The following is a 144,179-nucleotide window of genomic DNA, read 5'->3' as shown; positions in this document are numbered from 1 at the left end:
CCCTTTTAAGAATCAAAGCATATCTAGTTCTATTTGAAATTAGAAAATGGCCGTGACGTGAAATAATTGGAAACTAGGACTGGAAAGGCCAACTTCAGGTGATTAACGCTGCTGTTTGAACTACCCGTTAGTCATCCTGGCGAGTTATTATTAAAATTTTGCTACACGTCTTTTAAACCTTTTATTACATTTTGAAAATGGCCATAACATCAAATAACTCGGAACCAGGACTGGTAAGACCAACTTCAGATGACTAACAGTGGTTTTTGAACATACCTGTTAGTCTTTCTGGCGAATTATGATAATTATAGTTATGCTACAGAAAGTTCTTTACAACTTGTATTACTTAGTTTTTCTCTTACCGCTGTAGACTAGATGTAAACATTGGTTTTATGCTATTTATGTTTTTGTTTTTTTAAATTTTGTTTTGTTTGACCTTAAATTCCTTTTATGAAATTTACTAAACTTACTTTAATTTTACCTTTTTACCGGATATTTGACGCAGAATAGCCGAGCTGCTTTACATAAAACACCAAACCAACCAATCAACTACTGTATCAATCAGGCTTTGTTTTAATTTCTGGTCTTCCTCCCGTTTCGCTTATGGAATTTTAGTTGTTAAATTTTATCTAAACACGGCAATATTAGTACTTTCATATTTTTTTACTCATTTATTTACTGTATAAACATTAGATGTAAGTTATATGTTACGCGTCAAGCTATTTAAATATATATCTTTATCACAAAAAAGCAATGCGATGGACTATTTTTAGGGTTTATATTCATATGATATTTGGATGTTGTAGTAACGCGTTATCTACGAAGAAACTTTCAATAAATCACACGAACGCAGATGCAACAATACCTACTGCCCAAATTGCCAAGATGTGTTTTTTGTTGTTGTTTCACTACTCTAAATGTCTTGTTAGCAACGAAAAGATTCAAATTCGATACTAGTACAGTGCCAAGGGACAATTTCGTTTAATAATGTTTAAATTTAAATGTTGTTGGTCTGGTTGATTCTTAGGGTCTACCTGGCGAATACGTTATTTTGTTGGGACTATTCATCTGTAGAAGTTTTGTTGTAAATTTTTTGTTTGAATAACATTTACAATGAGAATTTTTTATCGTAGAAACATCAAACTAATTTTTCACTAGAGGCTATAACCTCCTTTTATTTGATGTGTTTGTTTGTTGTTAAACTCAAATCTACACAAGTATCGAAACTTGTTTTTTTTATCGTTATAAATCTTCAGAATTAACGCTGTGCCACTGGGGGTAGCAGCTGTAACATGAGACTAATTAACCAAAGGTACGAAAACACGACTGATCAGGTACGTTAATCGAAACTTCAAATATTTTCTTACACGTACAAGTGTGAAAACATTACCTTTTTCATTTTGCCAATAAAACGGTTATTTTGAACTCTGAAAGGCTTTAGAGCCCAAATATGATAAGTTACTTTCACACACTTGCACAGAGATATATTGTTTGTTTTTGAATTTCGCACAAAGCTACTCGAGGGATATCTGTGCTAGCCGTCCCTAATTTAGCAGTGTAAGACTAGAGGGAAGGCAGCTAGTCATCACCACCCACCGCCAACTCTTGGGCTACTCTTTTACATGAAGGTACATTATAAGATGACGTCATATTCCAATATGGACGATGTTGACTAACTGATTCCCTTCTAGTCTGTAAGTTCTAAATTAAGGACTGTTTAGCTTAGATAACTATTTCAGTTCTTTTATACCTTAGTGAAAATATCCGAAACAGACAATCACAGATTACTGTTCATGGTTTCAGAATATAATAGTTTGTTTTTTTGTAGTTTCTATCGTTCTCATCTTTCATTGTTTTTTATGCAAAATAGTTTTATTTATATAAGTATACATATTAATATTCCTATTTACAGTCGAAAGTTATCGTTCGTGCTACAGATGAATTCCAAACAATGTTTCATTGTTATAAACCAAGTGTTAGAAACATTTTTTTATCAAATCTCATACGACTTTAAATTTATACATTGCTAAAAATCCATTAAAGTTTTACACAGAAAGTTTGACATATTTCCCGCTGCAGTGAACGCCCAATTTGCTAAGAACCATCTTCCTTCTTCTAAACACTTGTAAACTATCTGAAAACGTTCCTAAATAAGAATTGCTTCTCGTGCTAGAAAACCACGCGCAGATACTTTACTGAACTTGTCATGTCTCCTTAATAGGTTAGGGTTAAGTTTATGTACTTAAAACTCTAAAATCCTGAGCTCAATTCCCCACGCTGGACAGAGTGATTTGTTTAGAATTAATCACAAAGCTACACAATGATCTATTTGTGCTCTGTACACCACGGGTATCAAAAACTAGTTTCTAGCAGCGTAAATCGCAGACATACCGCTGTGCCACAGGGGGGGAGGGGAGGACGGTTTTTTTCTGGTTTTTGATAGCACTTGACAATGAACTTATGTAACACAGAAGTTTAGTAAATAAAGTGAAAGGCATAAAAATAGTTCTCATAGCTTCATGTAGGTCAAAATTAACCAAAGAATATTCTTGTTGCATTCACCTGAATAACTATTTTGTTTACCTTTGATAAGTTGAGTGCACAAACGTACAAATTCAAACTGCATGTTAACATAATTTAAAAGTTTATTGTTGTTGTTGTTGTTATCTTAATAAGACAATGTATTCACATGGCAAATGATGTGGGCTTCTTTAACGTGTGCTATTTTTACTTAAGTATATTTAAATCGTAACTGGCTATAATTCAGTAAAGCAAAGAATTAGGCTACAAGGCCAGAGTAAAGTAGGTCTTTCTCGATTTTCCAGTTAGAGGGCGGACTTACATTATGCTTTATTACATTTTGCTTGTTTGATTTCTGTTATGCAAAAAGCTACACGATGGGTTATCTGTGCGCTGTCTATGGCGGGTTTCCTGGGGAGGGCGGGGGTCATTATCATTTATTGTTACATTACGTTTGAAGTAAAAATATTTCTTACATTAGTATCGCAAAATACATTTCGTCAGAAAAAAAATACAATTTTAATATTATTTAGGTTGCTTAAATAGGCACAACGATTTACGTTGTTTCTTTAGAGAAAGTTCTCAATGTGATCATTATTTCCTAAAAACAGACATAATACTTCCGTTTTTATTTGTTTAGAACACAGTTTGATTGAGACTTTTTGGTGTTTTTAAGCCTTTTTTGAAAGGTGTCCTAATCACATTTTGGTGTTACCTATAGCTCAATAAGCCAAATTCTAGCAAAGTTTTTGAACAAAAATACGCATCCCATATGTCCACTTATAAAAATTGACAAAGGTAAAACTTTTATTTGTCTAAAGTTTCTCATCCTTAAGCTATGCACGTTTCTGAGTGGGAGGAATGGAAAGGAATATTACGAAAGCTGACTTCTAATTTTTTTTTCTTGACGATTAAATCCAATGAGATCACTAAGTAGTCCACAGATAAACCTGATAACCCCGTAAAAAGAATCCGGTTCTACTGTGCTCAAAACGTTACATTAATATGGATGACTTATATAAAGGATACAATTATGCAAGAGAGTTTAAGTGCATCTGATTAGTTACAACTACAAATGATACTTCTTACCCACTGACATTTAACTTTTCGATACACAACGTATGAATTGCCGTGCAATATTTTACCCTACAGTGCAAATATATATATATACGGTAACAAAATTACCTTTATCATAGCTGATTTGATAGAAAATAGGAGGTAAAAACGAGTGACATATTATAAGTGTCACACTATCTCATGTATTTAGTATTTACTTTTGAAAAAGTGGCAATTAACAGCGTGCACCGTTCAAACTTAAGATTATGTTTATTAACAGATGCACTGGAAAACCCAGCAGTAGCGCGTTATGATCTCCCAGAGTTTTATATGTACCTTCGTTAGTTGTCATTGATAGCATTTGACAGAAATCTTGGGAGATACTTGTTAATTTGTAAAGATCAGAAACTTTTTTTTCTTTGTCAATTTAACGGGAAATTATCACAAATATCTGAAACCAATCTAAACTTTGTTTAATCATTTAGACTTAATAATAATCATGATGTGACATTACCATCATGTGTCTCTTAAGCCATCAAACTCATTGTGGGAGGACAATTAAACCACTTATCTCCTCTTGGACTTAAAACCTGAACCACTTAACTCCTTGTGAACTTAAAGCCTCTACCATCAAACCTCTTGAGCACTGAAAACTCCTCGTGGAATGAAAATTAAACGGTCAAACTTCTCATGAACTAAAACTTAAACCATCAATATCCTTAAATAACTATTAGCAGGCATTTGTAACGAAATACTTCTATTCTCTGAGGTACACATTCAATTACAGAGTTTGTCAGGTTTTATTGTTATTCACTGGACTCATACCTAAGATCTGTTCTGAAAAAACACACATCGGGCTGTGCGTGGCCTATTGATTAGCGTGTTCAGAATGTGGACTCAAGAGTTCGTGGTTGTGAAAAAAAAAAAAACGTGTTCCATACTTTAGCGTTGCAAACTCACTATAAGAGTTATACCAAACTCTACTGTTCGGTCTAACAAGAATCAATGACGGGTGCTGTTCACTAGCTGTCCTCCCTCTGGTGTATTAGTTTAAAAATAAGAACACTTATGGGTAGATATCCATTTGCATAGCTTCCGCCCGAAACTTCTGAAACAGACCAAACAAACATACTCAAAGAGATTCTAATACAACAGCCTCATGTTTCTAATTATATGTATGCCTTTCAAATTGTATTCCACTTTATAAATAATTTTTGTTTTATGTCGTTTTTGCTAAGGTTGGTATTCTGCGAATCAAAAACTTTACTCGATAAAACACAGATTTTCCTTCCTTGTCTTCTGGTTCCTGTATAACTGTACATTTACTGTATGGCCGAACTTTTACTGTATAACTGTAGATTTACTGCATAATTTATATACTGAAAGAAGTACAGCATTTTTTGTTTTTTTTGCACTAAATTTGCAAAATAAAATATAAAAATTCCATACACTATTTTATTTTCTTAATAGAAAAATGTTGATGTCTTCCACTTGATCAACAGTAGGTTTATGGACCTCCAACGGTAAAATCCGAGGTTCGATTCTCCACACTGGATAGTGTGCAGATAGCCTTTAGAGGAACTTTGTGCTAAAAGACAAATCAGACACACAAACACATTTACTAATAACAAATATTTCCTTTACAGGCACCATACTAAAAAATTCTAGGCTGTGACTCGACGTTTCAACAGCTATAATAAATTGACAACGAAAATGTTTGTAGATGGAAACGTACTAGACAACCGTCTAGTGTGTTTTGAAATTCTATCCAATGTTTCATGGCAAAGGTTCTCAATCAAAAATCTGCATATCCAAAGGTCCTTTAAAAGAGTAATATTTTTATTCAAATTAGTACACGTCACTTAATCCCTTATATTATTCACCGGTCATATAGTTAACTAATTTAGTCACGTGAAAAAACTTCATCGGATTAAGTCGCGAGAACTTTGCTCATTTCTAAAAGGACTCCATTCTCAAAAGTTCTTAAAGGCAAAGAAAAAATTTTACGTGCGCGTGCTACATAGAATACCCATTAAGATTCATTAAAAACAAAATGATTGAATTCAAAAGTCTTCTCGAAAAATAGCAAACCCTAACAGAGTTACAATAACGGTCCAGTTTGTCGTATACAAAGTTCTGAGAGGATTCACAACATTCTGACTCAAACAGAAACATTAGCCATTAATCGAGAAGTTTTTAATACCACCTAAAGTTTAATAGATATTAAAAACACAGTAATATAAAAAAAAAAACTCTTTAATTACGGAAGTTTTGAATTATTTCAAATTCAATCATTAGTGTTAAAACCTCAAAAATTTAGTTCACAATATTGTAACTAAAATACAAACAGCAACATTATGTATTAAACGAAAAGTTTTGGTGTCACGAGCATTAAGATTTTTAAAACTATTCTGTAAGTGATTTAAATAAATAAATAAATTATAGAGATGTTACCGAAACCGAAACTTCCAGGAAAAAATTATTCTTAATGTCCTAGTCAACTCCACATGATATTCATATAAATGCGTAGAGTTAATCAACAAAGTAATTAGCTTTCCCTTTCAATTGAATTAATTTGCTTCCAGTTATATTGAGGTGTGCTGGATCAGCAGCTCAGTAGCTCCAAGTTTCGGAGCTACACACAATATTCCTTTTCTCTGTACCACTTCACACAATTTGACTTGTCTGTTGTAAGAGTTGTCTTTAGTCTCCTAGCGCGGAGGGTGGATCTCAGGTTGGTTCTAACTTGCAGCCTTCCCTTTGGTCAGTTCAAAATTATGGACAACATCAGGTACTATTAGTAGCTTTACTATAAATATAAACATTCTAACTCAAACACACGTACTTTCTGTTCACTTCATTGAAATTTTCTTGTAAAAAGACGGTAAAACTAACAGCAAATACATAATCGACAATATGATTATTAAAATGCACGAAGACGCATTTTATCACTATGAAAATACAAATATTTACCAGTATATTTGCTTGCAGGTGCGCAAATTGAAATTCATGTAACAGTTGTTTGGTTTTTTTTTCAAACACTATACAGAGGGTTGTATAATTTAAGGTTGTGTTTTAAGATATACCATTTTATTACAAGTATCACCACATGACTGTTGAAGTAAGACACGTGTATATAGAATATTTCTACATAATAGAGAAACCACTAAGTTGTTCAATGAAGATAAGGTAGCATTATTAACATAAATTTTATCTTAGAAACTAAACCATTCGACTTTTTAATTTCACGTATAAGTAAATAAGAAACTGTTGTGATGTGGTCGTAATAGCTTTGTATTATACAGTGATGTCGAGAAAACCCACTTGTAGAGAAATATATATGCAAAAACGGCTCGTTTGGGTTGAGAAAATATTTTACATAGAAGAGCGAACAACGTTTCGACCTTCTTCGGTCATCGTCAGGTTCACAAAGAAAGAGGTAACTGACCGGAAGCTGACCACATGTTTGGAAGGGGTTGTGTAACTGAGTGTCGGAATGTAGAGGGCGGTGTTAGAAGTTTGAATATATAATTTTATTTATTTTATTATATTAATATAGGTATAAAGGCGTTCCTTTATATTGGTTTATTTTGGGTTTAAGTTGTTGTATAAGTAAGGCTTCTTTAATTTTTGCGTTTATGTTTGTTTCTTTATTTAGTATTTGAGTGTTTTCTGTGGTTATGTTGTGTTTATTTAACTTGCAGTGTTCTAAAACGTGTGAAGGTGACTTTTTATGTTCTTTGAATCTGGTTTCCATTTTTCTACTTGTTTCTCCAATATAGAAGTCGCGGCAGTTATCACATTGTATTTTATAAATAATGTTGGTGTGGTGTTTGTTAGTGTAGTTTTTACATAGTATAGACCTTAGTTTTGTGCCTGGTTTTTGAATACATTTGGTGTTAACTGGAATGTCATATTTTGTTACTAGTTTTTGCCAAATGTTGGTTATTTGTCTGCTGATGTCAGGAATATATGGTATGCAGCAGTATATGGTTTCGTGATTTTTTGATTCGTGAGATATATTTACTTTTGCTGGTTGATTTTGCTTTCTGTCTAGGTGTGTGCGTATAATATTTTTTACGGTTTGTGGAGGAAACTTATTGATGTTGATGAAGTATTGTTTTATTTTGTCTAATTCATCGTTAATTTTATTTGGTGAGCATAGTTTTATGGCTGTGTTTATTTGGTTTCTTAGTATGTTGAGTTTTTGTTTTGTTTCATGTACTGAGTCCCAAGGAATGTATAGTCCAGTATGGGTGATTTTTCGGTGGATTTCTGTTTTGAATTGTGTGTCGGTTCTTGTAATTTTGAGGTTAAGAAATGATATTTGATTGCTTTCTTCCTGTTCACATGTGAAGTTAATGTTGGGATGTATAGAGTTAATGTGATTGAAAAAATTAAGTATGTGTTCTGTAGATTTGAATCCCGCAACCGTGTCATCTACATATCTGTACCAGCTTTGTATTATTATTGGTGTAGTAAAAAAGCTGGTACTATTTTTCTCACTTAAAAAAATTTAGAAAAACGACCTTTACATTATATATATATTTCTTCTTTAAAACAACGTTTCGCTTTTGCGGCTTCGTCACAGTTAATATATTTGACATTGTTCTCATTTTCGCTTGTGCATTTAGGAGTGACTTAACTTAAAAGATTCAGTGTCAGTGTTTATTTGTAATTAAGCACAAACTAGACAAGGGGCTATTTATGTTGTTCCCAATCCGATTGTTAGTGTATAGGTCCGCAGACATGCCGCTGAGCCACCGAATGGCAACTTTAATCTCAATGGTTAATTTGTTAATGTCAACTAGTGTCTATTTGTATTTCATCTCTAACGTAGCTCGTGGTTCTTTGTGGTAAATTACGCTTTGTGATAAAAACAGTGTAAGGGGAAAATTACTAAAGAGATGTACGCAAAGCCTTCAGTATTTTCTTACGGAGACATTGTAACGTGATGGAGATATGTACAAACAAAATATTATTAATATTTGAAATTATTTCTTTGTGCAATTCTTTCTCTGTTTTAAAGCAGAAAAGTTACAAAATAGGTTATGTGTGTGCTTTGCTTAGCGCGAGTATCAAACCTGATTTTTAATGTTATAATACTTCAGAGTTACCATTAAATTACTGAGGATGGTATATACCAAGTGTAGGATCAGAAAGATGTCCTCGTATGGAAAGAGAGAAAGAAAAATCGTAAAAAAAATGTGATATCTGATTTCGGTCTTTTTAAACAGAACATCGCGTTTCGATACTCGTAGTTGATGCAGCACTGTGTAGCTTTTATACAATAACAAGCTAACAAATAAACTGATATATATATATATATGTATTTGTGGGGGGATGGGGAAATAAGCTACTAAGACTTCGACTTCACTACTTTTCCAAGATGGTGAAGTTTCTCTGTATTCTTAGGTTAATAAAGCTCATCTGTGTTCTTCAATATCATAAGCTCATTTGTATGCCTCACATTAGTAAGCTCATCTATATTCTTCAGTATCATAAGCTCATCTATATTTTTCAGTATCATAAGCTCATCTGTGTGCTTCAGGTTAATAAGCTCATCTGTATTATTCAGGATCGGACGCTCCTGTGTATTATTTAGTATCATAAGCTTATCTGTATGCTTCAGTATCGTAAGCTCATCTATATTCTTCAGGATCACGAGCTTCTCTGTATGCTTCAGGACAATTAGCTCATCTATAATCTTCAGCATCGTAAGTTTATTTGTATTCTTCAGGATCGTAAGTTGATCTATATTCTTCAGGATAATAAGCTTATCTCTATTCTTGAGGATCGTAAGCTTCTCTGTATTTTTCAGTATCATAAGATCATCTATATTCGTCAGGATCATAAACACATCTGTATTCTTCAAGATCATATGCTTATATGTATTCTTCAGGATCGTAAGCTCATTTGTATTCTTCAGGATCATAAGCTCCTTCATATTCTTCAAGTTCATAAATTTCTCTGTATTCTTCAATATCGTAAGCTTATCTGTATTTTTCAGGATCATAAGTTCCTTCATATTTTTTAGGATCATAAGTTCTTTCATATTTTTAGCATTGACTCCGTTCTGTGAAGCTATGTCATCGATGTAAGAACTGAATACGTCAGTGACAGAAGCCAAATAAATCAACAAGTCCGCGCGCTTGGACATAATAGGAAATTGAACAACATAGAGACACTTCTATTATAAACTACAGGTAGACAAATTACTTAACTGAACGAGCAATTATACGATGCATCATGCTTATCATTCTCCTGGAATCAGTTTTATAAGAGTTCGTTACTCTACGGTTGTGGAATAGACGTGATTTGGAAAAACCAGCCATCACTGAACCGGTCATGATGCTGTTTATTGTGTATCTTATTTTACATTTAGTAAAGTGGTGTTTTATACCTAAATATGTTCTGCTATGCCTATATCAGACTAACTAACACAATACGATTGGTAATATACACTTGTGATAAGGTTTATTTTCTCTCGTTTGTTTCGCGTTGTTTTTTAAATTTCACCCAAAGCTACACGAGCACTATCTGTGTTAGTTGTCCCTAATTTAGCAGTATAAGACTAGAGGGAAGGCAACTAGTAATCACCACCCACCGTCAACTCTTAGGCTACTCTTGTACCAATAAATAGTGGGATTTACTGTAACATTATAACGCCCCCACGGCTGAAAGTTCAATCATGTTTGGTGTGACAGGGATTCGAGCCCACGAACCTCAGATGGCGACTCGAACGCCCTCACCACCTTGTCATGCTGAGCCATTGTTTTTCGCTAAAAAATACATACATATGTATCACACGCACGCACACACACACACCATTATACATCAAATAAAAGCTTAAGCGTTTATATACTGATAAAAGACACATGAGAAATTAAATATAAAAGGAGTAAATAGAATAAGCAAAATTACTTGTTATTAAAACCAAAGCTACATGCCACTGGACTATGTTCTGCTCACCACGACTGGTGGCGACACCTGAATTTTAGCGTTATGACCCTCCGATTTATTTCTGACCTGCCAGAATCTTGAGGAAAATACTGGAATAAATTATAACTGTCAAGGACAGTAACAAAAAAATTAATTACAGTGTGCATACAAAAAAACTTTAGTTCAAGGACGTGGAAACTAGGATCGATAGGGTACAGAACTACACCCTTTCCTTGTTTAAAGAATGAGAGGGGGGGGTTGCAGCCACTAGTGATGTTAAAGAGAATTGTTGATTTGCATCGATAAGGTTTAACTTTTGTCGATAGTTCATGTAAAACGTCATAAGTGTTGTTGTTTTTTAGTATAAACGGTGTACTTTCTAATAGATAAAATTAATATTCCAAAAATTTTTTAATCTCCAAGACTTAGTTCTGGAAAGGTCCAGTTAAATCTATACTTTGATGAATTGGTTTGTTTTGAATTTCGCACAAAGCTACACCAGGACTATCTGCGCTAGCTGCCCCTAACTTAGCAGTGTAGCACTAGAGGTAAGACAGCTAGTCATCACCACTCACCGCCGACTCTTGGGCTACTCTTTTACCAACGAATAGTGGGATTGACTGTGACATTATAACGCCCCCACGGCTGAAAGGGCGAGCATGTTTGGTATGACGGGGATTCGAACCCGCGACTTTGAGAGTGTGTTATTCGATTATGTCAATTTCGGAAGACTTCGCGCCTTATCAACAACGCGAAATACAAGTTAACATCAGCCAAAGAGAGATTAACTGGACCTATATCATAATGAAAAACATCAAACATACTGTTGATGTTAACGTACTTTGTGGTAACTCTGAGAAAAACCTATACACTGGACAGGTGAAGTGAATAAAAAGAAAATATTACAGTAGAGACTGTGATTAAAACAGTTATTTCTTTTTACTTAAACGATACATTGTATTCCTGCTGACATCAGTGGTCCACCAGTTCTTCTGAATTATAAAGTAAAGCAAGTAAATACTGTAAAAATAAGCAATCAATAAATGTAGTATGACAAGTTTGTTGTTAAGTTTTTCTTTACTTTCGCTGCTAAGTTTTCGTACATGTAGTCACTGCCGTCATAACGCTTAATCATACATTCTTATACACTCTACACTAATGGTTCAGTACCCATTCAGTATAGCGGTAGTGGTTTAATTACCTATTCAATAGAGTTGTAGTGGTTAAGTACCTATTCAATACAGTGGTTCCAGCAAAATATATACAAAGATCCAGTCATAGTAACGAAAGTTTAGTGCACACAAAACTAAAGTGACGCAAGTTTAGCGCACACATAACTAAAGTAACGAAAGTTTAGTGCACACAAAACTAAAGTAACGAAAGTTTAGTGCACACAGAACTAAAATAACGAAACTTTAGTGCACACAGAACTAAAGTAACGAATGTATAGTGCACACAGAAGGCAAAGAAAAGTAGGTACACACAAAACTAAAATAACGAAAGTTTAGTGCACACAGAACTAAAGTAAAGCCAATGTTTCATATTTCGTACACACTCTTTTGTTAAAAGTATCTTAACATCGGTTTTAAGTCTTTTACTGGTAGTTTTTCAAAGGTGTTGCAATCGAAAGGGGTTAGAGTTTGACTAACGGTCCCAGTTATGTGACCGAATATATAGCAGACAATTACTCTACAGAGTTTACGTAATAACTGTTAAATACATTCAGTTAATTTTTTTAATATCCAAACTACATTAGTTGAACCAAAAAGCTATGCTCTAATTCTCGATAGTTTGTTCTAAAGGAGAAAAAACTCACATTTAAAACAACTTTTTTTGCTATGTTTGGTCCACATTCATTGATAAAATAGGACAATGTTTCCTTACGTAAAAGTCGTTTGAAAACTTACGTAAACTAGCTTCAACATTGAATACTGAAATATTACAATATGGAAACGCAATGACGCACTAAACGCTTATTTCTTAAAATGAATCCTCTGACACCGTTGTTTCGTAAACCATAAATTCCAAATTCCTGAGTATTTAGAATTACGTGTGAAGATGAAAATATAGGCCAAGAAATCGGTTTAAAATTATTGGCAGTTAAAAATAAAATAAATTATACTTTGACACAGTAAACGCATTAGACCACCCACACTTTCTCAACTAAAATCATATGGTTTGTTGTTGCCAAGTTTAATCTGCCAGAGGTTAGTGAAATAGGAACATTTCATCATCTCTCTAGCAGCACACCGATAGCACCAAATGCGCGCGAAATGCGTTTTCGTGGCAACAAACAACGAACAGAAAATCTTTAAATTCAGAGTCCGAACACATTATTCGCTTAGCCACGCCCAGCCCAGTTAGGTCGAGAAGAAGACGTCGCGCTATGTAGCTTAAACAACACATGTAGTAACTTGTTAAGAGAAATAATAGCGACTGCTCGTAACAACAACAAAGCTCCCAGTTCGTCTTATTAATGACATAATTTTTATGTTCGTGATGTTAGAAACCTGAAGCTCATCATTCATGGTTGTATTAAAGCGTGCTAACCCTAAAGAGACAATGTTTTGTTTTTTTTCTCATTTCGTTTGTTTTTTGTAAAGCACAAGTGTTTAGCTTTATACTTTCACTCTGCTACTGAGGAGTTTTCCACTTTGAAAAACGTGATCGTGAACGGAGGGGTAAGGCACAATTAAGTGATCACTCCCGGCTGGTAAAGGTAATATAATCACAGCATATTCACAGATTTGATAATTACACGTGTGTTGGCAAGGCTTATATTACGTGAACCTGTATGCATGACTGACTTGAAAGACATTACTAGAAAGCGACAGATTGATGATGTATCTAACTCGGTTTATATGACTTTCTGGTTACTGCAACTCTAAAGGTATTAAAAATCAGTTAGGAAAAAATAATGAAAACAGGTAATTGTGTAAATATGTCATTTATACCAAGTTTAAGTAGTCTGAATACATGGATTAAGCCATATTTTATTAGATGTGATATAAAAATGAATAACTAAGGATTATGGTGGTGCCACGTTGTACAACCAAACTAAATATTTTTACTATTAGTTTACAAGCTTTGTGTGTGTATCGAAGACTACACCAGAACTCTCTATGTAGAGATGGCACTGATGCCCGTACTAAAGCAATACAAAAGTCATTTGAATTTCCTCTTCTACAGATCATCAGAAACTAGATATAAAGAGCTACCTAACAAAATCATTCTATCTCCGGTGTTTGTGCCGTTTTTCTGACATCCAGAGCGTCCCAAAGTCGAATACTGTCGAATAACCAAAACCGAGACTTCTTATTTTTGTTCGTCATCATCTTTCTTCAACAGGCCGAACGCCTAACTTGTCCTAACAGTAACTATAGTTCCATCATCATTTAATATACCAAAAAAAAAAAAAATCTTCAAGGTCTTTGACTACCTATTTTATTATTAGGTGCAAAATTTATAAAGCTTTAAAATCCATCTTATAAAATAAAAAGTAAACAAACAAATATAAAAAAACATATAGCTAAATAAAAAAAATGAAAACTATGTAGGGCTAGCTGTTTAATTTTGAAAAAGGAACTAAACAAGATAGAGCGACAAAACAAATAGAACTAGAATTTCCAGTCGTAAAATGTTACCATTTTGTAAAACGGTCATAAAAGTAGTATTTTAAAGTTAACTAAAGGGAAGGTATAATGATGAAAGCTGAGATTCTATTCATTCACTGATCTTTCTGTAGACAAAGGGAGAAGCCAGTAATGTAGGAATTTTATTCTCCATGTATAGTCGAGACGACTCAGTCTGCTATGTGACCATTAGCCATTCTTATTTTGTTCGGTTCATTTCTTCAAGATCAGTAGCAGGCCTCAAACTGTTATTGTTGTTGTTGTTTAGCGATATTTTTTCCTACAGTTATAGACTAATAGAGGGTTCAATAAAAATATGAAAATGATTTTTTTACAACCAAAACAATGGTCTTGCATTAACATTTCGTGTTATTTTGACATTTTCGACAGTTTTGTTTCTAATGGATGATATTCTGTAATTATAATGTTGTACTCTCGCGATTCCATCGATACTTGTGTCTCCCTAACTTATAACGATATTTTTCAACTGCGCTAATTTCAATGCCAATTTAAATTCTCTCAGTGTTATCTTTGAATGGCTATTACACGCTAATAGCTGTAATCTAGCACGAAATCTTAGATTCACTTCAATAACTGCCAACTATTGACCGTTGTGTGAAGCCAAATATTATCGTTACGCATTTGAGAGACGTATTACTTTATTTTTACTTGCAAGTAATTAAGCAGAATGACGTAATTATGAATCGTTCTTTTCGTGTTTAAACGCAAACCTAAACAGTGGGCTATCTATACTGTGCCCGCTGTCAGTGTAGCACCCCTATTTTTAAGAATGACAGTCAAATCGCACTATTCAGTCAGACAAGAACAGACCAAAAGTTGGCAGTGGCTTCTGCCTTCTCTGTAGTTTACCCTTTCAAGATAAGGGACGCCTATGCGTATAATAAACAAATAATTCTGAAAAAAACAAAAACATTGCAATGTGGTATAACATCTAAATATATGTTAGATGTTTAATAAAGTGAAAACAAAATAGACTTGTACGAGAAAAGAGAACAGATACACTATTTCGTATAGAATAATCTTAATTATGTTTCTGTGTAAATAAATAAATACATTGTATCTATAAACATTCATTCACTGTGTAAACTTTTAGTTCATATTATTTAGATTGCATCAAACCATCTAAATCTTTGAGGTTGTTAAAAAGTCTGCTATTTTTTTTATCCTGGAAAGATTGCATTTAACTAAATTATGAACCGTTTCTCTTTCCTCTTTATCATGTTAAAAATTATTTACGAATTTTTCATTCCACTTTGGTTCACCGATTAAACAATCGTCCAGTTTTATCACAACATTTTGAATAGGTTGAAGTACCTTATATCTGTTATTTCATGTATGGTTGAGAAGAGATAGTAGAATAGCTAGTAGTCGAAACACGTGTTTCCACTTGGATTTTTATTTTCCGAAATGCTTGCGGTATAAACTAAAAATGTCTATTTGAAGTTTTGATCCGGCGAGTTAAACAAATAAATATTTAAGAAAGAAAAATGTGTATACTTTATAAATGTATATAATATATTACATACAGTTGTGAAGTAGTAATAGTGCTATGAAAATTCTTTGTGAGAGGAACTGTAGAATGACAGCCGTGATTCCGAAATCTCTATCTGTGACGTCATTTAACTAATACGATCTGAAATTCGTCTTTTTAGAATTATTCCCCAAACTAATATGCTTATACAGTGATATTTTACAGGGTACTAGGGCATTGCTAATAAAGCCCGTGTTTACAGTGATTATAAATATCTGTCAAAACTTTGTTCATAAAGATATGTACTTGGCTTCCCACATTACAAATCCAACTATTCATAATTAGTTTGAGGCCTAGCGCAGTCTCGTGGTTAGGCCAAATACGTTCTAGTGGTTGGACGTTCGACTCGCAACCTATGAGTCAAAGTTACAAGCCTCCGTCACCTAACATACTCGCCCTCTTAGTCATGGGGCGTTATAATGTTACAATTCATTGTACTATTCATTGGTAAAAGGGTAGCTAGCTCAAAAGTTGGTGGTGATGACTAGCAGACCTCCCTCTAGTCTCTCACTGCAAAGTTAGGGACGGCTAGCGCAGATAACTTTCGTGTAGCTATGCGCGAAATTTAAGCGGATAAACAAATAATACTTGTTTTTATCTGAATACTAAACATAATCCAGAATATTAAAAAAAAATGAGTGTAACTGTTAGATAGATTTTTTTTGGCAACAAATTACTATAAATTAAAGTTAACTTTGGTAATAGAGAAACATTTCCTTCTTCGACACAAATTAAAATGTTATTTGTTTTTATTCATATGCTTTTTCATTTACCTCTTGGCTCTTGAACAGACAAAGTAGAAAGATTGATCCTCGTTGTCGCCATCTAAAAACAATGAGAAGTAAAGAAACCTAGCCTTGATTTTTACAAAACGTAACACCTGTAGGAAACTTATATGAATTACGATAATTTTTTCTTTGGTCTCAGCATCTGTAAACTCTTTGAGAGAAAAATGAAACGAATAATTTAAAGAGGTAAACCTGAACAATTCTACCAGGGGGTAAAAAAATAACATGTTGTCATGTTGCTTATGAATAACATAAGGCCCGGCATGGCCAAGCGTGTTAAGGCGTTCGACTCGTAATCCGAGGGTCGCGGGTTCGAATCCCGGTCGCACCAATCATCCTCGCCCTTTCAGCCGTGGGGACGTTATAATGTTACGGTCAATCCAACTATTTGTTTGTAAAAGAGTAGCCCAAGAGTTGGCAGTGGGTGGTGCTGACTAGCTGCCTTCTCTCTAGTCTTACACTGCTAAATTAGGGACGGCTAGCGCAGATAGCCCTCGTGTAGCTTTGCGTGAAATTCAAAACAAACAAACGAATAACATAAATAACTGAATATTTCATGTTGATATTTTCACCTTCAAAACTATTTATTTGTATATGAATAGACGTTTTTATTATTATTATGTGTTCCCCCATTCCCTTGATAGTGAATCTAACACCGACACTTAAGGAAATTGTGGCGACGCAAATTCTGAATACACGTTTCTATTGCGTGAATAAAAACGGCAGTATCCGATACTAAGGAAGGTGAGGCAGATAATATACAAAATTATGAACCCACATTGTTATTGGAACCGATAAACATGAGAATTTGTGGGATTTTGAAGTCTTATCTGAAATCAAAATCAGTGTAGACAAATACGGAAATGTATATAATTGTTAATGATATAAAGTGAAACGATCCTTTGATATGAATTAGGTATGTGTACTTATTTCCCGCTTTATCGTGTGTTTGTTTACCTCATAGGAAAGCCACATCGAACTGTTTATTGTGTCCATTGAGAGGAATGGAACCTCTGATTTTAGCGTTGTAAATCCGTAGAATCACCGCGGGGGATTGCTTTATCGTACAGAATGAAACATATTGTGTATTGATACGAATAGATTATCCGTAATATTGGAATTGTTTAATAAAAAATAACTTATACCAAGTCCATTAGTTTAATAAAAAAAATAGCTTACACTAGTATCGGTTAAGTTATTTGTAAATCCATGTTTGAAAAGACAGATCTTATCTGTATCATCTCAAGTCGTCATTCAAAACAATGTGGGGCGTGTTAGATGAAAAAAACAGGTGATGAAAATGCACGTTAAACAAAGTCATAGAAATGAACTAGAAACTTCAATCAGCGCTTTCGAAAGGCGGGCCTTTCTTCTTCAGGGTTTACCAATTTGCCCCTGAATAAAAAAGGTCCACCTTTCGAAAGTGCTCGGGTTAAAATATTTCTATTTCATTTCTATCAAGACTTCTTGAACCTATGTGTTTTTATAAAATCATGATTGTCTGAGTCATAATTTGCTTTGAAATATTCCGTTACTCACTGATCATAAAGATTAAATCATAGCTTTCTCGTGACATCAGTATACCCCAATTAACAGATTATGGTACTAAGTTATAATTGAAATTAAATAACACCTCTATCGTGGTATTAAAGTTCCATGAATAAAGAATATAGCTATTATAAGAACTCACGATAGAACATAAAGAAGGATGCATCAATTACACCATATTTGTTACATCCAGTGCCGAGTAGGCCTTTCGGTAATTACCAAGAATCTTCGAGTCAGCTAAGATACGAAAGATCAGCAAGGATTGAGATGTTATTTAAATTCTCAAAGTGATTGAAGAACAGCTGTATCGTTATAAACTGAATTAAGTTGAACACACGTCATTTTGTGCGTTCTGGTACGTCCTGCTTAAGAAGATTCAAAATGAATTAACAAATATATTTATGTATAGGTTTTGTTTGTTTGTTTTTGAATTTCGCGCAAAGCTAAACGAGGGCTATCTGCGCTAGTCGTCCCTAATTTAGCAGTGTAAGATTAGATGGAAGGCAGCTTGTTATCACCACCCACTGCCAACTCTTGGGCTACTCATTTACCAACGAATAGTGGGATTGACCGACACATTATAACGACCTTACGGATGAAAGGGCGAGCATGTTTGGTGCAACGGGGCTTTGAGCCCGCGACCCTCAGATTATGAGTCGAATGCCTTAACCCACCTGGCCATGCCGGGCCGAATGTATAGGTATTATGTAAACATGTTCTAGTACTGAATGGCCATGAAGTCTTGATTGTCAGAGTTTACAAACGTGCCCTCAAAAATAAATTATAGTTATGTATTAATACCAGCTCTCCTTGGATAATGGACTGTATTTTGTTGGAAGTTGATATGGAAAAAGAAAATATTGTTCCTGTATGGGTCCTGCAGATTAGAGTTTCTCAACTTTTTCGACACCAGGGCCGCCCGCTGCTTCCGTAACTGTCCTGGAACAATTCTGACAGACAAGATGTTTGTGACAGACTGGTGGGTGAAAAGCACTCCTTTAAATGAATAATGAACACAGTTATGGTTCTCTGGTGAAACAATGTAAAATTCCAGTAGAGAATTAAGTGTGTGTGTTTTTTGTTGACTTAGAAAACAATTAAGTCTTCATAATTTTGCCACTTAAACATAGATTTACACATAACTGCCTTTCTTTACTTTGATCATTTTATAGAAGGATAATTTTTAAAGAGGCTGTAATCTCCAAGCTATCTGTCAGAAACTACAATTAACAACTGTATAAACAAATAGTTTAGATCAGTGAATTTTCTTTCATTTATAAACTGTCGACACAATTCGCTACCAGTAGCTCAGCGGCAAGTCTAAATGCTTATAACCCTGAAAACGTAGTTTTGATGCTCGTGGCTGGCACAGTACAGATAACCCATTTTGTAGCTTTGCGCTTAACTACAAAGAAACATTTTTTTTTTATCCCATGGTGGGTCAACGGTAGCTTTACGGTATTTCCAAAGACGAAATTGGGGGCTTGATTTCTGCGGTGGGAAGAGCTCACACAACTCATTATTTTTATGTAATTTTTCAGCTACGAAAAATTCAAATTCACGAAACCTTATTCTCGTTTAGGAACATTTTTCTTTATTAATTTTAGCCTTGTTACCATTTAAGTAAAGATTTCATTATGAACTGTACATGTACGAGAACCAATTTTGCATAACCTGATTCTATTGTTAAACTACAACTTGAATAACCTGGATAAGGAGGTATAACAAGCAAGTGATCTCTATCTGGTAAGAAGCAAAATAGAAAATTCATAATAGAAACATGTAAAAATAATACTTTATTTCCAGGGCATGGGTTGTGTCATTCGTCGAGCCAAGCGTGTAAGGCGTGCGACTCGTAATCCGAGGGTCGCGAGTTCGCGCCCGCGTCGCGCTAAACATGCTCGCTCTCCCAGCCGGGGGAGCGTATAATGTGACGGTCAATCCCACTATTCGTTGGTAAAAGAGTAGGCAAGAGTTGGCGGTGGGTGGTGATGACTAGCTGCCTTCCCTCTAGTCTTACACTGCTAAATTAGGGACGGCTAGCACAGATAGCCCTCGAGTAGCTTTGTGCGAAATTCCAAAACAAACAAACAAGTCATTCGTCGATGGTTCTAAAAGCTTTTATAACAAAGCAGCATTTGAAACAATTGTTTGATCATTTTACCCTAGATCTCTAAACCCACCATAGTAAAAAAAGTTGAAAAGTTAAATTTTGTTCATCTATATATAGAAGCTTCCAAATATATGGCTATCTTGATCAGTTTGGTTCGTTTGAATTTCGCGCAAATCTACACGAGGGCTATCTGCGTTACCTGACCCTAATTTATCATTGATAGACTATAGGAAAGGCAGATAGTCAGCAACACTCACAGCCAGCTCTTGTTGTACGTTTTTACCAATGAACTGAGCGTCACAGTTTAACGCCCCTTCAGCTAAAAGGGCGATCATGCTCAGTGAGGGAGATTCGAACCCACGACTTTCAGAGTGCGAGTCGAGTACCTTAATTATCAGGCCAACGTCAACCAGGGTCCCTAGCATATATTGTCTTTTCACATTAACAAATGTAAGTGTATTAAAAGGAGTAGCCTTGCATGTACGTTGCTACTAGCGGCGAAACAACACTCTTTTTTACTATTAACAGCAAAATTTATTTTATGTTTTATATTTGTTCAGAAAAAAACAATTATACTCAAAAAAGCAGCATTCAGTCTTCATTTTAACTACACTCCGTCTCTCCGTAGTACAATGGTTAGTCAGTGAGGTTACGACATTAGCTCTCCCAGTGGTACAGTGGTAAGTCAGTGAGGTTGCGACATTAGCTCTCCCAGTGGTACAGCGGTAAGTCAGTGAGGTTACGACATTAGCTCTCCCAGTGGTAGAGTGGTAAGTCAGTGAGGTTGAGACATTAGCTCTCCCAGTGGTACAGTGGTATGTCTGAGGACTTAAACTGCTACAAACCGGGTTTAGATACCCGTGGTGGGAAGAAAACGGATATCTCGTTGGGTAGCTTTGTGATTAAAAATAAACAAATCAATAACTTTAGTTCTGGATCAGCAAGCCCTAGTTTAAAATGCAATGTTTAACATTCACATTAAATTTGGACTAACACGTTTTTGTTATTAACAACAGAGTTTGAAGAATACAAGTTTTCAGCAACAGCTAAACGTGCTAGTATCGGTAAATCCATGTTTGAAATGACAGATCTTATCTATATCATCTCAAGTCGTCATTCAAAAAAAATGTGAAGCGGGCCAGATGAAAAAAACAGGTGATGAAAGTGCACGTTAAACAAAGTCATAGAAATAAACTAGAAACCTTACAATCAGCGCTTTCGAAAGGTGGGCTTTTCTTCTTCAGGGTTTTCTAGTTTGCCCCTGAATAAAAAAAAGTCCACCTTTCGAAAGTGCTTGGGTTATAGAGCTTCTATTTCATTTCTATTAATACTTCTTGAATCTACGCGGTTTTATAAAATCATAATTTGCTTTGAATAGACATTCTTAAATTCGTACTTAAACAACACCAAAAGACGAACTTATAAGTGACGTCCTCGCATTTTTTCAGAAAAACAACAAAAACAAAAAACAGCTTCAAACCAGTGTTGTGGTAAAAAACAAAACAGATAAACTTACCGTATTGGTTGGTGAGGTCCAGTTATGCGTAGTGACGTGGTAGACACTAAAAATGAGGTGAGATGGTTCAACTAGCAGTTTGTGAATGCCATATTTTCTGCTTTAAAGCCACGTTCAATCCCATTCTGTGTCATCCTGTCAAGAGATTTTTCATCAAAGCAGCCAATAAATGTATTCGTTGCGGTAAAAATTAGGCTTAAGTAAGATTCTTGAAATAGAGAGCAAGACTGATTCGGATTAGGAAAAGCTTAATAACTATTTCATTTTTATTAGTTCTATTTTATTTTTTTTGGAAAGCATAATAATAACAGCGGTTTCAGTTATTATCATCATGACATAGCGCCCTCTTACGTTACAACCATGGAACTGTGTACCCCTTGTTTAAAACATTTCTACGATGATGAAAACAACTGAAAATGCACTTAAATACGTGTATTATTTTAAATGGAGTGTGTGTTTCTTATAGCAAACCCACAGTGTGCTATCTGCTGAGGCCACTAAGGGAAATCGAACCCCTAATTGTAGGGGTGGAAGTCAGTAGACTTACCGCTGTACCAGCGAAAGACTGGTTTAAAGGAAATTAATGTATGTAAGTAATTTACAAATTTGATATAAACATGTAATTCGAGCATCAGAATATTTTGTCACGCACGTAATTTAGGTCGACAATGATTGAGTTGTCTAAAAGACGATACTTGAAGTGAAGGCATTAACCTGTTGACTGCCAAGTATTTCAGCTGCTACAACACAATTTTAATGCTTCTTCATTTTGTAACGTTTTCGTGACTCCATTTTGGATCGAAAGTGAAACATTTTGTAAGTAGGCCAAATGCATGTATGGTGCTGACATCTAGCGTTGAAATAAGGTATTATTGAGAACGAATTAACTCGTCTGTGGCACTGTGTTACCGATCGGCTTGAACGAGTTATCTCGTCTACGGCACTGAACAGGTTAAACAGGATTTCTCAAACTGGGACTCGTGAGGGTAGTCTAGGAGGTCCACGAGTCATGTCCGAAATTTCATGAGCACATATATTATTAATGTTATTTACAAAATAAAATGTTTCTCGTAAAATTAAATTGAATTAAATTATTTAACTTTGAAATACAGCTTCACGTGTTTACGAAATCTTTCTCTAATACGAAAACCATCGATAAGATTTGGGCGTCGGCGAAAAACGTTTAAATTAAAATGGGTTCTAAGTGGATAGCAAAGTTTCAGATCCGCTTCCTTAAAAGTAAAAACGATGAATATCTTCAACTGCTACCGTTTTGTTTGAGTTAATAACTGCTAAATATTGGTTTTAATATTTAAATGTTTGTTTGTAATTGTTGCTACACAATGGACTGTCTGTGCTCTTTGGGTATCAAAACCCGAATCTAGCTTTGTACGTCAGCAGATATACCGCAGTGCCACTGGGGAGGGAGCTAATATTTAAATTTTTTGTCTGTTTTTTTTTTTTAATTTCGCGCAAATGTACACGAGGAATATCTACGCTAGCCGTCTCTAATTTAGCAGTGTAAGACTAGAGGGAAGGCGGCTATTCACCACCATCCACCGCCAGCTTTTGGGCTACTCTTTTACCAAAAAATAGTGGGATTGATTACCACATAATAACACCCCTACAGCTGAAAGAGCGAGCATGTTTGGCGTGACGGAGATTCGATTTAAAGACCATCAGATTGCGAGTCGAACATCTTAACCACCTGGCCATGCCCAATGTTTAGAGCTCTCTACTAGCAACCTGCGGGTCGCGAAACCAAATCCCACCATCAAACATGCCTTTTTAGCGTGTATGTTTGCGTGAAATTCAAAAAAAACAAAGAAACCATTGCTGTTCAACTGTTTTCTTGGGCTACCCTTTTACCAACGAATAGTGGGATTGACTGTTGATTTATAATGCCCCCACGGCTGAACAGGCGAGTGTGTTTGGTGTGACAGGGATTCGAACCTGCAACCCTCAGTTTACAAGTTGAGTGCCCTAACCACCTGAAAATGCAAAGATTATTTATGTATAAATTATGTTTTGCAGTGATTTAATGAATTCTTCTGAAGTATTAATCATTACCTCTGTCTTAAATACAAAACTTTGTGTGTGTTTTTACACTTATAAAAGAGGCGGTACTTATATTACGATTCATCGACAACTTTATAGTTTGCTCTCTCTATGAAACTGTTTTTATCTCGTAATACTACTCTTGAAATAAGCGCTTGTACTGACAAACTTCAGTTCTTTTCCTTTGGAAAGCAGCTCCATACCAAGTAGTTTTCATTTCACTCCATTATATTTTGAAGTCAACATCGTTTAGTTATAATTATAAAGCCTTTACATCTTCAGATGACATTCGGCGTGTTAGGCGTCAATTTTTTTGCATTTTTTTAAACATTTTTTTCTCTGTTTTCCAATTACGAAAGAGAGTTTAAAAAACCCCATCAAAGACGTATACATACTGGGGTAACCTTTAGCTTGAATAATAAATAAATCTCTTCAGGGTCGAATTTTTTCGTGTTTTCTTTTCGTATATTTTTTTTTCTCTTTTCCAGTTACGAAAGAGTTATAAAAAACAAAGAAACTTCAAGGCTGTATAAATAGTTTGTTGAACTTTCTCTCGAATAATAATACAGTGAAATTGGATAACATAGTGAGAGCGTAAAACTTTTAAAATGTTGAATAAACATTGTGAAAGAAACATTAAACAAGTTAGTTTACAAAGAAAATTATTAAGTGTTCTATCACAAGATAGAATCGTTAAACAAGTACAAAGACGAAACTTATATTAGTTCTAACCTTTACATTTAAGTTTCTTATAACATCCAGTAAATAGGTTTATAGAGATGATTTATTATGGGTCATAATTTTTACGTTAAAAGCATCTATTTACATTCAAGATTGTTTTGTTGTTAAATCATATAACAATTTGTAACTTACATTTAACAGACCGTTTACTGGACATATACGGAAGCATACATTATTTAGTTAGCTTAAAAACATGCTTAATTACAAACTTATAGCAATTTTGTCACTTTTACGTAATTGACTACTACGAGTCTGAGTGTCTGATAAATAAATAAAACAAACACAAATAGACTTTTAGTGTAACATGTGAGATTAAACACTGTTGTTCTCCAATATTGGCAAGGTTTCCTTGTAAAGTGCTGCAGAAGACAGAGTCTAACGGTAGGCCAATGAGAAGTTTATTGGCTCACAGTGCTAAAGTCTGGGATTCGATTTCCCACGGTGAAGAGAGTGCGGATAGCTCATTGTGTAGCTATGGCCTAAAACAAGTGAACGAAACGCGAAAGGCGTTTTACAACGTAATAAAGGCGAAGCCTATTTGAAACTGTTAAACACCAGTTTAGACCTTACCGCATTTAACAACACTAGCATATCATTGTGATCTTAACAATTGTAGAATATTGTGAAAGTTTCATTTTTCTTTCTGTCATATTAGCAACATCTGACAACTAAAAACTGGGCTGACACCGATAACTTGACTGTGCTGTCTAATTGATACCAGTATAATGTAGGTCGGTATGAAGGATACATTGCGTTAATTGCACATAAGGGAATATGAATTGCGTTTGGAAACCGTTAAAGAACCTGTTTCATTTAACAAAATGAGCTGCATTTTATAACAAAAGAAATGTGAAAATAGAAATAAAAACCATAATTTTAAAATATACCGTTTTTTTTCTGAACTAAATGTATAGTTTAATTCTTTTAAACTTTCTGTGACTGTTAAGATACTTCATAGTTCTTGTTCTGTATTGTTCTGTACTTAGCTTTCAGATAATTATACTCGTAGTTTTCTAGCTAAACTTATGATACTTGTGGTTTTAGCTCTGTGGTTAAACTTAAGGTACTTAAAGTTATAGTTCTACACCTAAACTTTAGGTACTTATACGTTTAATTCTGTGACTCAACTTAAGATAGTTTTTAGTTCTGTTGCTAAATTTAATACACTTATAATTCTAGTTCTATACTTAAACTTGATATTGAAATGTTTATAGAACATACGCTTTTCGTGTTTAAAATTCACAAATGAGGTCGGAGAGGGATCGGGGGGATCGCCATTGGTGCTTAATTTTATATCGTTGTTTTCTGTTGTTGTTTGTTTTTTTTGCTTCAATACTTAACATAATAAATAGGGTAACAACTAAATTGAGCAGTTTTACTGATCTATAAGTTTAGTGTGCATTTCTTTGTAATGATAACTTGGAGCTCCACCTATTCCAACACTTGGAATCTACCCCGCTGGTTCAGCGGTAAGTCTAAACGTACTCCTGTAAAAAAGGGAAAATAAAATGTTTAACCCAGAATGCTCTCAGCGGTAACTTTGAAGACATAATTATTAAATGTATCTTCGACATCACTGGTCGACACAGCACTTATAGTCCATTGTGTAGCTTTGGATAACAACAAACAATTAACTCAGAACTTAGCAGTATAGTTGTATGAACACTTTCTTTTACGTCACTGAGAAGTGTTTAGTAACTTTTGATATTTTCTTTTTCATCTGGTAATAAATGGTTGCTCTTTCCTTCACATTGCACTTTTACTAACCTCACTATTACTGTCGGGATCATTATTACTCATGCGTTTATTTTACTTCTGGTAATAAATATTATTTTTACACAATTACCAATGTCATTCTTATTATTGAAAACATTATTAATAACACATTTAGTTTTCTTCTGATAAGAAATAATATTTATTTTTCACTTCCCCCACCTTCATTTTGCGTGCGTTTTCATTTAACAAAGCTACCTCAGGCTATCTGTAGAGTCTACCGGGGGTGAATCGAACCCATGATTTAGGCATTGTAAATCCCTAGACTTATCGCTGTACTAACGGGGGACATTTTTATTTTACACTATTATCAGTCTCACTATTATTATCGAAGTCATTATTACTAACATATTTTTATTCTGGTAGCAATTAGAGAGGCAAGATTAAGAAACCGTGCTTTCAGATCCTCTGTAACATTGTATACAATACCTTATGAAGAATTATTTAGTAAAATATCTACTTGAGTGTTGGGTTTATGCTAATTAAGTATATGTGCTTGTAATTTGTAAACAAGCATTCGTGACTAAAGGTCTTTGGTTTTATATATGAAGGAAATCGCCTTCAATATTCCAGTTTTGTAAATGTAAGGTCGTTCTCACGCATGTGAACAGAATTAAAAAAAAATCAAGGAATCAGTGAAGGAAAAACGTTTCAAAGCAAGAAATGATACTGCCAAACGAGTTTATATTAGCAGTCTTTTCTACGCAAACGAAAGGGTTAAATAAACAAACTGCACTGAATGAATAGCGAACGAAAACGTTTATTTTGTTTGCATTTTATTATAACTGCAATGATGAGTCAAGCCGTAGTTTGCATTTCAGTAATGGTCAGTATATGACCTTGTGGTTGGTGCTTTAGATTCGTGCCTAGTCGATCTATTTTCGAGTAAGACACTTTCATATGAGGATTAACCAATGTGCACTTTGTGCAATTGCACAAGGTCGCCAAATACGGAAAAAAAAAAAAAAACACTCAACGAAATTCGATAAATAGGTTTAGGTGACGATCATAACCTGCCTAAAATAACTTAAATGTAATTCGCTCATGTATGTGTTATAACGACCTCAATGCTTTCTGTAGCTAACCAATAACTTATTGGAGCAGAGTACAAAGAACTTTTAATACTTATATTTGACATTAAATTAGTAAAGAAAGTTTTTTTGCTTCTTTGTTTTGAATTTCGTGCAAAGCTATACGAGGGCTATCTGCACTAGCAGTTCCTAATTTAGCAGCGTAACACTAGAGGGAATGCAGCTAGTCATCACCACCCACCGCCAAGACTTGGGCTACTCTTTTACCAACGAATAGTGGGATTGTCCATCTCATTATAATGCCCCCACGGCTGAAAGGGAGAGCATGTTTGGTGTGAAGGGAATTCGAACCCGCGACCCTCGGATTGCGAGTCGAGCGCCTTATCCACCTGGTCATGCCGTGCCGTTATTAAAGTAAGAACACAATGTCTTTGTATTATCAAAGACGTCCTTGTGTTTTGTGTTGAGAGAGATATAAGTCTTTTATTAACATTACTAACAATCTAGAGAGTTCTGATATTTATAGGCAATATATATCAAACATGATCTGTTAGGTAATATACATCACATGATCTGTTTGATTTCAGGAAGGAAAGGCAAATTTGTTCACAGTGCACAAGACCCCAAAATTCTTTGATCCAGCACAGGATATTTTATTCTGTAGTTAATTTGGTTCGCATAGTTGTCAAATGGATATAAACTAATAACTAGGAGTTAAACTGCGATCAAATAGAATCTCGTGCGTAAAAACTGTTTTATTTTTATCCTTTTGTGTCACTGGAACCGGCGTTTAAACATCATTGGAATCAGCTTAGCGTTACACTAATAGTTAATTTCTCAGAAGTATCTTTTTGTGCTTATTTACATGAATGATAATTTTATAGCTATGTTAGAAACTGGAACTTTAATATCGTGGATGTAAATACTAAAGATGTAACAGGAAATCACGCCTCTATAATAAAATACATAAATCAACCATATACGCATCACTATAACGTTGTTTTTGTCTTGTTGTTGTTGGGCTTGTTCTTTTAAAATATTTGATAAAAATAGAGATAAGTCCAGTTGGTGTAACGATAAAAAACTAGGTCTATTTCTTCCTTAACGCTTTACAAGCCTGACGCCGTTGTACTTTCAGACCTAAGTTTACAAATGACGTACTCACGGAAATGCCTCGCTAATGGCATTACAAGTAACGTAAAAATAATTATTTATGTCACTTCACTGATAATCGATCTCATAGCTGAATATACGCGATAACTAATACTGATACAAACATTTTTTTAGATGTTTTCTTGACGTCATTTAGAACGTTCTGGGCCTACTCCCACAAATTTACTTGATCTTAATGTCATGTATCCTTTAGTTAACATTCGATTTAAAAAAATGAAAATATTCCCACACCAGTATCATTCTAAAAACTGTTGGAGGAAACGGCTAAACAAGTTTTTATATAGATTTGGGTATAAAATGTTTTTCAAGTTAAGCTTGAATAAGACATAGTAGTAATCGGGCAGTGATTTGTGAAAGCTGTGGATCTTGAAAGCTATTCTTACACGCCTCAGATATGTTAATTTTTATTTATTTTTTCTTTTAATACCCAGGAGGGTCAGGTGCACGAGACCTCTTCCTCCATCCCTAACTTTGATGTCGTCTACTCTTTGGAGTGTGTTATTAGATAGAACTTTAGGCCAGAGTATTACGCCGTACTTAGGCCTTTTTCAGGGCAATGTCCATGTATAGTCTTGATTTGCCCCATTTTTTTATTTAAAGTTTTTTTCAATATTTCTCTTCGTTTTCTTGTGCTTTTCTCTTCATTTGTATATATCTTTTTTTTTCATATATATGAAATACCAATTTAAAAAATAAATAAATAAAAATTAAGTAAGGTACAATAAAATAATACTAGTTTTAAGCGTCTAGTTACTCTAGTACGTGGTGGCCAGCTTGTTTTATATTTCTTAAATATATATTTATAGGAGAGAGGTATAGAGGACTATGTTCATTATGCACGTAGTATCTGTCGAGATCACACATTTAGTCATTTTTATACCAATTCTTATTAAAATAGTTTAGTGCATTATGCAAGAGTCTTACAGATATTGTTTCTATGTTTGCATACTTGTGTATGAATGTGGATGAAGTGCTGCGTGGTACTTTATAAGCTGAACTTAAAACTACGCCTCACATATTGAATACAGAACGCTTGTTTTTTAATTTCGCGCAAAAATACACGAAGGCTATCTGCGCTAGCCGTCCCTAATTTTGCAGTTACGACTAGAAGAAAGGCAGCTAGTCATCACCACCCACCGCCAACTCTTGGGCTACTTTTTTACCAACGAATAGTGAGATTGAACGTCAGATTATAACTTCCCCACGGGTGAAAGGGCGAGCAAATTAAAAAAAGTGTAAAGAAAATAAATAATAACGTATGCCGTCTATGTAACTTTTATCACAGGTTTTGAGGCTTATTGATTTTTAATACTTCGCCAGGATTTGCCGTTTGAACCACAACGTTTTTTGCTTTGTATACTGTGAATGTATATATATATATATATATGTATATATGTATGTATAGTGTTTTGGATTTTTTTTCTCTTTCTCACTGTCCAAGCTAACTAACAAGTTTTCGTATTGAATAAAAAGTTTCTTTGGGCATTAATCTGTAAGAAGTAAAAGATAGGTTTTTAATTTCAAATGGCCAAATCAAGACAAATATATGTAAAATACATCTCAGTTTACGAGATTTGTATCGAATATTTTAGGCCTATTCGTTATAATAATGTGTAGCATTATATTGTACCATTTAACAATGGAGATTTTTGGTAACAGTGTTGTAATGTTTATTAATTGGAACAGTTGGTAACACTGGAACGGTTTGTATGCTAAGGCTGCTTTGTTCACCATTAACATAAATCATCTCTCTAAAAACCATGGCAGAAGTACCCCATTACACGTCACAATGTTACAACGTCAACACTGCCTAATATACGACAAAATTGAATGAAAAAAATTTGTTTAAAAAGAATGTTTAATAAAAAGATTAAAAGAAATATTTAGTCACAGAAAAGCTATAGTTAACAGTTTATGTCTTTTGTCACAACACCAATCATGCTCGTCTTTTCAGCCGTGGGACGTTATAATGTGATGGTCAATCCCACTATTCGTTGATAAAAGAGTAGCCCAAGAGTTGGCGGTGAGTCGTGATGACTAGCTGCCTTCCCTCTAGTCTTAAGCTGCTAAATTAGGGACGGCTAGCGCAGATAGCCCTCGAGTAGCTTTACACGAAATTCAGAAAAACAAACAAACAAACTTTTGTCACAAAGACGGTTCATCCCTGGTAAAGTATTTATTTATGATAAATTGATTTTCTCTTTTTATGGAACCGTTTCATCATAAATGAGAAATGACCCATGACAGAACTATTTATTTACAGGAAAAGTATGGTGAAAAATAAAATTATTGGACACAAGAAAGATAAACTGTTTTATTAATATTTCGGAATAGTAGAGATACAGTTAATAACAGAAGCATGACCCAGCAGGACAAATTTAAAAATAGATATTTAACACCAGAGACGACAATATTCAAAATGTTGTTTTATAGAGGTCGCTGTGACTATGTAGTTATAATTTAATCATCTGGTACCGTAAATATGATACAACTTGTTCAACAAATATATTATATTATAATAATAACATGCATCCCATTTTACGAAAAGTATTTATCTTTTCAAATATCACTTTCATTATCTCTCTTTTTGTTTTTTTTTAGACAACATCACTTGCCCTAAATTAAACTTAAGAAAACGCAAACCTTGAATATTCGAACTTGAAAATACTTTGGGTTACGAAACTTGGGAAATTAGACTTTATCGATTTTTCTCACAAATGTTTCAGTTGTGAACGAAAATGAAAAGAAAAGAACTGTGATGAAAGTATAACGTCTCACCTGTGACATTTTCGTCATTGCAAGTGAGTGAAACACAAGAATGTCACACAACAAGGGGGGATTAAATATCGCCCCAAGTAGTTACTATTATAGCGTGCAGGTAGCAGTCTTACTTCGGATTGGGTGAGTAACTAGGTATCCCTCCGCGTTTCTGACCTATATACCCACTTGTCAGTTTCGTTATGTTGTGATAGCAACGTACAGGTGCTATAGAGCAGTAGGACTTCTATCGATTCTAGCTTGTCAAGACCAGGTAAGCTGAGCTTTCCTTACCATTTTATGCTTTTCTACGTCCCTAAAGATAGACATATTGGGGCTACGGTTTTAAAATTTTCGACTCTTTTGTTTTTGAATACCACCAAAATGTCTCTCGTAATTCTCTGTGAAATATTGTAATCGGAATTAACATAAGAGAAAAGCTACTTCATCGTAAAATAAGTTTTTAAAACACTATATAACACTAATAATTAGGTTTCGATACTCACAGTGGGCAGAACACATGTAGTCCATTGTACGATTTGGCACTTAACAACAAACAAACAATGCTGTGTGATATATATAACTTACAGACACCGTGTAGATACGTGACAATTTTAACCTTACAACAAGCACGAGCCAGAAACTATTGTTATAGGAGAAGACCTTAATTTCATCTAACTCATGTTAGGTTTATAAGAAGCGTTGTCGTTGTTTTATGTTTGTTTATAGTGAATTGGATATTTTTCAGCAAATTCTCATGCTATCACTTTCGTTAGTGACTAAGTGAAACTCATCTGATGAAGGGCTCGAAAAGTTATTTAGTAACTATCTTATAAATTATCTTCTATGCAGTGTTACCATTTTTTCAATCTTACAATATAATACTGATCTCCCTTCCATTGGGAGGAGTCTTATCAGAACTGTAAATCATTATATGTATACATATATAACAGAAAGATAAAACATTTGAAAGTAACTGTGAAACTGCTGGTTTATTATTGACGCATTTCATAAGTACTAAATAATGGTGAGTCATTGGAAATAATTCAGTAAGATGCCCTATATTACAAGGTAAAAATCGGGTTAACTTAACACACATAACTTGGCATCTATCTCCTCCTAGCTTTTGACGGTGCCCGTTCCATCTCGATGACCCAAGCATATCATATCTGTGGTTCATGAATTCTTGTTTTCAGGGTCCGAGATATACATATATATATGTGTGTGTGTGTATACCAAGGTCCAAAAGTCGTAAATATCCTAACTGGTCCGCATCAAGAACATGTATGCTAATTCCATTTTATTATTTGTAGATATGAATCCTTTTAAAGTAATACACAATTGCAAATATGTATGTGGATATGTATGTACCAATAAACAAAACTTTCAGTTGAAATAGCTTCTGATTACATCATTCTTAGGGTATATACATAATCTTATTTTATATACTCTAATATTGTATTTTAATACTATGCAAAAGGTATTTTTCAATTAACTTGGTAATATTCGTCACATTTCGTTTGGGTCGATCTAACCATTCCTATGTTTCAGGAGTCTTCTTTTGATTTACTACATCATTAGGATTTTTCATAATATTTAATGAAATTGGTCAAGGATCCCTAATTTACCTGGGGCTCCATCTGTGAGATTTCAATAAAGAAGATACTTTCACAATACGAAAATTCAACAATGGTTTTAAAAGGTACAACAATATACATTTGATGGCAAAGTAAGATAGGAAAAATTCTTAAATTTTTAATTGGTTATTTTTGGCCGATTATGTTGTTATTTTTGTTTTATTTATTTTTGCTGTTTTAATCGGCCTATAAGCCCGCTTAGCTGATGAGGACCGACTGAACGACGTGAATTGTGGACCTTGGTATATATGTATATATATATATACACCAACACAAACTTGTTGGTTTATCCGGTCCTAACATGATTTTAATATTATTATTTTTTTTAGAATAAAGTGTGATAGATAGCTGACCAGCTCTGTTCCTTGAAAACCTGTGGCATTGTTTCACGTTACAAAAAAAAAAAAAAAGGGAACGTAAGATTTCTCGCTGATACTCAGAAATAAAACTTCATTAGAGTATTGAGATATTACTGTATTTATTATTACTAATAATACACTAATAAGACGGAATCGATATTTCAGGTTAGCTTAAGAAAACTAAATATTTAAAAAAGTACAGTATTACAGGAGGGGTATCTGTGAATTCGAATAAATAAGTGAATATCTTTATATATGTATATGTGTTTTTCTTATAGCAAAGGTAGATGGGGCTATCTGCTGAGACCATCTAGGGGAATCAAACGCCTGATTTTAGCGTTGTAAATCCGAAGAATTACCGTTGTATCAGCGGGGGCTACGCGTATGTGTATAAACATATTATATATCTCAAAACCGCGCAAAGGCAAAAACATGTTGAAAAGAAAAAAGTCAAACCCATGTATTACAAACACGATTGAAACGAGTTGAATACGTTTGAAGTAACTAGAGAACCTGGGTCAGGTGCTTGAACCCATAATGTCCTTAACTAAACTGCACTTTTACCGTCTGTAGTGGCCTGGCATGGCCAAGCGCGTAAGGCGTGCGACTCGTAATCCGAGGGTCGCGGGTTCGCGCACGCGTCGCGCCAAACATGCTCGCTCTCCCAGCCGTGGGGCGTTATAATGTGACGGTCAATCCCACTATTCGTTGGTAAAAGAGTAGCCCAAGAGTTGGCGGTGGGTGGTGATGACTAGCTGCCTTCCCTCTAGTCTTACACTGCTAAATTAGGGACGGCTAGCACAGATAGCCCTCGAGTAGCTTTGTGCGAAATTCCAAAAACCAAACCAAACCGTCTGTAGTCAATAGTGGGAAGGTAGTTGCCTAATAGTAAAGTGAAATAAAGCATGAAAAAAACATAGGTAATTTTAAATAATTTGAAATAGCAATGAATTGATGTACAAGATACAAAAACTGAAATAAATGAAAAAATATACTAAAGGTGACTACGAGTAAATAAATAAAAAAATTTTTTTAAAGTTAAGCACAAAGCTTCACAATGGGTTATCTGTGTTCTGCCCACCACGGTTATAGAAACTCGGTTTTACTAGTATAAGTCAGCAGAACTATCATTGTACCAGTGAAGGGCAATAAAAAAAATTGTTCCACAACTATAAATAATCAAAATCAGTTTAGTTCCCTCTCTTGAATGCGAAGTTAAAAGAAGGACGTCCAAGAGGTGTGAATTCGACAATTACCATGGGAAGAAGTTTTTTTACCAGGAGAATTAATAGATTGAAGTTATGTTCAGCCACCTAGAACAGTGGTTCCCAACCAGGGGTGCGAGATAATATTTGTTTTGGCCACCTTCATCTTTATTCTTAAATAAATAATTGCTGTGAGGGGTGAGAGAACATATTAATTTTTTTTTAGGTGTGCGTGGAATAAAAAAGGTTAGGAACCACTGACCTAGAAGATGACCTTTCCTGTTCAATTTTATCTGCATTAGAAAGTGAAATAAATACTTTTAAGACAAATAAAAGTTTGTTTAAAGTTAAGCACAAAGCTACACAATGGGTTATCTCACTATGGGTATGGAAACCATGTTTCTAATGTTGCAAGTCCACAGACATACCACTGGGTAAGGGGAACGACAAATAGAAGAAGTGAACAACATACCTGTTCTTAAATCTTTAGAACTGAGATACTTAAATCAAAAGGTAATACAAGACTTGAAGCTGGAGTCGCGTAATAACATGTCCAAAACGTCCTTGAATGTGACCAATGCCATTAAAGGTAACAGAAGTCAACAAGGTCAAGAGAACAACAGTTATCTTTACAGATAAAAATGGCACATTTGAGAATAGAATTGGAACCATATTTATTTAGTGTCATGTTATATTTATTGAAAAACTATCTATATAGTTTGATTATAGTGAGAAAGTCATAACCGTTAGATTGAGTTTTCCAATTAACAGTTTAGTGTGGAATAAAATATAGTTAATTTATTACAAATTAACACGAGTCTCTACAGTTTTGAGATAACTACATATTTGATTAAGGCATAGTTAGGCAGAGAATGAAGATCGTATACGTAGAGGTCTTACAACTGTTTCAATACTCGTGGCCTGGCAGAACACAGTTATACCACTGTGTAGCTTTCTGCTTAATCTACAAACAAACAAACATATCAATTTGAAGTCGTTTCTTCTATCATAAATATGTGAATTCAAACTGTCATAAGTAAATGAGATATTCAAATCAAGGAAATGGCATAAAATTGTCGTTCCATTGGTGATTTCCAGTTCCATATAACTGTTGGAGATCACCAGTGTTTCGCTAGCAAAGTAACTCCATGTTGATCCAGATTTGGTGATCTACTTACAGTCACTGCGTAGTTGGAATTTACCGGAATTTCTATTTGTTGTTTATAAATATTGGGGTTAAATTCAATCTGGTTATTAAACATACAGTGTGGTTTGGTTTGAATTTTGCGCAAAGCTACTCGAGGGCTATCTGTGTTAGCCGTCCCTAATTTAGCAGTGTAAGACTAGAGGGAAGGCAGCTAGTCATCACCACCCACCGCCAACTCTTGGGCTACTCTTTTACCAACGAATAGTGGTATTAACCATAACGTAATAACGCCCCCACGGCTGAAAGAGCGAGCGTGTTTGGTGTGACGGGGATTCGAACCCGCGTTCCTCAGATTACTAGTCGAGTGCCTTAACCACCTGGCCATGCCGGGCCGTTGAGGCGTGAATATATATGTTCGTACTGTATGTTTAGGGGCCGGCATGGCCAGGTGGTTAAGACACTCGACTCGTAACCTGAGAGTCACGGATTCGAATCCCCGTCACATCAAACATGCTCGCCATTTCAGCCGTGAGGGCGTTAAAATGTGACAGTCAATCCCACTATTCGTTGGTAAAAGAATAGCCCAAGAGTTGGCGGTGGGTGGTGATGACTAGCTGCCTTTCCTCTAGTTTTACACTGCTAAATTAGGGACGGCTAGCGCAGATAGCCCTCGAGTAGCTTTGCGCGAAATTCAAAAACAAAAACAATTCTCTAGAACTGTTTGGCATGGCTCGTTTGTTTTGTTTTTTTCCTTATTTTATTATCGAATCGTGTTTCGTTTTCATTAAAAACTGAATTGAATTACAAATGCAATACGGTTTCTGTGACTGTGTTACAGTTATGTAGTGTTACACACGACGTTTAAATTTATTGATCGTCGTTGTTGGAATGAAAATCGAGGAGGCGATTTTTAGTACGTCATGTACTAGACGAGAGATTCTATTCGTTCCTGGAAATGGATGTTTATGTTTTTTTTTCTAGGTTATGATCGAGACAGAATGCACTCTTGACACCAGTCCACGGTCGTTACAACATTGTTTGTTACCGGTTTAGTAACTAATTTCTTGCCCTTCTAAAGCAGCAGAGCAGAGCTTCTGTTTATTTTTTCTTTTAAAATGTCCTATTTTTAGCGCCATTTTGTTTTCTATACATAAACTCACCCTTAGTTTTGGAGGTATTTCTGGTTGAATGCTTTAAGATTTGTTAGTACCAGTATATTAAATATAGTTCCATCTTGTCCTGGATGCAGCTGTATGATTACTTTCGATGGAACTAGGTGTCACTACTGAAACTTTCCCTTCACGATGTTACCTGGAACGATATCCTTTGAAGTTAATTCGTCTGAACGTCAAAACCGTTCTGTAGTTTCCCTGAACACTTGCGAGAAATAATTTATAATAATTACTCAGCAAATTACTTTTCTGCATTTGAACAAGTAGAGCAAAAATGTTTAATGAACATCTGATTATCGCTTTAATGATTAGCTATTTTAGATATCTTCGCGAGCGCGCGCGCGTGGGGGGGGGCAACATTCTTCAATCATGATATTTTTAAAACTTCTTGCGTTGTTTGAAAAATTTTAACAGTTACTAAATAAAATGTTAAAATATATGTAATTAATTGTTGAACATCGACTTTTGAATACTTGTTGTTGTTGTTTTGAATTAAGCACAAAACTACACAATGGGTTATCTGTGCTCTGCCCACCACGAGTATCGAAACCCGGTTTTTAGTGTTGTAAGTCCCCAGACGTACCGCTGAGCCACTGGGGGGCCTTTTGAATACTATACGTTTCATATTTCTTACTTCTAAGAATTATCTGCACACATCTCCGATCGTTAGTTTATCTTAGGTGCAAATCTGCTCAATGGGCCATCATCTAGATTGTGCTCACTTCAGGGATTTAGCCCTGAATTTTATTCGATATAAGCCTCTAAGTTTGCCTAAGGGTGGTTTAATTATGAGGTAATCTGTATTATTGTAAGTACTGAAATAAAAGCTAACAGAATTACAACAAATTAATTCTTCCTATTATTCAACGTATCGGTGCTCAACAAGTTATGAACACAAATGTATATTTTTTTCACTAAATTTGCGCACTTTGGTACAAAGCAAACATTAGGCCCAGCCAGTTCTGGATTAAAGAAATATTATCGAGTTGGACCGGTACTGGGAAATTCCGTGTATCACCAATAACCTTGAACAAGGAAAACCCAAGTTACAAAACCTGGTTTCTTAAAGTGGCGCACTCTAGCTTACAGGCGTGTTATTTTTCACGTCCATTATATTCATCATACAGCAGCCCAGTTGGTGGTCAGCAATCAGTATACGGACTTGAACGCTAAAATGCGGTGATTCGACTCTCCCTGGTAAATAAAGAGCAGATATAGATAGCCCAGCTTTGCTTTGAAACGAACAATCAAATAAAGTGTATTGTATTAATATCGTTATTTAGAATTAAAGATACAATTTAGATTATCCAGTGTACATGTTATTTGAAAGATACTGTTTTACCAATAATCGAAATTGCGTACCTTGGTAATAACAGATAGAATCTCATACTTTTTTCTCGCCAACATAAACACATTTAATTTTGGTAATAATAAGATGAAAAATACAATTTACTTATGAAATAATAACAGTTATTTTGTTTAGTATTCATCAGGCAAAAAAAAGAAATGAAAAAAACCTCATTCGGGATGACGAGAAACCCACTCGAAGTAAAAATGTATTCTTAAGACGGCTGGTATGGGTATTAGAACTTTAATAAAAAAGTATAGAACAACGTTCGACCTTCTTAGGTCATCTTCAGGTTGACTAAGGTGACCTAAGAAGGTCGAAACGTACTATACTTTATTTTAATTACACTGCTAATACCCATACCAGTTGTTTTATGAATACAAAAACCTCATTGATCGAGCATAATCATGTATATTTATTCAATACATGACCAGCGTTAAAATAAAAATGGCGCCCATTTCTCGGTAGCCTCTTTCTGCCTCGAGCGCCAGTTAAGCTATTACAGACTATGAATCAATATGTTCTGAGTACCGGGACATATTTTTTAAGGTGGCACTAGTATCGAGATATATTTTTTGAAGCGACACCAGTGTCGGAACTTATTTTTTCAGGTGGCACTAATACCAGGACTTATTTTTTAAGGTGGCACTAGTAATAGGACTCATTTTTTAAGGTGGCACTAGTACCAGGACTCATTTTTTAAGGTGGCACTAGTACCAGGACTCATTTTTTAAGGTGGCACTAGTACCAGGACTCATTTTTTAAGGTGGCACTAGTACCAGGACTTATTTTTTAAGGTGGCACTAGTACCAGGACTTATTTTTTAAGATGGCATTGGTACCAGGACTTATTTTTTAAGGTGGCATTGGTACCAGGACTTATTTTTTAAGACGGCATTGGTACCAGGACTCATTTTTTAAGGTGGCACTAGTACCAGGACTCATTTTTTAAGGTGGCACTAGTACCAGGACTCATTTTTTAAGGTGGCACAAGTACCAGGACTTATTTTTTAAGGTGGCACTAGTACCAGGACTTATTTTTTAAGGTGGCACTAGTACCAGGACTTATTTTTTAAGATGGCATTGGTACCAGGACTTATTTTTTAAGGTGGTACTAGTACCAGGACTTATTTTTTAAGGTGGCACTAGTACCAGGACTTATTTTTTAAGGTGGCACTAGTACCAGGACTTATTTTTTCAGGTGGCACTAGTAATAGGACTCATTTTTAAGGTGGCACTAGTACCAGGACTCATTTTTTAAGGTGGCACTAGTACCAGGACTTATTTTTTAAGGTGGCACTAGTACCAGGACTCATTTTTTAAGGTGGCACAAGTACCAGGACTTATTTTTTAAGGTGGCACTAGTACCAGGACTTATTTTTTAAGGTGGCACTAGTACCAGGACTTATTTTTTAAGATGGCATTGGTACCAGGACTTATTTTTTAAGGTGGTACTAGTACCAGGACTTATTGTTTAAGGTGGCACTAGTACCAGGACTCATTTTTTAAGGTGGCACTAGTACCAGGACTTATTTTTTAAGGTGGCACTAGTACCAGGACTCATTTTTTAAGGTAACACTAGTACCAGGACTTATTTTTTAAGGTGGCACTAGTACCAGGACTCATTTTTTAAGGTAACACTAGTACCAGGACTTATTTTTTAATGTGGCATTGGTATCAGGACTCATTTTTTAAGGTGGCACTAGTACCAGGACTCATTTTTTAAGGTGGCACTAGTACCAGGACTTATTTTTTTAAGGTGGCACTAGTACCAGGACTCATTTTTTAAGGTAACACTAGTACCAGGACTTATTTTTTAAGGTGGCATTGGTACCAGGACTCATTTTTTAAGGTAACACTAGTACCAGGACTTATTTTTAAGGTGGCATTGGTACCAGGACTTATTTTTTAAGGTGGTACTAGTACCAGGACTCATTTTTTAAGGTGGCACTAGAACCACTGCTTATATGAGATACTTCGTCGTTATTTATGTTTACACGTAGATTTTTTTTTCCAAAACAGGTGGACCGACATGGCCAGGTGGTTAAGACACTCGACTCGTAATCCGAGAGTCGCGGGTTCGAATCCCCGTCACACCAAATATGCTCGCCTTTTCAACTGTGGGGGCGTTATAACGTGACGGTCAATCCACCTATTCGTTGGTAAAAGAGTAGCCCAAGAGTTGGCGGTGGGTGGTGATGACTAGCTGCCTTCTCTCTAGTCTTACACTGCTAAGTTAGGGACGACTAGCGCAGATGGCCCTCGTGAAGCTTTGCACGAAATTCACAAAACAAACAAACAAGCAGGTCTATTTCACCCAGTTCAGTACCTTCACGAAGTTTTCCCAAGTAATATGGAAATGTATATACATTTGTCCATGCAATCATTCATCTATGTGTATATTTATCTATAAGACATAGTGAGAATGAATATTATATTGTTATTTTAAATTATGTGCCAACTTAGTAAAGACTTTAATAATAAATAAAATTTAAAAACTTTACCAAGATAAAGTTCTTAGCTCGAGTGTTGTTTTTTTTTATCTTCATATGTACACTAGTAATCATGTAGTAAATTTAACAGTTTATTTTGCTTGTCATTACTAATCAACTCAGTGTAGATTTAAGTTTACAGGTCGTGTTACTGTTTATAGAATCTATGACAATTACCTGACTAGAAACGATTACAAGCGCAGATGGCCCTCGTGTAGCTTTGCGCAAAATTCAAACCAAAGTATTAATTCCTCTTAGAATAAATGAATGTCGATTTAGCTATCTGACTAATAAATAATTTTTTTGGACAAAACGAAGCTAAAATACAGGCTTTGTTTGTTTCTTCAAGAAAATAGACATAACGAGGAACAGGTTCGTCAGCTTTAACGTACAGAACACACTGTTTTGTGAGCAACACAAAGATATGATAAAACTTCAGCGTATTTTTATTTATTACGCTCTTACAGAGGCGACGTTAGGCCTAAGAAGACTAATCGATCGTTTATCGGCCCTAGCAACCCATGGGGCCTCCAATTTACTGGGGATTTTGTTTTTATTATTTCCATTACATTCTGGACTTGTGCCTGTTGTAGTGTTGCGTATGTTAAAAAAAAAAAGGATTTTGGGTGAAATCATCTAAAATCGTCTCATTCAGGAACGGATGGACGTTAAGAAATTGCAATATTCACTTCTCAATTGGGCATACTTGCAGTGCGCGTGCATTGATTTGTTGGTAAGTATGGTAAGTACAAACTATGCATGATTTTGAAAGGATACTGGCTCAATGGTATTAGTGTGTAGGTGTGAATTACTTTATAAAATTTGCATTAATATATGCTGTATTGATTGATTTTTCAGTTCATGGAAATCAACTAGTTTGTATTTTCTAAGGTATTGGTGAAATGACTGAAAACATTTTTGCTTTGGGACTTCAGTGAACTAAACGCCCTTGACAGTACTCACAATTAAAAATTTGATAAAGTCATTTCTAATTTAGAAATGATAGACCAGAGGAAAGATAGCTAGTGAACACCACCAGTCCTTGATCTACTCTCATCAGACAGAATAATAATAATTAGCTCTCACTTTTATAACGCACTCATAGCCCCATTTACCTTTCCACTACGCTTCCCTCAGTTCATACACGAGGAAGTCATAGAATGTTCCCGCCATTTTGCCGTACATGATAAACATAAGATATGGATCCACATTACCGAAAACTTCCTGTAGTTAATATAATTAACTCACTTTATTTTTGTCAGTAGAAGAAAGTTGTGTATGATCTGAAGTGGGATAAAAAAAATGAAAATTAAAACAGGAAATAAATTAGCTGCAGACAAAAATCTGGTTTTTGAAACATCATTCAAAATTACAAATTAAAACACTGTATTCAAATATAGTAATAAATTATGTTTACTACATAAACCAACGATCTACTGTTTGTTTTAAAGTTTTTTGTTAGTTTTTTTTTCACTCTATTAAATTCATTAACCATCCAATACCCTCCTACATGTACATTTGCTTTCTCGAACATTAGGAGATGTTTTGAAGACCTTGTTATTAAACGCAAGAAGCAATATATAATTTAATCATATTACTCACTTAGAAACTGCATACTTAAAGCTTATAATAGTTCGAAAGGTACATTTTGTAGTACGACCAACGCAACAAACTTGGAGCTTTGTGTTGTTAACATTTACAGAATCGAATATAAGCCAGGTAATATAGGGATACAGCCCTAACTGTAAAATAGAGTAGTCGGTGTTGTTGCGTGTCGGTTTAACAGTTCATATCTGTGTTATCGTGTGCTCTTTCTTTGCTTAAACTTCTTCCCGTTTCACACTAATGAAATGGATCCAGATAAGACGGAAATATTCACGAAATCCAAATTATATGATCGTATTCGAGTCCTACTTAGAGTTTCGTTATATTTTTGTATTATAATACCGTTTCACTTCTGTATAAAACTGATCCATTAACTCTGATTTAAACTTAGTTTTCTTAAGTTTCAACTGTTTGTCGTGCAATCGTTTTAAGTTGTTTTGTAAAATTTGTACAGAAACGCGTTCACAGGTTTTACCAATATCTCGCAGGAAATGATCAACTAACTTTGCTCCTATTATTACCGACTTGTTTATGTAGTGTTGACTCTATTGGTGGGTAGTGTTAACTACTGTGAACCCACGTACTGAATCATGTTCTGTATATTTCTTTATTTTTATCTATTACAAAATTAGGATCTCCCGACAGGCCTGCGTTAAATTTATGAGGTTAGATTCCACTTGGTGGATAGAGTTAAGATAGCTTATTGTCTAGGTTTGTGCTGAAATTCACACACATACAAATACCAAGTTTAGTATAAATAACTGACTAATAAACTGGATGAAATTATTTTTATTTTAGTATCAAACACTTAAAATTAAAACAACGCAATGGGCTATCCGCTTATGTCTATGACAGAGATCTAGTCACGAATCTTAGTCTTATAAGCTCTCAAGCTTACCGTTGGGTAACCAAGGTGTTTGAAAAATACAGAGAAAATCCTAGCAATAAGTAGTTAGATTAGTTGTAACATTAACAGTATTATGATTCACGTTGTTAAGAACCTTGTAACGAACAGTTGTGGACCCATCAACAGTTTGATGGATAAAGAGTTTAGCAAATGTGTTTTAAAAGTCCATGTAGCATTACATAGCTTTGTGTTCAACAACAAACAAAAGCTCTCTAAATTCTCTTACAAACTTGCAAATAGATGCGTCAGTACTTATGACCCTACATGGTCAGGTGATTAAAGCACTCGACTCGTAATCTGAGAGTCACGAATTCGAATCCCCGTCACATCAAACATACTCGCCCTTTCAGTCGTGAGGGCGTTATAATGTTACAGTCAATCCCATTATTCGTTGGTAAAAGAATGGCTTAAGAGTTGACGGTGGGCGGTGATGAGTAGCTTTCTTCCCTCTAGTCTTACACTGCTAACTTAGGGACGGCTAGCGCAGATAGCCCTCGTGTAGCTTTGTGCAAAATTCAAAACAAACAAATAAAGCGTCAGTATTTAAGATGTGTTACAGGTAGTCTGTAGTAGAACTATCTGTTTATACTTCTGAAATCACCTTTTTCTTAGCTTTAAGGGTTATGGTTCAACACTGTAGATATTCCTCTCTTTTAAAGTAACTTTCAAACCTTGTATGCTTTTATAATCTAAGCGTAAAAGAACTCCAAGTTGAAAGGTATTTGCTTTTTCTTTTAATGTGACTCTCCTGGAAAAGTTTCATTTTAGGCATCATCTTCTCCTGCAAATGACTACATTTCAGTTGAACTGCACACAAAATTGAGGTTCAAGAGTTTAAACCTGTGTTGCCACAGTCATCTGGAATCATCAGAACAAAGGCACCTGGATATATGGGTTCTTAGAGAGATTGTGATAACATCTCTGTATCTTTATTGTGTACTGTTTGTACCAAAGCTTCAGTTAAAATAAACACCACGACGTCTTTAGACAAATGGGGACAAAGTTTTAATTTTCGTATTCGAATAAAAATATCGAGTAACTGATTTTTTTTATTGTTGAATTTGACAAGCAATTACAATTGTATTTGTTAAACTTATAGAATTACATTTTATATTGACAATATTAGGATTTCCTTTAACTATGCAACTGCACTAAAAATACATAACGTAGAGCGATTTTGTGTCAAACGACAATATATATTCACACGTGTCACTGTATAGACATTATTAAAAGCAAATACTATATTATTCTGACAAGTACTGTGAAAAGGTACGCAAGTTGGCAATAACATAGTGATGATCTGTCTAAGTGTCTAGAGGAGGTTCCTATAATCTCGTTTTTAAGGACGCATAAACAGTTTAACAAAATGTTCAAGAGTTCACGGAATCTAAATGGTGTTCTGCTTGACTCTTCTATCAAAAATCCGTCTTTTTTAATGATGAAGAGAGTATAAGGAAACGAAACAAGTGCCCACTAGTCGTTTTATCACTTATGTGTCAAAATTTTGTTTCTAAGAACTACTTTAGGGCCTTGCAAATCCATTTTACAACAGCCAATTTGTTTCGATAATGTTTAAAGAACTTTTCTGGTGTGATTATTCTATTTCTCTTTTCATATATAGAAGTGCGTTATGAACTTCCCAAGTATACGCCGAGATTTGGGATACTCCCAATCTAATTGATGTTTCTAACGCGGCAATATTCGAGATTATTTTCTGCTAATATGTCGTGATAATAAAAGGGTAGTTCAATATTTTATCGTTCACTAACGTAGCGACAGTAGCCAAGTAGCATGTCGATGTTTATTCATCTTATAATGTCAAATTGTTTACGCTTTCTAGGTTTTTCATTGTACGTATAGAACCGGTACATTGAAAATAATGTTTGTCATTTTGAGCAATTGCAGTATACTAAAACAGTGTGGTTTTTCCTTTAAGTAGTGTTGTATTTATAAATATTTACTTAAAAGTGTCAATTATGTAATGCCCTGTAATTGGTTTGTTTGGTTTGCTTTTTAATTTCGTACAAAGCTACACGAAGGCTATCTGCACTAGCCCTTCCTAATTTAGCAGTGTAAGACTAAAGGGAAGTTAGCTAGTCATCACCACCCACCGTTAACTCTTGGAATACTCTTTTACCAATGAATAGTGGGATTGACCGTTACATTATAATGCTCCACGGCAGAAAGAGCGAGACTGTTTGGTGTGACTGGGATTCGAACCCCCAACCCTGAGTTTACGAGTCGAATGCCTTAACTGTGGGGGCGTTATAATGTGGCGGTCAATCCCACTGTTTGTTGATAAAAGAGTAGCCCAAGAGTTTGTGGTGATGACTAGCTGCTTTCCCTCTAGTCTTACACTGCGAAATTAGGGACGGCTAGCGCAGATAGCTCTCGTGTAGCTTTGCGCGAAATTCAAAACAAACCAAACAAACTGTCCCTTTCAAAGATAATTAATTGAAATTTTATTTTTAAACAGTATCGTAATGATAGCTTAATAAAGTTAATAAATATAAAATTCACTGAAATATATATATATAGACAAAGAAAATAAGGAAGCATCAATTTAAAGATATAGAAAATATGGATATCAAAGAAGTTATGACACCAAACAAACACTTTACTCAAGTGTCATAAATTACAGCCTTAGCTATTCCAGATGGCAATTTGTTCCTGAAATTTTCCTTTTTTTTTTTGTAGGGATACATTAAAAGTTTATGTTTTACCGATATAATATTATTTATTTGTGTACATGTATGCATACTTACGTGAGTCCTATTACAAATATGTTATAGGTGGCAGTGTTGCTGCGTTTATCCAGGTAACCGAAACGCCGGATCTCTCGCAGGAGAGTTGGGTGGGGAGCCGGCTGATGCTATTTGTTTAGTATAACGGGAAGTGATTTCATCTAATTTCTGATATATCAAGAAGGCTGTTTAAAATGGCTTATTTATTACACGATGCGTGGGATTATTACAACAAGACTATGGAAAATGGAGGTAAGTATTGGTAATGCTTATATAATCTTATTCTCAAGCGTACAAAATTTTATACTATATATATTTAGGCTAAGGTTCCATTTTCTGTTTATGGTAGTTGTGGTAACACGTACAGTCATCATGTAGCGTCGCTACAGGCTACAGTACAGATCTGATGATCAGCGCTACTAACATATGAAGTTAGAACTAGCAATTGTAGTGCACTTCACCAATGCAAACTAACAAAGTTTACTGAAATATTATACACCAATAAATAAATAAAACAGATCTTGTTATCCTCAGAAGTATAAACAGTCGATCGGTTTTTACAATGGAAAAAAAAACACGAAGATAACCAATGAATCAACAATTATTTATGAAACATTTCTTTAATTCCTTATAAATTTGTAGGTTTTACCATTCTAGATGGCATTTCCATGAAATTACTGTCTTATAGAAGTACATTAAAGGTATATTTACCTTATACAATAATATTATACAAATATTTTATTTCTTTAATAAAAACACATGTGGTAATTAACGTATGTTAAAATTCAGACCAGAGCTAAACTATTATAAGAAAAGAAAAAGAATGTCAGCCTTTATGATTCAAATACCTATCAATCTTTCATCTAAACTTTCTTATTTCCTGCTTTCATCATGCTGGGAGGCTACCCATACAAAGGCCATCTACCCAGTTAGAAAAAAGAAAATCTCTTTTAGCAGAAGATCATTCTTATCTTGTCAAAAATCATATTTGTGTTTCCTAATTCTCATTGTTAAGTGTGAAAAAAAGATGTATCAATACTGTCAAATTCCCTACACATTTTGATTATATCCCCTCTATAAGTCTTCTTTTCTCAAAAGAAAACAGTTTCAAAGTTTCTAATCTTCTGTTTTTCTTGTAGCCCTCCTGAACCCTTTCCAACAATACACTGTTCTTCCTAAGGTAAGAAACAGGAACCCACAAGTAACCACATTTCTATAAATGTGACTTAATTAGTGGCCAGTATAATGAAAACATAGCCTTGTTAGGCTTGTAACCAGTATTTCTGTAGGTGCAATTTAAAATCTTGTTTGCCCTACCATTAGCAACAGCACATTGCATGGATGGCTCATCAGTCAGAACAGCACAATCATTTTCTTCCAAAAAACTGTTAAGGTTATTTTCATCAAAAATATTCTTATAATTCAAATTGTGATAACTCGCACATTAACTTGCATTCGGTATAATTAAAACATTCTGCCATGTATTGGCTTAACTCACCAAATGATCTAAATCCTTTTGTAAAGCAGCAGAATCCTATTTTAGGACAGTAACACCCAGAACTTTAATATCATTAGTAAATTAAAATAGTTCATTGACCATTCCTTTATCAATGTTATTGACATAAGTTTCTTTCTTTGTTTTGGAATTTTGCACAAAGCTACATGAGGGCTATCTGCACTAGCCATCCCTAATTTAGCAGTGTAAGACTAGATGTAAGGCAGCTAGTCATCACCACTCACATCCAACTCTTGGGCTACTCTTTTGTCAACAAACAGTGGGATTGACTGTATAATTATAACATCCCCATGTCTGAAAGGGTGAACATATTTGGTTTGATGGGGATTTGAACCCAAGACCCTCAGATTAAAGAGTCAAGCACCCTAACTACCTGACCATGCTGGGCTATTTCTATAAGAGCATTGGGTCTAACAACAGGTCTTGAGGGGATCCTATGTGTGACATTAATTTAGTTAGACTGAATTTCATTTGAGAAGCCTCAACTTTCTTCCAGTCAACCATTTTTCTATCCAATGAACCAACTTATTTTTCACACCTATAGGGAACATTTTTTTTAATAAGTCTTTGATAGGAATTTTGTCAGATGCTCCAGTGTGGGAACAATGTCTTGCACACTGTCAAAGGGGTTAAAGAGGGATTATTTCTTTTTCATTTGGCTATCCCTGTTTTATCTCTCTCTCTTTTTTCTTTTTTTTTTTCACTGTCATGGACATGTGTCCTTCCACTTCAAACTCCCTGAGTTTAACAGTTTCAAGCTTTTGTTGTAATTCCAATTAAATTATTACTTTATATAACTCTAATCAGTGTTACTGGTGTTCATAGGTAGTCATTTAAACAAGTTAACTGTACAGCTCTAATTGTAATATTTCTCCATTATTTGAACTTGTTAAAAAATAATATTTACAGTGTTTTCAGTTTTGTGTAGGAATCATCCTTAACAAAGTTAACATGAAGATGACCTAGGAAGGTTGAAATGTTGTTCTCTGCTTATCAATAAAAGTTAGTACCTCTATCAGCCATTTTGAGATACATTTGTATTTCAAGTGGGTTTCTTGTCATCAAGAATAATCATTCTTAACTCCAAAACTCATTCCTAACAATTTTTGAACCTTTTTTTGTTATTTATGTTGTACATTTTGTCATAGTAGATGTATTTGTACTCATAATAGTAGTGTAAAATTCATAATCCGTAGGATAAAAAATACCAAAGTTGACTCTTAAAAAATTACACACTGCAGTAAGTTAGTATATTGTTAGCACAGACATTACTCAGTGAGAGGTTTAAATACAAAATGGTGCTTTTGAAATCAGTTATACCTGCTAAAACGTTTAGTGTTAATTTCAAATAACTGGCAAAAGCTATGATACTTTGATACATAGTTCATATTAATTGAATATTAAAAGTAATTGTTTATTTCAAATAATCACTTGATCACTATTTGAGATGTATGATATTTTTGAGAAGTGTTTAGTAGTGTCCTTATACATAATTTAAGTTTTTTCATTTTCATTCTTCTCTTGTTTTTTTCTTATTTCTTTATTAATATTATTATGATTACTCTGTGTGTTTTGAAATTTGATACTTAGAACATTATTTTGTTTTGAAATTCGTGTTACAAAGTCGTGGTCAGGTATGTATTTATTTATTTTTGTGGTTTGTAAAACTTATATTGTGATTTCATGCATTTCTGTTTTAACTTTGTAGTAATGTAGCTGTTTGATATGTTACACCGATAATGTGATTGTTTGATATGTTATGTGAATGTTGTCTCCTTAACCTAAATTTCAAACACAATGTCTTGGGATTTAAAGCTGTTGTAACATTTTTATAGTTCTCAGAATACTGCCGTTAGGCATAGTTTAATACTTAATTTTTCTCTTTTCACAACAGTTTTCTGTAGAATACTTTGAGTTTTTCTGTGTTTTACACAGTTTTGAACGACCTTTTTGGAAATAACATTTTAAATGTGACTATTGCTCAATGATTATTTTATGACATGACCTGTTAAAGATATTATATTACAAAAGATCATGAAATCAGAGTGAGAAATTACCTGATAACCTCTAAGTGTGTGTATTTATAATTTTTGTAATATGTTGTCTGATGGCTAAGTTGTTATTTGTGTAATAAATTTGCATCTAGTAGGGTTAGCATTCAAGTGATTTTAGGTATTTTTCACTTAAATTTTGTGTTAATAAAAAAGTTCTGAGTCAAGTGAATGCAGGGAAAATAAAAACAAATAATTCTAGAATGACCATTTATCACTGGAATTGTCATTAGTAGGATATATATTGATATTTGTATTGATACCTGACAGATTATAATATACTGATTCATGTGCTTTGTTCATTACAAACTATTAAAATACAGAAATATGCAAAGTAAAACCCATTCTTGCTCTAATTCAAGAGCATGTAACAAATAACATAATTTTAGTAATTAATTAACTTGTAAGTGCATTAGTTGCACTTAAGTGTATATTCCTACAATAAAAATACATCAGTCAGGATCACCTAAAGAACAAGGAAAACTGGGCTAATTATGACATTCCCAAATGACATACCACAAGACTTTGTTTACATGTTCTTAGTTTTTTTTACCCTTATGAAAAGGACTATGGAGATATAATCTTTACATAAATTACCATTAGTGACTTCATTCTGTTGCCTATTTGTTAACAGAACTTTAATTGACAGAACACTTTGTTCATTTGTATGATTTATTACCCATTTATGATTTATTACCCATTTGTATGATTTATTACCCATTTGCACTGTTTTTTTTTTTATCTGTGTATGATATGGCTTGCCTTGTCCTTAAATTCTTAAAAGCATATTTGTTTACTATTGAAAAGCATATTTGTTTATTATTCCAAAATTGGTAGTTTTAAAAAGAATAAATATTTCTATTAGAAATAGCTTGAATATTTATCTTAAATTTTAAATATTTTTTCTAATATTCATAGAAATATTTTGTGAAAGATTAAAGCTTTCTACCATAAGCTAGATGAAAACTCAGAAGAACAAAATATTTTCATTAGCAAAATTGTACAGGATCTTATATGTGTATTATATTTTATTTGTAGTAAAGTATGCATATAAATTGCTTGTTCTCAATTATTATTTGTACTTATCATTGTTTCTGAAAGTGAACTATAGTTATTTTTATAATGCATATATTTTGTAATGGAGAGTTGATTATAAACTGTATGCTAAAACAAAAGATAGTATAAACAGTTACCATAAAGTTGTTCAATTTTTGTTTCGCTCCCTGGTGTTGAATAATCTGTTATTTTGGTACACTAGTAAATAAAACACTCTTTGCTGAATTTGCTGATTCAGACAAAGAACATTGAAAGATTTTACATTCAACTACCTAAAATTATTTTAAGAGTAGTAAAGATTATAAGGTATGAAAAGTGAATTTAATTGTTTGTGCTTGTGAAAACTTTAATCAAAGACTTCATGTTTCATTGTTTTTAACTGTATGATTAGAGAAATCTATAGATGTTAACTGTGACTTGTTGGCTGTTTTATGGCATGTTACAAATGTGTACATATAGAGTAAAATGTGAGGTAATGTTATAAAAAAAAACCTGCTTTGTCTAGTTCTGTCTAATTGGAAGTTATGTATGATATTATACAAATGTATGAGTGTGATAGAGAAAGTAAAGTGTGTATGAAGGGATACTCAGTAGAAATTGTTAACAAACTACATTTATATATCATCTTGATGACTGTAACAACGTTGGCACTTTATTAATGCTCCTAACTGCCTATTGCAGAAAAGTATTTTGTAAAAAAAATTTAACCTATCTGTTCTAATAGCTGAAACAAATGCTGACCCAAATCAGACATTTTTAGAAGTGCCTGAGGTGAAAGTTTTAAAACTTAATTGTAACATTTTTTCAGAGGTGTCTTGTGTCATGAAAACTTTTGTACACGTACACCTATATTCTCTAGCCACGTGAATGTGTTGCAGGTACTAGGTGAGAAACACCTGTTCCATTCTGTGCTTGTACTTTGCTTTTATTGATTGTTTGTGCAGAGTATGCCTTGTTTCAATCAATTCAGAAATGTGTTTTTTTTCACTACACATAAATGAGAAGAATAGTTGCATGTTATTTTCTATCTGATTATTTCTTTAGTCGGCTAGTATAATCTTTGCCTGCTGTTACGAATGAATAATGATTATCTTGTGTGAATGAAGAAATCTTGAAAGTGGAGAACCCAAGCTTGTAATGGAATGGCAATGATGTAGCAGACATCTAATGTGAAAAAGAAAATATATATATTCTTATCAACATTGATTTCTCTATGTTAGTGGTAATAACCATGAAGAAAACATCGATGAAAATCTTCAAGGTGTTTCAAAAATTCTTTTCATCTCTTTACATGTTATTTGACATGCTATGTATATATTTTTTGATAAATACAAAATATTTTTAAATTTTATTTGGTTTTGATTCTGTACTGCTGTACATAGGAAGAGTGTATATTGTTTTAACTTCACAGTAAACACAAAAATAAAGAAATTAAATTATTCATTTTAACAAATCAATACTCAGTGTTCTTGCACTTTAACATTAAATATCTTTCATAGCATTCAACTTTGGATAAAAGTTGTATTTAAAGTTTTTTTAGCCAACTATTTAAGCTTGAATAGTTATATATAGAGAGAATATGAATAAATGAATGAATTAAAGGCTTCTGAATGAAACCTTTTGACCTTTATTTTCTTTCTTTACTTCTATTTTTGCTCTCAATAGGCCAAAATAGCTTTAAAAACCTGTGTTTCTAACCAAACCAATTGCATCAAAATTTTTAGTACTGTAGTCTTGATACTACCTTAATTATCTAATGGAATACCCCACCCTTTATGTGAGAGTAATTCAGACTTCATTATCAGTATTTATCAGAACTTGCACAGTTATCACAGAATGTAATGGATTTTCTTCAAAGTAATTTTTACAGATGGGTATGGAAATTCATGTTTATTGTTAACCAGTTACAACTTATAGGTATTTATCTCCATATTTTTTTAGCGAACATAAACTTATTTTAAAAATTTCTAAATACTTTTATTTGTACAATAGCCCATTGGTTGGTTGGAGTTCCTGATAGACTGCTTTTCTGCTATTGTCAATTGGAACAGTATTTCAGCCTTCATTTTATGTCTGTCTTCAGTGTTATAGTAATAATGCAGACCTATTACAGCTTTTTTGTTGTTTTTGTCTGAGTTTTCATGAATGTTGTCATATGTGTGGCTGTAATGAATTGTAGCTATGTTGTTTTGGGAGAGTGTTTGTCCAAATGGCATTGATCTATGAACTGAAGTTGGTTTATAGATGTTGATGTAGAATGGTTTTTTTGATAATTCCATGGTGAGCTATGTCCAAGAGATGATTTTGGCCCCATTTGAACAAACAAGTAGTTTTTCCTATAGCAACTACTTTTAAACTCAAGACCTGGAAATGCTATGTTGAAAGAATCATTGCAATCTGAAAATTTGAACAATAATTACTTAGAAGCTATAATAAAATCATAACTTCCTGAATGGAAAGGTAAAATTTATTATTCAGATAGAAGAAAAAGAACCCTGCCATTCAGAGATATTCTCATTCATAACTATGTACTACACCATACCACTTCTGTGTAACCCAACAAACAGATACTGGCTACTCTTACCCATACCCAATTACCGTCACTTGACAAAATATGGAAATCATGTGAAAAATGCATGAAAGAGACACAAAAGACATCTGTGAGAAAAATCATCTTAAATAAAAAAAAGTTTTTAAACAGTATTTTCCAATTTAAGGGTTACCATGTAAACTTCATCTCAAGCTAGAAGGTAAGGTCAAGTCAAGTCCCAGATCAAGACTGAACAATGTGACTGCATTAACTGTGAACTGGTTAAGAAAAAAATTAAAGTTTGAATAAGCATAAGGCTTCTGGGCCAGATAATGTTTCCCCAAGGAATTTGAAGAAGGTTAAGGGTTGGATATGTGAGGCACCTGTTACTCTTTTTTTTGTCATTCCTTGAATCATGGGGAGGTACCAGAGGATTGGAAGTTAACTAGTCACTCACTTTTTCAAGGGAGGTAATAAAAATTGCCACAGTAATTATAGACCCATTAATCTTACATCAGTTGTGGATAAAGTTTTGGAAAGTTTGTTAAAAGATGCATTGGAAAGCCATTTAACAAAGTTTAGAATTTTAATGGATAGTCAACAAGGTTTACTAAGGGAAAATCTTGTCTAAGAAATCATCTGACACTTTTTGGAAAGGTTACTGCTTATATAGATGAGATTAAGGATATAGACTGGTGTATCTGAATTTTCAGAAAGCATTTGACAAGATGCCATATAAAAGACTTAAAAAAATTATCTATGTAGTAGGTGTAGGGGATAAGTTAGCAAATTGGATAGAAGAGTGACTAGATTGAAGAAAGCAGAGGATTGTTACAAATGGAACTCATCAAACTGGATTAATGTTATAAGTAGTGTATCTCAGGGCTCAGTCTTAGAACCTTTGCTCTTTTGATTTACATCAATGATGTAGATGAAGGAAAAGTCAATGAATTACTTAAATTTGTAAATGATGTGAAGGTCTTAGGTGTTGCTAGCTGTGAAGAGGACATTTCTAATTTACATTATTTTGTGAGTTGGATAATTAAATGGCAAATACATTTTAATTATAATAAATGCAAGATAATGGATGTGAGCTATAATTTGAACAAAAAGAATAATTTGGATGTGAATAACCTGAACAGTATCATGAAAGAAAAGGATCTTGATTTAATATGTGATTAGTCTCTAAAGCCTTTCAAGCAGTTTGCTTTTGCTAGTAGTAGAGCAAAGATAATTATAGGTTTTTATCTAAAGAAATATTGAATACAAAATTAAAAAAGTGATAATTTCAATGTATAGATCATTGGTTAGGCCTTATTTGGGATTTTGTGTTAAGTCTTGGGATCCTTATCTTATGAAAGATATTTAACTGTTGGAAAATCTTCAGAGGAAGGTCACTAAGATGGTTTCTGAGATGTGGAGGGTTTGTCATATAAGAAGTTGAAATCTCTCTCGTTTTCTCTTCAAAAAAAAGAAGAGTTGGGGAATCTGATTGAGATGTTTAAGATTGTAAATGGAATTAGTAGTATTGATGCATCATCTCTTTTTCCATTTAATAGTGAGAATAATAGCACTAGGGGCCACAAGTATAAATTTTGGCAGGGTAGGAGTCATCTTCAGCGAAGAAAGTTTTATTTTTCCAACAGTGTGGTTATCTTTTAAAATGTGTTGCCTTCAAATGTTTTGGAGGTGGTAAATTTAAGTGAAAGATTGAAAAAGTATATCAATGATAATGGCTGGCTTTAAGATTTTTATTTATTCATTAATAGTTTTAGTTCATAGCATGGGATAGCCGAGATGGACCTATAGGTGCCATGTTGCTCCCAATCTTTTATGTTATGGGTGTATACATTACATAAAAATGGATTTTTATGCAAGTTTTGTGTTAGAAACAAATTTCAAAATAGCTTTATTAAAAGTAGAATCTTCTGGTGCAAATAAAGTTTTTGTATTTTCTCTTAGTATTTTTCCTGGCCTCTTTAATGTGGAATAAATGTTCACATATTCAGAATTTTATATTTTGGTCAATAATTACCAAAATTTGAGAAGTTTTCATTATCATATTAGGCACCAAAATTTTAAAATTCATAGTACAAAAATATTTTGTCACTATTTGATTAAAATTTACAATTTAAGTAATTTAATTTACATCTTGCTACATAAACAGTATATTTTTTATTGCTGAATTCTAGCTGTTTGGCAGGTAACAGTTTACAGAAGATGACTTGCTGTAGATTTAATTTTGACATAAAGTGAAACTTGACTAAAATTTTGGATATGAAATATTTAAATATTTAGTATTTTGTGGTTAAAATTTTGAGTTATAGATGGAACAGGACATGCAGAAACCCTATTGTTATAATGTACCTGTTGATGCTGTTAGCTAGAACAGGTCCACATCTTAAGTTATGATTTATAAGTCCCCAAAGATTATGGGTAATTTTTAACTCTTATGTTAAAAATTTTGGTTGTGATTCTGTGCCTGGACTTTTAATTAATAGCTTATAATGCACTTTGCCATTCAAGTTTGGTTATTTTAATGAAATAGAATGGTAAATAAATTCTTCATACTGAAAACAACAAACACTGAATGTTCTTGTGTAATGAAAATAGTCACCATTGTGAGTTGGGATTTAGAATAATGGATATAATTTTACAAACAAGGTTTAGCTTGTTCTTGTAGTTACAGTTGTTAAAATTGTTATCCAGTTTTTGTGACATTTTAAACCTTGGACTATTTTAAATGTGTATAAAATCATCAGTTGAATGTGTAGTAAAGTTGATTAAGATGTAATGTTATAAACTTATTAGAATCAGCCTTCATTATATACTTTATGACAACAGATTTTTGTGGCCTTATATTGAATGTGAATTTAAGGGGTATCATAGTTGTTGTGGAATGCTGTGTCTTTGACATGCTCATAAAAGACCTGTTTACACAGTTAATGACAGAGAACATATTTAATTTCTGCTCTTTGTGTGGGTGATTTAGAAAGCAAAAATATGCTTTTAATATGTAATAAAAGTAAACATTCTGGAATACATTTTCAACTTGAAGTTTTTATACTTTGTATACATTTCTCTCTACATCTCAGATATCTTGTAATTATGAATTAAATCTGTTTAGCAGTGTAAAGTTTTATATTTAACATGTTTTCTTTAGATCGGTATATTTTGTCTGTTTACACTGCCAAAGTTGGATTTAAGAGAACTTTTGTAGTAACTCATCACATATGATCTGTATAAATATTAAACTGTAATCTGTAGTATAGTTTGCATAGTTTTTAAATTAATTAGAGTTTACAAAAAGAACAAAACATGGATATAAATGTATCTTCCCAGTTTTGAAAGACTGAATAAAAACAGAAATACGACTCTACAAAAGAAAATTCTTTAAGCTGGAAAACGTACTTAGATCCCATAGTGTGCAACTTTCTTGTTGACTGGTGTACTCAGATTCCCTGTTTATGTAGCAGTTAAACAAATGTTTACACAGTTTTAAATTTTTTAGCCTAGTTTTTGTAATAATTTTTATGGTGAAAACATTGCTGCCCTGAAATGTCCATCCATATATTTACTCTTGACTTTATTGGGTGTCTGTTGCAAAGTTATTATGATGTTACATAAAGCCACCACTGTCCAGAAGTAAACATTTGTTAAACTTTGATCAGAAACAAACTTTTTGAGTCAGGAGTTCTAAATATAAAAACTGCCCTGTTATGAAAAGATGAAATATTTTGGGTTTATAGCTGAGTGCATTATTGTAATGCATTCATTAATTTTGAAACTAACATTATGACACATGGTGTTTGGAATTTTAGCTTACACTTGAATATCTTATTGATTAATGTCAGGAAGAAACATGTAACTTAATGACTAGATTATTAATCCATACAAGTTTTTGCTTAATTTACCAAATATTTTCAAAGCATGTATGAATTTACTTTTCTTTCCAGACCGCCGAGTTCAGGAATGGCCACTTATGCAAGGACCAGGGCCCACCATCACCATCTGTCTCTCATATGTCTACTTCGACAAAGTATTAGGACCAGCAATTATGAAGAATAGAGATCCCTTGAACATGCGTTGGTTGATGGTGGCATACAATTTCTTTATGGTTTTTGTCAGTATCTACATTTTTGTTAGGGTAAGAAGCATGTAATTACATTTTTTAAATACAGATTTTGGAATATTGGAAACAGTATGTGTGTATTGTGTTTATATACAAAACCAATTTTTATAATAAGCAACTAGTGAGACATTAATAAAAAAAAAATTAAAAAACAGAACAACAATCTTAATACTGTGCTTAAGATTTATTTTTTTAAATTTTCTTTTGTGTTTAGTAATGTGTGGATACAAAAATCCACGTGCATGTGGGGATCGTGTGGAATGATTTCTCTATACTTATCAGTTTTCTTTTCACTAGCCCCATTTCTAAGGGGAAAATGATTATTAAAACATAAACCCACCTTGGTAAAATGTAAAAGTTTCTCATGTTGGTTGCATTTAATTTCAAAAACAAACTGTACAACTTAAAAGTTTACTTCCACCTTGAATTTTATAAATTTATTTTTGTTTTATATATTATTCATCAGTTTTTCTAATAATTTATACAAGGCATAATTGTCATGTTCATGATTTCTTTTTTACTTTTCAACTACAGTTGCATTGTTATTACAAGAATGGTGTTATATGCAATGAATAATCAGTAATAGACAGCATATGTGTTTTGTAGAAATGTTCATAATTTGTGTGTTTTAAATCAGTAATGAGAGGTGATTCTAAATCCAGATCCACTTCTGATTTGTTACATAATATAAACATGAACTCGTGGTCCGGCATGGCCAGGTGGTTTAGGCACTCAAATTGTAATCTGATGGTCGTGGGTTCGAATCCTTGTGGCACCAAGTGTGCTCACTCTTTCAGCTGTGGGGCATTGTAATGTTACAGTCAATCCCACTATTCATTGGTAAAAGAGTAATCCAAGAGTTGGTAGTGGATGGTGATGACTAGCAGATTTGTTACACAACTAAACTAAGGATGGCTTGTTCAAATAGCTGTCGTGCAGCTTTGCGTGAAATTCAAAACAAACCAAACTATGAACTTGTGTCAACAAATATATGTATATTTTGTTGTAGGATGTCTTGCAGACTTTTGAAATCTGTACAATCACAAATACACTGAAACTTCAAATACTGTTCCTGCAAGTTACAAACAAATACATTAAATGACAAGTAACAATGTCTTGTTTATTAAACAAGTGTATCTATTTTAATAAAATGAACCCCACTACAGTGCTTGCACAAAGCCAGTTTTATTGATTTTACACAAACGTTTATAGATGTGAAATAAATGGTACTATATAGAATAACTAATTATTTGCATATACATTTATAGAATATTTTATGCATGTATTTGTGATTTACCTGACTTAATTATGGTGTTAACATTCTTTGAAATACAGTTTAAGCTGCCTTATAGTAACATGGTCTATGCATTTAAAAAGTAGTTGCATATATTACTAAGAGAACAACTGTAAAACTAAAAAATTGTAATTTAAGACTATTGTTCAGTGTTTGTCACTAAACAGTTGTAAATCAAATAATTCTCTTGTTACTTAATTCAAAGTACATTGATTTATCTTTCAGTTTTAAAAGGCACATAACATAGATATTAAATTGATCATTATTTGTTACTAAATGACATAAATCAACATTAGTGAATTATCTAAAATTAAGTGAATATAGAGGCTTAGAACAAATGATTATTTGTAAATGCCACAGAGGTTTGTACAAATAACTGTTTTTCTTGTGAGTTCATCCTTTAAGAATTTGATATTTTATGTTGATCATTTTATATGGTATTATTGACTTTTAATCTGTAACAAAATGTGACTATATGTAATTTTGGAATTTGTTTAAAGTTCACACATTCACACTAACGTTTTGTGTGAATTTTTATTGTATGAAGATTTAATACCTCATTTTTATGATTATTTTATAAATGAAAAATGGTGATTTTTTATTAGTGGTTTTGAAGATCTCAACTGAATTTATGTTCAGTTTTTAATGATTGATAAAACTGAATGGTCCAATGAAAAGAACGTATTTTTTCACATTTGAAATCCTGAAATGTTCTGGAATTTAAAATTGATAGTTGAGATGTAAGGTCATAGCTTTGAATGCTGTATTATGATAAAGACATTAATTAAAATATTGTAAGCTTATTTTTAAATATTTACTGATTTTATTTTGATAACAATTTATTGTTTAAATAGGGGTAAGAATAGAAATTTAGTTCTTTAAATTTTTTAATTTTTTTGTAGCTTGGTTTTCTTGGATGGTTTGGAAAATTCAATTACAGGTGTCAGCCAGTGGATTATTCAGATAGTCCCGATGCAACTGAGGTATTGGAAATAATTATGTTATTATAAGATACGCGCCATTTATGTAAAAATATAAGTCAGTATTTAATTAGAAAGTTCCGAATTGTAAGAACACTGCTAGGACTATTTTCTAATTCATTTTGTTTCTTAATTTCAAGAACAAATTCTGTATGGCTTACATTTGTTATTTAAATATTGTCTGTTTCTTTATAGCATGTTTTATACTGAGATTGAATCCCTTATATTTTATAAAAAATTGAGACCACCAGAATTTAAATTCTGATGACTGAAAATAGCTTAAAATGACATTCTTTGCTTTTTCTAATAGCCTAGCAGAAAGCTTATTCTGTAAGATTTAATTAATCATTTATTTTTTGTCAATTTTTGAAAGTCAGTTCTCTAAATTGGGTGAGTAAAACTGAAACATTAAAAAGAACAAATTGCTAGACATAAACCACTCGCCTCATATTGTGTGTGATCAAATACTGGTGTATTTGCACCTAGAAACATCTTATTGTTATTAATAGAGTAATACTGTGTGTAGTTTGTTTTCTAAATTTAGAACTCTTGTAATTGCTATTTATTGTCATTAATAAATCAAGAAATTTTATTCTCCGAGTTGGTCAACATGAAGTAAATATCTTCACTGGTAAAATATGCAACTTAAACTTCAAAGAATTCATTTCTTTTATACCTCAAATGTCCTGAATGCTTACCCAACCATTACTTTCTGTTATTAATAAAAAAAAAAAATTTTTTACACATATAGCAACACAAATATGTCTGACAAGTATATACAATATTTGAAGCTTTGATAAGCAACGTGACACTGAGCAGAGAAACTTTCAGAGTACTGTTTGTTTAAAATATTGAACTTTGATACACTGAATTTAATATTTTTATAATTCTGTTATATTTTAGTAATGCTGGCTGTGATTTTATGTAAATTGTTCTTATTGTTTTTATTTTTAATTCCTTTAGATGGCTCACCTGGCTTGGTGGTACTACATCTCAAAGTTTGTAGAGTTTACTGACACTGTAAGTATATTTGACTTGATATAATTGGAGACTCTTGCATAAGTGTCTGTTGGATTTTACAATTCTGAGCTAGTGTGATCTCTTAAAAGGAATCTAGAGAATTCTGTACTCAAAAGCAAAAGTGTGAAAAATTTGTAATGATAACATTTATTTTATATTAAATATTCCTTACATTGTGTTATAATTTAAAATATAAAGTGCAAGTCTATTAGGTGCTAGTATACCTTAAATGTAGAGAATTATATATAGAGAAATCTCAGATCTCAACTCCAGATGTATCTTCAGAAGATGAGCTAGAAAGGTCAAAACATTGCTCTCTCCTTATCAATAAAAGTGTTAATATCCATACCAGCCATTCTGAGATACATTTTTATTTCAAGTGGGTTTCTCATCATCAAGAAAGATCTCAAACTCATTGTTGTAGAATCTAAAAAAGGTTGTTTTACTAAAATGTACAGTCAGTGAAACATTTAAGAAGAAATACCAATATATATTGTAATTTTTATGAGTTTTGTTTAAAAATTAAAATGTTAATAAACTGTATTATATTTAGCACAAGTCATGATTAAATAGTCTGTGCTTAAAGAAGCTTGTGGTAGAAGTAGCTGTGAATGAAAGACTTTGAAATTCCAATATTATGGCTTTAAAAAGTAAAATGATTTTTTATATTAATGATTAAGAGATGTATATTCTGCATTTTTTTTAACTTTCCAGATTTTCTTTGTGCTGCGAAAGAAGTTTGGTCATATATCTACTCTACATGTTATACATCATGGAGTGATGCCTATGAGTGTCTGGTGGGGTGTTAAGTTTACACCTGGTGAGTTTTAAGATTGATTGCCTGATAGGAAACTCTGCAACTTAATTTTGTGGTGAAACCTCAAATTGATAAATGGTCACATAGTTAATAGTTGGTCAGTTTTTTGGTTAAAATATAATGTTGGAAGTGTTGACATGTCCATATATATCCAAAGAACAACAGTGTACATTTCAGTATTATGACTTCAAAAGTTTTTGTGCATTTTTTTAAACAGGGTTTTTATATTTTATTGCTTTCTTTCTCCTTGTTAATGTTCTGTATATGTGCTTGATGTTGAGCTATTAATAGCAGTTGTTTTATGATTCCACACAATTTTATTAATTTTATTTAGTATTCCTTTGTGAGATTTATGACAGATTTATCTTCAAGCACATTTACAGAACTACTTTATATCCATTATTTTTCCTCATTTCCACTTCACATTTACAAACCAAGTTAAGTTTCACTTGATGGTATATTTCTTCTTTTAATATAGCTGTATATCTGAATTAAACACCTGCAAACTTTTGGTTGTTTATCCAGCTTTATTTATTACTTTTATACCACTGTATGTGATTTGTTAGGTTACTTCTTAGTCTTGGCTTTTCTTGGCAAGTAATGAATATGCATTACGGATTGCACACATTAGATGACTTGACATTATTTTCTTTGTGTATGATGAATTAAAAATGCATACTTATAGATATTGACAAGAAAGTATAGAAACCTAGAACCTCAGGTCTACTCTCTTCATTGAGATATATTTTTTGAAAAAATGTCAAGCCTACATGACATGCCCATGCCATACCATTGTGTTTCTCAAAAATATCAGTAATTGGTTTTGGATTATTTATAACCAATAGAAATTTCAGCCTACAAGATTCCATATACTCTTATTTAATTTCTTAAGTAAATGTTTAGCCTGTTTGGTTTTATTGTTTGTGATCATGTTTTTCTGCTCCAAGCAGAAACGTAGCTATAACTTATTAGAAAACCAGTCACATTCTAGTAATTTTGAAACATTTTGTTCCAGTGTCCAAAAGATATTTTGTGATTTGAAAAACATACTTTAATGAGACATTAACGTTTTGTTACCAGTATAATTTTAAAGAATAGTGCTAAGAAAGCAACCTCTTGATTACAAATCACTGAAATAGGCCTCAACTTTAAAGCAAGTTCAAAATATTTTGTTTATAATGAATATTCTTATTTATTATTATACAATTTTTAACAAAGGAACTAAAATATGAAAATTAGAACTTTATTAGGTTAGATAAAAAAAAAAGTAAATGAAGAAAATTTAAAAACAAAAATAATTTACAAAACCAGCTTGAACAAACAGTGGTACACAATTGTAACTTGATTCATGGTTTACACTATGTTATACTGTGGTTAACTGCTGTCACTTATGTAGGTGGGATCTAAAGGGTATTGTAAAGTGATAAAATTAAAAATAAGTAGGTGTCGAAAGGTTATAAAGACAAGATTTTTAATGGTAAATAATAACTATAATTGTTACAATCTGCAGTTATTCTAGAAAACAATGTTATAGACTTTGTATTTTTCTATTTTTCATATCACTATACATTGGTGATTTCTATACAATATTAGGTTAAATAAAGTAAGAGAAAAGAAGAAATTTTATCAGAAACACTTGTGATATATTCATTTAGTTGGTTCTAGAAGGTTGTGTAAATGAAATATGAAAACCTTAAGATAAAAAGAAGCATTTCTGTTCTTAGCTTTAAAATCACGTATTTTTCATGCCAACTCCATAAAGGCTTTGTAAAGACATGTCTACTTTTTTTTTCTAAAAACTTGCCAAATTTTATTTATATATATACATACATGAAGGACCTGTATTACCACAAAATAATCTAAACACTAGGGATTTGTACAGTTTGGTAGGACCTAAAGTGTGGTGTTCATTTCCATAGTACAGTGGTTAGAAACCTATAATATCAAAATACATGAAAACTTTACTGGAAGTATGTGAGAACCTTTGAAAAAAAAATTACAAAAGAAAATAATCCTCACTCTTCATTATTGAAGGGCACACTTGGTAAGTGACCAATGTATTCTAGTAGCCAGTACTCAATAGTTGCATGTTGTTGACTGTTTTTATTAATATAAACCACTTTTAAACAGTTTCTATATGGCATGTCTGATGGAAGGTAAAAAAAAACATAAAAAGGTGGGAACGACTGCCATAATAAACTGAAATAAAAAGTGTGTGATCAAATGATATTTATTGCATTAGAAGAGAACCAACTTTTTTAAAGTATAAAGGAACTACAGGTCACTGCAGAATAAGAAAGAGATGGTAAGATCAAAATTTAGTTACATGTAATTACTACAGTAACCTGAAGGTAAGTTTGTAACTAAAATTTTCTTAAAGATGAATATCAAAGTGGGGATTTCTTTAATCATTTAAGTATGAGGCAAAATATGTCATATTCTGTTTAAAATGCAATTAAACAATATTAATTATAAAGAAGATGGAAACTGACATTTCTGGGCAAAATGTAAGGTGAAATCTTTATGTTACAACTGACTAGTTTTGGTAGTACATTACCATCGTCAGAGCTGGTGTATAAGTAATGGTAACTTTGTTACTGAAACTGGTCAGCTGTAACTAATAATAAAAAAAAACTTTCATTCTATTTAAGAAGTTTACTGTTTGTTTTTCATTCTAATACAGCAGAATAATATGCTTGGAAATAAATTGTAGTTAAACATTGTAAGTAACTTTTTAAAATTTGTTTTTCTCACTAGGTGGCCACAGCACATTCTTTGCATTTGTGAACAGCTTAGTACACATTCTTATGTACATCTACTATGGCTTAGCTGCTGTTGGTCCACACATGTACAAGTACTTGTGGTGGAAGAAATACATGACTGGAATTCAGATGGTGAGTTCTTACTTGTAATTTCTGCTTTTAAATAAAGCTTAAAATGCATCATACTTGTTGTGTAAGATACTTTGTTACATATGTATGAATATGTGTATATAATGCATAAAAATCATGTTCAATTGACAGGCAACATAACACTTGCTTGTTAATAGATTAGTTGAAATCAGTAATTAAACTAACTTAAAACCACAGAATGAGAGTTAAACTATTGACCTTTTACTGGATTTCTGACATATACATATCAGGGTATAACCTTCTCAAGTGTAATAGATAAATAATTTTAAACAATTATTACACAGTCAGTACTTAGTAAAACAGGGACTTGCTCTATAAATACTACATTTGTTTTAGTGTCTGTGGCACCATTTTCAGGAGTAATGGTTAAAGTGTAGAGGGAACTGATATATCCACATAATCCTTCACATTTCTATAGAAATCATTAAACTTAAACTACTCAGAGGTGTAAAACATCTGTCCAGAACTTTATTATTTCTGTGTTAGCAAGCATTTAACACAAAATATTTATTTTTTTCAAATTTGATGGAAAAACAAACTGAAAGAAAGGTTCTTGTAATAGGCCATGGGTATTTAAGATACAGTTGTAAAAATGTACTAAGCATTTTAATGGACGTTATATATTATATAAACTTTATACATATTATTTTTTAGAATATTTTTACTGAGTTATAACAGTAACCCAGTTTTATAATTATTGACTAACAGTTTTCCATCAGACTTCTTCCTTTGCCACTGTCTGACATATTAATAGGTCGATAAAGAAAAGGTAAATACAGGTTTGAGATTTGTCTAATAAGATTAAAAAACTGGGTCATTGTTTCTGAAAACCAGCAGTAATGCTATTACTGTTGAAATAAAGGTTCAGTCTTGAATTCATGTTCCTTTATTATCTTATGTACATACCATGTTATCGCTACTCAATGCTCCCTCTATAATCACCCCCCTCACCCCAATATATTGCAGAACCACTTCACAGTATGTTTGACACTTACAAACAATGATTACCATATTTACTGAGATAGTGAGCACAAATGTTTGTAGCAAAGTTAGAAATAAATACTCTCTATATGTTACCACTTATATGTATGTTCGTTCATAATAAGAGGTATTACCATATGACTGTGGTAGTCTGTAATTAGCATTGTCCCCTTTACAGTTTGCAGTACCACTAGGGGAGTTAATTAAGGGCAATATGGTGCATAACATAAAATTATACTTGTATATGTAAATTTACCTTGTTTGCATTTGTAGGTGTTTTATCTTGCTATATTAATATTATAAAACTTTAACAACCAAGAGAGCATTTTGCACTCCAAGGCATTTTTTACAATACATAAATCTCGTTTCATCTTTCTTTCCATAAGAGGATAAAAAAACAACAAAAAAACATTACTTCAGAACTGTGTCACCACATGAATAAGACATCATCCAGTAACTTACTTGTTGACTAAGGGTACCGAGGGTACTGTGACCCTAGAATCAGAGAGATTTGAAACAAGTACAAATCACTTACTAAGACTTTAGCTAGGATTGTACTAATGAAAAATAGCTTTTATTTGTTTTATGTTTGTTAGGTTTAATTTATTTACACAAACTAAAGACACTATATTGAATTGGTTATTTCTTCTATTTTGGAAGTGGTTGATGCATTTGAAAGGTGGTTAGATGTTCATTTATTTTACATGTTTTTATTTTCAACCATTTCTGATAATTTTGATTTTATTGTGCAGTACTTCACTGCTTTTTTATTATTATTTAGGTTCAATTCATCATGATTTTTGTGCATTCTTTCCAACTCTTGTTCCGTGAGTGTGACTATCCAAAGGGTTTCATGTGGTGGATTGGATTCCATGCCGTTCTCTTCTGGTTCCTTTTCTGGGACTTCTATAAAAATGCCTATGGAAAACCTAAGAAAATGGAAACTACTCTTTCTAATGGAAACAAGCATATGGCAAATGGCAAAGCAAATGGCATTGTAAATGGCTTGATTAAAGAAAATTGCATTCATCAAAATGGCAGCATTCAGAAGAATGGCCTGCACAAGAGACATGAATATAGCAGCAATGGTGTCAGCATAAATGGGAAAACTCATGATCTTTAATATACTATTGTACTTGTATCTATATATATATGGTTGAACAATTTGTCAAATTAATGTATTTTGGTAATAAAGTTGAGAGAAGTAGTCATTCTGGTTAGCGACAGTTATGATTTAAAAAAAAACAAACTTATTTCATATTAGTGAATTGGTAAATAAAGTTACAGGAAAAGGAATCAGTTATTGAAGTTGCTGGTTTCCAAGTTTCAAATTTCTACCCATTTTAAGACAAATTTGCTTACCAGTCCTCAGATGCCCTGACATCAGCTGAGGGCATGTTGGATATTATCAGTTTCTCTAACAGTGTTTGACGATGAGCAGAAATAAACCTCAACTATCTTTATCAGGTTTTCTCAAGCAGAAATCAGTAGTTGTGATCAATAGAGCAACCTAATTTTTAGTTTAATTAGGAGACTAAATGGAAATATATATATGTGTGTGTGTGTGTAATAGGTATTTCTTTTTCCTTTTGCAGTACATTTTTTTTGTCATTTCCATCATTTTCAGCCCTCTTTGGCATGCAACCATTCATTTTTATTTCAATATAGGATGAACCATATTGTTGTAAAGTTGGTACTTAATTTTTTAAATAATCAGGTCTAGTAAACATTTTTGTAGATCTGTACTTTTCAGATATTTAACTTTTTGCACCTCTATGTTTCTTTTAAAGATTTTTTTCATGTATGTTTTGAATGTTGTAAAAATTTAATATTAATTACTTTACATAGCATTTAAACTAATTATGCAAAGAAAAAATTTTTTTTGAGTTACTTGAGCTTTACATTGTATGACAATTTGTAACAGTGTTGTTTTTGTTTTTTCGTGTTTTTTCCAAGCCGGATTTCACTTTCTTTGATTTAGATTGTAATGTCCCTTTTGATATCTTACTCTGCAAAAACCAAACTTTCAAAGAAGCTGGATACAAAAGCTGATCCTTATACTCTTGTAGCACAAGATAGGTGCCTTACACCATCTAGGCATAGCAAAGGTTTAACATAACTAAGAATGTATTTCACTGTTCTTGCTTTTGACTCTCAGTAGGGTGAAGACTAACTAGAATGCTAGTAACTGAAGAGTCATCAAAACAATGCTGAAATCTTTGCACCTAATCACGCAAATTGACAAAATTGTAAGCGTTTGTTTTTTGTTCTTGTTTATAGCTGTAAAGTTTTAAGTGTTGTTTGTGTTAAAATTCAGTTTGGTAACCAATATCTACAGCATTTCCAATCCTTTGTGTTCAGCATGAAATATTTATGTAACATTTAACAGTACTTAAAGTGTAAGTGAAAACTTATCTTCATTACTCTGTACTTATAGTATGTTGACATAACTCTGCACTGCCAACTGTTTAAGATTTTGTTTTTTATGAAAGTTTGTGTCTACTTAACAGTACATTTCCTAGCATTTTAATTGTTGGGACCAACGTAAACGAGACATTTTCTTGCATCTGTTCGTTATCTAATTATATCCTTTCCAAATGAGGATGAGTTGTGCATTTGATTCAAAAGCAAACTGCCGCCAAGTTTTTACAACATACAGTTGCTTGTTTGATTTCAAATAAAGAGAAAGGCTTGCAAAAGTGGCAGTGTACTTCATTGGAAACTTTGTACAAATACTTATGTATAAGCCAACTTGTGGAATGCTTTAACAAATAAAGGTTATTATCACTAAATTCTCAGAATTGTTTTCTTCCGTTTTCGACTTGATAACAATGTAGTTTTCATGGCAGCAAGTTAATCTATGGAAAAAAATAATTCGTAACCGTTATATAAAATGTAAAGTGGTTTTTAACGAGTGTTAATCTCGTGAGAATTTAGATTTCTAACAGTTGATTTTAATATAAGGCTTGTGCTGCCCTCTAGTGTTTACAAGGTTAGATACTGAATGCAAAAGCACAAAGGATGAAAAAAAAGACTCAACTAGTTTACACTAAAGCATTAATAATATGTGAAGAATAACATATTTGTACAATAGAATCTGGTAAAGATTCCTATAGCGCAACACGTACGCTCTAGGCAATTATATGATAATTTCAGTAGGAAATTGACATGAGAAAAATAGTCTAGAAACGTAATTGTAACTAAAGATAATAGATACCTGATGTCGTTAAAGCAAGACATGACAGTAAAATGAGAAGTGTGACTAGCACGAATGTGATTGAATAGTATTGACTTCTCATTTGTAACACTAAAAAAATGTATTACATACCGTTTTAAAACATTAGAATTTAAGAAAAGCGCTTAATACTTGTAAACTTCCCCGAAAATACTAATAAAACAAAATTAAAATTCTATAATCATTATAACCGTTATAATGCATATTTTGAAAAATAGGATTTATAAATAAACTACAACTGTTCGTATTTAGTACAGTACAGTTTTTCCTATAATCTTAGTATGATTTTATCAATGTATACTGAACTTCAATATATTTGTTGCAGGTTCACAATCATTCCTATATCCAGAATACCAAGTTTGTTTTATTAGACTTTAAAACGTATTTTTTGACATAATAAAATAGTTACGATTTATCTTTATACAACAGATATCATTTTTCAATTAGATAAATAAAAGAGGGATTACTGTTTGTCTAACATTCCAGAAAACACTGGATCGCATTCTTCCAAAAGATGAATTTTAACGCTTGTAGCAAGTATTGTTAACAAACTGAAAATCCGATTGTAGGAGCATGTAACTCTAAGTACGTTTCAAGACCGACCTCTTCCCTTTTTTTTTTATTTGTAAATCTGGTTTGATATACCTGAGTATTTATTTATTGAGTATTTTACACAGCCAAAAGTTATGGCTTACGAATGTTACTAGTATATAAACTTTATTATGCACTGCTGACGGGGATAACTGATCCTATAATTTAATGGCTGATGGGTAAATTTATCAGTAAAAGGATATTACTTTTTATTTGTTTTTTATGGTGATAAAATCACAGTTCAATTTAAGTGACTTTTAAAAACATCATACAAAACCTACAAATGTGCTCGTTCTTTCAGCTGTGGGGGTCGTTACAACGTTTGGTTAATTCCACTGTTGATTGTTAAAAGAGTACTTCAAGAGTTGACGATAGGCGTTATGATTACTTACTTTCTCTAGCTTTCCACTGCTAAATTAGGGACGACTAGCGCAGATAGCCTTCGTGGAGCTTTACGCGAAATTCGATAACAAAAATCTTGTGTTACACTTTTTATGAAAATCTCTGTTTCCAGAGGTAATACAATGTGATGCTTTATCTCAAGAAAATGTTATAATTTATTTACTTCATTCTTATTAAATAAATTCAAACTTTCCCCCATCCCGCTAAGAATCATTTCTGCAATATTTTATGTGAACGTGCAAAACTTACACTTAGCCCTATAACCCAAGAAGGATAATCAAAATTCATAAAGTTTGTTTTTCGGTTTATTCTGGAATAACTTTAGCCTTTCAATCACAGAAGCCTTGAAGTTGGTTTGTTTTAAATTTCGCGCAAAGCTGTACGAGGGCTATTTGTGCTAGCTGTTCCCAATTTAGGAGCGTAAGACTAGAGGGAACGCAGCTAGTCATCGCCATCCACCACCAACTCTCGGGCTACTCTTTTACCAATGAATACTAGGATCGACTGTAACATTATAATGCCCCCACGGCTGAAAGGGCGAGCATGTTTGGTGTGACGGGGATTCGAACCCGTGACTCTCGAATAACGAGTCGAGTGCCTCTAACCACCTAATTGTTGGCGGTGGGTAGTGATGACTAGCTGCCTCCCTCTAGTCTTACACTGCTAAATTAGGGACGAGTATCGCAGATAGCCTCCGTGTAGCTTTGCACGAAAATCAAACCAAACCAGTCCAATGATCAAATAAACAAACCACAGAAGTGTAATAAAATAACATTGTTTCCTGAAAAATCTCTAAACTTACAACAAAAACAGCACTTTTGATTTGTTATTAATAAATTAAAAAGATAGAACTATTTATTTTAATAATTTGACATCGTTGGTAGCCTTTACCATAACGTAATTGCTATTATTTTCGTATAATTACAGACTAATTACAAACTAGTCGTTATCGAAGTCGCTTCAGTTATTTATTACAGTTGTATTGTGAAGTCTTTATCTCTCCGGCAAGATGGGCTATTGGAAGAACCAAAACTTATTATGATCCAGAATTGTAACTTTTGTTGGTCGTTTCGTTTCTCCAATGTTGTAGTATTTACGTTCATAGTGGATACAGTAAATAATTTTTCTCTCCAGTGAATCCTCAAATTGTTCCTTGTGTATTAACAGTGACTGTCTTGTGTCGTGACTTCTGAACACTGTTCTCACTTTAAGCTGTTTGCATAAAGTTTTAGCAATCTCTGGCATAGGATAATATATCCGTATTTCTTATTCTCCATATTTTTTCTCAAACGTTCTGGGACGCCAATGTTAAAAAAGGGGTTGAAGTAATGTTTTTGTCTTCCGTCTTCTTCGATATTAAAAAAACTTTGTTCACCCTTGAAAACTGAACAGTAAACAACGCCTGTATTTATGCTGTTAGACTAGTTTGAGTTACAGTCGAAGTAGTTTCTTGTAAACTCCTTTAGTGTATGGGTTGTGTATCTCGGAAACCATTACGTCAAAGAATTGTAGCTTAATATAATTTTCTGTTTCAATTGTTGTTTGTTTAGTTGGTTAATGAATTTTTGAAGCTCGTCTGTATTACATGATTACATTGTGAACATCACCAACATATCCAACAACCTAAATCGAATCTAGGGATGTAGAGCTTCATAATGTCACCTCAAAGTTCCTGAGTGGTGTTGATAGGGTTAAATCTAAATCCAATCCTTTTGTTATGTTATTAGTATTTATCTTAAAATGGGTAAGAAGCTGTGTTGATACAAAAGGTTGTGAGTTATATGGTAGTGGAGTTTGTTAATCGGATGCATTCCTTAAAGAGTTCTACTATTTCCCACCTGTTGGAAGTGTAACTGTAGTGTGTCCAAGGAGGGAAACATTAAACCTGACCTTTGTGTTTTGTAGTATTATCGTAATAGCTTTAATTATTTCTTTTACAAGTTGGACTAAGTTCTTAACCTAACCTGATGTTTTATTTATTAATGCACATGGCAGATATCTAGCTAAGGAGTAACATGGGAAATCTCGGCAGTTGAATGTGGGCCAAAAATGATGACCTCGTTTGTGAATTTTCAATTAAAAGCATATATATGAAATGGTGTTGTTGTAAAACTTTTAATTGTTTGTTAAGTTCTTTCTGGCCTTTCTTGAGATGCTAGTTAATTTTCTTCATTTCTTTAGCGGTTGTATTAGAGTTAATCTTCATGTTTGATTTGTTTCGAATTTCGCGCAAAGCTACACGAGGGCTATCTGCGCTAGCCATCCCTAATTTAACAGTATAAGACTAGAAAGAAGGCATCTAGTCATCATCACCCACCGCCAACTCTTGGGTTACTTTTTTACCAACGAATAGTGTCATTGATTATAACGCCCCCACGGCTGAAAACGCGAGCATGTTTGGTGTGACGGGGATTCAAACCCGCAACTTCATGTAGTACCCACGAATACACTCGCATCCATTCTGTGTGCTAGTACAGCCAGTTTATTAGGTTGTTTGGCTCCCGTCATCAAAGTTATACCTTTCAGTCTCGGGAGCATTATATGCGAGTGTCAATCCACTATTTTTTGGTAAAGTAGTAGTTCAAAAGTTGGCGGTGGGTGGTGTTGACTAACTGCCGTCTTTCTAGTCATTCTCTACTAAATTAAGGACGGCTAGTACAAACAGCCCTTGAAAATTCAAAACCAAACAAATAAACCATTTGCCTGCTGGTAGAATTGTTATGGCGTGGTCTTTCTTCAAGCTTCCGATCCCAAATTTTTTCTGTTAAGTTGCATTATAGTCGACTTTAAAGGCTTAATCATTCTGAATTCTTCTTGTTTTCTGGTAGGCTCTAAATTATGTCTTCTGTTGTATCTACGTATATTTAAGGTGGGTATCGTGTTATGTGTTAGGACGAAGTTTAATTCTGTACTTAGTTCAAATTCTGTTAATGGTCGTTTACTTCAGTTTATTACCATGTGTTTAGGTGTGTCTAATGTTAGGAAGTTTTCTTCTTTTTTTGGAAACTCGATAAGTAAGTTTAGTTTCTTTATGTGTATTTCATAAATATGTGTGTTTGTGTTAATATGAAATTTGAATACCTGTACGTACCTTGATAGAGTTTGTGTTGTCAGTTCACACTTATATAGATCGTTAATGTTATTCTGTATGTTATATTTATTTATATGGTGACATTTGACCCTATTAAGCACGCACGCACACATACAGAGAACTGAGTCAGTCAACAAGGGTAACACGCGTACTTCCTTGTAGTTGCTATTGCTGTGACATCGACCACAATGTATAACAAGTGACAGTGATCTTTTCTACTTGCAAGCCGGGTGATGCCCCAGAGATATAACATCTCTTACTTTAAAGTGAAAGAGAGAGAATGTAAGATACTTGGAGAGCTCACGTGCCTTGAAAAGAATTACATTTTTGTTTTCAGTTTATAATGCCATATTTTCTCTTGGTTTATATCTTCAATAACGTAAGTTCAACAATACTAATAGATATGTTTTTTACATAGCTGTTAATATTCCACGTATTTCTCAAGTAAAGGACTAGCAGCGCATCAAATAATTTTTAACACTGTTGTTTGAGTGAATAGGTATTGGACAAACTGCACCCTATATTTTTCTGTTTCAATTACTGTCGAAGTAAAAGAATATTAGATTTCTGCTCTGCAATACAATTACTGACAAACGAGGCCTAGAAATGTCCCGAATATCTAGACTTGACGTGACGTCTCCAGTTTTCGTCGCATTTGGGGAAAACGAATTTTATATGAAAACGTTAGAGTGAGTTAGTTAGAGTGAATCTTTTACCTTGTTATCAGTCAACCACCGAGTGTGTAGGCCAACCAGTTTTAAGATTCGAGAAGAAACTTAAGTGTTTGTGTAATTTCATATGTAACTTAAGCCTATCAACGAAATTAGCCTCTAATGAACGAGATAATTGCTTCCATTATCGTTAAGTAGGCTGAATTTTGCAATATTTTATGCCAAATAATAATAATAATAAAAAAGTCCGCTCACTGATACAAACCATTAAAATAATATCACTTTAATACCATTATGATAACTATAAGAGTTGTTCGAACACTTCAGTTATAACATTTACATCACCTCTGTCTTGTGTAGTTCCTTCTTTAATGATTATGTTCACGATGTGAAATATTTAAACAATTTTAAAAACGTAATATTTACTACACTACTGTCTTGTGGGAAATGAATGTTACACCGTGTTTAATTAGGTAATCAAGCAAATATAAGTTACTTTAATCAGGATAAGACCGATTACGTATTATACTTAAATATTTTAACTGGTACTTCTGTAATTTTATCAAACTAACTGAAAACTATTTATGTTTTAGGTACGATTAGAGGCACCAAAACAACATAAAAAGACTCAACTCACGAAACATATTAGTCTTTCACGTAGCTCAACCAAAGTGGTTTTGCACATTTCACCTTTAGCTAACACTCACGTTTATGCATATGTACAGTAACAGCGTTAAAACCTAATTAAAACTAACAACTAGCCTGTCGCCTGAGAAATGGAAAGGTATTTATTCTACCTTAAAAAAAAAAGAAGAAATATTATGATATATAGCAACCAAATACTGCTTCAGGAGAAAATTGCACGAATAGGCCACACCTTAAAACTTTAAAGAATTTAACCACCAATGCTAATTAACCCCAAATAAAGCTGGAAAAAAATTTCAAAACGACCTGAGGCAGTACGAGAATAGCAGAGCCTATATTACGTTAGTTGGCGTTACGCCTGTCTGTTAATGACTAATCAAAGATGTCAGTGGTTGTCTAATCCTTAACTCGTATCTTTTACCCTGTAATCACCGGTTCCGAAGTTGAAAGGACGATTGTAAACAACAACTAAAGTTTTAAAAGCGAAGTTGAACGCTAACGTTACAAGTTTAAAATTCCCGTTTAGGTTTAGCAATAAACTGCTAACTGTCGTTACTCAATAAAATCGTGAGGTATAGATACAGGGAATATAAAGTTTAAACATTTTCATAAATAATCTGTTTTTTATTATAAAAAACTGATCTAGCATACAAACACCAAATTATTAAAATTTCTGTGTATGGTGAGTATTTATTCGAGTTTTGATGACCCATAGTAGCACAGAGGTATGTTTACGGGTTTACAACGACAACAGAATCCGAATTTCAGTATTCGTGGACATGGCCAGGTGGTTAAGACCCTCGTGTAGCTTTCCGCGAAATTAAAAAAAAACAAAGAAAACTATTCGTGGTGGACAGAGCATAGATAAATCATTGTGTTGCTTTGTGCTTGATTTCAAACAAACAAATCAAGTCTTAATAATAACCAATCAGGTTCAACAATGATTCATAAAAATAAAAAAATAAAAAAGCTATAGACTCCATTCCCCAATGGATCATTGGTTCGTTTCTGGCTTAGAATGCTAAATTCTGGGAATCGATCCTAACACACAACACCCATTGCGTAGCTTTGGGCTAAATCAAAACACACCTTGTGAACAATACCGATATTAATACCGTTCTGATACTAGTATAGCGAATAACACCTACTCTTTGTTAACCTGAAGATGACCCAAGAAAGTCGAAACGTTGTTCTCTGTTTTGTTAGTAAAAGTGTTAATACCCATACCAGGCGTCCTGAGATACATTTTTACTTCAAGTGGGTTTCTTGTCATCACGAATCACGCACTTTTGTTAGAGGTATGAATATATGATTACCTAAAATAAATCTAATTACCAGTATTATTACTGAATCTACAAAAAATATTTATAATTCGTTCTTGGGTATCATTAGAAGCGATGACTTACAAAGGAGGACCAGCATGGCCAGGTGTGTTAAGGCGTTCGACTCATGATCTAAGGGTCGCGGGTTCGAATTCCCGTCGCACCAAACATGCTCGCCTTTTCAGCCGTGGGGGCGTTATAATGTGGCGTTGGTAAAAGAGTAGCCCAAGCGTTGGCGGTGGGTGGTGATGATTAGCTGCCTTCCCTCTAGTCTTACACTGCTAAATTAGGGACGGCTAGCGCAGATAGTCTGCGTGTAGCTTTGCGCGAAAATTATAAAACAAACATACAGACTCACAAAGACTTAACTATTTTTTAATGACGATCACTTTATATATGCTAATACAGTGACGTGTACATGTTCAGCATTTATATATTGGTTTGATTGTTGAACGTCGCGCAAAGCTATTCGAGGGCTGTCTGTGTAGTCGTCTGTAATATAGAAGTAATAGACCAGAGGGAAGGGCCAGTTAACACCACACACCGTCAACTCATAAGCTACTCTTTTAACAGATAAAAGTTGATTGGCTTTCACTCATTATAACGTCCTTACCGTTACAAGGCTAGCATATTCAGTAACGTGATTCAAATCCGTGACCTATATATTACGAATCGAGCTGTTTCTTTCACAGCGAATTCCAAAGAATTCGACGTTCAGAACCGTCACTGGTGGCGGCCTATGTTTCTGTGTGTTTTTCATTAGTTTAATTTAGTGCAAAACTACTCAGGATCTATTTGACTTCATTTTGAAGTAACAGGCTAAAGGGAAGGCAGCTAACTAACATCAGGCACCACAAACACTTGGGTTACTATAATCCAGTAATAGATTGACTTATATGTGGAGAATCACTTTTTAGTGACCAAAAGGTACTTGTTGCATATGTTAAGATTTTTAAAATTAGTTAGAATTCAAAGGGTATTTTTCATAAATGCGTAGAAGTTCGTAGCAGAACGTTTATGACAGTAGCAGAATTCGACCTCATCCTTAAACTAGTTCAGACCAACGCCTTCATCCAAACACTGAAAGAATAGCCTTTCTATCTCTCCCAGAAAAAGCCAACACGATGAAACTTGGAATAGTCCCTGATACGGTTAACAAGAGGTGAAAGTTACTTGTAAGATCCCAGTTACTCTGTAAATCAACGGTTGTTCCAATGAGAAAAATATCCAAAGAAACTAGAATGGCGGTAGCCATCAATCCACATACTTGTCAAATTGTCCTATACAGTTTCAATGAACTACTGTGGCCTAGTCATCCTCAACCTTGGTACTACTGTTATCTAGTTATATTCAACCATAGTACTACTGTAACGTAGTCATACTCAAACATGGCACTATTGTAATCTAGCTTTGCGCGAAACTCAAAATAACCTTAAGCCTTCGCAGAAGTCAATTACCAGTTTAAAATAACAATCGAAAAGGAAGAAATAGGTTATAAATTGCACCTGATCCTCCTAAATACCGATCCAGACTAGACAGAAACACTTCACGCGTACTACAAATACCAGAAGAAGCAAGATCTACGAGACAGAAAGTAATTCCACATGTAAAATAGTTCTGTAAAATTATGATTAACATCACTATTTCTCTGACTATTCGTAAAAATAAAATAAAAAGATACAGGTAGACAGATAAGGTTGTTACTAACCGTTTAGAAAAGAAACAACATACAACTTCGACTAGAGCTCTTTAACGTGACACAGACGACTATTTATACAATTTTTGTAAATTTTAGAAAGCCTGCAGGAAAGTAAAGTACATTGGCGGATGTGTGGTCCTTCTCAAAAACAGTTCACGTGAAACTCAAACTTAATATGAACAAAATTTAGATTACTTGATATAAAAATGATATGAAATAGTACTTGGTACAGGACTCCTTCCTATGCAGTGGTCCACAACATACATAAGAAAGAGAGTGAGAGATCACAAGAGATTTCTTTTACGTGTCTCGTATGTAAGATACGTAATGGTCTTATTATCAAAATTGTAATACATACGTAGTCCAAAACGGTATTTTCAATCTGAATATCGCCTATAACACACGCAGACTAAAAAGCCAGTTTAAGGAGCTCAAGGATTCTGACCCAGCAGTGTCTAATTTGGAATTGCTGAGCGAAGAGAGGAAAACACAGTCTGCACATCACATATCACCTCCACGTCTATTTTTAACCAACTAACTGGATTGACTGTCGCTTTTACGAGGCATCTACAACTGAGAGTACGGAGCGTGTTCATTGGCAAACTGAGGGATTCAAGCCTTGGACCTTTCCAATAAACAATCTAGGACGCTATCTACTAGGTGACGTCTGACCCTTCCTGTTTATGAGGCTCTTTGGACATACTTGTAGTAAATTTCGTTCGACGACAATTGTTCTTCATAAAGCTATATAATGGATTACTTTTGTTCTGTACACCACGAGAAATCAAACCCCGGATTTATACACTGTAAGTCTGCAAATATACCTTTGAACAACCGGAGCACTAAATGATTACTAAGTCCAGACCAAAAAAGTTTAATGTTCAGGAATTGTCGAGAGAGCTGGTTTTTTTCCTTTTCTTCTTCCTGTAGAATTACAATCATGTAAATCAAATAAAAAAATAAACGTTATAATTGATACATTTTAAATGCTTGTGTCCTTTTATTATGTATTTTTATTGTTCTTTGTAGTTATTTGTTATAAGTTAATACGTGAGTGCCATAATTTGTGATGTTCTCACGGTAAACAAACAATATGCTATAAAGTTTTTAAGCCTAAATAATCCTAACATAATAGACAAACTTCAGAAGTAAAACTCAAGGAACAAATTCGTTCAGGTGATGGCAGAAGGTGTGAATTTCTGCAAAATTGAAAGTTAGTATTCAACGTACGTGCAGGGTGGAGTGAACAAATAAACTTGTTGTCTCTTCCCTTAATTCATAAAGATACTTTATGATTTTATAATATCATTTCAAGTTTTGTTTAACTTTGAATATTTATAACTTGTATATATATATGTTGGCACCTTATTCTATACTTAATATTTAGAATTTATTACATAAGATGAAAGTAACGCAAGGAAGGGGATAGAGTCCTTAAAAAAGAGTTTTGTCTCACTTTGCATGTTCTTTTATAGGCTTTGTATGGCCAAGTGGTTAAGACACTCGACTCGTAATGTGAAGGCCGCGGGTTCGAATCCCTCTGACACCAAACATGCTCGTCCTCTCAGCCATGGAGGCGTTATAATGTGACGATCAATCCAACTCTTAGTTGGTAAAAGAGTAGCCCAAGAGTTGGCGGTGGATGGTAATGACTAGCTTTCTTCTCTCTTGTCTTACAATGTCAAATTAGGGATGGCTAACGAAGATAGCCCTCATGTAGCTTTACGTGAAATTCAAAAAACAAACAAATTGTTATTTTACTTTAAACATTGTTCTACGATCACAAATTCCCTCACACTTCTTTTCAACTATTATTTACTAGTTTAAAATCGTCCATTCCATCTGTTAATCTCAAAAATAATCAGAATTCAGATTATAAGAGTGTTTTAATGTGACCCAGCATAACCAGGTGGTTAGGGCGTTTAACGCGCAATTTGAAGGTCGCGGGTTCGAATCCCCGTCACACCAAACATGCTCGCCCTTTCAGCCATGGGCGCTTGTTTTTTGAATTTCGCGAAAAGCTACACGAGGGCTGTCTGCGCTAGCAGTCCCTAATTTAGCAATATAAGACTAAAGGGAAGGCAGCTAGTCATCACCGCCCACCGCCATCTCTTGGACTACTCTTTTACCAACAAATAGTGGGATTGAGTGTTACATTATAACGCCCCTACGGCTGAAAGGGCGAGCATGTTTGGTGTGACTGGAATTCGAACCCGCGACCCTCAGATTATGAGTCGAACTCCTTAACCCACCTGGTCATGACGGGCCGCCGTGGGCGCGTTATTTTGTCAGTTTTGACAGAATTAAACTGCTCCAGATTTGATATTTGCAGTCAGAAAGGCACCTTATACGGACTAGTGTCGGTGGTTTTGGGGTTGTCAATGAAGAGCCAAGTGAGATAACTTAATAAGTATGCGGTTCAGAGGAAGGACAACTAGTGAACAGTAGCACCACCTACCGTCTACGCATCTACTCACAATTGAGTGTGCAGAACGTGTTTAGTCAAACCAAATCACACCCGGTTATTTGAACACTGGTCATGTGACCTGAAACAATAAAAAAGTAAATTTCTTAACTGACATGAAGATCGCGAGAAATCCGTCAAGGACGAAAGAAAAAAAAATTGTTAGTTATATTTCTACCGATGAGTAAATTAGCCTTCAAGTGACACAGCATTATGTCTGCAGACTTACAACGCTAGAAACGTAATTTCAATACCCGTTGTGGGCAGAGCACAGATAACCAATCGTGTAGGTTTGTGCTTAACTTCAAAAACAAACGAAACAGAGTAAGGTTGTTTATTAATCAGTACTACCCACTGTCAACTAATAAGTAGTGAGACTGATCAAAACATAATATATAACGTCCTCTACGGCTGAAAGGGCAAGCATATAAACAAACAATAAATAAATTATATTTCACCTTCATCCAGATCCAATCATAAAACAATATGTTTCTCGTTTAAAGAATGTTAGCTTTAAAAACATTATTGGCGAATGACACAAAAAAGTTTTGATTGTTATGGTATAGAATTAGCTGTATGAAGTTCAATTTATGCACTCTCAGTTTACGAGGTTAATTACAGTGGAGTGTTCTGCACATTAGAACTAAGGTCCTAAAGGTTCATATGTCGCGTCTCTTTGCTGCACTATTCTACTCGCGTATCCCAGGAGTTTCCCTCTAGCGTACAAGTTCAACATCAGGGAAGGCTACATGTGCGCAGATAGCTCCTACTGTAGCTTTGCACGTAAATTCTGAAACAAAGAAACTGAACTCATCTACATTGATTGTTTTGATGTGATTTGAGTACTATTTTCTCTTTTGCTTTAAGTTACGGCAGTAATCCTCCCCAAGATCGAGAACTGTATCAAAACAATAAGTTTCCAGACTTATTGGTGAAAATAATCTCTTTCTCTATATTTATATATAGAGAGGGTGTGATTCAGGCAAAAACGTATGAAATCTTAAATTCAGAAACATTCATTTTACACGTAGAAATACTACGTGCATAGAATGTTATTTATTTTTACGAATAGAGAAATTGTATCAATTTTCTAGCAGGGTTCACACCCTTGAATGAAAAGGAAACAACAATTGCTAGATTGTCAATGCAATTGTTGCACTATTTTCACTATGACGACACGTCTTGAATAAGCAACTACTGTGGTTTTATGAGGAATGTGGATTTAAGCTTCCTACTAAAGCTCATTGAAAGAAAAACCACGAATTTAAAGCTGTGAGTCGATTGTATCTTCTCAAGTATTATAACCGTATCGATAAAAAAAACTTTTGCCACAGCAATAACGACGTGGACTTAGTACTATTTTCTTATTTTAGTATTCCACGTGCAGCTGTCCATCTCGAACTGAAATAAAACAAATCTATTTAACTTATCAGTGGGAGAATACTCGAAAACTTGTCACTGATGAGCTATATAACATGTCGGGTGTTCTAATGTCGGTGGTTTCTGGGTTATCATTCACGGGCTACACAACACATGATGTGTCTTGGTTTCTGAGTTGTCACGTGTGGACTACACAATACATTTTTATCTCCACCACTTTGTTTCATAGCGATCCCTGCTATTAAGTACTTATGATACTACTGTTGACAGCCTTGTATCATTAAAAATTATCTTTCCTAGAGAAAGAGAAAGTTCAAGTAATGTGTTGAAGATGATGGTGGTAACATAACAAATACAGAGGCTTGATTGGTCTGTTGTCCAACAAATACACTGATTACAGATGCATGATTGGTCTGTTATCCTTTATTTTTAATTTGAAATCTTAAAGCACCATCTAATCAGCACACAGTATGGCCAATTCTACGTTTCTCTTATATGCCAGAGATAGATCCGTTTTGTTCTGGGAAATAGTTGAAACGTGACTTTCATCTGGCCCAACTATTGTGTGTTTTTAAACAGTCAAGGTGTTCGATTTAACAGTGGAATACAATAACAGGTAGTCAAGTGTCCACGATAAGTTCCGGTAAAAATGTATTACACATATAATAAAGATTTTTTTTAGCCTAACATGACCTTCCTCGATCCTATGTGTAATAATACGTTTCGTTTCGTCTTCATGACAACAGCAAAATACCTTCAAGTAATCTCTCAGAAAATAAATAAAATATATTAATTAAAGTGAGTTTGAATTCCGTTTGATTTTTTCGTTGAATACAGATATTGTCAATATTATATCACAGTATGTCAGAATTGTAGACTCATCATTGGTGTCTCCCGTTGGTACAGCGGTAAGTCTATGGATTTACAACGCTAAAATCTGGGGTTCGATTCGCCTCTGTAGACTCAGCAGATAGAAAAAAAAACAAAAAACACGCACACACAGATTCATAGTTAGGAGTGCTAACTTAAAAAGCAAAATACAGCGTGGACTGTGTTGATTTTTATACTCAACGCTTATAAGATGGTCAATTCAGAACATTTTCTCTTTGTTTCTTGTAAACGAGTGGGGCTTTTACGGCCTTTGTTCCGCTTGCTTGTTTTTAAATTTCGAGCAAAGCTACTCGAGGACTATCTGCGCTAACCGTTCCTAATTTAGCAGTATAAGGCAGCTAGTCATTGCCACCCACGCCAACTCTTGGGCTACTCTTTGACAAACGAATAGTGGGATTAACTCTCACATTATAATGCCCTCACGACTGAAAGAGCAAGCATATTTGGTGTGACGGGGACTCGAACCCGCAACCCTCAGATTACCAGTCGAGTGCCTTAACCACCTGGCCATGTGGGGCCTTTGTTCCGCTTGCACGTATAAAGATAACTCCTACAAACTCGTAATATACCAACACTGTAGCCAAGTTCCTCTAAATAGTCAATCCTTCGAATTCAGAGATTCGGTTGAGACAAATATGAAAAACACATCTACTGGTGGGGGGGGGTATTAGCGTTCGAATGAAAAAGGCAATTACACTTTAGCAAAAAAAAAATCGAATTTCTAGTCAGTTTTACTTCCTTTACAGTTATTGTCATATTTGCTGATTTAGTCGCTCAAACGAGATCGTTTGATATGGTCAGACAGGAATACTTGATATCTGTATATATAACAGTATCAGTAGCGGATTAAAATTATGTTGAAAACAGTAAGAAAATCCTGTGCGTTCAAATGGACCCAGCATGACTAGGTGGTTAGGGTCGTGGATCCGATTCCCCATTCCACCAAACATGCTCGCCCTTTCAGCCGTAGGGGCTTTATAATGTGACAGTCAATCTGCTATTTGTTGGTATAAGAGTAGCCCAAGAGTTGGCGGTTGTCGGTGATGAGTAGGTGCCTTTCCCTCTAGTCTTACACTGCTAAATTAGGAACGGCTGGCACAGATAGCCAACGTGTAGTTTTGCGCGAAATTCAATAAAACAACAAACAATCTTGTTATTCTACGCTTAGAAAGAACATGGTATGCGCAGAATAACGAGAAAGACTGTGTAACAATGGACAATCTGTGCTCTGTCCACAATGGGTATCGAAACGCGGTTTCTAGTGGGAGAGTCCTCAGACATACCCGCTGTGCCACTGGGAGAGGGACATAATTTTTCATACTTAACAGCGAGAATTATAGAACTAGGAGAAACAAATTTAGATTTAGACAAGGTTGAAGCCATCTTCAGCTCAATTTTATTTTTCAGATAGGATGGTTGGCCTATGAAATAGGATCCTTTAGTATGTTGTGGAGGTTTGAAAAAAAAAAAGCTTGATTAATAATTAAATTATAAGAACTGGCTCCAATTTCTCTTAAATTTATATATCTAATAGTTTTAATTTGGCTAACAGGATGGGACAGCCGAGATGGACCAACAGGTCCCTTCTTGTCCCTAAATATTATGTTATGTAAAATAATAATAATTAGGATAACTATTGTAATTTAACATATTAAATATAGTAATAGGTTATTGCATAGATCATAGAGTAAAAATGCCTCGTGCCCTCGAAACTGACCAAGTTGTGTTTTGTTAAATAAAAATATTACTGTGACGCATAGCTTATGAAAATCACGTGATGTGCTGCTAGACCACAAACAGTTGGATGCTTGCTCTGGTTGGACTGAGAGTGGAGGTTGTTTACGGGTCTCGTGGGAACTTGTTATCCACCTAACTTGTAACGACAGACTTCAAGACAGTCGAATATTTCCGTTTTGTTGTTCTTAAAGTATACAGTTTTAATCGTAAAAATTGACTTGTTCGAATCACATCCCGTAAAACCATTTAACGAACGTTCGTAAATTGTACCAGTGGAACCCCAAGTTTGGATACGCATCGCGAAAAAGTATTTTTGCGCTTTAGTTTCAAGAGAAAAAGTGTAATAGGTTATTACATCCGAAGGTTAAAAGATCCCAGCTTGTTTTTCGTTGAAAATATAGACGTTGTTAAGTAAGTATAAAACAGTCTGTTTGTGCTAAAAGCGTACTTATCAGAGTGAGTTCACTTGAAGTTTGATTATTTTTTACAAGTAAACTCTAAAAACTAGTTTTCATATACATTAGTTTTAGTTTTACTATGCCTGTAAATGTGTTTAGAGTTAAAACAATAATTGTTAACTTAGCAGGTGACAACGTCTTCTTAACTTACCTTTGTAAACCGAATCGTTTCTAAACTTCTGTTTATTATAGAATATGAACTATCTTATGAAATGGACAAACACTATTGTTCTTTATCTGAGATCGGGCTTAAGTTGACTGAATACTGAAGGTGAACTTGGTTACTTGGACTTAAGAACAGATCCAATGGAAACAGGCAGAAAAAGAAAGTTGTAGGGGCATTTCATGATGTGTTTTTAACGTACGGATATCTAACAGCCTTATACAGTATACTTGTTTGTTTTTTTATTTCGCGCAGAGCTACATGAGAGCTATCTGCGCTATATTTCCCTAATTTAGCAGTGTAAGACTTGAGAGAAGGCAGCTATTCATCACCACCCATCGCTAATTCTTGGACTAATCTTTTACCAACAAATAGTGAGGTTGACCGTAACATTATAACACCCTCACGGCTGAAAGGGTGGGCATGTTTGGTGTGACTGAGATTCAAATTCGCCGCCCTTAGATTACGAGTCGAGCGCCTTAACTACCTGGCTATGCCGGGCCATTATACAATATACGCGGAACAGAATGCCACTGCGTAACAGCGGCATTCACGACGAGGTCGGCGAGCTGCTTGCGGCCCGCACTTGTCTTCTCTGTGGCCCGCAGAGAGGAGGAACATTAAAAAATAATGATAAAAATAGTTAATTAAATAATAGAGAGAGATAAAGTGTAAGTTATAAACATAATTATTATCATTCACAATTTATAAAAAAATATATTTATACGTTCTTGTCCTAACTAATGATTTCATCTTTTGTTATCATTTTTATTGTTGTTTTACATACCAAGATACCTTTTGGAAGAAATAAATTGCGGTAAATCTACAAATATTTTTTTAAGTTCAACTTTTTTAATATCAAACATTTTAATATCCCAAGTGACCTTCGTTTTTTTTTTTGTGAATGACACTTTTCTGAAGTTTCGTCACTGTACAACTTACATATTCCGATACGGTCGGACAGCGATTGTTGTTGTAAGTAGATGAAACATGAAATACAACGTCACTGCAAAAGCAACGCTCACTGGTTACATTTCCGTGTCAATTTTCTTGTACCAAAAATACACCGTTGCAACATTTTAAGAAACGCAACTTCATTTTCAGTGAGAGTAGGACCATCGACGGTGTCTTTGCTTCCCTGAGACCACATGGAACTTTAGACCGTCGAGACTTAACATGCAACACGGTCGTATGGGGCCTCACTTGTTTGTTTTTGTAACTAAGTGCAAAGCTACACAATGGGCTATCTGTGCCCTGCCCGCAACGGGTATCGAACCTCTTATTTCTAGCGATGTAAGTCTGCAGAGCATACCGTAGGTGGGGTGGCGGGCTGTGGGGCCTTAAACTGTCAGAACGTAACATGCAATTCCTATGATGGCAAAAGCTGTAAACTGTTGTACTTCATTCCAAACCACAATTTAGTATAAAATATTTAAAGCAGTCTTATTTTTATTCTTTGTATTAATTCAGTATGACTAATTGCACTCACTGATTTAGTTTTAGTCGCTTAGCGAATAAAATTTTAATAAATTATTGACTTTAAAACTGTAAGATTGATTCGTATATAAGATATGCAACAATTATGTTGTTTTACTCAAGTTGTTGGTCCGGCATGGCCAGGTGGGTTAAGGCGTTCGACTCGTAATCCGAGGGTCGCGGATTTGAATCCCGGTTGCACCAAACATGCTCGCCCTTTCAGCCGTGGGGGCGTTACAATGTTACGGTCAATCGAACTATTCATTGGTAAAAGAGTAGTCCAAGAGTTGGCGGTGGGTGGTGATGAGTAGTTGCCTTCCTTCTATTCTTACACTGCCAAGTTAGGGATGGCTAACGCAGATAGCCCTCGTGTTGCTTTGCCTGAAATTCAAGGACAAACCAAAATCAAACCAAGTTGGAACAAAATAAGAGATGCGATAGTAAAACATGGACCTGTACAATTAAAACTGTTATTTACATACTTAATAAAAAATTAGCTTTGAAAGATGATTTCTCAGAAATAAATCTGTTTTCGCAAAATGTAAAATGTGCGAAAAGTACCACCCCATGGAAGTGGGAATTTTTCCGTTTTCTTGAATATTATTTGATAATAAAATAATGCAGTTGAGTGACGACGAATGACTCATCACTGGCAAGGTATTGCAAAAGAAACTAACTGTAGAATCTCAAGTAGTTCATGTGTGGAATGGTTTATTATTTGTTTGTTTTGAATTTCGCGCAGAGCTACGTGAGAGCTATCTGCGCTAGTTATCCCTAATTTAGCAGTGTAAGACTAGAGGAAAGGCAGCTAGTTATCACCACCCACCGCCCACTTTTGGGCTACTCTTTTACCAACGAATAGTAAGATTGCCATTAGAGCAAACCCAGTACTGAAAGGGCGAAAATGTTTATTGGGACGGGAAATCGGATCCGTGACTCTCAGATTGCGAGTCGAGCGCCCTCACCACTTGGTCATGAATGTAGAGAGTTAATATTAGACCATAATTAATCGATATTGAACAGCAGTATTTGATAGGCATACTTGATAGGACAACTGTAATAGTTATGCATTATGCAGAAAGGAATTGCTGACCTCTGATTTTTTAAATCAGTAATTCCCAAACTCATCTAGTCTGAGTCTCATTTAATGCAAATAAGACAGTAGTGGAAACAATAACACCTCCCTTCGAAATATTGCATCATTTAATTAACTTAACATCATTTTTATCGTTCATTACAATTGTAAGTAATTCATCATCTTTGTTTTCGGGCCACTTTTGGCGGCTCCAGAGGTTTTGCGGCCCCCGCTTTGGGAAACGTTGGTTTAAATCAGTGTTTTTCAACCACCGATCCATCACAACCACCTTGTCGGTTCGCGGGGTTTCACTAAAACGAAAAAAAAAAAAAAGACAGAATATTTGTATGTAATTTTAGTGGTCTGCGATAGCGCATGGAGGTGGTGGTCCCAGGTTGAAAAACGCGGGATTAGATCGCTCCTGAAAAGAAATTGTTACAGCTCGAATGAATTAGATGGTAAAGCTTGCGCTCAATCCAGTGTACTGAATAAATATGTAAGAGTGCTTATAAAACACGAAGCAAGTCGTAATTATTTTAGCTCTAAAGTACAGAATAAGCAGTACATAAACTCTCGAAAGAGTTCTAAAATTTAAATGTATGAAGTATTATTCAGTTCCGGTGGACTGTAACTCTGACGTAACTCATCACGAGGTACTGTCGGTGGTTTTAAAAACGGCGAGTATCCAAGTAAACGAAGTAAATATTGAATACAATTTCACTTCCTTAATCTTAAGGAATACACAAGCTCTACTTTATAAGAGATGGTTATCGAAGAGGTCACAAATCCTGGTGTACTGTTTGGAACCTGCCGAGATCGAGGATAGTATAACAGCAGAAATATGGGAAGTGGACACAAGGGTGCGCAATCTAGGCCGCTGAAATTAAACAAAGTTGTATTCTTCATTCCTGATGACTATCGTACTTTAAACCTTGTACTCTGTGATATTGTAAGTTCCCGCAACTGATAAAAAAAATTGAAACATTGTGTAATATTTATATATTAACAGATGAGCTATTTTCAAGGTTTATGTCACAATCAACCACTCCAACGCTATAGAAGAACGTAACATTGAAACTGTAAAAGCGCTAAGATACCAAGCAAAGGATACATGAAATAAAAGGAAATAACAACTGGTAGTAAAACATATACCGAAGCTGAATCATTAGTTGATAATCTAATATGATACAGATTTCTAATGCCTTTAATAGTTTGGTACGATGTGTACAGATAAATATATTTAGCAAACAAATGTGGGACACAACTAAGAGAAATGATATTGTTAATAATGGCGTAGATAAAAACCCTTCTTCTGTATAAAAAAATGGTTTTTATAGGGTTAAGACAAGCTCCAAAGAACTTGAAATATTATAACTAGAAACTGGGCCCGGTGGTTAAGCACACGACTCCTAAGCCGAGCGTCGTGGGTTCGAATCCCTGTCACACCAAACGTGCTCGCCCTTTCAGCCGTGTGGGCGTTATAACGTGATGGCCAATCACACTATTTGTTGGTAGCACTCGTGTAGCTTTGTGCGAATTTCAAAACAAACAAACAAACTCGAAACTCTGGTCAGATGAAAAAAAATGATTTGGTAGTTACGAATCTGAGGATGAAAAATAAATGTTTCACGACAGTGGTTCAATAGTGATGGTTTATTTATGTGTGTTTGTAGCAATAAAGCTATTCTAAATATCGAACACAATGAACAAGTAAAAGCATACACAGATGTAGTTGTAATCCAACAAGGATGGGTCTAAATCAGAAGCTGACAAGACTTTTCACACTCTTTGAACATTGGGTTTTATTTACAAAACCCACTTAGCAACACTACATTCCAAAGTGTGTATATATTTACAGCGTCAGTTAGTTGTTGCATCTACGGAGAGAAGTTTTTCGAAGCTCAAAGTCAGTGAAATGTATGTGAGGTCGCTTATGGTTCATGACCTTTTTGCAAGTTTGACAACGCTCTCTGTCGAAAAGGACGCTGCAAGAAAGTTAAGTTTCTGAACAAATCTAACAGAAGCAATTAAGAAGTTACCTGTTACCATTTGATTATTACGTGAAGATGTATATTTTTAAAGCTGGTATGTGAAATTTCTCACTTTCGCGCCAAATGTGTCTATTCAGAAGACCTGCAGTTAAATTCCATATGAACTCCAGGTCCACTCTTTTACAATACTTACGATAAATAACAAAATAAAACGAAGACAGCACTGAAAAGGTACATCTATTCATTAAAATAAATATCATGTGCATTGAGACTTTAAAATAGCACTCTGCACTTTAGGGGGGGGATGAATGCATTATAAGAGAGACAGTTAGATCCCGCTATTCGATGCGAGTAGCGTAACGTTTGCTGTAGGTGCTTTTTCTTGAACATAATTTCTTTTTCTAGTCTATTAGTTCAAAATTGCAAATGGTTTGTTTGTTTGTTTGTTTGGGAATTTCGCACAAAGCTACTCGAGGGCTATCTGTGCTAGCCGTCCCTAATTTAGCAGTGTAAGACCAGAGGGAAGGCAGCTAGTCATCACCATCCACCGCCAACTCTTGGGCTACTCTTTTACCAACGAATAGTGGGATTGACCGTCACATTATACACCCCCACGGCTGGGAGGGCGAGCATGTTTAGCGCGACGCGGGCGCGAATTGCAAATGGGTAGTGGAGAGTGCTCCCATATAGCTTCGCGTGAATATCCAAAGCAAACAAATAAACAGACTATCGAACCTGTATTCTCGTTGTTAGGTCATTCGTTCAAACTGTCGAAGCACTATGTTATAAACCTGTGTTATTAGTGTCTGAATTCTAATTGACTGTATACATTAAAAACTTCACTGAAGCACGTTAGATTAAGACATAACATTATGCCATTCGAATCTGAGTTTCGGCTGTCAGATTAAACGGTATAACATTTTGGAGATATATTGCAAAGATAGTCTTTTCATCTTTACATTTAATTAGAGTAGTGGCTTATTTTCTTATGTCAGATTTACGTATATTACAACCCACTTTTTTACACCTAGAATTGAACCCTGAACCTCTCGCGTCCCTAGCAAACGCTCTGTTGTGATTAAAGAATGGCTTCAGTCACCGCATCTTTTGTGTTATCGTTATCACGAAATGTAATTTTAAATAACAACCGTAATTAAAAAAATACCTCAAGGTAAATTATTTTCATTTTAATATGTTAGCAAATGACATGTTTTTATGTCGTAATTTGTTTTTAAGATTATTGATTTGAAAATAATGTAGAATTATATTTAGTGGTTTGTTTGTGTGTGTGTGTGGGGGGGTCTTTATCAGTATCATCCCAATTAGAAATAACAGTCCAGAAGATTCAATTACTGGTAACTTTTATTGTTTCCTTAGACCCGTCATTGTTATTAACCATTGATTGTATAAAAAATAATTGCTTTAGTTTTCCAACGTTTATCGTGGTCGTTTGGTGGCCAGTATTACACATTATTACGTCCAAGTGATGTTCATTTCAAAAAACCTTGTGGAAATTGTTATTGTGTTTCTTTGTTATTAAGCACAAAGCTACATAAAGGACAATTTTTGGAAACGATCGGGTTATAGGATGTTGTATCATTTATGTGAAATTAATTTTTGAGGATTTGCCTAACATTATAGACATAATTTTAATGCTAATTAATTAGTGATAGAATGAGCGAAAGGGATAACCAGTATTTTGATGTAGTTTTGTGATTAGCAAATAGTTTATTTTTTCACATCTGCAATCAAATATGTTGTTTATTGCTTATTTCTCCACATGTCAAAATTTATATTTTTGAGACTTTTCCCATCACATACTTTCATACCTTTTAAAAGCTGTCGAGGTTTCTCTGTAACTTGTAGTTCAATGGAATAAATGTTCATTAGTTTCCACCAGCTCTAACCTAACTTAATTCTCAGTGGTAAGTTTACAGAATTGCAGTCTTAAAATCTGGGGGTTCGATTTCCAACGGTCGATAAAGCAGATAGCTCAATGTGGTTTTGTTATACACCAAAATAAGTAAGTAGTAAAGAAAGCTCGTGTTGTGCACGCGTTACGATGCAATTCAAGAACCCCTAAAATAAATCAGCTACCCTGACAGTGGGGGTTGAAATGTCGCATGAATTTTTCACCAAGGAGTCGCGTAGGGTCAGCTGCAACAGTGTGATCATTACTCAGGGACGCTGCCAAAAGGAAACGAAGTGAATTTAAAAGCTCGATTTTATGATGACATATCTAAGCCTAAACATCAACACAGTACAAAGACGTGTGTATATCATGTGACAGTGTGTGCTTTAGCGCAGTCTTGAAGCGTTCTGGTTCATTAAATTTTTAATTGAATTTCTTCTAAGTTGGGCTACAACTGTTTGTTATTTTTTAAAATCTAATTGCTTTTTAACCAAGGATGGGTAACTGGCGCTCTCTGTAGCCTCAGTGTCTCATCTAGTGCTTTACACCATCTTGTTTTTGATTTATTGAAAAACTTGATGGCCATAGTCGCACGTTAATTGATGAAACTTGAGTTACAGAGCCATCTGTATTCTTCAGCTTGGTGAGAAGAAAGTAATTTCGTGTCAAAAGAAACTTTAGTGAAAGTACTTTTTCAAATTGAAGCAATTGATCTTGACACGCTTCCTCGCCGTCCAAACTCACACTAAAGGTCACCTGAGGTCATACAAAACGACTACGATATTTAAATGTATTTGAATAACCAGGCCTCCACTATCTTTGTATTGGTTCGGAAAAAAAAAAACCTAGTTCACTCGCACATAAAATGAACTGTTCATATATTTATCGCTCTTTGATGTCAGAGGCTTTGCGCTGCGGAGAGGTTTATCTTCATAAAACAGCATTTCTGCTACCTGCCAGATGTGCGCACCACTTTGATGAACAAGACTATGTTGTATTGTGACAAATGAGATGAAAATTTTCTGCGGGACTAGAATCAGCAAATTGTGCAGGGTCAAAAGTAAAATGTGGCCCATAAATAGCTTGTACACACTTGCCCTTGGTTAAGGTACAGGTTCCCTCTTGGTGTTAATCACGCTGAAATCCTACACAGTTCTGATGGGCGAAGCTACGATGAGGTCTATGACACAATTGTCTTAACTGTGCTAAGATCGTGACCCTAAAGAAATAAATACAGAACAACTAACCAAGTATTCTATTACGAAAACGTCAGCGCTTCTGTATAAACTATCATTTCCTCTGTACTGCCATGTCCCATTCCGCTAAAGAACCTCTTCAGGATGTGTCACTAGAAAAAATGTTATAGCTTGACAAGGACAAACAAACATCAAAACAACTTTCTTTTAATTGTAATAAGCTCCTCCCCAGTGACATAGCGGTATGTCTGTAGACTTACAATGCTAGAAACCGGGTTTCAATACCCGTGGTGGGCAGAGCATAGATACCCCTTGTATAGCCTTGTGTTTAATTACATAAGACAAACAGTTTAGCATAACGACCCCTAAAGTGGTACAAATAACTTGCATGTTATAACAGCAATTACAAACAAGCAGTTATAACATGGCCCGGCATGGCCAAGCGTATTAAGGAGTGCGACTCGTAATCTGATAGTCGCGGGTTCGCATCCCCGTCGCGCCAAACATGCTCGCCCTATCAGCCGTGGGGGCGTTATAATGTGACGGTCAATCCCACTGTTCGTTGGTAAAAGAGTAGCTCAAGAGTTGGCGGTGGGTGGTGATGACTAGCTGCCTTCCCTCTAGTCTTACACTGCTAAATTAGGGACGGCTAGCACAGATAGCCCTCGAGTAGCTTTGTGCGAAATTCGAAACAAACAAAACAGTTGTAACACAAATTCAAAATAACAAAGACGACGCCACCATTAATTATTATCTACTTTTTGTTGCAATGCATACTTAATTGAAAATAAATTTTAACTCAAAATTGGAGATACCATGAATTGGTTTGGTTTTGGTTTTTGGAATTTCGCACAAAGCTACTTGAGGGTTATCTGTGCTAGCCGTCCCTAATTTAGCAGTGTAAGACTAGAGGGAAGGTAGCTAGTCATCACCACCCACTGCCAACTCTTGGGCTTCTCTTTTACCAACGAATAGTGGGATTGACCGTCACATTATAACTCCCCCCACGGCTGGGACGGCGAGCATGTTTGGCGCGACTCGGGCGCGAACGCGCGACCCTCAGATTACGAAGTGCACGCCTTAACGCACTAGGCCATGCCAGGTCCACCATGAATTGGATTCACTTCTTAATTGTTATAGCAAAATGTGTACTTGTCCTTTGTCATCAAATTTTTGAAAACAAATGTGCCGAACCACACAGCTTATAACCTAAGAAATGCCCTCTAGTGGGTCAGAGGTAAATTAACGAATTTACAATGTTAAAATTCGGGTTTAAATTTCCCGGTGGACAGAAATATATACATATATACATAAGATATTGTGTGACTCTGCGCTATTAAAACAACCTTTGAACTATGAAAGAAACTTAATATAGTGCATCACTGAAGATGTATTGCTACTGATCTAAGTGAAGGTTAGGGCGCTCGACTCGCAATCTCAAGGTCGCGGGTTCAAATTCCCATCTCACTAATCATACTCGCCCTTTCAGCCGTGGATACTTTATAAAGTGACGGCCAATTTCATTATTTATTGATAAAAGAGTAGCCCAAGATTTGGCGGTGGGTGGTGATAATTAGCTACCTTCCCTTTAGTCCTTCGTTGCTACATTAGGGACGGCTAGTGCAGAAAGCCCTCGTGTAGTTTTGCGTGAAATTCAAACCAACTGTTAAAATGCATCTTTCATTTTCTTGGTGTTTAGGATGTTCAAGTTTCACTGTACAGGTTGCAAACACGGTCGCCCTTTCAATTTTTGGGGCGTTATAAGTGATGATCAGTCCTACTATTTGTTAGTAAAAAGTCGCCTGAGAGTTGGCTTCCACTACTAAATTAGGAACGGCTAGCGCGGATAGCTCTTATGGAACTTTGCGCAAAATGAAAACCAAACTCACATGTAACATAAGTAAGGTGCGCTTATATTTTATAACCATCATCTTTTGGAATAGGCCAAACGTACGCAGGCCGTTTTTATCCATGAACACTTATTAATAATCGACGAAATCTTCCTCTACAGTCGACTATTATATGTCAACCTATGGCAATACAACTGTCTACACACATATATACACAGTGGTTTACCTGCGGACTTACAATCCTAGAAACCGAGTTTCAATACCTGTGATGGACAGAGCGCAGATAGCTCTTTGTGCAGCTTTGTACAGAGCAAAAAAAAAAAGCATACACAAACATGCATAGTCTTATTTCTGAACTCTTATGTCCAGTCCTTCATAAAGTGTCGTGTGATTTTCATCTACACATTTCAAGCCTTCAGATACAATCACTTATTTGGTTCTCATACTATAGTACAGTCTCATGTTTTTCACCACCTCAATACACTGTCTACAGTTCCTTACCCATTTATAAGGCATCAGTACTATGTAGACAATTTCTTTCTAATCCTTAACATCATTGTAATAAGTTTTAATCATATTATTCATTTTGTTTGTTTGTTTATTTGTTTTGGAATTTCGCACAAAGCTACTCGAGGGCTATCTGTGCTAGCCGTCCCTAATTTAGCAGTGTAAGACTAGAGGGAAGACAGCTAGTCCTCACCACCCACCGCCAACTCTTGGGCTACTCTTTTACTAACGAAAAGTGGGATTGACCGTCACATTATAACGTCCCCACGGCTGGGAGGGCGAGCATGTTTGGCGCGAACACGCGACCCTCAGATTACGAAGCGCACGCCTTAACGCGCTAAGCCATGCCAGGCCTCATATTATTCATGTCATATAGTCTGTTCATAATCAAATATGTTGATTTTGCTCCTTGTGCTTTAAATATTTCTTCTTTTGTTTTCATAAAAAGAAAAAAAAATCCTTTAAATCAAATAATGGAATTTGCAGACACAAACTTGTTTGTCTCGATGGTTGTTGAAAAATATTAGGTTATCCAGAAATAAATGTCGGAATTCTCACGATGACATTTACAAGCTAAATATAAGTTATCGTCGGTTGGTTGGTTTAATCCAAAATTTGTCGCTTACAAGGTGTCTTAATTGTCTGCTGTTTCAACTCTACTCAGAGTAAGTTTCGCAACCCCCAAGGCAGCATGGACAAGAAGGACTTTCGTCTGATTTTCCTCTACGATTTCAAACTTGGACATAAAGCTACCGAAACTACACAGAACATCAAACAGACATTCGGTCATATATCTGTTACCAAACGTACAGTTCAGCGTTGGTTTCAAAGGTTTTGACATAGAGATGAAAGTCTTGAAGACCACGAATGTTGTGGAACGAAGCCATCCTCAGATGCAAACACATTAAGGGAAGCAGTTGACACAGACCCTTGCACAACAGTACGTGAGCTTATAGAAAAGCCAGGCACAAACAAATCAAGCATTTCCAACCACGTGAGTGCGATTAAAAAGACGAAAAAGTTGAATAACTGGGTTCTGCATGAGCTGACTGAAGATCAACAAAATCGGGGTTATGAGACCTGTCAATGATGACGCCCCAAAAATTAAACGAATTTGGAATTGAGGTTCTGCTTCACCTACCTTATTCCTCAGACCCCCCCCCCCTACACATTTTCATTTTTTCAAGCGCTTTCAAAACTAGACAGCTGTAGAAGAAGCTTTCAGGGAGCTCATTGACCATAGAAACTCTGATTTCTACAGAAGGGGCATAAACAGCATTGTTACACGTTGGCAGAAGTGTGTTGAAGCAAATGGCGCTTACTTTGATTAAAGTATGTTTAAAAACACTGGTTTATACTTTTCTAAACTTCGCAGTTCAAAAACATTTATTTCTGGACAATCTAATATTTAATATAATTAACCATCTTCCTAACTACACAATTCGTTTACGACCATACAGTGCAATTTGCAGCTTTAGATGCTAGTTATGTATTGAAGAGGCAAAGTCTCCAACTGATTGAAAGGAGACTGTCATGAAGCGACTGGTTACTTTGACAAACCTATTTCTACATATAGTAACATGTATGAAGCTGGGAGTGAGCGAGTGGCTACAGCTCAAAGTCTAACTTTAAGGTGCGGGGTACATTTCCACAAAAATGTTCTCAGCCCCTTTAGAGCTGTGTATGCTTTGTAAAAATAGATAAATAAAAATAGAACAATTGCTAACGGAGGACGCTGTTGACTAGCTTTCCTTACTCTTAGTTTATTAGATACAAATTAGGGGCGACTATGCGTGGATAACTTGTTTGTTTGCTGGGTTTTTTTAATTAAGCACAAAACTACACACTGGGCTATCTGTGCTCTGCCTACCACGGGTATCAAAGCCAAGTTTCTAGTTTGTGTTCAAAAGGTACCACAGGCAAAATTTGCTTGTCCTTTGTATGAAAATATATATAGCATCATTAACATGCGTGGATACACAACTCTTACAAAGAGCGGAAGATTACTTTAATATAAGTAGATTTTATAGGTGGATGATGGGTGTCATACCAGTTTAGAAAATTCTGTAGGAAATTTTATTCTAGTATAATTCTGCTGGATCACTAATGTTACCTTATTCATTTGAACTTTTACTACCATAAGAGGGCTGGAATGCCAACTTCAAAAAATAAGATTTCGTTACTCACCAACCCCAACGACAAGATGTTTTTGTATTTTGTCACTTTTCTTCTGAGAGAACCCATCTTCCCACAACTGTTTGCAGGCAGTGAAGAGCTTTATGGATGTGGTACGTTGTGGACGCGCTCTTTTATCCTGTTTATATTATTTTATTCTATTATTGTTTATTATTCACATGCAAGGCTTTGTGAGTGGAAGTTAAGAGTGGCAGACGGTGTATCCCCACCACTATGTGGGCTTTACTTCTATAGATACCTCCCAACTCCAAAAACACGATGCATCTTACACCCTCACATTATAGCCAGTGCTTTGGTTACCTTGTTTTGTATTATAAATATGTTAAATTTCATCGTAAGTTTGTAACGCAGTCCTTCTTTTTTGATGTAAATATCTTAATTTTTAGATAATGTTTTATGCCTACCTTATATGTATATATACACACACGTACACACAAATATATTTAGAATACATACACGTCTTACTGGTAATACTGAGTTTTTTTCAACTTCTGTGAAGAGAGCGGTGAAATGGATTTAGGATCTCTTTGTATCCAGTTTTTCATTATATTCTTCATGTCTCTGGTATCCAAATTCTTCTGTAAAGGTAAGCAAACAATTATCTATCTATGAATAAACGGTTAATCGATCCATATGTTTTAGTCTTTGATTTTATGAAGTCGTTATTACCTGTATATGGTTTGAATGTTTATTCTTGTTATTTGTTTATGCACGCTTTCTCACTGTTTAAAACGTACTTAACAGTAGTCTATTGATAATATAAATATGGTTTCATATATGGTTTGAATGTTCATTCTTGTTATTTGTTTATGCACGCTTTCTCACTGTTTAAAACGTACTTAATTTAAACACAGCAGTCTATTGAAATTGTAAACATTTCAACGTAATTTGTTACAAATCTTTGCAAATCAGTATTTTAAATATTGTTAGCAAACTAATAAAGACTAAAACAATTCAGGGTATTCAAAACAAATATTAAAGCAAAATATAAAATAAACATTACCAATACTTTAACAATTGTTCACCGGTGGATCAACGGACGTTTAGGCACTTATGACGCTAAAATCTTGAGTTCGATTCCCTCTGACGAAAACAACAGATGCTTCAATGTAGCTTTGCACTAAAACAAACAAAGTCTAAACAAAATTACGTGCTATCTCTTAATGCCGAGATTAAACGTGAAGTCTACTTGTCAGTATATGCGAGTAATACTATTAACAAAGAAAGTTTAGAAGGAGTAGCACATTTTTATGCTTGTTTGGAAATGAGAGAAACCGACCTTTCTTGTATGAAATCAAGCGTATTAAACGAGTGTTTTACATGTAATCTTCTTCAACTTTGTCACTCGGAGATTCTTGGCTTAAGCTCGCACTGTTATTTGGTTTTGTTGTAAAATAACTAAAGCCAGAAAGTACTTGACTCAAATATTATTATAACAGTCATGCATGATCCTATTTCATGACAAATATCATCTATTCTTTTTTATTATTATTTAGCTGTTTCTTTAAGTTTCCATTCGAAACGGTTCCGTAAACTGTTCAGCCTTCTCAAGCCTAACGTAAAACTTCGAAGAAACGTCGTGATCGCTAAAATAAGGCTTGTTTGTTTTAGAATTTTAACGTAAGTTACACATAAAGCATAATATATATAAACGTAAAGGCAGCTACGTAACAACACTAACCACCAATCTTGAACTACGCGTATGTAACCGAATAGTAAGATTTCACCATAATACATCTACGACCTCTAACAGGACGAGAACCGTAAATTTTCCAATCCCCAGACCAGACAAGCTAATAAATGGGCCACGCCCACCCCTCTAAAATGGAGAATTTTAACAATTCCAGAATGTGTATGACATAAAAAAATAATAAAACATTTTATGTAGATAATTTTTTATATGTTATTTTCTCATTAATAATTGCTCTACCAAACCTGTTTAAATGAAATCAGCCTCACAATTTGAAACCATAATTCAGAAAAATTAATAATCTGGAAGTGTCAGTTTTGGTCATATTATTTCAGTCAGTCACACAGTCCCCACAGAAACTAGAAACTAAACGTTCAATATAATTTTCTAAAATGGTAACGTTTGATAAATAAGTAAAAGAAAGGTAGGAATTTAATCTTTGTATATCAAATGAAAACTAAATCTTAGTTGCTTAAAGGTGACACTCAACAAGTATTTAGAATGTTGGGTTTCAAAGCATATTACAAAGAATGCTTTGGATTGCCTATATTGAGTCTGTTTGTGTGTTTCGAGTTTTAACGCAAAGTTACGCGAGATTTATTTATTCAAGGCCAATCATAATCTTTAACTGATAGACTAGATAGACAGCTGTTGACAGCTAGTCAACAGCGCCCACGTAAACCATTGAGTTAATCTTGTCTAACCGAATAGTGAAGGTTCACTGTTACTCTTATAACGCACCCAAAGAACGGAGCTCGTTTTTGCAACAACAGCTGGCGAGCCATGAACCCTTGGATGCACGGTCAGAACCCACTAATTACGACATCATGTCCGGCCCCCTACTGTGAGTTCTAGGATTAGCTACAGCGTAGCGACTAATATCAGGGGTTCGATTCCTCTCGATGGACACAGCAGACAGCACGATGTGGCTTTGCTGTAAGAAAATACACACACACATTCTCTTAGTATCTCTGGGAAAATAAAATATATAATTTACAAGAGAACTGCGCAAAAAAATACATGAGCAATCTTCACATCAGAACTCTTCAAACGTCATAGAAAAATCGAACCAGGAAAACTACCACGCTAAATATTTTATCTGGTTACTGGTACAATAATCAGTTGCAGTTAGCGTATAACTAACTCATTAAAATGTTTTCGGGGCACGAAGATTTAGAAACAAAAATTGTGACCGACAAAATGTAAAAGAAATACACGAAAAACTTCGTCTTGTAAAAGATTAAAATAACCAAATAAGCGCTATGTACACACGAATACTGTGAAATGCTTGGTTCACAAACATACATCAAACAAATGCATATTTATACACAGACTTTCAGACAGTGGTTTTCAATACCGATACTTAAACATCGAAAACTCTGAGATTATTAAGGGCTGATACATCAAAGTAGAAAACAAATCGCTTTAAGCAAGCAAAAAACAACTGGTTATTTTGATGGGCTTATTTTTCCAAGGAGTAGAACATCACGATTTTGATAGCTGTTATTTATCTTGCGGTTATATATATATATAGATATATATATAGGCCGACCACGAAGGCGCGGTCATATCTTTTACTGACTCTTATGATAAAAAGAAGCCTAAGGCATTAGAATGATTATATTTCACTGGGACAAGAGTCGCGTAGGCGACTCTGGGGTTAGGAGAGAAGAAAATGTGTATGTAACTGTAAGAGATAACACCACAACTCGCAAGGTGCCAATAGAAATGAACTAAATTATATACAAAGCTTGTCAATACCGTAATCAAAATAACTATAATTTTTTACGATCACGCCAAACATTTAGGAGTGATGATAAGGAAGGCGAGCTATGATGTGGCACAAGCAGTTTGTGACCATTCTGTCTCAGACGTCAACCACTTCAACATACTTAACTTAGTTCGCACCACAACATTTGTTCTTAATGATGTAAATAGCCCCAAGACCGTTACTATGTCTGTCGTATTTTCTAGCCCGCCTGATGTGCCCTGATATTGGGCGAAAGGCCTCATCGGTGCTGGATGTTCTGCGGTTGACACATTTTAGCATATGCTTATTTGGTTTTAATCACAAGGTCTTATAATTGCTTCTGTAATTTTCTCAGTATTAACAGTGTGGTTGTTTCTCTTCTCCGGGAAAAAGAATAACATGTTAGTTCGTCAATTCATTTGAGTAATAGTTAAATTGATAACAAATGATTAGTTTAAAAATATAATTGGTGTTTCAAAAATAATCAATATTGTGTTATCAGACCTTACTGTAATTCTGATTTTTGCTGTTGTTTTATTTCTGAATTTTGTGCAAAGCTACTTGAAGGCTATCTGTGTTAGCTGTCCCTATTTTGAAACGATAGGCTGGAAGAAAGGCAGCTGTTCAACATCACCCACCGTAGGCTTTTAGGCTAATCTTTTATCAACGAAATGTGAGATTGATTTGCACACTAAACACCTCCACAGCTGAAAGAGGAAACATGTTCAGTAACGCGATTCGAACTTATGATCCATAGATATTAAGTCGAGCGTCATAACCACCAGGCCAGGCTAAGCCTTTCTGACTTGTAAGTTACTTAAATAAATTAATAATAATTGTATTTCACTTATTTAGTCTACTTCGCACCACAACATCTATTTTTTGATGCAGCTAATGATATAACTAGCACATAGACAATTACGATATATGTCGTATTCCAACCGAAATAATTGTCCCTGATACTGGATGAAAGGTCTAGTCGGTATTGGATATAGCAGGAATAGAGTGGTTGATATATTGTAACGTATTTCCCTTACCTCCCTTCGTCAAATTATTAGAACTAATAACATTAATGCAAGTGCAGACGCATAAATATGAGGAAGAAGTTGTGACCCATTCGAGCAAAATGAAAGGTGAAGCTATTCTTTTCCTTAGTACTTTTGGTTGAATTAATATTTTGTTGTAATTACTTTGAGGTAACTGTACTTTGTTTTCGTCGAAGCAGTATAAACCATATTTTTCTTTGAAGAAAAAATACTTCTCGAAATTATAATGCCTTCAATGCACTCTCCATAATTTTATCTCCTCATATGCGTATGAAGATTCCACTCAACATTAAGCTGAAACTTGTAATTAAACAAGTTCGTATCACTCACAGGACCTTGAAGAATATTGCCCATGAATTCCAGTATATGAAGTATTATATACAGCAAGGCTTGGTTTACAGGATAATCAAATGAAATACCATTTAAAGTGATCACAGTACTTATGCAGTTCATCTCCAAGCCCAATTAAAGCTTATTAGTTATTCTTAAACACAAATAAATTTGTGGTAAAGAAACTGTATTCAGTTGATTTAAAAAATAATAATGAAGAAAACTATTTGAGTCGGCAAACAAAAAGAAAATGACCGCAAAATAAGGCAATTTTACTAATCCTTGTACACCTAAAAAAAATGTTGAAAAACAAAATGAATTCTGAACATTTTTGAAGCAGAAAACATAAACTGAACCAAAATATTTTACTATATGCTCTAATTATTTATACTTACATGTTCATTGAATTATTTTATTGTCTATACCTTAGTCAGTACAGATAGCCAATCGAATAGCTTTGTGTTTAATAACAAACAATACCTCAATCCTTCTTCAAATGATTGTTTCGCAAACAGTTTTTTATCCTCTGAATATGTATAATTCAATATACGATGGTAAAATATAGTTTGTAAGTTTTTAATTGTTAATTCTTCATTGACATTATAATGATGAGAATGCGCTGAGCCCATGGGGCTAATGTCAGGAGCTGTCGAAGATTGGCAAATAAGTGCCAGCTCTACTAAATCATCAAAGGAAGCCCCTTCTTGTTCCATGCGGTATGCCCGAATTTTCCAACCCACTGGTAACGCTTGGTGTGCTGGCAACAAGAGACCTCTAGAATGGCTACAGGTTGATCTAGGGGTTCCAACGAAGGTTAGGACTTAAAATACAATTTATTAAGAAATGCAATTTAGCTTTATATTTATAGTTGAATAAATAAATATTAATTTGTCTAAAAGCATTTTATTTTCATAAGTTAAGGTGAATATGACTGTCTAAAATTATTTAAATTTTTAAACTGACTAATTATGTAATTTAGTTGTCCTGAGAAATATATTTATTAGTTTGTCTAAATGTATTTTCATTTCTTAAAGTGTGTAACATTTTAATGTCATCGTCCTGAAACAAATATTGATCTGACCAAACATTTATAATATTTTAAGTTTCACCACATATATGTTTAATTATGTTGTTTTATACTAACATCAAACAATTTCTGACTGGTTATGTGGGCAACATGATCTATTGCCCAAACTCACAAGTTAATAATTATTTTATTCTATTTCCTCTTCAGTTTTCTTTTTTTGTATGAATTTTTTTTTAATCAGTGGTGTCACAAGTAAATTTAGCACATATTCCTGAATCTACATATAAATATTAAAATTTTAAACATTTCACTGAAGGTTTTAGTCTCATTTTAAGAATCGGTAGCAACTTAATAAAATTTATTCGTATTATTATTATTCTAATTAGATAATGTTTCAGTGTCCCAAATAAATGCAATATCAACTCTTACTCGTAGGCCTATTCGTTTATACATGTCACTACCGATTACGTAACTGCGAAAGAGATAATTCCATTATCTAGATGATTATAGTATTTGTATAAAATATAAATAATTAATCAAAGATTGGACTACACTAATACATTAACCTTATCACTGAAAATAAGGTCTCAAAAAGGTTTATAGTTTCACGCCCTTATAAATTAAAATAAACGCATAACGAACGCACCTAAGTTCAACAAAATAGTTGTATAGATTGCTACCGATGTTTCCAACGTTGTTATCCCTCCACGTATTACAATATTCCTCGAATACTTTTACAGCCCCTCAAATTATATTTTTAATACTCTTATTGTCTTTTTCTGCAACTGGACTCTGTAACTCTTAATCTGTGAATTACTGAAACTGAAAGCTTACACCAAAGAATGAGTGGATATTAAATTTATGTGTTCAAGCACATTATTTTCAATTAGGCCTAAATAAATCAGCGATACCTTGTGACGCGCTCTCTGCGAATTACACCACAAATTTCATGTTGGGAATATACTAAAATATTTTGTATGTGTGGAATATCCTAATTTCATTACGTCAGTGATGATGAACTTTTAAAACAAGATCAATATTTATCAATATAAATTTTCCTTCTGTGACGTATTACGTTACAGATTACCAGTTTGATGACTCAAGGACGCGCTGACGGAAAAGAATGGGTGAAGTCATATTTGGTATCTCACAGCATGGATGCCTTCCATTGGTCATTCTGTCAGGACACATATGGATCCAGACAGGTAGTTTCGAGTGAAAATGTTTGTGAAAGAAACGCTTAAACATAAATATTTGTGTTTCATCTATTAAATGTCTTAAAACTGAAGATTTTAAAAGAGCAAGCCTTCTTGCATAGTAAAACACTGCTTTATTGTTGCAAAACAGAATATACACATTTGCAACGTCTACACTTAACATGGGAAGACTTGTTCAGTTGTTTGTTGCAAAAATAAAATAAAACTAAGTAGCTTGTTTCCACTAAGAAATATTAAATAAAATACGTAGAAGCAAGTTTCATAATATAAAAAAGTATATAGATTAGGGAAGTGTGTGCATTAATAAAAATATATAGTTTAGATATCTATAAATATCAAACAGAGGTCGAAGTGTAATTTATTAAAAATGTGGCGCACTGTAAATACTAGTTTTTGAAGTATTTTGGGATTAAATGTTATTGATCTTTTGAACTTCTCTTTTTTTATATAAACAATGTTTTTATGTGATACACAGGTATTTGCTGGAAATGTGGATTCTCATTCCATAAAACAAAGCTATTTTCGAGACCCAGTAATTGCGCGGTTTGTACGCATTCACGTCTTGGAATGGCATGGCCATCCAAGCATGCGCCTTGAAGTTGTAGGCTGTCAAGGTATGTGTCGCAATCATGTTACGATACAAAATAAAATTGTAATTATTAATCTTCCTGCGTAACGGAAAACAAATATACTTATTTAAGAACAGTTTCTTACTCAGTGTAATATACTTACAGACTTTTAATTTCATAAAAGTATAACATTATTTTGTTTTTGATGGAATTTCCAAGATAGAAAGTGTTCTTGGATTCATGAAATAACGCAAAAAACGTAGAAGTAGGCACAGTATTATTAAGTTATATGTAGTAGTTTATCTTGTTTTTGTGTTTCTTTTTTATAAAGTCAATACATTTTTCTCTTCGAGTTATTTCCATGATCTCGTAATAACTATGACCTTTCATACAACAGATGGCAGTACTGTCACGGTTAGAATTCTTGAGATGAGCATTTTCTGATGTAAACTGGAGAGTTTCTTGTTGCCGGTAGATGTAATGCATTCTTGTTTGGATGTTTTTGAATTTCGCGCAAAGTTACACGAGGGCTATCTGCGCTAGCCGTCCCTGATTTAGCACTGTAAAACTAGAGGGAAGGAAGCTAGTCATCACCACCTACTGCCACCTCTTGGGCTACTCAGTAACCAACGAATAGTGGGATTTACTATCACTTATAACAGCCCCCACGGCTGCAATTGCTAGCATGTTTGGTGTGACAAGGATTCGAACCCTCGATACTCGTATTACGAGTCGAGTGCCTTAATCACCTGGCCATGCCGGGCCTAATGCATTCTTAATTGCACCTTTGGAATTCAAACTCATACAACAATAGCATAATTAACGGAGTTTATCGTTTAAATTACAAAAGCATAATGATTTTTTCACCTAAACCTTTTCCTAAGACTGTTCACTAAATGTTTTGTACATAGTCGTCAAAGCGTTAAAACTGGGTGCTTATAACGCTAAAAATTAAGTTACAATACCCACGGTGTAACTTTTGTGCTTAACAACAATAAAAACAACCAATTTTCCTTATTTTTAATATTGAAATTGAAGATTTATTTGAAACATCATGTATAATACCAGTCTTGGTCTTTCTTCGTATTACGTCATTAGGTTGGCAAAAAGACAGTGAAAACTGTTTCTATCAACATTTTTTTTAGGAATCTCAACTTTAGGAAAAATGTTTTGATTATGTGAGAACACAAAACAACTCGGTGGACTCATCAGATAGCCCGCTGTGGCTTTGCTATAAGAAAAACACACATGCACAAAACGATTGTAATTTAAGAGTTCTATCCGTTTTTTTTTTTTATTAATTTTCAATCTGAATGACACTTATGTGTAAGTTAGGCTAACTGGCCAAAGGTTCGAACACAGTTAACCCTAAGTTAGAACTGATGTTCAGAGGGAAAACAAATAACCAGCAAAACCCGTCATCTCCTACGCGGCTGGCCCGGCATGGCCAAGTGGGTTAAGGTGTGCGACTCGTAATCTGAGGGTTGCGGGTTCGCATCCCCGTCGCACCAAACATGCTCGCCCTTTTACCCGTGGGAGCGTTATAATGTGACGATCAATTTTACTATTTGTTGATAAAAGAGTAGCCCAAGAGTTGGCGGTGGGTGATAATGACTAGCTGCTTTCCCTCTAGTCATATGCTGCTAAATTAAGGACAGCTAGCACAGATAGCCCTCGTGTAGCTTCACGCTAAATTTAAAAAAAAAGAACCAACTATTGAGACTGTGAAGCTACCGAGAATAATTGATGGATTAGTTGGGAAAAAATAGTGAATTATTGGGTTGTATTTAACAAAAGTAGTTACTTAGTAAAAGTGTTGTGTTTAACAGCAATAAAAAAGGAAAGAAGACGAAAAGAATCCTGCAGTTATTAAAAACAAATTAGGAGTTTCTAAAGCGCCATTAACAAGTGTTGTTCCTGTTCCAATCTTATATTAAGTGTCACACATTTTGGAGTGACACTTGTGTAATAATGGTTAAAGTAAAGAGAATTAAAATAGGTCTAAATACTGGAAGTCATGATGAACAAAAACGTTTAAGACGTGTGTAGAATTTTTTCAAAACATTAATGAAGACGTTCTGTAATTATATATTTACCTGACAGTTCTGCTTTACCACTTAGCTTATTATCGACTTAGTTTGTTTACACATTATGTGATTGTTAGATGAACAAATAAGCTAAGCCTAACAAGTGCATAAAAATTAACCCAATTCTAATCCAGCGTTTTCAAACCACGAAATATCGGTGATATGCAAAAACCCAGTGTTGATGAAATCAGTCGCTAATTGGACCATATTCAGACCTAACACACACACGCACAGAGAAAAAAATGGCTAATTTCAGTTTAAGATGGAAGATGCAAGCTTGTGGCTCACTTGTACTTCAGTTTCAAGGGTAATGTTTGTCTCCTGGAGGTTACCTGGTTACAAAATGTTTTTAAAAAGTGTAGTTGGAGTTTTTTGTGAGCACATGATGCAATTTTGAAAACTTAAAAAGTAGGCAAAACGTCACGTGCTTTGACACATGGTGGCTTGAAATGTGGGCTATAGTTCTTAGTCTCACGTGCGCTTTATCTATCACAGAATATTACGTACTGTGTTATATAATTTCATTGCGATTCTCTTATTAAACATGTCCTCTTCCCATACGTTCATAATGTGTTTCTATCTCTTCCATTGGTGTTTAGAGTGTAACAAAATCATCAGTAGTCCTCCGAAAGCACAACTGACTGCTTCCTCGTTCCGTCCATGGCACAAACAACTCACGTGCACCCCAGAAGATGGTCATATTTATAGCCCCGGAGCCTGGTGTCCCAAGAAAAAGAACGGTAATATGGGTGTAAAAGCTTTACAAAAAGTAATAGGTTGTTAATTAAATAATTGTTCTTCAGAGAACCTATATCTTATCATATTGATAGGTTAAGTAGTCACAGAGCAATGAAGACGTTCTGTAATTATATATTTACCTGACAGTTCTGCGTTACCACTTGGGTTATTATCGACTTAGTTTGTTTACACATTATGTGATTGTTAGACGAACAAATAGGCTTCAGTTATGAAATGCGTGATAAACATAACCTGGAGGGTTGTTTTTTTGTTGTGTTTTTGTGTGTGTGTGTGGTAAACGTAAATACAGTTATGGGAATAAAACAGTTCCTAGCTCATAACTTGAGAGAAATTTCCTTAGAAATTGGTGTGCCTGGAAGATGTTTTACATTCATTTTAAGTTATACTTGTCTTTACTTACATATTAAACATAATTATTTAGTGATAAAATGCAGCTATCTCAACAAGCCTAGTTATGTAAGAAAAACATACAGTGTGAAAATAGATACGTATGCATATTAAGGACAAGTGGTACTTAACTTATAAAGGAGATGTAACTTGATATTTGGGTTTTAATATCACTATATGTAAATTACTCTAGAATGCTACTTTTCAGTATTGAAATGTTAAAATCTTGTACAACTCTTGTTTGTATTTAAGCACAAAGCTACACAATGGGCTATCTGTGTTGTACCCATCATGAATATCGAAACCGGGATTTTAACATCATAACTCCACAGACTTAACGCCGAGCCAGGGGAAAGTCTTTAAAATTTGTCTGTATTGCCATGGTAAATCACAATGAAGAATAGAGACAACCCTTCGGTAAACTTAAAAACCTTTCTTCGATATACTTCTTATTCTACTTGTAAAAATTTTCTGAAAAGTTACTTACCATATATGGTAGTTTACAGATGAATGTCCTTCAGATAGCAAATTTTGTTTGTTACCTTTCAAAATTTCTAAAGTTTAAGATGCAATTGTTAAATAGCCCTGGCTCATGTATTCTAGTCAGTTCAAGCAACACGTTGAAAATATTTTCAAACTCCATTTGGTATATTTTAAAGTAATCTTTAATAGTCTAAATCTTGAAAGGAACGTAACCGCTGAAACACCGAACCTTATACTTAGTTGTAATTCATTATCGCTTTTTATTTTATCTTTGTTTTACTGCTATGGCCAATGATCTGTTTGTTTGTTCGTTTAGAATTAAGCACAAAGTCAAACAATGAGCTATCTGTGCTCTGCTCATCATGGGTATCGAAACCCGGTTTCTAGCGGTGTGAGTCCACAGATATACTACTGTGCCACTGGGAGCGTCAACAGTCTAGTAATAACAAACAAATAATCTAAAAATTGGCGGTCACCAGCAAGACACCTTGATTCAAAGGGTTGGTTTAAAACGTTCAAAAAATACGGCTAAATGCATAGAATGTAAAGTAAATATTAAACATTACAGAAATTAAAGTTACAGAAGGGTAGGTTTGGTATTTAAAAAATCACAACAATATGCTTGAAGATGTCTTCACTGTAAAACGGTTTAAGTTCCAACATTTTTTTATGAGATCATGTATTGGAAATTTTACTAGTCGTAAATGACAACTAACAAATTATTTATTGCTTCTAGTACTAATCTCCAACTTATTACATATGTTGGTAAAGATGCATAGCCAGCAGTTTAATTAAAATAACCTGGACCGAGCGTGGCCCAGTGGTCAGTGTGCCGAAGCGTGGAGAAGAGGTTCCGCTGTTTTTGTCCAGTTACTGCTCAAAACAAACCACACTTCGTACTTTAGAGCCGTGGATGTATTAATTATAAGTGACATTGAAGTCCTACTTTTCGTCTCACGAGAGTAGGCGGCGGGTGATGATGACTGGTTGCCTTCTCTTTAGCTTGTCACTTCAAAATTAAGACTGCTAGCAGATAACCCTAGTGTAGCTTTGAGTGAAATCCAGTGAAGTCAAATAATCATTAGTTGTTGTTTCCTTCACTACGATATGCAAAATCTGGTTATTTTAAGCTAATGATGAGAGAAAGCGTGTTATGAATTATTTTAGTCAACCAGTGGCTTCAAGTTGACCTGGGTCCTCCAACTACAATAACTGGAATAACCACGAAAGGAAGAGGGGATGGCTACCGAAAACACTGGGTAACATTTTACGTGATATCTTACAGCAACGACAGTCTAAACTGGAACTTCTACAAAGATGACAACCATCTAGATCCAAAGGTTAGTCCAAAGTTATACTTCTTTCTGATGTTTCTCCTTAGTATTTGATTTTTCTGTCTCTCCGTAATACCTCCAAATTTGTGTCCTTTTCCCTTTCTTTCTAACATCGTATACAAATGAAATCACTAAATGTTTAAACACTCTCAAAACCAAAGAAGTAATTGACTTTAAATTAACGACCGTATTAACTTTGTGCAAGTGAACCTTAAAACATAAGAGAATGATACAAATAAGTCGACTTATCAAACTCAACTTAGAGTTCTTAGTGGCATAACGGTATGTCTGTGGACTCACATCGCTAGAAAACTGGTTTAGATACCTGTTGTGAGCAAAGCACAGATAACCCATCGTGTAGCTTTGTGTTTAATTTCAAACAATCAATCAAACTCAACTTAGAAAGTTAATAGAGTTCACGGTGACATCGTTTGTGAACAAAGTCGCAAAGGTACTGAAATTCATGTTTGTTTGGAATTTCGCGCGAAATGATGTAAGAGCCATCTTCCCACAGCCGTTCCAAATTTTTAATTGACAGCAGAGTTCGAAATTAGCACTTGCAAACTACTGGTTAGTTTTACAGTTTTACTAGTAAAACTTAGAAGACACTAAAATTTTCCAGTACACATTTCACAAAGATTTACAGATTCTTACTGAGTTACTTAGGAATGTTAATACACCCATGATTCACAAATTACAATTAATTACACTGCAATATTTTATGTATAAAACAATGCTACAATTGTGATTAACAAAAATGTTTCACTTGCTGATGTCATGGCTGTTTGCGATTCCCATTTGAACTGTAGGCCATACCTTAGCTAAGTTTCAAGAGGCCAGGCACAGCCAGGTGGTTAGGACGCTCGACTTGCAACCCACGGGTGGCTGGTTCGAATGCCCGTCTGACCAAAGCTGCTTGCCCTTACAGTTGTGTGGGCGTTGTAATATTACGATCAATCCTACTATTCGTCAGTAAAAGAGTATAGTCCAAGAGCTGACGGTGTATAGTGATGATTAATTGCCTTCCTTCTAGTCTTTCACTCCTAAATTATGAACGACAAGCGCAAATAGCCTTCGTGTAGCTTTGCAAAGAATTTAAAACGAATCAAACCAAACACTCTGGGTCAGCTGGATAGATTAGCACCAATACAATTGTGCTGGCAGGTGGTAAGAAATACTATTCTCCAGTGGTCGCTTATTACAGAGACACCAACTATTTCAAATGACTGAATGTAATGATTGCAGACATAGCCCTTTATCATTTGCGGCTACTAGGCCTGACCAATGTCTCTAAGCTGTTTATTATTATATTATTATTATAACTATTATTATTTATTACTGCTATAGATTGCTCATTTATGACTGTGTTTTGTGTATTTAATAAATAAATTTAAAAAAAATATTTTAAAATTATGTCTTTTATTTAGTTCAGAGTAACAAACAAACTGGTAAAACAACATTGAACAAACAGTAAGCAGAAAAAGCCTTTGTGTAAGGACTAGTTTATATCATGTTTATGACACCTATTGCAATAGTTTTGCAATAGTGTTGCTTTCATGAGAATGTCTCTGGATGGTTGAGAGTTATAACAACATTGTCTATTTAACTGCATACACATCTTGTGTGTTATAATACAGCTCGTTTGGTCTGAACTTGCTTTTGTTTTTACTCACTAAACTAAATATCCTTTCACTGTCAGCATTAGAATGGAAGATTGTAAGAATTCCAAGCATAACCCTACACAGAATGTCATACTTCTGGTTGCCATTTCCATCCTTAACTGTAGACAGCTGAACTCAAAACTTGTCAACATTCAACTGAAGGACAGTTTCTGAGAAAGTATCAATTTGATAGTTCAAATGTTGCCCTTCCAACTTGTCAATAGTGTCGTGCTCATGTGTATTGACAAGGACAGGATACCTGTCTGTGAAGAAGCGTAAAGAAGATAAATCTTTGCTGACTTTCAGTTTTGGATCAGCAACCTCTGTGTGAATCAGAAGTTCATCATCTAGAGGGAAATGTTTCATCTTGTAATTTGTAGCTGCAATATAGTATTTCTTGACATTGGTGTAGAAGCTGATCAGGTCCAGGTCCTTTTCATATTTAACAATGTATTCCTTGGCAGCATTTCCAATAGCAACTGCCTCATCAGATTTGTGTAAGGATTCATTGTTGTAGTCAAGTTAATGATGTTGCCTTCAAGATATTCTGGCTTGATGTATCTGACAAGTATATTTTTAACTTGTGTAATCAGAGTTCTATGCATAATGTGTATGCAAGGTTCTTCTCTTTGCAATATCAAATTGGCTTGTTCAAATAGAGAAACTGCAGACTGAAGAAAAAGACAAAATAACAAGTTCATTTTGTTGTCCAAGAAAATTATTAACTTATCTAACTTGCTCTGCGCATAACTTTTCTTGGTTACTTCCTTGCTAGTTTTAGTTTTCTTCTCTTTTTTCATTGATTGTCTCTTCTTTAGTTCAAGGTCAGACTGTCTAAATATATATTGAGTTATATCAAATGTTTCTGTCTGCTTTTGGATACGGTTGTCTTGTGTTCCTGTGTGGCTGAGAAGATATCTTGACTGTGTCCCTGTATGGCTGAGAGGATATCCTGACTGTTAAAGTCTTGCTGCCTGACTGAGCTGCACGTTTAGATCCTTTTGAATCTAGTTTTTTTTTTTCCTTTTCACAGTGAAAATACTTCTTCAATGGCTTCCACATGTCCAATATTCTGTTGAGGCACACAGAATGATAGCCATCTTGTGTCAGCAAGTTGTAGAATTGTTCTTGTTTCTTTGTCATACAATCCTTGAAACTCTTTGAAATGTTGTTTTCTGCTAGCACGTTTGTCCAGAAAATAGTATATATCTATCAATATATCAGAAACTGGGCAGGGCAGTTCTCTGGAAGCTTTCTGAGTAGCAATATTCATGACGTTACAGGCACAGCCCATGAAGTAAATGCTAGGCTGTCGTCTTGAGATGTGTCCCATCACACTTTTACCTATACCAGACATAACTGAGGCATTGTCTGAAGAAAAACTAAGACAGTTTTCCCACAGAATTTTCCTCTTTGTCAGTTCGTGGTCCAAAAGCTTGAAAATATTCTCTTCCGTTGAAGCTTCTTTCCATTCCACCATTGTCAAAAGAGAACAAACAATTTTTCCAAGCAAAGGGTCAAGATATTGTACAACCACTGGATACAGTTTTGAGTCATCCATGTCTGTGGATCCACCTGTGGCTAAACTGTAAACACTGCTGGTAAGTATGCTTGAAATCATTTTGTCATCTTCACAATCCAACATTTGTACAATGGCTGTAGTTTTGGTTCTAGCACAGCCATATTGTTTCGCTATATCAGAGTCTGGGAACATTTTTCTAAATAGATGTCCTGCATGATCGGCTACAGCTAGGGGTAAATTATGAGCAATGACGAATTGCGTGCTTCTGCATTTATGGTTTCATATTCTGAATTCTTACTCATAAATGTCGTTATCTGCATCGTTTTCGTCTTCGCCTCAGCCTTTTGTTGGTGAAATGCCGATTTTGTACGTCTGGAACAATCGTTTATCCCGCCATGCGCCACAGAAAAATCGATGTGACAAACTGTACAAAACGCATGACTATTACTGACTTTTGATGCAATGACTGAATATTTTGCACTGTACTCCTTCCTAAATTTTTGATTCACAGTTTTAGTCCTTTTAGATTTGCCAGAAACAAGACAATCTGGTGAACGAGGCCTCTTTTTTATCCATCTTGTGAACGATCGTATTGGGGTTTCTTTGACGCTTAGAAAACGAGTAATTGCCATCTACGCGAGCGCTGATTGGCTGACAAGCATTGATGACGTAGCCATGGATTCCCGTACGTACCGAGTATGGAGAAGCACCGCACTCAAACTATCTGTCATCACCACCCACCGCCAACTCTTGGGCTACTCTTTTATCAACGAATAGTGGGATTGACCGACACATTATAACGCCCCCACGGCTGGGAGGGCGAGCATGTTTGGCGCGACTCGGGCGCGAACCCGCGACCCTCAGATTACGAGCGCATGCCTTAACGCGCACGGCCATGCCGGGCCGTAGGCCTATATAATGTATAATAATTTGAGAGTTGCAACAAGTCGTAATATTTGTCTGTATGAGCTTATAGTCGTAATGTATACACCAAAATCGTAATGATTACGCTCAAATCGTAATGGTTGGCATCTCTGTTATCAGTGGTAATAATAAAAATGGAATTACGTAAACTACAGATATTTATTTCTAAATTAATTTTAATTTGACCATGGTAAATATATATGTTAGATCTATTGGCTTCCAATGTTCCGCTAGCTTTCGGAGTTTAAACTGTAACTTTTCAATAATAAAATACTTTTTTCAGCATATAGTAGCCATCAGCAGTGGAGTACTGAAGATGTTATTGATTCAGGTGTTGCTCGTAGGCTAAATGTAACTTTTTCGCCTAAATACAGCATCTTTGAATGTTTATAAAACATTTTAAAGTAACAACACTATTAATTTGAATTAAATTCCGTATGGCTATTCCAAAATAAAACACGACACAGAATATTTATATATAAAGTAGGCTAAATAAATACTTATTACCATTTAATATATGAAATAATTAATTATGATAGAGTAACGGTTAATTACGTTATTGCTAGTAGTAATCTCGACGCTACTAGTGAAAATATCTAGCAACCACTTTTTGAGCCTTCAAAAAATTAAAGTCGAAGCCTAAACAGAGTAGAGTTTGTTTGTTTGTTTTTGGAATTTCGCACAAAGCTACTCGAGGGCTATCTGTCCCTAATTTAGCAGTGTAAGACTAGAGGGAAGGCAGCTAGTCATCACCACCCACCGCCAACTCTTGGGCTACTCTTTTACCAACGAATAGTGGGATTGACCGTCACATTATAATGCCCCCACGGCTGGGAGGGCTAGCATGTTTGGCGCGACTCGGGCGCTAACCCGCGACCCTCAGATTACGAAGCGCACGCCTTAACGCGCTAGGCCATGTCGGGCCCCGACACAGAGTAGAGAGAATGCAATTAACCAACTTTTGGACTTCTCTTGTCTGCCTGAATGGTGCAATTTAACCTTCAAATGATCTCAAAGTACGAAGTGTGTAGTGTAATGTTCATAATATGTGCTCACTTACCACTAGAACACGCCTGGATATTTAAGTTTTCCGTTTTAGGCGAACATTTTCCAGTTATGTAACTAATGTTTGTTTGACGTCGCCTTTATTTTAGGTTATAGTCTTGTATGAGCCTATTTAAAGCTAGTCTCTTCTCGTAAACTTTGACATTCAGTAACTTTCAGAATTATCAAGTATAAAAAAGGAGAAAAGAAATCTATATTTTCCCAGTCGGTCGTAGATTAATATTATAAGTTTATTTACTGATATTACAGAATTAAGTACGGAAAAGTTTATCCCTAACTAAAGTAAAAACGTGCATATGTTACAGTGTGAATTTATCACTTTATCAAATATAGGCCGTACTTGATGAAGGCTTACACGTAACTAATGTTAGGCTTAAGGAAAATGGACATACGTATTATAATTATTTTGTATTATTCTAGAAATCCTGTTTATAAAGAAGTACTGTTGGAATAGTTACAAATTTAACCGCTAGTATTCCATAATATAGTTTTTAACATGTTTTTTATATACTTAATTCCTGCTATTGTTTTAATATGGATAACAATTAGAATAACATACGTCGATGTTTCTCTCTGTATATAAACGATTAATATTCTGTAGAGTATGCCACCTAACTATTAAATTGAAAACTGGTTGTTTTTTTCTGTCTATTGTACAATATTTCGTGGTGCTTTATACGTAGCACATTATTTTGCTATTGTGGTATCTGTGCATCTAATTACAATGTTCGGCTGATTTTGATAAAATCAGGTACGTAATGAGGTGGGCCTGGCATGGCCTAGCGCGTTAAGGCGTGCGCTTCGTAATCTGAGGGTTGCGGGTTCGCGCTCGAGTCGCGCCAAACATGCTCGCCCTCCCAGCCGTGGGGGGCGTTATAATGTGACGGTCAATCCCACTTTTCGTTGGTAAAAAAGTAGCCCAAGAGTTGGCGGTGGGTGGTGATGACTAGCTGCCTTCCCTCTAGTCTTACACTGCTAAATTAGGGACGGCTAGCACAGATAGCCCTCGAGTAGCTTTGTGCGAAATTCCAAAACAAACAAACAAACGTAATGAGGTATGTTCAAATCCTAAAATGAAATTGTCATTTAGTTGCAAGAGACACCAGAATATCTCGAGAGAACTCATCGATATGGCCATCAAATTACAATAATCTTGCGGTTAATTAGGCTTCTAGTTAGTTTTGCTGATAACAACCCACTGACACCGATGATACATATGTTTTACCTTTGAATGTGACAAAATACTTTTGAATATTTCCTTTGATACTGTGTTATATAAACTCGTTTCAGGTATTTGGCGGTAACATGGACAAAAATACTGAAAGGCGACACTACTTCAACCAAATTTTCGTTGCTCGTTATGTCCGAATACATCCTACAGCTTGGAATAAACGATCAAGCATGAGAGTTGGTCTTATCGGATGTCCTCATAAAGGTATGACATGACGTCTTTCTTGTTAATAACTCTTCATATCTATTTCGTACTAGTCTCGAAGAGTAATGACGTGCGTTATTTAAAAAAAAAACTTTTCACTCAACTTAATAAGCTACACAGAATATTCGGTTGTTTTTCCTTACTCCTAAAGCCTTCCAGTAGCTGAGTGATAGGCCTAAAGGCTTATAACACTAAAAAGTGGGCTTCGATAACCGTTTTGAGCACAGATAGACTACTGTGTGGCTTTGGGCCTAATTAAATAAAAAACAAAGCTTACCCTAAAAGGCCCGGCATGGCCAGATGGTTAAGGCACTCGAGTCATAATCTGAGGGTCGCAGGACGTTATAATGTTACGGTTAAGCCCACTCACTATTCGTTGGTAAAATAAAAGAGTAGCTCAAAAGTTGGCGGTAAATGGTGATGACGAGCTACCTTCCCTCTTGTCTTATACTGCTAAATTAGAGACAGCTAGCGCAGATAGCCCTCGTGTAGCTTTGCGCGATATTCAAAAACAAGCAAACCTAACTAGTGGATCCGTAACTGTGTTGGCTACTGGGCCTTTAATAGTACATTAGTCATTCAAATAAGAAGGAATCCTCAATACTTGAAATTATTTGAAGCATAATTAAGAGTAAATTAACCTATGAGACATTTTATTCCTTTCTATTGGCTATATTTTTGTTCGTCAGCATTACCATGAGGGGTCGCGCGTATTCTCGATTTGATTTTACTACTCATCAGGATCTTCACCAGCAGCCCCCGCTAGTACAGCGGTATGTCGACGGACTTACAACCCTAAAATCAGGGGTTCAATTCCCCTGTGTGGGCTTCATAGAGATCCCACACATTTTACCAGCATATCGTTAAATTAAAATTATTTTAGGCAGAATTAGAGTAAATTAATATGTTATGCCTAGGGTGTGGACAAACAATCAGTCGAAGGGGTTTAACCTCTTAAATCGAATACTGTAATTAGATCTCAAGTCGGTCAAGAAATAACGGAGCTTTAAGCTAACTGTTTGTAAGTGGGAAAAAAACAAAACAAACTCGGAGCCGTTCTTGGAGGTGACATGTTTAAAGAACATACAAACTCAGAGCTGTTCTATGAGCTGCTATGCTGCACATAAAAATGTAAACAAAAATGCCACTGATATTGTAATAAATTCGTTTGATTACTGCTGTAATGGATTGCCAATAGATGAAAGGAATTAATCTTCTGTTTCTTCAACTTGCAGGTGACTGTGGGCAAGGATTTTTCCGCGTATATGAAGATTCAGAATGTGGTAATGATGCTTAGTACTTGTTTTTTTTTTATAAATAAAAAGCATCTGTGTGTGTGACAAAAAATAAGAATATTATTTGCTCATTGGATTTTTATTATAGTGCATGAATCAATTCTATATAGTTTTTGTTGTATTGATCTCACTTTAGCACGTGTGTGAATTCATCTCAGATGAATCAAATAGTCAAAACATTTCTTTACTACCAAGGTCGGTTAGCGTGCCCCAGATTGTGAATCCAAGGATTCATGGCTCGCGAACTGTACCTAGAAAAATATACTTCAAGCTTTGGGGCCATGAGTGATTTCAAATCCTACTATTTGGCAATTTGAGAGTTTGCAGTGAGCGCTGTTGGCTGTCTTTTCTCTGGTTTGTTAGTTCAAAATTAGGAAAGCAAAGCGACTTGTTCAAATAACCCATGTTTACTCAAAAAGATAAAATTTATAACACTGAATCAATAAACTCAAAATATTCTTCCTTGTGCAAATAAAATTTTGTAGCTCCTAAAACTAAAAGCTACTGTGGGTCTAGTCGGTTATTGAAATAGAAAGAACCTAAAGGGTATAAACAACTCGATTTACCAGTTATATTACTAACGAATTTATCATTTTTGTTTTCTGTTATCTGTTTATTAATATTTGTTATAACCAAAAACGAATTAATTGTTCCACAGTGGAAAACCTGGCTTATAAAAGGAAGACGTGGATAAATGATAAGCGTCAAAGCTGGGCGGAGTGGAAATATGGTCACTCATCATTGGCTGTGGATGGTGACCTCGATACGCAACTTGAGAAATGTGCAATTTTGGACAATTACTACGTCGACAAGCCAGTGTGGATGGTGGACCTAGGAAACAAAAGGATGGTCAGAGGTGTGATAGTGGTCACTTGGCAAGGCAAAGGTCAAGGTATTACTAAAGTCAGGAAATGTGTAATTCAAATATTTTTGAAAATAGCAAATAACCAGATCGTGAAGATGAGACTATCATGACAAACATATATATGTAGTTTTGAAATGTTTTTAAAATAGTAGTATTTGTGTTACCACATTTGACATATAGGTAATTACTGAAAGAAAATGAGTGTTGAAGTTACCATTAAAAACGTGGTAATTCAAATCAAATAACATGTAGCTTAAGTTAATGTTAAAAAGGTGGTAATTCAAGTCAAATAATATGTAGCTTCAGTTAATGTTAAAAAGGTGGTAATGCAAGTAAAATAATATGTAGCTCAAGTTACTGTTGAAAATATAATAATGGAAGTAAAATAATATATGGCTTAAGTTACTGTTCAAAGGGTGGTAATTCAAATCAAGTAACATGTAGCTTAAGGTAATGTTAAAAATGTGGTTATTCAAGTAAAATAATACGTAGCTTAAGTAACTGTTGAAAATATGATAATTGAAGTAAAATAATATGTAGCTTAAGTTATCGTTAAAAGTATGATAATCAAATTAGGAATGTGTGACGTTTAATATTTGCAAACATTTGATAACAAAGTTGAAAAAGTGGAGTTTAAATTACATTTTTGAGGTTTGAAGTTTAAGAAATAACTTATTTCTGTAATCGAGTTAGAAGTTGTGTAGTATCGTTAGATACATAAAAATCATGTTTGAAGTCCTGAAGTCTAACTAATTTTGAAAGATGTGGTAAACAAATAAGTAGATATTTGAGAACATGCTTAAATTGTGTTATAGGAGATATGTTGTATGTCAATATTTTTTAAAATGTCATAATCAGATTGAAATATATGAAATTTAAATAATTGTTTACAATACACATAATTTAGTCAGATTCAGAAACTCGTACTTTAAACATCTTGAAATACAATTATTATAGAAATAGATGCAAAAAGTAAAATAAAAAAAGTTGAAGAAAGAACCAAATGCCCAAAAGGGAAATAGAAAGGTGAGGATGAAACTTCTGAGATTAATTTTCAACTTGAGATTAAGAACTTTAAGGAGGAGTCAAAGGTTAAAATAACCTTAACATGTAGATCACATCAAAAGATGTTGACTCCAGAATGCTGTTGAAAAAACAATGGTCATGACACAGAAAATGTTTGGCGTACTAAGTTATGTTGAAACCATTTCAGAAAATTCACATATCAAGATTTAAAATGACAAGATACAGATTATAAAAGCAATACTACTATGTAAAGCAAATCGATATCGTGACAAACAAGTTGGACATGATTCCTGAGTAGATAGAATGATATTCTAAAGAATATCGTGGTATCTACACGGAACCTTAGAAGCAAAATGGATTGCAATGTAGCTCATCAATAGTACACAGGTATTTTTCAACGTTTGTCATAACTGTCACCTATTCTGGTACCAAAGAAACCGCAAGATTTCTTTGGCGTTCTCAACTTTTAGAAAATCTAAGAGGGAAGCCAATTTAGTTACAATTAAACCAATTTTTTTGTTTGCCGTGTAGTTTACTTCATCCATTCTGACTTCACAGTTATCTAATTAATTTGTTAGTAATTCTAGATATCCATTAGAGAGGTTTATAATTCTACACTAATTAATCTGATAACCTTAACATTTATAGATGGTGCTTTTAGCTGTTTATTTGCGACTTTATTTGATTCAAGTTCTATCACTATCAATACATCTTCTCTTAAAGATGCACACTTATTTTGCTTTAGACTAATTCAGATATCCTTATCAGCTATGATCATCCATGAGTTGCCAATGAGATTTACCAATAAATCCATCATTTTACATGAAGCATCAGAATAAGATAATTTAACAAGCTTTCCCACATCCTCAATAAGTTCGGCTGAAGTCTTGCACTTCTATCTTACTCTGCTTCTAAACTTTCTTCTGGTGTAACATTCCAAATCTGTTTTATAAGACAGCAACTAATGCCTGATGTTACTCTTTCATCTGGATGAAGACTTGACCTCGTTAAGGTAAAAAAATGAAAATATTGCCTTTTTATGCTCCATCCATTCATCTTGAGAACATGCTATGTCTTTCTTGGTATATTTTCATCACAGTCTGTTGGATTGTCGATGGTGTTATTGGCTATTTAAATTTCGTAATTTGACAAGATAATGGTATATGTGTAGTATTATTGATTATTCAGCATTATTGTTAATAGATGTCGAATAAATGGATTATTCTATTTAATATTGTATAGTTAAGTACGTGTTTGAAGTTGGAATTCTTGAGCAGATATTGGTTTGATCCTTGTATTTGCTAGTTAAACTACCAAGTGCTTTATCCTGGTGTTGATGTTCTTATAATCCTTCTGCATGTTTCTCACGGGTTCTTTAATCATGTCCCCAGGTGGCGCATCAGTATGTCTGTGGACTTACAACGCTAGAAACAGGGTTTCGATACCCGTGATGGGATAACACAGAAAGCCCCTTGTGTAGATTTGTGTTTAATTTCGAACATACAATCTTTGATCATATCGTTATTATCTATTTTGTACATTTCCTATGGCTTGTTATTATAAAACATTTGTACTTCATAGACTTTTTAGTACTTCTTCTTTAACTTGTTAAACTCCAATCAGTATGTTTTACATGGCTCTTTAGACTTTGTTTTAGATTAGATTTATATTTGTTCATAAGTTTCTTGTTAATTTTATGGTTTGTTCCTGTAATTCCTCCCTTAACTTCCCGTCTCTTTATTTTTTATTTATTTTTCAGGACATCTCTTTCTTCTAGAACTTTTAAATTTATGTTACTTTCTTCTTGGTCTCATTTTAATTTTCTGTTTTTTATTTGTTTATTTACTCCCAAAATAACCTTTCTTCTAGAAGTAGTGCTGTAATAGTTTATGTTGTTGAGAAACTCCCAGTGGATCAATGGTAAGACTTAGAGCTTATAATACGCAAAATATAGTTTAAACATGACACAATATACCGCTCACACGAGAGGACGAGCATGTTCAATGAAGGGGTTCGTTTTCTTGTTTCTTTTTTGAATTTCACGCAAAGCTACACGAAGGCTATCTGCGCTAGTCATCCCTGATTTAGCAGCGTAAAACTAGAGGGAAGGCAGCTAGTCATCACCACTCACCGCCAACTCTTGGGCTACTCGTTTACCAACGAATAGTGGCATTGACCATAACTTTATAACGCCCCTACGGCTGAAAGAGTGAGCATATTTGGTGCAACGGGGATTCGAACCCGCGACCGTCAGATTACGAGTCTAACGCCTTAACCCACGTGGCCATGCCAGACCGAAGCGGTTCGATTCTACAACCTATAAATTGCAAGTTGAATGCTCTAACCACCAGACTATGCCAGGCCTTCATATTCTGAATAAATAGAAATACATCCTGATAGGTTTGGTGATGTATGGAATTATAAATATATTAGTTTATTTTTGTTCTTGTTTTCCTAACAAAGTTCGATAGTATTGTATCATTCTATGATTTCATTTGTTTGTTCGAATATTTGTTATTACCGAACTTGAACACTTAAGCCAACAGAAGTTTTCTGGAATGTCAAGAATTTTTATTGACCATAAAAATACTCGAAAATATTTGACTAAAAAATTGAAACAAAAAGAACAACAACAGTGTAGTGGAATTTCAAAGATTTTAAACTGCATAAACCTTTGAAGATGTTTTTTTAAAAAAATTATGTAATGTTTAAGTTATCGTTGGACTTTTACCTAACCAGTGAGAAAACTATTCCTACAGTTTGTAGTTAAGCATAAAGTTATGCAATGGACTCTCTGTGATGTATCAACCAAGGGTATCGAAACCTGATTTTTAGAATTATAAGTTTATAAATTTGTTGCTGAGCCACGGGGGAGCTATTAATACAGACTTAGAGGGAAGGTATTACATATTAGGCTTAACTTTATATCTTTATTTCATTAATACACAAGGTTAGTTTTTAAAGTACTTTGTACGGACCCCGCTGGGACAGTGGTAAGTCTACAGATTTACAGAAGGTGTGATTTCCTTCAGTGGACACAGCAGACAGCTCGATGTGGCTTTTCATTAAGAAAACACACACGCGCGCGCGCTTTGTAGGAGATGCCTGTTTAAATAATAAAAAATATGCTTGGGTTTCAAATAATAATTCTAGTTTGTTCGAGATATTTATATTGTTTACATTGTTGAAAATTCTAAATCATATGCTAAATTCGCATCTAAGAAAAATAGATTTATAATAATGGAAGATAACGATGTACTGTGGCTGAAATAAATGTAGCCTTTTTGTCTTGATTTCTTAAGTGATTCCTAATAAAAACCTAACATTTGTGGTAATGCAACTGGACCCAAACAGTACATGCTATGGAGCTTACAATATCTATTATCATCGTTATTAAATAAGCAGGGACCAATTGAAATTAAAATTCACTAATGTGACTCTAATGTTTCTTTTCTTTTTTTCGTAGACCGTGCCAATTTGTACCGTAAGTATGTCTACAATCTGGAGAATATGACCATTTACGTGCAGGATAAACCTCGCGTTGACGATGCAGGTACGAACAGCAGCTGTGCTTCTGTGTCAAGACAAAACAACGCCATCTTTCAACAGAGACTGCACTTCGAATGTTCGCAGCTTCAAGATGGTCGTTATATCTATGTCCACGCATCTGGCATTGCAAATACGTGGAATAGACTATTTTCTGCTGTTCTATGTGAGGTCATGGTGTATTGACCAATCGACGACATTGTAACTTCATAAACTATTGAAGCACGGTAATATTTGGGATAACTTCTCACCTTAGTTCATCACTGCACCTGCACAACGAATGTTTTAAAAGGCCGAGTGAACTATATCGTTAAATAACACCATTATCATGGCGGGCTTTATAATTTAAAACCTATTGTGAAACGCGAAGCGCGAGTCAGTTAAATGTCACTTTGTTTATTTCGGGCGAAAACGCGTGTCAATAAAATCTCAATAGTACGATCATCTTTGCGAATGAACACACACAGATAAACATTACGCCATATACAGTTCATTATTATAGAGTAATAGTGAAGTAATTCTTGAGGTTATGGTTATACCGTGTTTTAAGTTGGAATTTAAATTATTTAATCAGTCAAAGAGTGAAATTAACCAAGATATTCTGGATGGAAAAATTATAATTTTAATTGGTGAATTATACACGCTGAGAGAGGAAAAAAAAGACAAGCACGAGATGAGCAGCCCATAAATTATCAGAATTTTTGTGTCGTTTACAAATAAGCTTTTCAGCACGAGTGAGGGCAGGCATACATCAGCCGTGAAGAGAAAGATGTTTCTACTTGCCGTCGAAAAGAGGAAAAGTAGGCCCGGAATGACCAGGAAGTTAGAGCACTCGACTCGTAATCTTAGGGTTGCGGGTTCTAATCTCCGTCACATCAAACATGCTCGCCCTTTCAGCGATGGAGGCGTTATAACGTGACGGTCAATCCCACTATTCGTTGGTAAAAGAGTAGTCCAAGAGTTGGTGGTGGGTGATGATGACTAGCTGCCTTCCCTCTAGTCTTGCACTACTAAATTAGGGACGGCTAGCGCAGATAGCCTTCGTGTAGCTGCGCGAAATTCAAAACAAACAAACATAAAAACAAGTTAACTTGTTAATATTTCTTTTGAGATTATGTCGACTAAAAATCTTAACTGTCACTCGACAAAACGAACATTAATGGGAGTTTCTGTATGTATTTAATTTGTAACGAAAGAAATCGAAAAGATACAAAGAAAGCCACGGATAATGAAATAAGTGTGTCTGTAGTAGAATATGAAAGTGGAAATAGCTGCAAATGTAAGCTTATCTTCTTAACCAACATTCACTGTCTATAACCAAATAAGTGAAAATATTAGCACCTAACAGACCAAACAAGAGAAATTAAATGTTAAAATACGATTAACCGGCAAAGGCTAACAAGAACAGAGCTAAAGACAATTTCCCTTCAGTTTAACATGCTCCCTCCCAGTGGCACAACGGAATGTCTGCGGACTTACAACGCTAGAATCCCGGTTTCGATACAAGTGGTGGGCAGCGCACAGATACCCATTGTGTAGCTTTGTGCTTAACCGGAAACACGCGTCTCAGAGCGGCAATTGTGGGTATTAACACTTTTATTGATAAAGAGAGAACAACGTTTTGACCTTCCTAGGTTACCTTTTTTAACCTGAAGATGACCTAAGAAGGTCAAAACGTTGTTCTCTCCTTATCAATAAAAATGTTAATACCCATACCAGCCGTTCTGAGATACATTTTTATTTCAAGTAGGTTTCTCGTCATCAAGAAACAAATAGTTTACCATTTCGACCCCTAAAATGATACAAATAATTTGTATGTTTTAAGAGCAATAACAAGTCCTAGACTATAAGAAATAAGGTAGAATTTAATTCCTTTAATGTTTAAGGATAAGCGGTAAGTTAACGGACTTACAACGTTGAAATCCAGAGTTCGATTCCCCACAATGGACATGGTAGATAGTCCGTTTCGTAGTTCTGCATGTAAAACAGAATAACAAAAAGTATAACGAAATATATCGCCTAGCACTTTGTTTTAAATAATCCCATTTTCATATATGATCTTCTTTCCAATTATTAAAGAGGAATTCTTCTCAGAACTGATATTTACATTGTTGGAATATAACACAAACCTCCTTCTGTTATTTAGTTCACTTTTTGTACGTATGAGGGCCACGAATAAATTTTGTTTGTTTGTTTGCTTTAGAATTTCGCACACAGCTACACGAGGGCTATATGTGCTAACCGTCTTTAATTTAGCAGTGTAAAACTAGTGGGAAAGCAGCTAGTCGTCCCACCGCCAACTCTTGGGCTACTTTTTTTACCAACGAATAGTGAGATTGATTATGACGTTATAACGCCCCCACGGCTGAAGGAGTGAGCATGTTCAGTATAACGGGAATTCGAACCCGTGACCCTCAGATTACAAGTCGAACGCCCTAACCACCTGGCCATGCCGGGCGTAGTGAATAGATAGATGTTCAATGCCCAAATTGCTTGGATCTTATACTTTCGTCGAAATCTCTACAATTACGATACGTTGTGAAAAAAAAAACTGTAATTGATTTTATTAAAAGTATTAAAAACGTGTGGATCTTTTCACAGTTGCTAATATTCTATAAATACAAATTTCTTAAAATATAGAGATGTTATAGCGATAAAGATTTTTTATTTTTATATTTTATCCTTAGCTTATCAAATGTTTTTACTTGCATTTAAACAATATAACTCTAAAAGTACGTGTACGTATGATTTACTTCGTTTATTTCTTTTTGTTAAATTCAAATTCTTGAATGTTTTATGTATGTTAAAAGTAACTCTTATGGATGGTTTAAGTGCGCCATGTTAAAATGATTTGCGATATGCGAATCAACAAATCACATGACAAGAACAGATGATATAAAGACGCAGTAGAACTTCTTATAATCAGAACTTCATCTCGATTCGTCATTGTTTGGCGTAGGTAGTGTTATGTTAGCGAAATTTAAGAAAGGTATGTGATAACGCTTTGACGCAAAATATCCATACTCAGATCATAAAGATGCGTTCGCATCAGAAATTCAGAATTTCCAAAAGATTTTTGTACCTAATGGCATTAAAAAACAAAGGAATATGCATCAGTTTAAGGCACCAGAACTATCCAGAGAGAGTCTTGCAACAAGTCATAAAAAAATTATGATAAGCCAAAACGCGCTGTCACATAACCAGTCAGAATGTATAAACACACGTGTGAGTGTCGAAAACAATGTATGTGTTCTTAACAGTTATCTCTGTCTGGGAGAGTGGCGTCAGTTGAATATTTATTCTACAAATATATAGCGATCAAGTCATAAAACTGTTAAAACTGTCGTCTTCGGACAGACTATGGCTTATAGAATACAGACAAAGAAGAATGGTGTGTCTTAGGCGTGAAATCTTACAGAGGAGACTTTTTCAATGGAAATTATGTTGCATGACTATTTAAGAATGCAAAGTCGTCGTCTTAGTCACAGTTATGACGTGGTGAGATTTCGAAATCATTTTAATATGATGTAGTTACTTATTCAAAGTTATTGATTTTAAATAAGGAAAATTCTCATATTCAGCAACCGTATATTGTCCCTTTTAAAAATGGGAGCTATGCTCATATGAATGTAATTCACTATCAGAATACACGAGTATTTGTTTGTAAGAAAAAAGTATTAGTCAACTGCTTTAAGATCAGGCTACGTAAATAACTAAATTAACACGAGTTGAACTGTAACTATAGTCTCGCGAAACTAGGAAGCCTGTGGTTCGACTATAATAGGAAAAAAAAATTTAACGTGCCTTGGTGGGTAAAATCGATTTTGAACTTTATTTTACCTGTTTTAACTTGTCATCAAACATACATTTCTGTACTTTGTTTTGTCCCGGAAATTGTAATTATGTTTTAAGTTCGTGAAAATAAGTTCTTTTCTTCAATTTCTGAGGATCCCTGGTCCGTTTTAAAAACACTATGGGAAATTTTGTTGTGTCTGAAACTAACAACAGGAGATTCTTGGAAGATCATTTCAGACGAAGCATGAGAAATACCCCACTTTTCGGTCAGTAGTAAAACTATTTCAAAGTCGCATTAGTTTTGTTTAATATAAAGATTGTGTACATTCCAATAGTGACATAATCACAAACTATTACTTTCAATGAAAAAGATTTGTTTAATGTTACACACACCTAATTGAAATAGTTTTTTCTTTAAAATAATTCGCATCTGTAATTGATAAAATAGGTTTAACAAGCGCGCACATATTCTTGAAATGGACCGGTTAAAATTTCCGAAAGACTAGTTAGAAGTTTTGGGAATTTTGAGCCCTGATACATACATACATATATTAAAGATTTAGTACCAAAGAACTTGATTTAAGAAATATTCTTTGCGCCACCAAAGCTATTCAGCAGTACATGCTAAAACAATCTATAAATTAAAGCTGGTTTGTTTTGTTTGTTTTTGAATGTCGCGCAAAACTACAGGAAGGCTATCCACGCTAGTCGTCCCTAATTTATCAGTGTAAGACGTGGGGGCGTTATAACGTGACGGTCAGTCCCACCATTCGTTGGTAAGAGTAGCCTGGTGATGTAGCTGCCTTCCATCTAGTTTTACACTGCCAAATTAGGGACGGCTAACGCAGATAGTCATCACCACCCACCGCCAACCCGTGGGCTACTCCTTTAGTTAAAATTACTATACAACTGAAAATGTGCAAAATATTGCATCAGGATATATAACCCCATAAATAATCTTTGTTCCACTTTTCACCTATATTTACTTCTTGTCACAAAATGTTAATTACGCATATAAACAAGTTCCACGATGGAGCAGCGATAATTTTGCGAATTTACAATGCAATGTATTTTTATATTGCACTGATTTCTGATTTGAGTGGCAATGAAGATATGGTGAATAATGGGAATTTTTAATTTTATATTATTGGATTAAGTGAGAAATAGAAACCAGTATAAATAAAGAAAGCCAGCAAAATCGTAATAAACAAATTTTATCATGAACAACAGCAGTGTTTCATAAAATGGATCACAACAAAACCGTATAGAATGTGACGACGAAAAACATCTTAAATAGTAAATATTCATTTCAGTTCAAACACTTTAAACCCTTTGTTGTTTATTACTAAGACTATACCTATATAAAAATTTGTAAAAAAGAAAAGCAGTACAAAATGACTCATTTAAAAATGTTAAATATAAGGTGAAAGAAGAATTATCAGCCCATAACAGATAAATATATTTATATGACCGTAGCATGTAAATATTAAATGCTTTCTACATTATACACTTGGTCACCTCTAGTGGCACAGCGGTGCATCTACTAACTTATAACGCTAGAAACAGAGTTTCGATACCCATAGAGCCCATGTAATTTTGTGCTTAATTCCAAACAAACAGTCGGTGTTTTTAAGAAGCCAGCCCCTATATTATACATGAAGAGAAGTAGTAAATAAATCAATACACATGATATCAACTTTTATTTCAGACATCGTAGAATAATTACTTTAAAAGACAAGAAATATTTACAGTGACATTTTAGTTTTATTTGAAAGACTGCTATTGTACTTGTAAAATGTTATACTCGCATGGTGTAGGTTGTGTATATAGTTTTCCTTTACTATACATACACAAAGATAATGTCGTTACATGGCAGCTATTAATGCTCACTATATTCTCAAACAAATCTCCATCTGCAGTTTGACATTTTATATTTCAAACAAATGCGATCAAATAGTCAATAGTGTAGTAAATAATCACGAACCGTATCAACTAGGTATTAGTTATGTTTATTATTATTACAATGTATAAAATTTGCTACCTTACCCAGTAATCCTTTGCCCATAATCCAGTATACAAAATAAGTCAAAACTGAGAATTTAAAAATCTGCAAATAGACGCCATTAGGAAAGAAATTTCATTTTGAAAACACCAAATATAATTAAAGGTAAAAGCATGGAACCAAAATAAAGGTTTCTAGTTTCAGTAAATAATGTTTACAGCATCTCAATCCGGTTTCCTTGTTTTGTTTACAATCAATATTTGCATATTTTTAAATTCCCATTTTCATATTTATTTTTTCTTAACAAGTACAGCAAAAAATATAGTTTATTTGCCACAAAAGACAGTCGTTTTTACTGGAGAGTTTTGTTTGAAGTTCTTGTGAGTGTTTGAGAGAAAATCACCAGTAAGATGGCTGTATTGAGATACTCTTCAGATTCAGTTTGTTAGTATTGTGTTCCAAACAGTTTGTTTGTTTGTTTTGGAATTTCGCACAAAGCTACTCGAGGGCTATCTGTGCTAGCCGTCTCTAATTTTGCAGTGTAAGACTAGAGGGAAGGCAGCTAGTCATCATCACCCACCGCCAACTCTTGGACTACTCTTTTACCAACGAATAGTGGGATTGACCGTTACATTATACGCCCCCACGGCTGAGAGGGCGAGCATGTTTAGCGCGACGCGGGCGCGAACCCGCGACCCTCGGATTACGAGTCGCACGTCTTACGCGCTTGGCCATGCCGGGCCCTGTTCCAGACAGTAAATATCACGTTGCTCAGTCTCCTTGATAATGTAAAATTTGTCCAGAATGACTATCATTACGTATATTTTTATTTATTTGTGGATGTTCAGCCGTCCGTAATTTTGAAGTTACTACACTACAAATGAGGCAGCTTGTTAATATCATCCTCCGTGAACTCTTGGACAACTCTTTACCATGGAATATAAAGATGAAAAGTCACAATATAATGTTTAGGGACAACAAGGGACTTGTGCAAAGCACTAAATAAATATAAATTAAACTCTCCTTAAAAAGTAGCTTTTGTAAGATAAATATTTGTATATATACACTTTTTGTAAATGTAACCAAGGGAACCGGAACTACATCGTTCTTGTTCATTTCAGTCAGAATTAATTATATCAATTTCCAATAATAATGTTGACATTACAGATAAAAATCAAGGTTGAGATGGACAAAGTGAATTATAAAGAAAACCAGCAACTCTGAGTGAGGAAATAACCATTGTTGGTACTTGAGGAAGACAGAAAAACAAAGAGGTTTTTTTCTAGACTGACTCAAGTTAATCGCTATTAAAGAGTTTGAATATTGACCTTGTGACTGGTATAGTGGAGGACGTTGTTTGACTGACATTAGAAAGTGAACAACCGTCAGACAATTATCCTTTCACAAATCACTGAAAAAAACCCAACGGAAATGTGGTTTCCTCCATGGGAAGAAGTCAAAACATCAGAGAAATTCCCTGCAAGAATATTCTTTTGAAACGTGAATATGGCCAGGTGGCTGGGGCGGTCGACTCGTAATCTGAGGGTTGCGGGTTCGAGTCGAACCAAACATGGTTGTCCTTTCATCCAGCGTTATAATGTGATGGTCAATCCCACTATTTGTTGGTAAAAGAGTAGCTGAATAGTTGGCGGTGGGTGGTGATGACTAGCTGCCTTCCCTGTAGTTTTACACTGCTAAATTAGGAACAGCTTGCGTAGATAGCCCTCATGTAACTTTGCGCGAAATTCAAAACAACCCAAACCACGTCAATTTAACAGTAACATGCACTATGCCTGCAACTGTATTTTTTCCATATTCAGATATGAAGAAACGAAAGAACAACTTCAACAATGTTTTAACATTTAAAGCGTTAAACGAAAACAACAACTAATTGACATAATTTTTATTTAAGAAAAAATTTTATTTCACTTTCCCTTACTAGCTTCACACACTACTGGGAACTAAAGAATAACTTCAGGCTCTTTGCATGAGAGCGTATGTGTGTGTTTTCTTACAGCAAAGCCACATCGAGCTATCTGCTGAGCCCACCGAGAGGAATCGAGCCCCTGATTGCATGAGGGAAATTTACATAATTTCAATGTACAATATTGTTGTAGATTATTGGTTTATATTGATTTGAGTTATAGAAACACATGTGAAACATATTCTAATTTATTGTGGTTTCAAAGAAAAAATATTATATTTGGTTAAGTAAAGCGTAATAAAAACTGAATCGTGTTCCGTTAAGAACTTGTTATCATTCATGTGGAAGTGCTGTTAAAGCTAAAACATTCTTATTGTTAGGAACTTGTTATCATTCATGTGGAAGTGTTGTTACAGCTAAAACATTCTTCTTTAATAGACGATATTCCAATTTATGGTTGTTTAGAACCAAATTCTAATTGGTTAACGTTGACAATGTTTTAATATCTTAATAAAACATATTTAGCATTCTTTCAAATTGTATACGAAATATTTCTGTAAAACCATCTAACAAATATTATATAAAACCTAATCATATGCCACATAGGACAAAGAAACTTCCTTCTGTCAAGAACAAACAAACAAAAAAATGAAAAAGGTCACAATGATTTGTGGAGGAAACTGGAAGAGATGTTTCATTTTACAATATTTCATTTAAAGGTGAGGACAGAAGTTTAGTTAAAATAATTTATTTGCTATTCATTGAATTTGAATGTTATTTAAGCAAAATAAATGGCTTTTTAGGGTTTTGCAAAAGGGATTTATTTACACGTAACATTTGAAATTAAAATATATTAATAAGTTTTACCTTTCGCAAAATTGTAAAAATTAGATTTAAAAGTTTGAAATAACGACAACTCTCTTAAACATGGACTTCATTTTAAAATAAATTGCATTAGTAGGTATTTAATTCGTTGTTTTAGGCCAATCTATCTTTTCTATTGCTAGAGATCTTGTACTTTCCCCAAAATGAGGTTTTCTTCAATTGTAAAATAAAAGTTTATTTAGTACTTGTAGAAGAAAGTTCGTTAATTCTAAACTAGTTTTGTTGATACATATAAAATAATATTACACTGTCTTAACAAAAGGTATAGCACATAAGTGAAGAAAGATAAGGCTGATTATTTTATTCCTATAAGTGAACACTACACTCTTTGTTACTCGGTGGTTTAACTAAAAGTTTACGGACCTACATTATCAAATTACACTGCTAAATTAGGGGCGGCTAGTGCAGATAGCCCTCATGTAACTTTGCGCGAAATTCAAAACAAACAATTACAGTGAAATATATCGAAACAGTTTGTTTATTCGCTAACAGAGGGAGTTGTTAATACATAAAGAGAACTCGATAAAACAAACATCGGAAATCCTCAGGATATCGTCTGCAGTTTATGATTTGGTTTTATTTATCTCTCCCGTTTTTACTTCTCTTTTATATTTGGCTCGATTTATACAAAGTTTCGTCTAAAGTATGATGTTATAGTTTGCGTTTAGTGGTGTGAATCCGTAGACATACCGCTGTACCGCTAGGGTCTCACTGACTGGTTAATACATCAGAAATCTTTTGACGTATTAACTATATTGCTAGTGTTTGACGAGAGGCCTCTTCAACGCCTGAGATGACATATGTAATGTGACTAACATATAACATATTCTCCTTTGCTTTCAATTATGCGTTCTTATAATTACCATAACATGAAAAGTATCTAAATGTTAATATACTAACTGGAAATAACCAGTCTCAGGATATAAGAAATTATATGAACTGACTTCCCAGTTTTGTTAAACTGAAATAAGTTTTCCAGAATTTAAAATTCATTTTTTAACTTGCTATTTTTATTTTTCATATAAAAGTTTGCTCTATTGTTACTATGTCCACTACTATATAAACATTGATGTCTAGATATAAAGGTTGTCAAACAGCTTGCTAACAAGTGTTTGTGTTTATTACATATTTGTGCATCAGTTCCAAGAAAAACACTATTTTAGCTTCACAAAAGTTAACATTTTACAAAACTATTATAAATGTCTGCCATTTTTAAAACAAAATGTATAAGCTATTAAACTTTCTATATAAAACCTTATATTTTTATAAATATTTTAACACCACTAAACGTTTATTTCGTCGTGTTTTCAACCTTAAGGTAACAGGGTATCTGTTCCCATAAAGATGATACAAGTTGAAGTATTCTGCAGTAACATAAAATTAATTACTAAACCACTCGCGGTTCTCAACTGCCTGTGATTTGTATGATTAGTCAGTAACAATAAGGTTATACAACCAATGTATTTTATTGCCTGATTCACTAAAATCCTATTTATCATAAACAACTAAGATGGTAACTGTAAGATTCCCTACGTAGACAAAACTTCCCATCACTTATTAATACATACCTTGAAACACATGAAAGTTTCTAACAGAACTGTAGTTAATATTCTAACTACACTTAACTTTCCTATATATTCTACAATGAAACGTCATCATCATATCCCATTTCTTAAGAAATGTTTTAGTACTAACTTATGGATGTAATGATAACAAACTGATAATAAAAGAAAGTATATATATTATAAATGAAAGTTGAAACCTCAGTAGATATTCAAACCCACTCCCACATACATTTGTTTCTTTGTAAATTGAAAGTTTTATAACTTCCTAAACACTATATGTTTATATTAATATTTATAACACTTTTTATTGTATTATTATATTAATATTTATACTAAATATTGTTTAATTAATTAATTTTATTGATTTTTGTTGAAGATGAAATATGTGTAGTTCAAAACATTCATTACAAATGTTTACACATATTGCTAAGGTTCTACTATTCCTTGTCAGTTTTGTTTCTATGTTCTGATTGCTGGCAAAAAGTATTTCCATATAAGATTAAAATAAGCAAAAATGACACACATATCACAGTGTTAAGTAACAATGAAAACTTCCTTATTATTTAAACCAACAAGTTCCATTTTATATACTAAGGACAAATTCTCAGCTCATACTAACCCAGAACAGATGATAATCAGATGGTGCAAGGACTGGAAAATAAGGAGGATGTGGAAGTTTCTCCCAGTCTATCTCTTCAATCTTTACAAATGTGATCCTTGCTGTATGGGGCCATGCATTATCCTGGTGTAACATAATACATATACGATTGACCAAAGCAGGCCTCTTTCTTTTCAGTGCAATATTCAAATGCTCTAACTGTTGACAATAGAAGTCTGATGTAATCTTTACATTGAGTGGCAGCAACTCAGAGTGGATCACACCAACGATATCTTACCAAGTGCTTAACAGGGCTTTCCTAAGGTGGAGGTCCATTATGGGCTGTGCTGTAGCCAGTTTACCTACACTGTGTCTGAGACACTTAACATTTTTATAATATATCCATTTTTCATCTCCAGTTACTAACCTGTCCAAAAAAAAAGCAAGTTATGTTCATGGAGAGAAGTGCAAATGTCCACTCTTGCTCCAAGGTTGGCTACTGTCAAATCATGGGGAACCTATTTTCCAAGTTTTGACACTGTTCCAAGCTGTTGCAGATGATGATGAACTGTCAAATGGGTTGAATTAAGCTTCTATGCTAGTTCTTCAACTGTTACAGCTCAATCTTCATCAGTTGCTGCCAGCAGCAAGTCACCATTAAACTCAACACGATGACTTGAACGTGGACTATCACTTAAGTCACCTGATATGAACTTTTGAAACCACCTTCAACATTTTCTTTCATTGAGAGACTTCACACCATAAACACCTTGAATGTTTCCATGTAGTTTCTGCTGCACTATTGATTTTTTAAACTCATAAAGTATTATATGCCTAATGTGCTCCTCAGACAGATCCATCTTCATAAAGGTTTATTTGATTTATGCTCTGAAAAAGTGGAATTGGATTAATTTCTTTTATTTGTCTTAAGATTTTTTATACACATCCTACTACATATCTTAGTCATTAAAGCATTCTACAGAGACAGAAATGATGATGCACTTTCTGCATTAAATTTTCAAGCAGTACTTATGAGATGACCTGATACAAATGCAGTTAAAAAGAACCTTAATAACAAACTGTGTGATAAGTAAATTTTTTATTGTTGAGTTATAAAAACTGACATGACTATCATGATACCTGTATCAGTCAGTAGACATGTGGGATCTGAAGATGTAATTTCAACACTTTATTGTTTTAAACTTCCTTTTTTAACTACTGTTTTATTTTATCAAACAATATTTAAATCAACATAAATCATTGACGTTTACAAAACAAATTACATGTCAATGTGACAAATCTCATTACCCAATTATTTGCAAGGATATACAGTCTGAATAAAACAAGGCCAAACTAAGAATGAACAATAAAAGTAGCAATCAGCTTTTTTATAAATAATATAAAAATGATATGTATACTAAATAATTGCTTTTTTAAATTATTAAGTGATAGTAGACTCCCAAGTTAATTTGTAACATTATGTTTGTTTATATACATTTTGAACAATGATCTAGTGCTTGTTCATTCTAGCAGACAATATTACAGTCATTTATTTGCTCAAAAAAGTTTCTGTATATCTCACAAAACTAACAATATTTATACAAAGGATATCACATCACCTCAAACAAACAGGAAAGTATAATCAGAAGTACAGCATATAAAAACCTTTTATACACTTACTATTATTCTAGTCTAACCTTCTCCATAAATAATCCAGAGTGAGACACAGTTATCTGAACTCCTCTTCTTAGATGAAACCAGCCTGAAAGGCTCAATTACTTTCTGGTATATTTTGTGTTATAAACTGTATACGATACATCATTTGTTAACATACATGAGTCTTTCATAAATAAAGTGTACAGTTTTAGGCATTATATATGCAAAAACGGCTTGTTTGGGTTGTAAAAATATCTTACGTAGAAGTTCGAAATGTTGTTCGCTCTTCTACATAAAATATTTTCTCAACCAAAATGAGCCATTTTTGCATATATATTTCTCTACAAGTGGGTTTTCTCAACATCGCTGAGTTTTAAGCATTATAGGAACTAACTCAGCTTGTTTTAATCAATACTAGCAACACTTAACTCTGTCATACAATTAAAGGTAAACCACAAAAAAGTAAAGATTACCAGAGCATTAAGTTATCAAATATGAAGACAAAATGAGTGATGCATTTCCAGGGGGATGTAATACATTAAAAACATTCCAAGATACACTGTATTCTGACACATATAAAACATATGATGTTATTATCCATAGAAAATTATATAAGGCACATTTTTTAATTTTTTGTTGCATTTTACAACATTTATTCTACTTTTTCATGTAAAAGTTATTAGCTTATAACTTATATATATACATTACTGACATTTGACCTTACGATAAGGGTGTTTCCACTGTTCTAAGCCTTGAATATAGTTGATCCACAAGATGACAGACCACAGACAGTTTCAGATAACTTGTTCATGAGTAGAGAAAGAAATGGAAGGGATTTTCAACTGGGTGTCCTACAGAAAAACAAGAAAGAAAGAGAAATTTCAATATGGTTAAGTATTATCTTTTTACAAGAAGCTATAGTTAACTCAGTCATCCATGGGCAGATTATCCAGTTTATCTTTTAAAAGAATCCTGAGAATCTCACAAGTTGTTATACAAAACTTCAGAACTAGTTTTTACATTCTGTGTTCTACCATTCAAAAACTCAAATAAAACAAAAGGAGAATTTAAATGAATATTGTGAAATCTGTCAGGCTAAATATCAGGTCAAACTACATTTCTAGTACTTTCATCTTGCTAAGAAATACACAGATATATAAGTTTTCTCTGTTTTGTATTATCCAGGATCCCTTTTACCCTCCATTACCACAGATAAGATATATACAACAGAGAATTTTAATTACAAAATTTTAAATGTTTATCATTAACTGTTATTGTTTATATAAATCACCTTACTAGTACTAAGAACAGTCTTTGAAATCACTTGATCATAACTCATATGATCTACTCGTAAGAATTCTATAGCCTATTTAATTCATTTTGTTATTAAAGTTACTGGCAGTGTAGTTACAGGTAAATTAAACAATGAAAGTAATATAACACAAAATGTTGAGTAGTTTAACTGATTATAAGTTTCAACTAAGTTAAACATCCAAAGTGTTGACTACAGTACAATAATTTTTAATACACAAATCAGTGCATATTATACAACCACAGCTGATATAAAATAGTATATAACTGACCTTTAATAAGTGCAACTATTTTTCTTGTGTTCTAGAGGACCAGTATTTTATATATAATACAGTCAGATTCAATTCTAATACATTACACATGTATATATATTATTACTATTTACAAATAAATCTTTAAGTTTCAGATACTTTTCTTAAAACACAGAACAGTTACAATGATTTATGAGAATATTATGTTATAGTTTTACTGTAATTACTTGTACTATCTATTTTTTAATTTTTCCTGTACACTAAATTATGTAATCAGTGTTAACTGAAAATAAGTAACAAGTGTGTTGAATTGATAAATCTAAAATGTATTGCTGAATAAATTTAATAAAGTTATTTATTGATATATTTTTATGATGTATTCAGTGTATTTTACACTATGTTTGATTAACAGGCACATAAAACTGTCTTACTTTCATATCTGTATAGTAACAATGGAATAAAACCTAATCATTTAAAAAACCCTGATTACAGTTTTCACAAAAATGTTACTCATTATTCATATCACATTACAATTAATAGTTAGTATAAATATCCACTGACAATACTGTTCACAAAAAGTTATCATTTGACAGCCCTACAGATACAACTATGGTATAGAGATATTGGGATGTTTGAATACTTGTTTAAATAATTGTTAATGTTACATAATAAATTACTTTTCATTTTCTAATGTAAATAAGACTATACACACACGTGGGTTCATTGCATAACTATAAAGCTTACCTAAAAATAAAAATTAGAATGAATAATTTCAAATATGAAAAAAAACTAAAGAATGATACAACTGTAATTATACAAACATAAAACTGTTTATAAGAACATAATTACAACTCAGAAATTAACACTGTCAGAAGTCAACATATTCTGCAAAGTTGTGTGTAGAATTCATAATTAATTATTACACATCTCAACTGGCAAGAAGTTATGGCAATGTTAACCCAATGTGATCTTGTTTTTCTTACCATCCTGGACAGCTTTATAGCATTTAAGCACGCAATAATGGGTGTAATAAACTCTTTATAATACTAGATCTTTTGTGTACAAAATTTATACACTTACTTGTAGAGTACCAAGAAAGGTATCATCAAACTCCCCTGTACACTTCCCAGATGATATCACCTTGGGTAACATAGAGGCCTGACTGCCTATTGAAAAGCATCTCAAACATTTTCTGTGCCATTTTTCACTTCCACATAACCACTGATGTACAGCTGATGACTAAAAAATAAAAAAATAACTTATACAGTTACAAATACAACAACTTATTTTGAAGATTGCCTCATTAATATTTAAACTACTTAAAATGTATCCTCCATTACGGTTAACACAATTATTATATCTGCGTCTTACTCTTGAACGAAATAAAACATGACGTTATACACTTGTATGATGTCACATAGCTCATTGGTACCAAGCTTATCTTATTAAACTACAACAAATCTAACCTAACCTAACAATTACCAATTGTTACGAATATAATTATACTTCATATAAACATACATTGAAATTGAAACAACTGGTACTGCATCTAATTGCATCACAAAGTTTCAAATTTGGAACAGTTTCAGCTATGACGTCATGCTTCATTTTGTTTCATTTTCTTCGAGATTTAGCCGCTTATCCAGATCTGGCTTTTAAAAGACACTTGTCATCACTACCCAGGGTTGACCGATGGTTCATACGAAAATTACCAGGCTATCTATACGATCTTGAGAAGGTGCTATATCTACAAACAACCAATGACACCAATGTTGATATTAATTGAGATTGTATTAACACTTTCACCCCAAGAACTTCCCCCTGAGCTAAATAAAATCGTCTGGCGTTAGGCAGAATAAAATACTAAAAGGCCCATTACGCTTGTTATATTAAAGATATATTTTAATTTTTGTACAGCGTAACCTGATTCAATTTTATAGTTTTAGGGAAAAATAACAGCATTCTAAAATTTCCTCGCGGATCCTCAGATGACTGTGGTGGATCCCAAGGGCATGAGGGAGCATCACAATCTTATAATGTGTTTTTATCACTGTTAGTTAGCTGTGTATCCCTTTCAACTTTAAATGTTTGTTTCTTAGTAGCATGTATTGGGTTGAGGAATAATTCGTGAGCGTTTTGTCAAGTTAAAAAATATATTCATAAATGAAATGCTTTCGCAAAATATTTCATGTCATTTGGTAGATAATTTTTTGCTCTAATAGATGGTGTGTTTGATTTTCATATGTCTTTAATTTTTGCTTTCATTTTCAGCTAATTAAATGGACTGTCAAGTGGACAAAATCGAGCATTTTCGACACCATCTGCTTTTCGCATTTAATTTCTTGCAATTTCGTTTAAAACAATGCATACTATATACCTAGGTATTACATGAAATAAAGTATCATAATAAATGTTTTGGGTGTAATGTGTTCATGCATTGAAGTATTGTATAGTCTTGCATGTAATGCTTGAATGAAATTATTTAAAAACGCTCACGAATTATTCCTCAACCTAATATTTGTGTACTTTGATCGAATCATAAACCATTTGTGATTCTCTCTATTTTTATATTTAATATAACACATACATACAGTCTATATGTAAAAGGTTAAAGTTGTATGTATATAATAAATCTACAGACGACAAATAAACGTTGTCACATCAAAAAACTTGTTGCTCTGAGATCTACACCAACAAATCGTCATTCCTGTGGTCGCGAGAAACAAACCTTTATTTATATTCTATATACAACTTGTTAACTAGATTTAAAGAATAAATTTTCGTTTTCATAACTCAACTAAGAATATCTTCTGACTTTTCCCGCTGTTATCCCTCACTTATCAGTTTCATTTTTCTGTTATCTTCCTTTTCGTTTGCTTACGTCATTTCATTACTTTGTTTGTTTGTTTTGGAATTTCGCACAAAACTACTCAAGGGTTATCTGTGCTAGCCGTCCCTAATTTAGCAGTGTAAGACCAGAGGGAAGGCAGCTAGTCATCACCACCCACCGCCAACTCTTGGGCTACTCTTTTACCAACGAAAAGTGGGATTGACCGTAACTTTATAACGCCCCCACGGCTGAGAGGGCGAGCTTGTTTGTCGCGACGGGGATGCGAACCCGCGACCCTCAAATTACGAGTCGCACGCCTTAACACGCTTGCCCATGCCGGGCCTCATTTTATTACAACAATTTAGTCAAGAGTATTTTTACCCTTCCAACCAATGTGAAGAAAGACAACAATAAAATGGAACCACAATATTACTGAATATTTGTACGTAGTAACTATAGAGACGTAACATTAAATTAAGCGGCCGAACTTTGGGAAGAAAGAACAAAATGTGACAGCAAATAATTACTCACCTTGCATTCCACGGGTATTTCGACGAGTCCAATTTGTAGGTATAAAGTTTTGTTTAAATATTTTAATTGTATATTCACATAAGGTCATTTTATAAAAATGAATTAAGTTCTTGAAATGAGAAAAAAAAAAAGTCAGACAACTAGTAAGAAATATTCACTTTACTCTGCAACCTGTGAGAGGCCAGGCAGTTACTGTAAACTAACACTTTACTGTTTTAAAAAGCGTCGTACTAAAAAAATAGGAAAAGGCACTATTTTCTAAGAGAAACTTTTTTTTTTACGGTAATTAATGGAGAGGAAAACTGTTCTAATAGTGATAACACAAATACTATTTTGATCTATTAAGTATGGTACCGTTTATTTAAAAATCAACAGATTCTTTAACTGCATTCCTTAAAAGTATATTTATAAATTACATCAATAAAGATATAATCAAACGTTCAGATTTAGTACCAGTGAAAGTCGAGTTCTTGCAACAAGGACAGTACTTCAAAATTCTCTTCTTTGATAAACAAATGCTTGTCGTACGTATCGTAGTTATTTTTATAATTATCTGAATTTAGAATACCAAAGTGGGAAGTTTTTATAGATTTTTGTTTGTGCCAATAAATAGGAAGTGACACAATGTATTTATTATTTCGGACACATAGATACAGATATGCACTCCATGTCCTTAAAATAATAGTAAGATCAGAAAATATCACCAAATTAATTCTTGATATTGGATTTACCAAAAATATACATCTTCAACATTACACTGCTGGCAGAAATCTTAAAACCAATGAACATAAAAACAAAATATGCATTTTGTGTCGCAAAACTCAACCACTGATTTGAGTAGAGCTCAAATATGCAAAATATGCAAAAAAAGGGGAAAAAATTAAAAACTTTTTTAACATTTAATAGAGAAAATGTGAACACAATGAAATTAGCCCAAATGCTAGCTGGTCAAAAGTTTAAGACCATACCAAAAACAAGTCCTAAACAAAGTAGGAAATGCCAAACAAAAGGTAACAATAGTGAGTTGCATGGTCGTCTTTGCGAATAACTTCAAACATTTGCTTTTAATACCTAGTGGTTGAATTAATTAAATATAGAAGGAGTCACCAAAAGTTATTTTAGTGATTAAAACATGACTATTTAACTCTATAGACAAGGGTAAACTGCTTTGTGCAGTACCACGCATGCACGCGTCATAAACCACGAGAAGGTCTTTTTCCCAATTTTAGCTAACCGATATCAAAAGAAAAAGCCGAAATTTCACCCTGAACTGCCCTCGAGGCAAAATGTAATTTTGACTTGGGTTACTTAACTGTGCTTTCAGACTTTGGGAATTCATTGTTTCTGCTTTTTACACAAGAGTGGACATTTCACAGCTAAAATTAGCTTGATCGATGTTGACAGATGTCCTAGACACACGCTATCAAAACTGTAGCTTTAATATATTTCTGTTCTTTTACCATTGATAATTTCTTTTGTTACTCAAGAGTGTAACATGCAAAGTAAAAGTTGCTTTGCAGGTATAAGTTTTTATCACAGAAATTAAGACAACAGGTACTACAAAATGCTCATCTTCCTTTGTTCAATTTAACTGTCAGCACAAATACTTATAACGTATACTGAGAGTTTACAAAATGCCAGAGACAAACAAAAGACCTATGGATTTAGTCCTCTCGATATCTTCATGGTAAGAAGTTTAACCTCAATTTTTTATGAACCTTCTTTTAATACCTAATGGTTAAATAAATTAAATACAGAAGTCTTCACGATAATTTTTTTTAATAACTGAGAAAATAAAACATGACTATTTAACATTATTAACAAGAAACAACTGCTTTGTGCAGTACCATGTATGGAAGCGTCAAAAACCACGAGAAGGTCTTCTTCCCAATTTCAGCTAACCTATATCACAAGAAAGGCCGAACGTACACCCTCAACTGCCGTCGATGCAAAATGTAATTTTGAATTCGGGCACTTAACTGTGCGATTAGGCATCGGGAATTCATTGTTTCTACTTTCTACACAAGAGTGGACATTTCATAGCTAAAATTAGCTTGTTCGATGTTCACAAACGTCCTAGAAACAGGCTTTCAAAACTATAGCTTTAATATATTTCTGCTATTTTACTATTACAATTTCTTTTGTTACTGCAAAGTGTTACATCCAAAATAAAAGATGCTTTTCAGGTACAATTTTATATCACAGAAATGAAGACAACAGGTACTACACAATGCTCAAATTCCTTTGTTCAATTTAACCGTCAGCACTAATACTTATAACGTATATTGAGAGTTTACAAAATGCCAGAGACAAACAAAAGACCTATGGATTTAGTCCTCTCGATATCTTCATGGTAAGAAGTTTAACGTTAATTTTTTATCAACCCTCTTTAAATTCCTAGTGGTTAAATTAAATAAACACAGAAGTAGTCACGATAACTTTTTTAAAGATTGAGAAAACAAACATCACTATTTAACTCCATCAACAAGGGAAAACTGCTTTGAGCAGTACCATGTATGCAAGCGTCATAAACCACGAGAAGGTCTTGTTCCCAATTTTGGCTAACCTGTATCAAAATAAAAGGCCGAATTTACAACCCGAACTGCACTCGAGACAAAATGTAATTTTGACTTGGGGTACTTAACTGTGCATTTAGCCATCGAGAATTCATTGTTTCTGCTTTCTACACAAGAGTGGATATTTCATAGCTGAAATTAGCTTGATCGATGTTGACAGATGTCCTAGACACACGCTATTTAAACTATAGCTTTAATATATTTCTGCTCATTTACCATTGTAATTTCTTTTGTTACTCAAGAGTGTTACATGCAAAGTAAAAGGTACTTTGCAGGTGTAAGTTTTTATCACAGAATTGAAGAGTACAGGTACTACATAATGCTCATCTTTCTTTGTTCAATTTAATTGTTAGCACTTATAACGTATTCTGAGAATTTTCAAGATGCTAGAGACATACACAAGACCTATCGATACAGTCTTGGTGAAGTTGTGCTTCCCGTGGTTTCTAAGACAAAATTTTTGGGGCTCCTCTTTGACCGTAAGCTGACTTTTATACTACACATCAAGTAGTTACGAGCAAAATGTACAAGAGCACTGAGAATCCCCTGCATCCTCCTTCCACCATTTGGGGAGCAGATAGATGTTCTGTGCTTAAGATACATTGTGCTCTTATTCGATAGAACCTAAACTTTGGGTCTCTGCTCTGTGATTCTGACAGAACCTTGGCATTAGAGATGCTGTGCCTCGTTTATTCTCAGGGACTTCAGCTCTTCCCCAGTCCAGAACTTATACATAGAGTCTCATGAACCTTCTCTATACCTCCGCCGTACATACAGTAACATGTTCGTATTTTGGTTGAGACAATTAATTTCTTAATTGGGATTACCAGTATATTCATTAACTAAAAAGAATGTGTTAGAATTTATCAATGTTTTTATTAGAAATTTTACGTGTTCTTTTTATTTTGAAAGGAAAATAGGCTTACGTACGACAGAACCAACAGTGCCCATTATCAGAATCTGTCATATACACGAGTTTTTATTTTTAGTGGAGGATGAATATGTTGTTATGTGTAGTGTTGTTTGCCAATTAAAAACATCAGTAAAGAGGCCACAATGATATTGTATAACTAAACGGATAATGTTCTTCATTAGTTCTTTATTTTTCAGAGATCAATCTATTCAAAACTTGCTTCAGTTACGATGGTGACACAAATGTATGTTTTCGAACGAGTTCGATACAGGATTTGAACCTATACTTCATGTCATAATATGAGATCATGTGAGGGTTTGTTGGTCTTGGTCTTCGACGTGCAGTTATGTAATACAGGAACGTAACAAAACAAAGCCCACTTTTTAAAGTTACATTCGACCAAATTAAGAGTAGGTCTAAAAATATATAACCTTTGGGAATGGCGTCTCTACGAATATTCAAGGAAACTGTGGGTAATGTCTTCTTGGTTTAACTCCTAAACAAACGATTTTGTAGCTAATATTTGCTTCTGTCTTTATTAAAGTAATTTTTCAAATTAAAGTATTTGACTTTTATGGTTTAAAGATTGAAATCCAAATATATTTTTAATTCTTCCTACTTATGTTACAAGTGAAAAATGTAAAAATAAGACAGTAAATGACACGTGTGATATTTTTCCCTTTAATATTAATTATAAGGTAAATATAGCAGTAAGCAGTATGTTTCCTCATTGAACTATACAACATTACCTAATCCAGTTACCATCAGTTATAGCTGCTATTGTAGTAGGCCCGGCATAGCCAGGTGGGTTAAGGCGTGCGACTCGTTATCTGACGGTAGCGGGTTCGCATCCTCGTCGCACCAAACATGCTCGCCTTTTCAGCCGTGGGGGGCGTTATAAGTGACGGTCAATCCCACTATGCGTTTGTACAAGAGTAGCCTAAGAGTCGGCGGTGGGGGGTGATGACTAGCTGCCTTCCTTCTAGTCTCACACTGCTAAATTAGGGACGGCTAGCGCAAATGACCGTAGAGGAGCTTTGCGCAAAATTAAAAAAACAGACAAACAATCGAAACATCGTACAAAATAAAGTATAGAAAGTTTTGATTGAGAGGTATCAATTCATTCTTTATTATCATTTATCTGAGTTTTTCTTCTCACGTCTCATTTAACAAAATTCATTTAAAAATTATAATAGCTTAATGACGTCAAATGGAACTGTGCGAGTATTGGTACCTGGCTTTTTTAAACTGTGACAATGTATTTTACT

At 34.2% G+C, this 144,179-nt stretch overlaps 3 protein-coding genes and 1 long non-coding RNA gene across 9 annotated transcripts; 2 read left to right on the top strand and 2 right to left on the bottom strand.

Moving 5' to 3' along the window:
- Positions 1–20,662: 20,662 nt before the first annotated feature.
- LOC143235485 (uncharacterized) lies at positions 20,663–21,959 on the bottom strand. Its single transcript, XR_013019221.1, has 2 exons — positions 21,668–21,959; positions 20,663–21,045 (listed from the first exon to the last, which is right to left on the bottom strand). It is a non-coding gene; the product is annotated as an uncharacterized LOC143235485 (long non-coding RNA).
- Positions 21,960–31,341: 9,382 nt separating this feature from the next.
- LOC143242251 (very long chain fatty acid elongase AAEL008004-like) lies at positions 31,342–67,896 on the top strand. The gene is made up of 8 exons (XM_076485625.1): positions 31,342–31,474; positions 45,864–46,067; positions 56,925–57,115; positions 59,297–59,377; positions 60,338–60,394; positions 61,109–61,214; positions 63,969–64,105; positions 65,886–67,896. Exons 2-8 carry the CDS (start codon positions 46,010–46,012, stop codon positions 66,225–66,227), a joined length of 972 nt encoding a protein of 323 aa, XP_076341740.1. The 5' UTR covers positions 31,342–31,474; positions 45,864–46,009; the 3' UTR covers positions 66,228–67,896.
- A 15,410-nt stretch (positions 67,897–83,306) lies between these two features.
- On the top strand, positions 83,307–124,808 carry LOC143242207 (lactadherin-like). Of its 3 annotated transcripts, none has more exons than XM_076485583.1 (11): positions 83,307–83,643; positions 96,556–96,642; positions 101,516–101,685; positions 102,982–103,104; positions 103,592–103,730; positions 106,372–106,512; positions 108,569–108,741; positions 115,198–115,342; positions 116,578–116,625; positions 117,296–117,529; positions 121,995–124,808. In XM_076485583.1, the coding sequence occupies exons 2-11, from the start codon at positions 96,567–96,569 to the stop codon at positions 122,258–122,260; spliced, it is 1,515 nt and encodes a 504-aa protein (XP_076341698.1). In that variant the 5' UTR covers positions 83,307–83,643; positions 96,556–96,566; the 3' UTR covers positions 122,261–124,808. The 3 variants fall into 3 exon arrangements, with proteins under 3 accessions (XP_076341698.1, XP_076341693.1, XP_076341703.1); XM_076485578.1 differs by having other exon boundaries at positions 101,486–101,685; XM_076485588.1 differs by lacking the exon at positions 116,578–116,625 and having other exon boundaries at positions 101,486–101,685.
- A 7,963-nt stretch (positions 124,809–132,771) lies between these two features.
- Positions 132,772–137,939, bottom strand: LOC143242227 (uncharacterized). 4 transcript variants are annotated; one of them, XM_076485604.1, is made up of 5 exons: positions 137,583–137,939; positions 137,142–137,300; positions 135,212–135,350; positions 134,524–134,647; positions 132,772–133,731 (listed from the first exon to the last, which is right to left on the bottom strand). In XM_076485604.1, exons 1-3 carry the CDS (start codon positions 137,667–137,669, stop codon positions 135,294–135,296), a joined length of 303 nt encoding a protein of 100 aa, XP_076341719.1. In that variant the 5' UTR covers positions 137,670–137,939; the 3' UTR covers positions 132,772–133,731; positions 134,524–134,647; positions 135,212–135,293. The 4 variants fall into 4 exon arrangements, with proteins under 4 accessions (XP_076341719.1, XP_076341727.1, XP_076341731.1 ...); XM_076485612.1 differs by having other exon boundaries at positions 135,219–135,350; XM_076485616.1 differs by having other exon boundaries at positions 135,224–135,350.
- Positions 137,940–144,179: the final 6,240 nt, after the last annotated feature.

This window comes from Tachypleus tridentatus, chromosome 2, assembly GCF_004210375.1.
Source record: "Tachypleus tridentatus isolate NWPU-2018 chromosome 2, ASM421037v1, whole genome shotgun sequence".
NCBI lineage: Eukaryota > Metazoa > Arthropoda > Merostomata > Xiphosura > Limulidae > Tachypleus > Tachypleus tridentatus.
The sequence above is the reverse complement of the archived record's forward strand: the minus strand, read 5'-3'. Positions and strand labels throughout refer to the sequence as shown.

Bases quoted from the DNA above. Each gene is read 5' to 3' on its own strand.
- LOC143242207 (XM_076485578.1), top strand. From the start codon at position 96,567: ATGGATTTAGGATCTCTTTGTATCCAGTTTTTCATTATATTCTTCATG. The intron at 106,513-108,568 runs GTAATATGGGTG...GAATTATTTTAG, and splicing joins GTGTCCCAAGAAAAAGAACG to TCAACCAGTGGCTTCAAGTT. The intron at 108,742-115,197 runs GTTAGTCCAAAG...AACTCGTTTCAG, and splicing joins ACAACCATCTAGATCCAAAG to GTATTTGGCGGTAACATGGA.
- LOC143242251 (XM_076485625.1), top strand. From the start codon at position 46,010: ATGGCTTATTTATTACACGATGCGTGGGATTATTACAACAAGACTATG. The intron at 57,116-59,296 runs GTAAGAAGCATG...ATTTTTTTGTAG, and splicing joins GTATCTACATTTTTGTTAGG to CTTGGTTTTCTTGGATGGTT. The intron at 60,395-61,108 runs GTAAGTATATTT...TTAACTTTCCAG, and splicing joins TTGTAGAGTTTACTGACACT to ATTTTCTTTGTGCTGCGAAA.
- LOC143242227 (XM_076485604.1), bottom strand. From the start codon at position 137,669: ATGAAGCATGACGTCATAGCTGAAACTGTTCCAAATTTGAAACTTTGT. The intron at 137,301-137,582 runs GTATGTTTATAT...TTTATTTTTTAG, and splicing joins CCAGTTGTTTCAATTTCAAT to TCATCAGCTGTACATCAGTG. The intron at 135,351-137,141 runs GTAAGTGTATAA...GTTTTTCTGTAG, and splicing joins CCTTTCTTGGTACTCTACAA to GACACCCAGTTGAAAATCCC.